A 112,268-nucleotide genomic window follows, 5' to 3' on the forward strand; every position below is an offset into this window, starting at 1 on the left:
ATTCTTTCATGTTGGTTGCATGTCCTCCAGAATCAACAAAACACAAGCTGCTGTAGTCTCAAGACATCTCACCCTTCCGCTTGTGGTGCTTTAAAATGTTATTTACTGTGTTGAAATACTGATATGTTTTTTTTTAATTAATGTTTCTGTCTTGGCTTCCTTTTCAGATTCTCGATCTAAGACTAACCAGGTCAAATAAAGAAGAAAAATGATTAACTTGCCTGTTAGTGGTGTGGCAAATAATCAAACTGCCAGAATGGTTTTAAGCTCTCTCTGCTGGTCCATTCACTGAAGCATGTGCCTGTTCTCGTAATGTTCATTCAATAATAAAAACCAGATTTACTATCGGCCCAGTGGCCCCCATCTACCCCTGCCTCTACATCCACCTCTCCATGAGCCCCCTTTTTCCTCTGTCAGCCTATTGATGTCTTTCTCTCTTTTCTTACCACTGAGTTTTAGTATCTCCTCAGAGAGCTCCATAATTCAAATAAGAGAAAAAAAAGCAGCCCACGGTGAAGAGCATTACCATACCGAGCAACAGTTTGATCTCAGCAGACACTTGAGCACAATAGTGAGAGGACACTAAAGTATCTGGATGTGGTAAATTAGCATCTTTAACATTAAATTAAAATATTACAAAACTTCTACCATTACTTCTAGCTTTTTAATTATACATTTTATTCTCAAATTCCTGTCAACAAAATCAAATTTGAGAATATGAGAACATTCTTACAAGTCCCGTTTTAGTCAAGTTATAAAAGCAAATACGGTTAACAAAGTAAAAATTTTCAGTATTCAGGAGTCAGTATTTGTGTTAGACAAAACAGCAAGTGCACTGATACACAACTGTGCACATATTGGCTGTCACTACCAAAGTTAAAAACAAATCCATGCCCCTGCTGTAAACGGAGACATATTATCACCTTGTAAACGTAATATGGCATATAGACATTTAAACATACAGGGCCTATTAACATGAATTTGAAGTCATGTGTGTGTCTGCCTGACAAACAAACTGTAACAGTCACTTTCCTTTTAGCTCTGTTTTTGTCTCCACCAACTGCCGAGGGAACTGTCTGGCTCTTAACCTGCTAAATACATCACTATGTTCACCAGTTAGTCACTAACATTGTTTGTCTGCTGTTGGGTGCAGGACAGCCGTGTTATGGACTTTTTGGCAGAAAACATCTGCCTTGGCTGGTAGTAATACTAACGAGAGTGGTGAGAGTGAAAAAACATAAAGTTTTAAGCCATAAAACCAAATCAATGATCGGAAAGACATTAAATCACACTGTATAGAGGAACTGCAAAATCAGGTAATTTACTCTGTGAGTTTGTCCTTACAAACAATCCCTTTTACATTACGTGTAGTAATTTGATCAATCGTTAATATAGAAGCAAACTGTTCAAGAGCTGAAGCAATGCAGAACTTCAAGCCCTCAATCTTTTATCTTCAATAAAACATAATTCATAAAAACATATCATTTGCCACTTTATTGGTTAAAGTTAGAAAGAAGAAAATCATGCTTAAAAGAAACCAGTGTTAACAATCAGTATAAGATGTGAGCAGCAGTCTCTTCTGTCAGAGGCAGTCATCCACTCTGACTCCTTAAGAGGTTTTGCGGTGGTGTATTATAATGTAATATATTATTATAAGTCACATTACTACAATCATACTTTGCTCAATCACAAGAGGACCTTGTCAGGAAAATATAAACATAGGTTGTTTAAAGTGTTCAAACAAATTACCAATCCTGTTGTTTCTCTATGGAGGGAGTCTTCATTTACATGACTTGAGACATTAAAACAAGACTACAACTATACTAACATGCTCACAATGACAATACTAACATGCTGATGTTTAGCAGGTACAATGTCTGCCAGGCACAGGTTCTTAGTTTAGCGTGTTAACATGGTAACATTTGCTCATTAGGAATAGACAGACAGAACACAGCTGGAAATGATGGGGATGTCATGGGTGCTAGATAAAAAAACTTAAGGATCAGCAAAGTTATTACAGTTCCTTATCGAGATATTTCATTAACCTCAAGGTGATGCTAGAGGATTAGTCAGGGGATCACCAACGTCATTGTAATTCATCCTCCAAAAATCTAATGGACTAATCAACCACTACCAAAGACCTTGGTAGTTCTTCATTAGTGTTCAAAGCAAAACCAAATACTTCAGTCTGATGGGTGTGTTTTGATTGGATAATTGGAACAACAGGTAGACCATAATAATAACTCTCCCCAAATGTCCTTACGAGCAACCCTAATAAACTAATTTAATTTTATTATAACCTTCACATCGCTCCTGCTCTCATGTTTTCTTTCCCTTTCCATGCTAAAAAATTTCAACCCCCATCTTCCCGAGAGCACCAGCTAATGTTCCTTGAGTTCAACCTGAGCACACTACTATCTTCTTGGGCTTCCATTTTTTAAACTTCCTGTCAACTTTGTGTCTCCAACTCACCATAATTCCCAAGATTATCATCTCTTGAGCCTCACTGAGTCCATAAACTGACCTCATTCCTGCATGCAAACTCCAGCTAATCCTCTTGTTACACCAGCAAATGGTTTTCATGATTCTGGTACTGTTTTTTTTTTTTAGAGAGATTTCTCCCTTTGCTTTTACTCAAGAACATGCAGTAAATTGTTTAAGTAGCAGAAAATAGTCAGTTATATTAAGTCATCTTTGTTTTCATCTTCAACAGATGTAGAAATGTTAAATTCTCACAGGATCATTTTTATTTTATTGAGTTATTTATTTTGGGAGAGAGGCTCAAATATTCTATCTTCATCTATATCATTTTCATGTGTTAGGTAACAGTAATATATACGTAAGAAAATGGTTGCCTAATTACGTGACTACTTTGCTATATAAAATTCCCTATGGCTTTTTGAATAGAGTACCTAAAGTATGTCATATACTAGTATATAGTTAGAAATGTGCATGCATAAATGTATTACATATGAAAGGGATAAAGAGAGCTGCATGGTTCATCTACAAAATTTATAAATATTCCAAAGGATCTAAACATTATCTTTCATGTGCACGCTCTTGCTTTCCTCCAGTATCACAATGGCTCTTAATGGCTTTGTAGTAAATGAGAACACAACCACAGAGGGATTAAAGAGAGAGAACATGCTAGACTGACATAAAAATAACTACAACAGACAGACTTTGCTGACAGCTACATGTGACATCGGGCTTAATCTCCACGCACAGCCGCACTCCTGCAAATAGGTTAAGGAAAAGTCACAGCTCTAGAAGGCTTGTTTGGTCTGTGGAACCCAGAATATGTAATGTTATGTGACTTAATGTTGTCTACTATGACTGTGACATTATATCAGCTGGGTTTGACACAGGCATACACACTCACACACACCTTTATCCTTTAACAATCCAACTCCCCCCTCCAGTGAGTCCATCAAAAAGCACTTAACCCCTCCCAAGCTCATTCCCCAATCTCTGTTTTTATTTCCTTGCTCAGCCACACTACCGCTTTTCTCTTTGTGTTTCCACAAACACTCAGCGGCAGCAGCAGGCCTTTCGCTCAGGCACGACTAAAGACAATGGCGGAGCTGCAGGAGATGGAGACGACGTTGAGGGGGACGAGGAGGAGGAGGGGGTTTATTTTGTTGAGTGATTTGGAGTGGTTGACAGCAGGATGGCGTTTTTTCTATTTTGTTTGTGTGTGGAAGAGGCTTATGACTTTAAAAAGCTGTGCTGTAGTCAAACAGTGAATAGCCGAGCAGGAGGTGTGTTGTTAAGAGGTGAAGGGTATTTCAAGGAACATTTGATAGTGATCAAGCAGCTGTTTTCCCTCAGGCTGCAGTGGGATGGAGACCTGCCGCAGCCAGTACCTGGTTAATGCTTCATGTGGGAACAAACACAAGGTCAAAAACATGTGATTTCAGCTTCTGTCTATTTCTTGAGAATGCTCACTTAAGCTATAGAGAACAAGCATAATAGTTGGCATGTGTTTCAGTAAAACTCTGTAGTCTTTGGATCAGTCGTTTACTGAAAAAACATTTTTCTTTAAAAAATATGCATAATACGACAAGCACGCTCAAAGACTAGTGCTCTCCAGGCTCCATAGCTTACAGGTGCAGCCAGAGCTGACTGAGGTCATTATTGGCCTGAACTAAGAGTTTAATTTGCAGTTAAACTATAGAGCTACTTATCCGTAGCAAATTAAATACTGGAATTTTTAATTATGTACAAATATCTATCAATTAAATGGTTAGATGATTGCCCGGAGGTATTTGTTAATGTTTGAGAGTTGCACTCAATGCCAAAAAACTCAAACTCAAAATTTGAAGCAACTATGTGCACCCAGAACCACTGGATGAAAGTGCTTTTCTTTTTCAGATTTTCCTGATTTTCAACTATTCATAACTTACTTTTAAACACTCAAGTCTCAACTCTTTCTTTTGTCACCTCAACCTCACCATAACTAAAACAATAAAAACTTAAGCCTGAAACAAGAAAACAGTAGGTAATAAAGGTAATAAGTTGATAAACAGTCTCTCAGTCACCCACACTATAATCCAAGTCACTGGCTAACCCATCTACAATGAACAGACTGCCTGCTCTTCCACCAAACCCGCAGTCAGTCACTGGGAAGAAAAAAATATGTAGGTAAAAGGATGAAAAGATCCAGCCTCTCTAAAACAACTGCAGGTCATCTTGACCAGTTCCACTATTGTCAAATTTTATTTGCTGTCAGTTTGTGTTTTTACGACTTCTTAACGAAGTGGATCTATTGCAGTGGTTGTTAAACCTGCATTTGTTGCTTGGGAACTCATGTTGTAATTGTTCAGCTCCAAGCTGACAGCTTCTGTCTGCCTCTCCACTGCACTGTTATTCACCACGTTGTCCCATCTGGTTAGTCATATTGCAGCACACATTACAATTGCCTAAAAATACCTTCATAAATTCATATTAAACTAGGCTAATGAATGCTAAAATTAGGCTCATAGCTCATGCATTAAAACAAGTTAAATAAAAACTGTTGTCAAAACAAACCCCAGAAATTTAAACACATGGTTAAGATCAAAATTTCAAGCTTAGGCATTGAAATCAAAAAGGTTGCTCTTTATATGAACCCTTCTATTAGTATCTTTTTAGGAGTTTGCCAATAAGACTATGACCCCAACACACACTCTTGCACACTTTTGTAAGCTTGAAGGTTTCTGGTAAGCTATTGCAGCCTACAATTAAGCTGCTTCTTGCGTTTAATAAATGTCTGCTTATCATCTGAACAGTACAGTAAAGAAGGTGTGTGTGTGTGCGTATGTGGCTTTGTGTGCATATTCTGAGAAGAGCCTGGCACTGGCAGCTGGTTTACCTGAAAGCCCTTGAGGACGAAAACAAGAAGCGGGAGAAAGACAGAGAGAGGAAATGGCTTTGACCAACGTGTAGAAATGGATTTGTTATGCTCCATTACAACAAGAACGTACTGTAATACCCTGCTGCATAAAGAAGCAGAGTCTAAACCTGGAGGGTGACAAGAAAATATAATAAGACTGTTAACTGAAGTGACTCAGAGAGAGCTGGTCTTCATCAGAAACATGTGGGCACCAGCTGCCATGGTGGAAAGTAACTGAGTACATTTACTCAAGTACTGTACCTAAGTCAAATTTGAAGGTACTTGTGTAATATTTTCTGCTACCTTATAATTATACACTTCATTTCAGAAGGAAATATTTGTTTAATTTGATTAATTATAGTACTTTTGACTGCACTACAGTCAAACTACTTTAGTTACTAGTCACTTTGCAGATTAAGATTAATCTAAATATAATCGACAAATAAATTATGAGGTATTATTATTGCTAACCAGCAATATATAAATAAGTTAATTAGCCAGCTGCAACATTAAATTGCGAAACATAGTAATGCATCAATAACAGGCTTTTACTTTGGATACTTTTAATACCTTTTGTTGATAATATTTTGGTTTACTTAAGTAAAATACTTTTAGTATTGGGCAACTTGGAGTATTATACACTGTTGTTTTGCTACTTTTACTAAAAGATCTAGAAGAGTACTTCTTCCACCACTGGATATGGATAAAAATTAGCATCATGGGATAGCAGGTCTGAAACATGGTGATTCAGAACTGACTTTTACCTCTCTCTCTCTGAATCAAAAACTTTTAATTTTGGTCAGCAATTGTTCACATTCACTGGAAATAAATCTAACCTCTACCCAGGATCCAGCACCAAAACATCAGGCTCAACCACAAAGCAGTAAATCTTCATCCAGTGATGCCAAACCTCAGCGTTCTCGGTCCCTGTATCCAATGGTGGGAACAAGCCTGATGGTGGGAGGTGGACATGTTTATCTGGTAAGATGAGTGTTCATAAAGCAGCTCTGTGTGATAGAAAGCAAAGGAGGAGATCAGGGAGGAGAAGAGATAAAAAAGACTGTTTACTTTTAATCAAGACTGAGTTTGACATCGCTGCAGCAAAGAAAGACAGTAGGAGGATGAGAAGACACTGAGTTGATAATGATGTTATACAGCAACATTGACCTTAATTTCAAATATCACTCATCAACTGCCAATAGGATGAAGATTCCTGAACACTTCCCCTTGCTCATTGACAGAGATGAGTGGTCATGATAAAATAACTTGCACACATCATCAGAAGTCAGCAAAGGAGTGGAAAAAAAAAACCCAAACTTTTTCTTCTTCATTTAATAGCAAACCCAACCCACACATAACAAACTTAACATAACGTGTGTCATGCCGACAATGAAAATGATGTGTTCATGGCGTCCATGTTGTTAAAGGTGCCCTCCGTAGGTGTCCTAAGTGCTGATATAGTTGCCCCCAATCCTGATGAAAACATCCATGTGTGGTACATTTAAGGGTACAGGTATGGTCACCCCACAATAGTCACATAATACATTGTTGACTGTTATTAGTATTAAATAACTTCCACCAAAACTAAGGGTCTACAGTCATGCTAGCAGATCTGTGAGAATTTGCTTAGGCTTTAATCTATATGCTCAGCATGTTAACAGGCTCACAATGACAATTATTAACATGCTGCTGTTAGACAGGTATGTTTACCTGTGGCTGTTTCTTACGTTCACCATGCGTGCTAACCCTAATTAAGACAAAACACAAAGTAATGCTTAGGCTGGGTGGACATCAGGTATTTGGTATAAAACAAAGTACTGGACAGACTGAAATTTAGACCTGATGATGGTACAAGAGGAGTTCATTCTGAGGAGGACATGTTGCAACCTACTGGATGCAAGCTCAGAGTCTACTAATCTCCAGCAGGAACCTGGAGGTGTTTATCCAGAAAAACCCGCTGACCCAGAATCAGATATACTTTCAGCTTCATTATGGCAAAGTGTAGAAATACTGAGGTTTGGTAATCTGATCTGAGATCTGTAGCTGAAGGGAGCAAGTCCAACTTCCGTCAGCTTATATCAGGTTGTATTTGACCTGTGGAGCGTTCAGCATTTTAGCTAGCATGTTGTTAATCTGCTTAACTGAGCTTTAGAGAGATGGAGTTTCTCTCTCTGTTTCACACACAGAAACCCACTTTCATCCTTTCTCACACACACTTTCACTGTCACACAAACACACACACACACACACACACACACACAATCTCACTGTGCTCCATCCTGTCTGTTTTCATTTCCTCCCTCTCACCTTTCAGACCCTGTTACACACACAGTCTTATCCCCATCTGTCTCTTCTTTCTCTTTGTTTCCTCTAACAAAAACAACTGGTTTTCACTGCCTTACATCCACAATATTTTCTCTTTTATATGTTTACGTGTTGAATGTGTAGCTGATGAAACTGCAGCATGTATCTCCCTGCAGCAGATTTGACAGATTGGAACCAAAAACCAATTTTTTTTTTTTTTTTAAGTCTTTATGCACAGTGTCGTCTTTGTGCAGCGCAAATAGAACCACTCAATTACGAATTTTATGTATTTACACTAACCACTCTGGTTACAGTGTTGGCCAATGTCTACACATGGTTTACACCAGCTCCTCCAAGAGCAATATGCCAGCAAAGTGAGTTACGCAAAGCAACCTCAAGCCCGCATGAAGTCACCCGACTGTCTGCCTCGTCTGCTTCTCACCCCCACAACCAACAAACATTTGTTTTGTCCTCTGTTTGTTGTAAATGCAGTCAGCTGTTGAAGCATGTCTTAATAAGTATTTAACGTCTAAAACATAAAGAGCTATTTGAGGCGGCTGTGTGGAACCGCAGCATACTGGTCGTAACAGCAGGTTTGTGGGATGCCAGCGGGGGTTGGAACAGCCCTCATGGGTACGAAGCTCGGCTCCATGGCTTCAGGCTTGGACGACGGAAGAAAAAACATCATGTCTTCACCACCAAAAAAACAAACCCTACAGTCTTCTCTTTATTTTGCAGTTTACTAATTGGCTGCTTTTCCCACACAAGTAGTTGTTACATATTTTCGCATTGCAAAATGAAACAAAGAACTAATGGTTCCTGTGTAAACATGTAGCCACAGTTTATGTTGGAGTATTTACTTGCATCTGAATGGTGATGACACCAGTTCCATTTGCAATATCTTGAGACGACAGAATAAGGTTGATGGTCACGGGATTGCAAAACGTTCTTGCAAAATCTTAAACTCTGCATTGATGGAACATTTCAGATTTTTCTTGCAGATGTATTGTTTTTAACATGCTCACAATGGCAATGCTAACATGATGATGTTCAGCAGATATGATGTTTTTCAATTTCACCAATCTTAGTTTAGCATCTTAGCATGCAAATCTTTTCTAATTAGCACTAAACACAAAGAACAGCTAACTGATGGGAATCTAATTTGTTTTATAGGTATTTGGTCATAAACCACAGTATTGGACCTTTTAAATGTTGACCTGATGATGGCGCTAGATGAAAAATCAGAAGATAGTCAACCTCAGGGTGGTGCTAGCGGAAACGTCAGGGGATCACCAATGTCAGATTATTTTCTGGGCACAGACGCATTTCTGTACAGAAGTTTATGGCAATATTTGTTCACATATTTAATCCTGGACCAAAATGGTGAACTGACTATCAGACTCCATACAGCAGTGCTGCAACCATGGCTCATAATTTCTAGGAACTTGTCACAGTTGTGACAAATTACAGGAACTATTTAAGCAATACTTATACCAATCTATTGTGCACCATTACATGTGATTTTTGCCCAGGGTGAAGGGGGTAAATGGATGTGCATATGTGTTTTTTGTGAAAAGTGAGGGAGAAACAGAGGGATATAAAGCGTTCCTAATCACACACATAAACACTCATGATAATGGCCGAGCAGCTGACGGATGTGTGGTGTTTTGTTATGAGATCACCTCCTCCTCCACGTCGTCCAGAGTTTGCGAGTCACAGGATAAGGGTCACTGCTGAAAACATTTACCTTCCTCTTTACAGAGTTAATTTTCTCAACTTGAGCTTGAAATAATAAAAGTTGCTCTGTACCAACACTGAAAAAAATCTCCTGTTAGTTATTCCACAGCATACGTTTCGTGTCTATCTGCATTCTCTCCATTAGCAGCGTTTTATATGTGTGCTACTCTCAGTTACAAATTCACGGGGGTTTTAGCTTTAGTATTATGATCCTCCAGATAATCTCTTTCTCACACACGGAAGCATGTTCGGTTCCGCTTTCAGGCCTTCAGTCACTCTGACAAGCATTCTGTAAAAAACCTGTTTCTCTAAAAGCTGTTTTCTGATCACCACGCTCACTTTCTTTTCATATAAATAGTTTATTAGTATCAGTAACATGTCAGGAGGATTTTTTTCTCTCCATTCTTAATGTGGATAACATACCAGAAGTAGAAACAGTGATAGAAAATGAGAGGTTATAAAAATAAGTGGATATACGTGCATGTGTGTGTTCTGCTGAGGAAGAGTAAATCTTGGAGTACAAAAACCTAATCCCAGTCTCTGTTTCTAGAAAGGATTCCACCCAGTTCATAATCCGAGACGCTGAACGGTTTATAGTCTGGAGAGGGAACAAGACGCAGAGGATAAGTCCTTCGATCCCTCTGCCAATGTTCTGCACTTTCATCACCTAATCGCTTCTTTTCTCCATCGAGGAATCACGGCGAGGAAACCATCAGGCCGTTTGTTCGTTTTGTGTCTGGCGGTTTGTTGCTCGCAGTTTTTGTACGTATCTTTCAAAGTAAAGCTGAGGTCCATATGAGTCAGTTATCCTCCATTAAATGTCCCAAAGGTCACTGGTCAAAATAAACTCCATCAAACCTTTCAGTCACTTGATGACAGGAGTTGGTGGAGGTGGAGATGTTAGAGGCTGAAGGTGCTCATCCTTGTCCTCCTCTTCCTCTCCTCCATCTGTCCATCTCTCTTCACCTGATGCCTGTTGGGAGAAGAGTAAAGATGAGGAAACTCACCCTTAAATGTATATTATTTTAACCCAGCCCATCCCCAGAAAAAAACATATTCAGCACATATTCACTGAACTGTAACTGTTATTAGTTATGAAACCAGGGGGAAATTAAGGCTGATATAAAACAGATATTATCGTTGTATTGTCCTTTCTTTCTTCTTTCAGCAAGTTGGTATGTTTATATTTGCTCATGTGCTGTATGTAATGCATACTATTCACAATGTCATGCATTTGGTATGGATGAAAATCAAAGTTGGGAAGTGTTGGGGTGATAATTATTGTACATCTGATTTAACACTGGCTCAGTCAGTGTTTTGTATTTGATTACTGATTTTCTTTTCTTTGTGCATATGAGATAATAGTAAAGTGATATATTTATTACAGTGTTCTTTAAAGGCAGAACAGCACACGTGCATTTAATCTCTCTCTGTATTACCATGTGCTGCTGTAGCCTGAGGGAATTCAGTTCATGCTTGTGTCGTGTTGAAAGTGATAAGTTAATGTTAATAGGTCCAACCCAGTTAGACTGCTGTATTTATTTTTATGTGAAAGTTAGTCAGACTTGAGATGCACATACAAATGTCTGTTTTCACATCCGTATGTACCTGGTACATGTTCGAAAGGGCCTAAATTCATAATTTTACATTCAGATGATGACAATGTGACTTGCAGGAGGTCAGCAGGAAGTCACATGACTGCTGCAGGGATTGATCCTTTGACCTTTTGATTACAGGCTGGTTTAACTGCAAACCCTCCAGTGTAATATAAACTGGCCCACTGACATTAATCAAGTATTTTACAGTAGATTTTAATGTAAAAAAGTGTTATCATTACTATTAATGGATTTTACAGTTTTGTGCTTTTAGTTTACAGTGACTCCCAGTGAGTGGACAGGTTTGTATTTAATGTCACAAATGCAAAGCTGCAGGTTGATGGACAAATGGTTGACCTCGGGGTCAAACTTGTGATTTTTCTGATACAGATCATGCACCCCCCACACATGAACAATATATTTTATGAATCCATCTCTGTTCAGCTTGGTTTTAATACACGTTGGAACTGGAAAAAAACATTTTTTATCAGTTTTGCTGTAGTTGGCTCTGGTTCAGGAAGGAGATTTGGATAATAGGGAGTGGGGTTTGTGAGTGTGTGTGTGTGAGTATGTATGTGGGGGGGGGGTTGCCCTGAGGGAGGACTAATTCAGGCAGATAGGAAAAACACTGTAAATACCTCAGATCTCTTATCAGCTCTGTTGGTGTCAGTAGACACATTCAGACAGGAGCAGCCTTCACATGAGAAATGAGCCAATACATAAGCACACACACACACACACACACACACACACACACACACACACACACACACACACACACACACAGCTGTATGCTTACCATTGTCTGTGTCTGAGTTTGGGTTGATGTGGCGTTTGTTGGTGCACATGCACTCCAGGTGATCCTCCAGCCTCACCTGTACCTCCCTCAGCTTCGTCCGCCGCCGCACATACTCTACCTTTGCCACCTGGAGAGAGAGAGGGAGAGAATTACATGGAGGACACAAAAAGAAGGCATTAGCAGGAAAACACTTGCTCAGGTTTGGTTTAAAACCATTAAAATGTTTTTTAAATGTTCATTAAATGTTTGCGAAACTCTCACCTAAGTTTACGCACCAGCAATCCAAGCCAATGTTACCCAATATCATGTTACGTTTGCCACTGTATTAGTTAGTCCTCGACTTAAAGCTCCAGTCTGTGACATTTAGGAGGATCTACTGGCAAAAACTGAATATAAAATGTGTGTTTTGTATAATCACCTAAAAATAAGAATCGTTTTGTTTACTTGAGAATGAGCTGTCTAGCACGGGCAGTGCGGCTGCTCTAACCATTGGTGGTGAAATAAGAAGCAAGACATTGGTCGGTGACCCCACTTACCTCCAGATCAGCCAAAAATGAAATTCAATTGCAATAACCCGGTTTCAACAAGGTTTATAACACAATATGGAGATAGGTCAAGATTTGGACCTGAAAAGTGGTTTGGGGCTTTAGTTACTCTTTAAGGTGAATCAGTAGCTCTCTAAAGCAGTTTGAAATGGAACATAATAACCTTCATGAAGGTAGGATAAATTGCAGGATTCTTGTATTACACTGCATTAGTTTTAGCTAGGTGTATGCAAACTGGCAAATGAGTGTAAATGTGTATGTAAGCTTTTGATTCTTAAACCCATTTCAAAATAATACTAAGAATAAAAAGCATTGCAGAAAATAACTGATTTAGGTTTCAACAAAGCTTGGCGGCACAACACGAGTTTGTTGATTGCTAGATACGGCAAGAAAATGACTAAAAGAGCTCCTAATGCAGAACATTGTCAATATGTAGTACGAGTACTACAGACAAATTGCCTTCTTATTCACAAATGACAGACAGTCTCTACTGTAGCTATGTAAACACACAGGTGTGCCTGCTCTTGCTTGGATGAATAAATAGAGCATTAACACTGCCAGGAGGATCAACTTCACTGACACTAAGTGAAGCATTTTCTGTTTTGTGTCAACACAAATTACACTTTACTGACACAGCAATAGGTCCGTCTTGCTGTTACAACACAAACACGCACTGATATATAAACAGAAACCCATGAGCATATGCATTAACATACCTGGCATAATGTAAACATACAAAAACAATGACACACTACATACTGATGCTCACATCCTGGACAAGCAGCCAAGCTGTGGAGCTCCAGGTCTGATTGCACAAACATCTCTGCTTCAAGTCTGAACAGACTCAGGAGGGTCGAGTGAGGTGAGAAACAGTGCCGCTAAAGTACCCAACAGGCCAGGATTTACCTTTGATGACAGAGTGCTAAAACAGTGAGCCCTGACACCCTGTGGAAGGCTGCTTGTGTCTGAGATCAGTCTCAGTCTTTGCACCTAAAATCCAACCCTGTCTCCTCCAAAATATGTTTTATATACAACTCATTTTCTTTGCAAAGAAGTTTTGGAAGAAACAGATGTGCTGCCTGGATTACATGCAAGATTTGTCCATTCCAATAAGTTTTGCATGGTACACAGAAGTCATAGGGAGGAGGGCGGGTTGGATGGTTCTTCATACAAAGTGTAATCCCACTGCTCACATTCCACACCCCATGTCTCAGTAGGTTAAGGCTACTTTTTTGAGTGTCTCCACTTGCCTGGCAGCTGCTCAGAGCCAAGAGTCCAACAAACATTGTTTTTACACATAATTTGTATGGATTAAACAAACAAGATACAACATGTTAAACCTGTAGTGCAGAACTTTTGTCTCCCTCTCTGGCAGGGAGAGTAATTACACAAAACATACACATTCCACTACAGTGTATTATACAATCAGTGCTCAATTCAAGTAACAATAAATGAGTCCTTATCTTAGATCTTAGATTGGCAGCAAACCAAAATACTTAGTTTGAGACATACAACTTTTGGCCAATGAAAATAAACCTAGGTGACGCCTTTTGCATCAAATAGACAAGCTCAGTGATTCTCCGACAACTCCAGTTACCTCCCATAGTTCGGTCAGTGTGTTGCCGTTAGCTCCAGGGAACGGACAGCCTGCGGGCTGGGCGGTTTGATGGTTTGTCCTGGAATTTATTACAGGATGGAGTTGGAGAATAATCCGATTCTATAGAACAGATGAACTATGAGATATGGAAGTTTTAGCTTGTTGCCAGGGACTGACAAGCTAATCCACCATCACTCTCAGGATGTGCTGGGCCTCTTTCACTGGTAGGTAATTTAGGTGCACCTAATTTGGTTTGAATACTGGCTTTGCAAATGCAGGAGCCACAGGAAAGTCGCCACAGATACCAGATTTAAAAACTTCATGATAGGTGTGTTTAATCAGCACTGTGTGAACCCTGTTACCAAGGGCTTGAAAGGAATGGGTGTTCATTTCTATGTAGGGCTGCACAATTAATTGAAAGAACATCAAAATCGCAATATGGCCAAGTGCAATATCCAAAGCTGCAATTTTTTGATAAATGTAAAATGCGTGACAAACAGCATTATAATGAAGTACTGGAGTTCTGACCACCGAAAAAAAAGTCAAAATTAAATTTGTGATGCAAAAAGGATAATCCCACACATTGCAATCACAATATCTGTCAAAATAGTCACATTGTGATGTTTTTACCATATCATACAGCCCTGTTTATAAGTTAAAATTCCACACTTAAATTAGTGAGCTTTAGAGGAGGTGGTAGGCAGAGTTTATTCCCTTTGGACAAATCCAAATTAGCACAAAGACAGGAAAGAGCTAGCCTAAGCTAAGGGACTGCAGCTTCATATTGTAGTGTACTGTATGCTGTAACAGACACATATGAGAGCTGTATTGACTGTCAGAAAGTGAAGAAAACCAAAATATTGAATTATTGCTTCTACCAATTGCCTAAAGTTATAAATGTCATGCTGTAGTTGCCAGGAGGGATAATGAAACTGGTGACAGTGAAAGGTTTACACGCACGTTTAATGTAAATGTTTCCTCGTTATGATGATAAAAACAATTGGGACGGACACAGCAAAGCATATTTCCTATTGTACATTTTTAGCGGACAGGGCTGCAAAGATCGCCACAGGTGATGGTTAGAACAAAGATTATCTGGTCAATCAAGAGATTTCCATCACAACAGTCCAGTACAACACCCTCATCACTGCCAACACTACACCAGTTCACCTGTTTATCACATGCTCCAGCTTACCCTCATTCTTAACCAACACCAAGAGATACTTGAACAAAAAACTGTTTCAGGCCTCGGACTTACTGTCATCCCAACTGCTTCACTCTCACACTTGAGGTCACAGCCTGATATGACAGCAGTGAGGTGAAGATGCTAATGCCGATGTTATCTTTCTCTTTCTCTCTCTCTCTCTCTCTCTCTCTCTCTCTCTCTCTCTCTCCCTCTCTCTCTCTCTCCCTGTGTCTCACACATGGACACACCACTTAAACCTCAGCCCTGCCATTTCCCCTCTGGCTGCGTGTGAGTGCATCTTGCACCCATGACCGTTTACCCTCTGAACGCTGAATCTCAGCACATGTGAGTGACTTTATTTTTGATTTCCTCTGTAAGCAGACAAAGGACAAGCCCTTTCATCTCAGATTGGGTATCAGCAGTCCAAAGTACAGAGAATCAAACTCGGCCCCTCTTTTTCTTCCTCAACTTTTTACCTCTCCACCTCTGGCAACACACACAAATACCTTTTCTTATTTCTCCTATTTACCATTATTATTATCAATTATTATCTTAACATGTAGGCTTTTTTTGTCTAATTACCATAGAACACATGTGAGAGATAAGCTGCAAATGGAATTACCATAATAATTATGTAATCATATCAGTCAATCAGTGAAATTAATAATCAAACATCCTGTACACACATGCTCTGATATACACAATGAATATTAATACCAAGTTAATAATGCTGTTCTCACGATTAAGAATCTTAAGATCCATTTCCTGAGTGCAGAACACACACACACACTCACACACACACACACACACACACACACACACACACACACACACACACACACACACACTCGCTCACCTTGGGTCAACTGCCAGTTGGCAAGTTGTGTGAACCAATTGGGGTTTACTGAGTCTTGTTTCCAACTCTGGCAGAGATCAAAAGGAGGCTATTATATTCTTGAACTAACTCACTGCCAGACACTCAATCACACACACACACACACACACACACACACGCACACACGCACACACGCACACACGCACACACACAAACACAATGGTCAAGCTGGAGAGAATAATTGTTTTTGGCAGGTGTAGAGTGTATACCTCCAGTAAATGGTTAAGTGGTTGTGTGTTTACATGCTCTGTGCCATCATTAGTTTTGTGTGTGTGTGTGTGTGTGTGTGTGTGTGTGTGTGTCGGGGCACTAAAAGACAAGTAACAGAAGCCTCTTACAAAGTGTTTATACTGAATGTGCCAACATGATGGAATGGTGAGAATGAAAGTTTAGGAAGCAGCGTTTCTGTCTCTTGTACTGCCTTTTTGTTTGTTTTTGTTTATTACTTTCATACTGGAAGTGGGCAGCGCTTTTACCTTAAGTTGTTCATATCTGAAGTTGTTGGTCTCAAGTGACAAAAAAAGCTACTGAAGAAAACTGGACCTTTGAGTGGATTATGGGTTTATTCTGACCAAAGAGTTGGTGATTGTTGGAACAGTGGAAAGACTAACAAAGATGGTTTTTATTTTGTCTCTGTCTAGTTTAAATAAAGTATGTTTTATGATGATCTGCCATGTAAAATTACAGTTTTTGTCAATGTAGTCTGGTGGGCTGGAGTTTGGTGGTCGGTGATGCTGGTGCTGTAGTCTAGTGGCAGTGAATTTTGTATATAGGATATTTAAAAAGTTGTTATGCCGCAAATGCCCATGTATAAGCATGCATTTTCAGACATATATACAGTAGAAACATTGTTTTGTACCTTGACCATGCGATGGTGCTTGCGTGATGCCTGGCATCTCATGTTGCTGGTGTTGCAGCAGCCAGTGCAGCGTTTCACCTCGACGCAGGGCGGCCAAATGATGAAGTTGGCTGAGGTGGGATCCACCTGGCTCCGGGGGATCTCATAGATTGCTGTCCGCACCTTGCACACCGCCGGCAAGGCCTCTTCCACCACTGCAGGGGAACAAAAAAGGTCAATGTTTACAGAAACTCAGCAGAAAAGAGCACTTAAGGGCAAATATGGCATTATCACTTTTGACCTAGAACTATAGAGCACGTTCCGACAAGGCAGAGGATATAACTCACATCTAAAAATATACAGTGGTGGAAAGTAACTAAGTACATTTACTCCAGTACAGTACTGTACAATTTTGAGGGACTTTACTTGAGAATTTCTATTTAATGCTACTTTATACTTGTTCTAATCCACTACATTCAGATTTGGTTTGACAGCTTTAGTTATTAGCTACTTTACAAATAAAATGTGTGCGAATTCAGTTCATTTTGCCATAGACAACAGCATTACAATCGACCTATCTCATAATGTTAACAGAAATGATTGTAGTATCCACCCTGTGTTTCAGATCTGTTCCAAAATGTAATGGAGTATTCCTTGGTCAATGCTACACCCTTCTACCATATAGTACATCACGCACAGGGAGCATTTTTATGCAGACCAAATACTTTTACTTGTCAATACATTTATACATTTACTTAAGAAGGATTTTGAATGCTGGACATTTATGTATATTATATTATATTTGTCCTTTTACTGAAGTAAAACCATTCAACCACTGAAAATATACTGCATGTTGTCTTCATGATGATAGGGGTTAAAGGGTTAACATTTTATTACACAGGATAATATGCAAGAGTAATAATATGTAGAGCATATTTGTACATTTAGCCAATGTGTTTCCATTTCTTAGACCTTGATGGTGTGAATCTGTGTGTGGGTCTTACCAGTGCTCCTCCTGTGTCTGGTTTGTGTGTGTGCTCTCTTCAGGTCGGGGAAGCTGTGAGAGAAGTCCTTGTGGTAGCTGTGTTTGGTCTCCTCGATCACCTCGTTATCTGGATAGAGACAAAACAACATACGCACATTCAGACGTCACACACTCTCACTGTTAACAACACCATTCATAAATATTCCCAGATCCCTGTCAAACACACACACACACACACACACACACACACACACACACACGCTAATTTCTCATTAGACTGGATTGTTCCTGTGCACAAGATTAAATTTAGGTATGAAAAAGGTCAAAACATTAAAAAACCACTGGGGAGCACGAATATCTACGCAGAATATCTTGATGACTGACTGACTGACCGATAACAACCATAAAAAGGAGGATGTTTACACGCTGCAGCAAGTTGTTTATTACGGAAATCTTTATCAAGTCTGTCGTGATCAGAGAACTTGCTTAACCAGGTTATTATAATTAAGTTATGATGTTAATAACTGTCAACAGGTTACTGAGTTCTCTGCATGTAAACGTAGCCAGTTAGAAACACGGCGTGTCAGTGCATATATCTGATACATTTTAAATCGAATTCATCAGGAGTTCATTCATAGGTCGTCAGAATGCTAGAGCTGAGAAAATGCTGCATGTTGTCTTTGACTACGGGGCCGGGGTATGCTTGAAATTCAGTGTGGCCTTCGAGTGTCAAGGAGGAGTGAAAAGCCGAGAGGCAAGATGCGATAATTGTTTAAATATGGGGATAATGGCGCATAGTTTTGAAACCATCTCTCCTGGAAGACAGTTTGAATGTTTCACTTGTTTTGGACACATGAAAAGTGGCGGAGGGTTTGGTCAAGACTGAAACAAGAGTTCAAACCCTCCCGGCTTTCTAACCTCTGCACGGCTGGCCAATCACAGCATGAAGTGGATATGAATTTCAGGTCTGTTACATAAAGTTACAGAAATTGTTTGTAATTTTGTCTTTGGAAAGGTGTCATCCATCAAGCACTTCTGATATAGTATACTGGTACCTTCATACTTGATTCTGTACCAAATACATATGTCCTCCTATAGAGAAATGCTGATTCACAGCTTCATGTTTAATTGAGACATTTTATTTAATCAGTACTCAAAATATTATTGGTATAAGTCAAGGATTGTGAGGCTGTCACAGGGAGTGAGACTCAATGGGAGAACAACTGCTGTTGCTGCTATGTTAACACACTTTTCATTCTGAATACATTGGTCAGTTCAACCTAAAGAAAACAGGTTTGTGGTAGCAGTGTCAACTTCAACATTATTGTCTCCAAGGAGAAGTTTATTTTGTTGCCAAGTGAAGCACAAAACACACACAGACTTGAGCCAAAAACATAATAAAACACATAAGACAAATAATAAGAATATATAAACCATATGTTACAAACCTCCAGGCTGATACCATGACTCATTGGAGCATTTAACGGTTTGATTGATTGTTTCAAAATGTAGCCAAACCAGAAATGTTTATCTCTAATCCTAAAACTCACACGTGCTATTTAAACTCAACCCGAAGGGATGAATAAAGGCTGTTTTCACACAATCAGTTAACAGGTTGTTAAAATGTTTCAGACTGTTCCTTAGTGCCATGACTGTGTGCTGAGTATATGTGGTCTTATAACATGTAACACTGTGGGAACTCAGCTGCCACATGGGGACAAAAAGCAACAATAAGAGAATGAATGGAAGCAGTAAATGCATTTATTTATAGCATCATAAAAAAACACAATTTATACAATAAATAGTTCTTCTAGTCTGTTTTATGACTGATGGCTTCTGTTTAATGGAAGCAAATAAATAAATCTTAAACTATGACAGGTGGAAAAATCCAAGCTGATGGTTATATTTAATTTAGTGATGATTTAACACAAGAGGAGTTACTGTACCTCCACAGGCAGCTTCTTATACTGAGCTCTGCCTTTGTGTCTTTGTGTCTGTTTATCACGAGATGCCGTAAAAGTCAATCAAGTGTTTTTAAAGTGTTCACAGATCCATCAAACCACTTCAGCACTTAGCATTGCCAAACCACAGGATATCCACACACTCGTTCATAGCCAATAAATTAGGAGCTGAGTTTGTGTGTGTAGTGTGAACTTCAATGTGTGTGTGTGTGTGTGTTTGTGTGTGTGTGTGTGTGTGTGTGTGTGTGTGTGTGTGTGTGTGTGTGTGTGTGTGTGTGTGTGTGTGTGTGTGTAAGAGAGGGAGAGAAAAAGAGAGAAAGATTCCCGGAAATCAGCATAAATGATGTCTGGGCAGGGCTGTTTTAATTTGATTCTGAATACCAAACCTCACACTTCTTTGTGTGTTGTGTGTGCTTCTGTGTGTGTGTGTGTGTGTGTGTGTGTGTGTGTGTGTGTGTGTGTGTGTGTGTGTGTGTGTGTGTGTGTGTGTGCATGTGGACCCGTCACTCCGGCCTGCATGCAGAGCACCCTGCCATCTGTGTGTGCAAGCAGTCACACACACACGCCTGCCTATACACACACAATGTGCTTCTAAAACACAACAAAGTCCACCTTCAACAATTCTCTCTCTCTCTCTGTGTGTGTCTGTGTCTCTCGCTCTCTCTCTCTCGCCCTGACATGCAGGAATTTGAGCATGAATTATACATAGCAACACAGCAGCCTTCCAGCGGGCCCTGCTCTCAAACCAATAATGGGCAGCATGACAACAGCATAATGAAGTGAGCCACTTGACCCCCACCGAGCCGGGGAGCCGTCACACTCGGCATTTGCATCTCAATGATGCCAGGATTAATGGTGGCACCGCTCGGAGCGGCAGACATTAAAAAATGAATCAACTATTTTTCACAGGCAACGAGAAGTTCAGAGATGAATAAAGTTTGTGTGGCAGGAATTTAGAGTCTGACTTGGGGCGTAAATGCAATAAAGCCTGTTTTATGCCACAGTTATTTCCTCCTGTCTCACCTCACTGATTCACTCAGTTCTGATTTATTACCTGGAAAGTGCAATCTGGCATATAATTGCGTAACTTAAATTTCAGTTGCATATTAAATTTAACTGCTTTTCATGCTCAGAAAAATGCCACAAAAGGATGACAGGAAGATCACCAATATGTTTTTAATATGAAAAATGTTTTTAAAGGGATTATCTTTTCTGGTCAGGACACAGGAAGCAAAATAAAAACTGAATGTAATGTCTACATTGATATAGAAACGTTTATTAAATCAAAACTAAAGTTTCATCGAAATTTTTTCTCAACCTTTAAAGTCGAGATGAACTGAAAATGACAAAAAATATTTTACGCCTAAAATGTATGGCAAACCAAATTTCTTTGAATTCTTATAAGAAAATCAAATCGTTTTTTCTTCCTGTAAAACAAAATGTGATGGGTGCTGCTTATGTATAACTTGCTTTCCGTTTCATGTGGACTGTGTAACTACACACTTCAGTTCTGCCAGCTCCCTCCCTCTCAGCAAATTAAAAAAATGCATCATTGAGCTGCAAAGAACAGTGACTTTAGGGGGCGTGGCCTCGAGACCGACCAGAGTGACTGGCAGACTGACCACAGCAGCGTAGCACAAACAGCGAGCTGTTATTAAGAGCTAATGAGCAGCTGCTGTCAGACTCTCCGTGTCCGCGCTGGAAACATAGAATCCACGGGAGATTTTACAGTCACTCGAAGCTAGCGGCTGTGTTGTAGCTGAGCTAGCGGCTCAGAGAGGCTAACTCTCCAGTATTTGTGTGTGTCTGTGGGGGGCGCTGTCAGTGCGTGGGATCAAGGTAGGTAGGAGGCAAAGGTTGCACAACCTTTTGTCCAGTAAATGGGTTCCTCTGATTGAAGAAAAACTCACCAGTGGGACGTTTAGTTACAGAGCACAACCAAGATCATCGTCATAAACTTGAGACTTGAGGGAAACAATGCAGTTTAAGTCGAGATACCCCAACTTTTAGTCTTTGGTGTGGAAAAACACCATAAACACAATACAATTCCCATAATGCAACTCTCTCTTCATCAGACCCTTTTTGCCTAGTAAATGCTCACATCTTTTAAACACCATACCCACTGCAGTTTCTAACGCATGCTTCCCATTACAAACGTACTCTCCAAGACCCACGGAGATAACCCTGCTGACATCACTATGACATCATTGCTTTTATCTGACTTCACAAAGGTCCTCCAGAGCCACAGCGGACCATGTACAACTGTTTTCACGGGTTGAGTTGTCCTTAACATGACCAGCAAACTGATTTTGATGTGTGAAAATTGGTGGAATGCCCTTTTAAACAAACATTTTCTTTACAAACGTACACCTTATTCCCAGTTTACCATTGGCAGTGGCTGATAAGCACAGACTTGACTCTGTCTCAAGAGTTCACACAGGGTGTAAAGAGCAAGACAGGCCTGGTCTCCTAGCAACATCCGGTGAGGCATTCCAGTAATGAGACAAGAGGAAAGCATCCTCTTACTGTGCAACCAGATGCAACTAATACCTCAATTCAATGTCTTTTAAGGCACAGACGGGGAGAGACGCAGGAGCCCTGACTGGCACATGGAAGCCTATGGTGGGCCGATGTCTGTCAGCAGTGCTGAGTTAGGACCCAGTAAGGAGTACGTTCCTGTAGTAAAGCTACAGGAACGTATTTCTTTGTTCTTTTCTGTTTCTGTCAATGAAATGATAAAATAAAATGGAACTACTGATTTCACAAGTTAACATACATTTCATCCTCATAATAATCCTTTACCCTGAAAAACTGCTGAGCAGGTATTTGCGCGTTATGGTGCTCATATAACAAACGTTATATATGAACTGAATTTTTCGCTGATAACCTCATTCTGCGGTAAGGATCACTAATCCAGCATGTGGGAGTGACAGAGTTGTATTATAAAGAAGGGCTTTACCTACGGAGTCTATCTCTAGTAGCCGCTGGAGGTCGCTGATGCTGCGGATCTCGCTGCGGGAGAGGCGCTCCAGCAGCTCCCGGGGGAGAGGGGACTCCTGTGGGAGGAAAGTCAGTCGATGAGCCGCTTTATTGGGTATGGAGATACAAAGCTGCGCCTGTTGGTGCGTAAAGAGCGCAGAATCATGCAATAATCACTAATTTCCAAACTAAGTAACTCAGTGTGGGCAAACTTGCAAACATATATGAAGTTTTAAAGGACAATACTCGTGCCTATCTGAACCAAAATAGTTATTTGTGCGTAATTACGCAGAACGAATTCACCTGTTGCATGTGCTGCGGTTATTTTATATTTCTGTATGAGTATATTTCTGTGCGGCTTACCTCAGCAGCGGTGCGTAACAGGCAGAGGCAACCGGCGAGGAGGTGGTACAGCGCAGCTCTCATCTCCTCTCAGATCCGCTGCATAGGCACCAGGACGAGGCGAAGGTCCACTGTTCTCGGGAGCCCAGAAACATCCCTCGGGAGAACTGGCCACCCCCACGACCTCAAGGAAAGAGCGAGCCAGAGACCCTAACGCTTCAGATGATGTTTAAATTCCGGAATGAACAGCGGTTAAATGATAGAGCCGAGCTTGTTCTGCTCCTGCCACTGTAGTTAAGAGAGGAGCTGATTTCCAAAATAATGTTAAAACGAACGCAAAGCATACGCAGTGTAAGTCCGAGTTGCAGGAGGACGCTCACAGTTGCACAACCTTTTGTCCAGTAGTTTGAAGCATCAAACAATCAAACCTAACTGAGGTCAAGTTGATGTTCAGCAGCTCATCAAAAGAACAGGTGTCCAACGGAAATGTGAAAACCTCTCTTTTACATTCACACATCCGGCCATATCCATCATTTTGTCCTCAGTGTAATCCCTTCAAAATCACACAGTTGTGCGTCCTGCAGCGGTGGAGCATTTTGGCACTTTATATGGGCAAATCATTACAATTGGCTAAATCTTTTTAATTTTAAACTTCCAGAAATAACCAGTTCAGTCCTGAACACGCCGAGGAAAAGGCAAACGGCATCAACGAAACAAGAAAAGAAACTCTCCACCCTGCAGCTCAGAGGAGTTTGATGTCAGTTCACGTCAGTCGTGTGATCTCCGGGGTGAATGAAGTCGGGATGCTTTCAGTCACAGGATATAGCCGTGCGCGTTCCCGTGGCCCTCAACTGCGAGCGCGCTCTACATAATAGCCTGTAGGCACATTGTAGGAGACTCGTTTGTTTCTGAATATCACAACTAACTGCTCAATTTCATCACATATTACAACTTCACACAACTTTTCACTCAACTTTCTCCGAGCAATTTACTGGAAGGAAGTTGGGAAATGTTTTATGATCCTCAGATACATTTACATATGTCAGTTTGTACTTCACCTTTGATTTTCATGATCAATAAAAAAAAGGATAGGATTTTGGAGTTTATTATACTGATGATGATGATGATGATGAGGAGGAGGAGGATAAACTGTAATCTTGTACACCACTAAGGACTGAGTCACTCTCTGGTAATTAACTGTTTGTATAGAGGCTAATTTATAACCTATACCTAAAATTATTTGTTAATTATTTGCTCTGATAGTCAGCAGTCCCACTTCTCCCTGAAATTATCCTCTTTAACACCTAACTCTATGTGTGTGTGTGTGTGTGTGTGTGTGTGTGTGTGTGTGTGTGTGTGTGTGTGTGTGTGTCTGTGTGGGAGGGGGGGCAGGTTAGTGACTGTGTCAGTGTTTAATTGCTGTGTAATAAAGCTCATTAATGAGTGTCCAGACCAGAGACTGGCTGCCCTGAGAGAGAGAGAGAGAGAGAGAGAGAGAGAGAGAGAGAGAGAGAGAGAGAGAGAGAGAAAATGTTGGCCATGATGGTGGTGTTATGTGCAAGGTCAGGGGGTCAACCATACTAGAATGAAAGATTTGGAAGAGCTTCCCATGGGGTGTGGTGACAGGAATCTCTGGGATAAAGTAAAATAAAGCTTTGTCTCTGACTCCTCAACATCTGATGCTGCGATAGGCAAAATGGGCCCTTTTTCCAATGGCTTAACATGATCAGAAAATAAACGAGTTTAGGTTGTTTGTCCAAACAAGAGCCTTATTTGTCCCTTAACTGATATTGATCTCTTGTGGTTGTCGTGCAGCAAAAGTGGAAGGAGCGTGACAATTTTGTACAACCCCAAAACCTCACCACAAGACACCACTGTTCACATACCGTACTGTCTGTTCCTTTAACCATAAAGACAGCAATGACAGAACCTGAAATTGACTAAAAGTGCGCTGATAGATGATCGATCTCAAGTACAGTTTCAAGAACACTGAAAGTTCATTTACAAGCATCCATTATCTACATAACCAGTGCTTAAGGACGGTGGAAGTCAGTACACGTCAGGGGAGAGGCAGGACAGACCATAGATAGATCACCAGTCAGTGAAAGTTCATCTACTTACTGAAATGAAGGGAAATCAATGACCACCTTGAATCTCAATCTAAATTAGGAAATTGGATAGTTATAGTTGGCAATAGTATTAAATATGTGGAATTTGTAATTCATGAGCATAAACATGCAACAACACTAACTCGGACTATGAACTGAGTCTGAGACATGCAAAACAGTTTGCATTTATCCGTTTCTTTGGGTTAGTGAAGGTCATTGTTGAGGGAATGTAAAAGACTTTCCAAAGCTAAAGCTTCATAAAGCAGCACTGGAATCTGGAAATCCAGCCTCAAGCATTCAAACATGCACGTACACATTCACTCTCACTTTCTCATGCACTTACACATGCTCACCAATTTACCCAATATCATTCATCACACAACCCACACACACACACACACACACACACACACACACACACACACACAGTCATTAAAAAAGAAATGTAAAAGACCAAGAGAGGAGAAAAAAGTAGGGAAAGAAAGATGAAAAACTGAAAGAGAGAAGAGATAATAAGCATGTTGATACTAAGATGAAGCCTATTTGGATGAAAGAAAACAGTGGAGTGACTGTGAGTATGTGTGTGTGTGTGTGTGTGTGTGTGTGTGTGTGTGTGTAAAATCCAGGCTGTGTTGGACCAAACACTCCACCAATTAAAGCCCATTTAGCCTGACAGAGGCTAATACCATCACAACAGAAATCCAACTCTGTCTCTCTCCCTCCATCTCCCCCCTGAATGGCTTCAGTGCACCCGACACACACACACACACAGACAAAGCACCGGAATGATGGAAGGGAAATGGGTCAGAACCGATTCGGATCTTGAATGGCGACACACTCGTGCCTTGATGCTGTCACTTCCTCCTGGCAGCAGCTCTGATGCGTCCCACTTGTTCTGTTCTGTCTTCTGCTTTCTTCCTTTTTTTCCTCTTCCATTGTGGCTCTCTGTCTTTCTCTGACTCAGTCAAGCTCCCTGCTGTCAAACTTTCAACTGTGACTGTTACAGAGAGGAGGAAGTTCAACTTTGAAAATAGACAAGTAACATTTTCTTGGAAAAGCATAGTTTTGGTTTAAAGACACAGCAGAAAGTGGCCCAGCGAAATAATCTGCACATTTAATCTGGTTCTAGAGGCTTGATGACTACACTAGCTAGCCAGCGCTATCTGAAACGGTGTCCTTTTTGAGAGCTCCACTGGGGCGTACCAGTGAATGGGATGTGGCTTCAAAAGTTTTGTTTATGTTAAATATGTTTCGTGTATATGTGTTCTTTTCTTTTTATCAGATATTGTCATTTTCAGATTAGATTTTTGCTATTATAACTCTGTAAACTTATATATTGCAATAATTCCATGGTTCCATAAAGTATTTGGTGTGTTTACATGTTTCTGCAATTATTATTATTGTGATCTAAACACCCCTGGTGCTAGAGAAAGAAAACAAGCAATAACTACAAATGTGTCGAATTATGTATACTTACATGCCCATATACATGAGCACAAATATTTATATGTACAAGCCTACATTAATGTGTTAAAGTGGTATGCCAAAAGACAAAACACATTAACAAGTACAAAAACAGTAGACAACATTTGAACTTACACAATCTCTCTCTGCTGCTTTTATCATTCTGCTAAGCTCTTCCCACCAAACCCACAAGTTGAACCCAAGCACAAATATCAGCCCATAGCTGCCCGGCAAAAGCTCATTCATCATAGGGCTCGCTCTCCACGAGCCTCACCAAGACCCTGGTCTCCTCCCGTCTCGCCACAACTTGTCTTCTCAAAGACACCCTTCCAGCGCTTCATGGCCTCAGAGCAAAGCACCCCAGACGCAGCTCTGACCCAGTCTAACAGCGGGATGAGAGGCTAGTATGTCTCTTGATATGAGTGCCATGGCATCAATCACAATGAGTCTGCAACCTCAGTATGGAGCTGGGACACGATCACACACGTGTTTTGCAGTATATGCTGTTGTTGGCCAAGGAGTGATGGTTGATTTTGTTTGCAAAGCTCCTCCTGAAACCGTGCGGCGGGAAAATATAGAGCTTAACTGAGGGAGAGCATGCGCAAGAGAGAGGGGCTGCGCAGCGTGTGCACTGGCTCTGATTGGTTGTTTTCATTCAGCCACAGTGGATTCTTGTCAAGAGCACTAGGAGGAACCAGAGGAACCCGATTTCTTTATTTTTTAAGATTATCTGTCTCAGGTACTACTCTCAGGATATAGTGAAGGTTTCGGCAAATATGGCAAAAAGTTACTTTTTTTTCAAAGTTACCTACTCTAGCTTTAAGGGAAATTTAAAGCTATATAAACATTATGCAGAGAAATGTCTTTCAAACGTTTCTAAACACTCCATGCCATCAAGGTAGATATAGTGCTGTCCTTAAGTTCCTCCTCGTGTTGAAAAGTGTTCCTCCAAAAGGGCAGCACATTGAATTAACTTTCTTTATACAGTCTCCTTCTTTTTTTCTCCTCACATAACTTTCCAAGTGGAGTAGATATTTTATAGAGTTTATTTATAACAAGCCAGGGAAAAGCTTTTATCACTTATTTCTTGTCTAACTTTTCCAGTTCTTTTCCTAGAAGCAGACTGATGCAAATACATTATGCACTATACTAAGTGACCTTGCTCAGGAGCACTTCAGCAGTGTTTGGTACACTCAGTACAAACAACCCTCCCACCCAAACTGCTGTCCCGTGGGAAAGGAGAATATGAAAATATTAGAGACAGATTTGGGGAGGAGGGTGTTGGAGATATGAGCAGCAACAAAAAAAGAGTAAGTGTTTAAGAGACAGAGAGGCTGTAAAAGTTAATCCAGCAGGGGGATAAAAACTTTTACAAGCAGGGTGGGGGTTAAGGGCTATCCCCGAATTTATTCACAAAACCAAGCACATGGTGGAAAAAACCCTTTATACACATTTTTCCTCTCCTTTTCTCTGCAATCCATCCAACATTAATTATCAAAACCCTTTCCAAAAAAAGTCAGAATGGATTTCACCGTCAAACCAAGAGCTAAGTCCACTATTGGACCCCAGCCAAAACCTATTGTGCTACGCATGAATGTTTGGTCAACAGCCAACTGGAGACTTATCCTGGATTACCATCTCAAATATGCCGGCATTTACCTACATGTAATGCTACCACCCCACCACCCCCACCCACAGTCCCACCCGTCTGTTCATCACAGGCCACAAATCTCTGAGAGAATGCTTTATTTAGGTCTGTTTGGTAAAAAGTGAAAACACAGGGCCCTTGTACTGTGTGAATTCGTAGTCATGAAGACAGAAAGCCAGCTTAACTGGAAGGGGCATACAGTAAGTGCCGGACCTCCCACCAATCTGAATCAGATTTACTCTAAAGACTAAACTATAAGCACTCAGACAGCACATACCTGCACAAGTGGTGCACAATACTCAAATTTTGTTAAATAAAATATATTTATATTTAAAAAGGTATTAAATATCCAGAAATGTTTAATATTGCATCTGGACCATTCTTACAAGTGCAGTATAATACAAAAATCTAAACTGTGTTTCAGAGTGAAACAGTATATGTGGGTGGGTTTAGTAAGTTTAGTGACTGAAATCAAATTTGATTGAATTTCTTAAATGTGTGCATGGCTTAGTGAATACAGTGAGGATATGGAGACTGTTGGTCTTACAGGAGAGGACGAAGGATGAGGATAAGGGTTAAATTTATAAATTAGATCTCAATTCACATTCTTTGGAAATGGAAACCAAGTATTTGCCAACTGAAATCCAAGTGTACACCTCCTACTGTGCTTACGGTGCTAGTTATCCCTGCTAATGGTCAAGTGCAGTTTTATATGATGGTAGGGGTTGGTTAGTCATTAAAATTATTTTTACAGGAAGATCAAAGAAAGGGATTTTGTCGTAAAAATACTGATTTTATTTTTTATTAAACATATACAGCACATATTTGACACAGGGACACAGGATTAGAACTTGGAAAATGTATTTGTCATTTCACTGTTGAGAAAGAATTCCCACATTTGCCTTCTGATCAGGATCCAAGTGCAATGTTTCACAAAATATCCTAAAATATCCAGGGTCAAACACAGCCTCCGTAGTGGAGGTAATCAAGGCTTCCAACCACCCACATAGGGTAAACAATTGTTGCTTTCATACACGTTTTCACACATTCTTTACTTCTATCCACACCTAGCACGTGATATGAAAGTAGGAGGTTTTCATAAACTCTCAAGGAAAATAGTTGCTGCAACATGACTGAGTGATGCATTCACAGCAGATACAAGGGCAACGTCGCAGTAAGCTGTGAGTTGTGTTATTCTATTTCAGCACACAACTCCACAATTGTGGCAAATTGAACCAATCCCTGTGAATTCTGCACGACTTTGCAATTTGGTCTAATCACTGCAAATTTGACCAAACATTGAGTTTCATGCAGTCCCCTGCATGCATCACAATTTTTTAGAAAGGCTGCTGTGAAATCAGACATTTTAGGCCGCAACAATCCCAAAAGACATCTGCAAAATTCTGGAGGGACTGATACACTGTTGGTGTATCCTTGAGGACAGACAACCAGGCCTGTGATCATAAGGTTTAGTCTCTCAGCCAGCTGGGAAACAGAAGGGAACAATAACTCAGTGACACTATGTCCTTCACCGGCAACCTCTGAGATCTCAGGTGTGAATGTGTGTGAACGTGAAAGAGGGCTGTGTGAAGAAGAACAGTAAACCCGTAAAATACATTTATTTTGCCCATCTCCCATTATAGGAAGACAAAGAACTATAAAAATTCAAATTCAGAAACACTCTCAATATGTGAACTAAACAGAGGAATGTTTGGAACGGACGTATCTCCGCCTTCTTATCTGAGCCTTGAGACAAAACATCTCAGCGCTCATCCTGCCTGAGTACTTCCTGTACTGTTGTTAACATCTGTAATCCGTCTCTTTGTGTTGAGATGGTAAAGACAAAGAGTTACTACCACACGTCTGATTCAGCAAGACAAGGAAGTGAAAGTAACAAGGCAATGACACACACAACAGATTTAACGCTTAACAGTTAACACAATACTAATTATGAAAGGAGCAAATGAGGAAGTCTGGAGCGACTGAGTCAGCGTAGGGACTAGGGAGTAAGTCTGGGAGGATGAACGGGTTAACAAAACATCGGACTGGGGAACGCTGTCGAACCATGATCTTTCCTTAAATCTAACCAAACCTTAACGATAGTTTTGTCAAATTATAAAACATTTAACAAATTATGTAGTCCTGTCGATAGAAGAAAAACACTTGTGGTTCTAGTGGGTTAGGACACACAATGTTTTTTGTATTTAGTCATTTAATTTTGAGGACTTGTGTTTCAGCCAGGCAATATTAACTCAATAACTCATAAATAAATGTATGTTTTACTGATCACTATTGCAGATTGATACAACACAGTTTAATTCAGTCACCACAACAGAAAACTGCCTTAACCTCCGCTTCAGATGCTTCATTAAGACACAGAACCACTGGAAAACCTTTCTAGGACTCAGATCAAAGTGTGGAACATTACAAAGGCAAAAGAACCAAAACGTCTCGTAGTACCAATGGCGAAGGTGAGGATCATCTTGAGTTTTGTAGCTTAATGAGACTAATTGCACTTGGTATTATTGCCAAATAGTGATTCACTCTATAGCCACTTCACAGAAGCTTGGACTTTGCTGGGAAATGATGCGTTTAATGCAGCAACGACACAAAAGAAAAGCTGTAACTACCGCCAGGATGGAAGAAAAGAGCAGCAACAAATGAAACATAAACAGAAAGAAACACATGGAAAGAGACGTCTGTTAAGACACTACACACACACACACACACACACACACACACAAAATGCCGCTACACAAAGGCCATTGCTGTAAACACTGTTGAGTTTTAAGCAGGACTAGACAGAGCAGCAGTAATCTAGTGCAGTATTTGCATTCACAGCAATACATTAGACATCTAGAAGTAATAGTATTTATTTCCTCCCCAATTTGCACCCAGGTCTTCCTCCTCTGCTATTTCCCATTCTCTTACATATTGTAAGATAAGCTTTGGTCTCACCTTCTGCTTTAAATTATCTGCCCACTTTCACTTTTTGGATTTGATTCCCCTGATTTTCCTGCCCATTTGCTACCAGCTGTAAACCTGTCTGAACATTAAGCAAAGCCTTATGTTAGCACATCATAAATCCCTCAAGAGTCAATGTTTGAGTCCAAGTCCAGTCCACTTCTTACTATTACTGTAACAAGCAGTAGCAGTGATATTAATAGTACCAGATTTCGGAATTCTCCGTTAGGTATTGCTATAATCTTTTCCATCTTGCTTAATAAAAAATTGTTTAATAAACCACAGCAAAAAACATTAGATTAAACATGCCTCTGACTTGGAAGACCTTCTGTGAAGAGCAGAAGATGACAGCAGATATTGGTGCTCATGTTTGTAATCTGACCATTGTGATCTCAAGAATAAACACAGGAAAATATTTGTTTGACCAAGACTCTTCAAGATCTTCATATCACATCTAATATGCCAGTGCAGTATCCACTTCAGGATATCTAGAATGGAAACTGAATCCATTTAAAGACTTGTATCTTCAGACTTTATAAATAAAAGTGAAATGTGGTCAGAAAGCCACTCAGCCTGTGTAGTTTTTCCTTATTTGTCCAGTTGTTCAACACCAGGTTAAAATGAGACATTCCAGTGAACTGTAGTTGTAAAATTGAAGAAATGTCACAAAAAACTTAATTTATCATCACAGGCCAGTGGGGAGTCTGAGTCATTTAAAGCTGTCAGCAATGATGTTACATGAAAGATAGAGAAATAAGTTGTTTTACTCATGTTTTTTGTGGTTATTAACAAATGAATAAAAAACAAAAAAGGAAGGTCGCAAATTTGTATGGTAAAGTGATAAAAACATTGCCTTTCCCTTGTTACCAGTCCTAATGTGTTTATTGACACGTTCTTTTTACAGGATCACACTAAGATCGGTGACAATGATCAGTTATGTTATAACAAGTCAGATAAAGCATCTTCACGTCATTTTCAAGCAACGGACAAAAGAAATGTGTGATGTGATAATCCAAAACATTTGGAACATTTGTTTGGATTTTAATTGTCTTCTGTGTCCCAAGTTTGACCGTCTCCCACTTCCAGCCAGCTGCAGCAGAGGGTAAACACCTTTTCCCTTTTCCTCTTCCTCCAATTCTATCACCTCTCCCTCTGATGTTTGCCAATTGATTTATGTGATAAGGTGTTAATTAACATAAGCATGATGGCAAAGCTGGGACAAAAAAATAAAAAAGAAGAACCCCCCCCAAAAAAAAAAAAACAAGAAAACAAAACCACTCTTGTTTGGATTGACAAGGTCTGCCCAGCTGACAGCTGTTAGGGAACTATGACTGCTGAGTGTGAAAACAGGCGCCGCTGGATCATTTGACCAGTGGAACATTTGATTCAAACGTTTGTCCGTCCCCAATTGTTCATCGTTTCAGTTGGGAGACTTTAATCTCCTTTGCGGAAATAATTGGGAGGCAGTGAGGGAGTTAATTGTGTTTTCCATTGATGAATCATCAGGAAGTGTTGGTGAACCCCGCTGACCACACACACAAACATGCACATGCATGCACACACACAGAGTGAACACAGACTAACTGTAAGCACATGCATAGCCTACGAATGTACAGACACACAGAAGTATGTTAACATGCTGAATGCACACACACATACACATGCACACGTACATGTATACTTTCTCATATGCTTACCACGCTTACACAGATGAACATTTGCACACAGAAACCCACATAGTCACACCCACACACACACTCACACACACATCCATTTACACCGACCACACACATACAGACTCACAGACCACATATGCACATGTATATACAGTAACACACATAAGCACAGTTAACCGCTGTGGGTAAACCTCTCTCTCTCTCTCTCTCCTACTATCATTCTCATTTTCAACCTCTCTCACCCTCTCTGGTCCTCTAATTCGCTGCCGTTTCAAAAGATTAAGAGGCCAATTAGTAAAGCTCTCACGGCAGTTATTACCACGCTGGGAACTGGAGAGAGAAGAAATCCCCCTCTCTCCTCTTCCAAAAGAAGGATTTCTCCCTCATTGTCGCTGGGTTGAGAGTGAAGGATGTGGGGTGTATTTTGGAGGGCTGCTGATGTGGTAATTTTGGCTCGGAAACAATGCTACGCTGTCTAAAGAGGGGTAATGGAGGGAAGTAGCGGAGGTAGTGTTTGTGTGTTCACATGTGATACACACACTGCAGACACACACACACACACACACACACACACAGTGAGGTGACATCATGGCATCACTCTGAAGGCCACGCTAGATGAAGGAGGAAGCATCGTATTAACTCCAAATCAGGACGATGACAGATACGCTTTGTGTTATTGTAATGAGCACCAGGAAAGACAGAGTGGAACAAACTGAGGGTGTGTTTAAGGTACTGTGAAGGTGAATCCCACCCTAAATACTATTGTGCTTTCACATACATTCAATCTGTGATATTTTATGATGATAAATTATGTTCTGTTCCCACAATGCCTTTTAAAAGAACAAATGTTTTTGTTGCATTCAGAAGTTGGTTGTTTAAGTACTGTAGAGATGAGAAAGATGAGAAAAAAGGGAACATCACGTTCAATGTGAAACACAGTTTTGCGGCTGCATTGCATTCTGGTCTTCTGGGGCTTCTGTCGGCTATGGTGGCCCTGAGAACTCAAAGCACAGCAAATAGATAAAACACAAGCAAATTAAGAAAACATCTTCATCAGCCTGGTAGCACATGCACAGCATTTAGAAACATTTTACAGATAGCTGACTTCAATAACTTCATGATTGCAAACAATGGCAACAGCAAGCATCCAGCTACTGGAGTGAAGTGGGAATTTCTGGCATTTAATGTTGAAAAATACAGTACTGGACAAAATGTTCAATGATAAATATGAAATTGTTTATAATCAATATTTCAATATGCATCACATAACTACTTATATGTAAAGATGTCACTCAAATATGAACCCACAGAGAATTATCACCATGACTCTCTATTTCCCTACAGTGTTTTAGCCTCTTAAACTCATTGTTATGGTTTTATAGAACACAGCTTTACTGTTTTTCTTTTCACTCACTCTTCCTGCCTGGCATGAAATGACAAAGTTAGCAACTAGCTGGATAAAATAGTAGTAGCATTTAACGACTAATGAGCCAGACATTTCTCTCAGGAGCTGGTAGGGAGCGAAACAGAGCTAAAAGGAGAGTTCCCTTTGCTGAATAAGGCCATGGAATATGGTCAAAAGCTCCCGGAATAGCTTAGTAAGTGGACCTTGTGCTAGGAATATTCATCATTCATTAATTCGTTCTCGCTCATGAGCTTCCTAATATATTTGACTGAAATCAGTAAAATTATTTTGAGAGATCCTGCAAACTAACAAAAAAACAGACAAAAACACAACCTGCGTAATGAGGGTAATCACATGCTGTGTAACTGGACTCCCACACTGAGAGACAAAGACATGTCTCATTTACTTCAGTAAGCAGGGAAACAGACATAAAGCAAGTTGAAAATGGCCTGTCAGCAGTGAGAGCCAGCTTGTTACACAGGTATGTGTACACACAGTCAAACAAAACGTCGTTGATCCAAAGCTGCCACTAATGACTTTTTAATCAAGTATAAAGCTCAAAGGTATTTCAAAATTTTAAAATCTGATGCCAAAGTTTACACTGGAATGCAGTGCCTGAGACAGTTTTATTCTGACGGCATTTTTGGCAGAGTGAACAAAACTGAAGCATATTTCTGTGTGTTTATGTGTTAATTATACAGTGTTGTTATTACCTGCTTTCCAACTCGCCAGCAGGGTGATGGCAGCAAGACAAGAGGTTCTCATTTGTGTTGAGACATGAAATAGCCTGGCTCCGCTCTCCTTTTTTATCAGCCCTCATTATTATCCTCCATACATCTCTGCAGAGAAGTCATTAAAAGTCCTGAATAAGACAGAGACAAGTGCTCAACAAGCCCAAGCTGGAGGGGCTGATCAAGAGTGGGTGGAGGGTGAACCGCAGAGGGAAAAGTTATAAAAGCTGATGAGGCTTGGTATTAAGAGGCACGATTCACTGGTTTGTCTCGTCTGTCTGGTGGTGTTTGGCACTGAGAGCTGCTTGGACAGTTTCCTCCATTAAAGGCTTAAAGATTGACATGAATGGCACCTACACTTAAGAAATAGTAGTACCAAGTGAAAACAGAATAAATCACATTGTGAACTGAACTGTTAACAACTCATGAAAGCAGATTGATTTTTGTTTTACTTAACTGTTGTGACTCCACATCAGCGTCATTGTTTAAAATCTAAAGTTCTAAAGACCCACAGTGAACAACTAGCAACTAGCTGGTGGACATATTGGAGCATTTAGCAATCAAAGAGCCGGATATATTTCCCTTATGAGTAGGTGGAGAGCAAAATAAAGCTAAAAGAAGAGTGAATATTGACCTTACATTTTGACTCCCCATGAATGTTAATGTTGGTCCATGTATAAATACGCTGTCAGTCTGTCTGTCATATCAACTTTATATGGTCAGGTGATAATATGTTGTGTTTACAGCTTGTTCCACTTCTCCCAAGTCGCCAAGAAATCCATTAATGCACATTTCTCAAATTACAATTTCTTGTCTATAATATTTTATGCATACCCATGTATATGCTTTGGTATAATGATACAGAACCGCACAATCTAGATGCATACATAACAATTCTTCTGAAAAGGCTTCGGAGAAATTATTACATCATAAAACCTCAGTTTATCTCGAAAAGTTATCATATGGCCTCTTTATTAAGTCCTTTAAGGTTCACCTTGAAATCCTGATAAAAGGCGGTCTTGATAAACTGTATAAACAGTTTTCATTCCCAGGTCGTCAAATCCCAACGAGAGGAGCGTTCAGTTAGTTGCAATCGGAGCCTTCACCGCTCGATGCCACTAAATCCTACACACTGGTCCTTTAATGCATGTAAAGCATTAACCTTGTTCTCAGGTTAACACAGGCTTGTCTTTTCATACAGAGCAGTATGAAAACAATCAGTCACCCCTTGCTATCTATCTGTCATCTATCAGTGTTGTTAGAGATTATCAAGCACACTAATGGATTTTACTGAAGATAAAACACTTGAGTCAAGTCAAAACAGTAGCAGGCTTGTGTTTCCTACATTTAAAGTTCCAGTGTGTAGGAATTAGTGGCATCTAGTGATGTATTTGCTAATTGTAACTCCCCTCACCCTTCCGTTCCAAATGTGGGGCAGAAACTACGGTGGCTGCGAAGCTTGAAAAAAACAAAAAGGCCATATCTAGAGCCTATCTAGGCTACTGTTACTTGACAGTTGATCCGCTCCCTCTGTAGATAAAAATTGACGACAATACAACAGTCTTTACAACTACAGTATTTTGAGGTGATAACACAAATGAAAACAAACCTATGAATATTATATTCCATTTCTGACAAAAGATCCTCCTAAATCTTACAATCTTACTTAGTGTCATTGACATGGTGAAATGAAGGTGATTAATACACTTGTCTGTCTATAACACAAACTTGAATTGTGTTGTCTTCATTATAATGGACCTGCCTAAGTACAGTATACTGTAATAATAGTCACACAACATGGCCTTGTCTCACTAGTCGAGGAATCCTGTTTCTTCACTATATTATGTCTGGGCACTGTTTATGTTTAGGCAGTAACCATGGTTGGCTGTTAACTATTAACCAACTCCCACACACACACACACACACACACACACACACACACACACACACACACACACAATTGCACCTGTTACAGGTACATTTTCTAACATTATGTGTGGATTTTTCTCAACATAGAGCAGGGGGATCAACTGGGCTCTAGGGGGTACAGCATCACATATGCTAACCAGCAAACAGTGGAAAATATTACTGAATACATTCACCCACAAGGCTTTGAGAAATGGTGTCCAAATGTCTCAGCAGCCCAGTACTGACTGCACAAGCTCCTGCTGAGATCATGTGCTGTAATGATAGCGCCCTCTGGAGGACACACTCCCAACTGCTAAAGCACAGAATGAGGAGTCTTCTGCTCCTACTTCATATTATATATATCAGTTGATGCACACATGTATTTATTTTCTGTATACGTCTGTTTAAGCGCTGGTGTACTGGAGAGAGAAAACTGTTCACCTGATTCTGCTGCATTTTGATGAAGGCCAGTACATTTTAACCATTTTGGCTGAGGATGAGGAAGTGTGACTAAAATAATAAGAGGAAGGAAGTTTGCTGTTTGCATGCTGTGTTAAACACTCAAATACAGTCCATTCTGTCGTCATTAGCCTTCATTATGTAAAAGTGAACTGCTTTTGGATTTCACCAATGACTGACATCTTTTTTGGATGAGCTTTTATATATTCAGCTGTTAAGAATTTAAAGACCTTAACAGTCATGTTTTTGGCAGAGGCTGGATGTGTGCTTGTGGGTTTCATCTTGTACATCTCAGGTAGGAGTAACTGTTTATGCTTTCTTATAATGAAAATTAACAATATGATAACTCTAAAAGACAGAGTAAAGAATTGATATTGTGCAGTTAAAACTGGGTTTTCCTGATAAAATATTGCATCATATAAGTGCTATAGAATATGAAATCTTCAGTGTGGTTTCTTTCGAAAGAAAGCTGCATAACATCTGTCAACCGCCCTCACACTGAACAACACTACATCTTTAGCATTTAGGTTGGAAGCCAGCTGCTGTTGATTTTAACCACTGGTTAGGTTTTTTGATTTTTTGAATGCAGTGGTGATGAGGCCAATACAAAAATGTTCTCATTAGGATCCAAAGAACTACAACAGCCATGTTTTAAAAGATGTGGATGTGTGTTTATGGGTTTCATCCTGTAAATCTGATGAATAATCCTGTAAAATGATTGTTTATGTGTAACAATAATGCCCATAAACTATTCTATACCAGCATAAGTGCTGTCTTGATTTTCTGTTAAAGGTGTTCAGGGACAAACAAACAGCATCTGTGCCTTAAAAGGTTCATCAGTGAATCTGCCCTGCTCAGCTGAACATCCCACTTCAAGCATGAAATGGTACACTGTACACTGGAATGGATCTGTACAGAATGAACTCTCTGCAGATGGAAATCGTGTAATGTACAAGCCTGAAGAAAGTCATCCAACTCTAACAATCAATGATCTGAGAGAGAGTGATGCAAACTTTTACTGCTGCAGAGACAATACTGATCGACCACAACACTGCTGGGTCTATAAAATTCAACTCCGTGTTACAGGTACAATGGCTGTCAGTAATTAATAACTTAAAGAATTAAATCAGTATATTAATTCTTATTTTACTCACCATCATCTCAGACCTGCAGGTAAAGGTGATTCCTGCCACAGAGGGACAGACAGTAACACTGATGTGTAGCACCAGCTGTCCTCTGACTGAAACCCCTGCAGCCTACATCTGGTACAAGAACGGAGAGTTTCTCTATCAGGACTGGTCTCCCTGGTACCAACAGCTGGTCAGCAGTGAGGAAGCAGTCAGATACTCCTGTGCTATCAAAGGCTACGAGGATCTCAGAGCCCCTGAAGTCTCAGTGGGTGAGTGATAATGTTTAGCTTCTTATCATGTGACAAAACCTCTTTATACTTTCATGAATGATGTTATTACCAGGCACTGGAACCTTAAATTATAAAGCTTATGAAGTACTGTGACTGTGTACACCAGTCTAAATGTTTCACATTTCTTTTTGTCCAGATTCTGTCACATCAACCTGCTTTACTGTGACCTATGCTAAAGGGAGAATGTGTTCTTATAAGCAGACATCAGAGGATGAGCCCTGCTCCATCACATATCCCAGAGGTTAAGTTTCCACAAATAAACACACAAACAATCCTCTCACCCACACACTTCTAATGCTTTTAATGTTAATTTTTCACAGAATCATTTGATGATCTAAAATTAGACACAGTTATATCAATTGAATGGAAGCGCATCATGAAAAATTCGGTAATGGATGCATGTGGTTGTTTTTTAGGTCTTTGTGTTGGAATAGTTGTTCTTCTGTGTTATTGTGGATTTCTTTTTTATATCATGGTATACATGTTGTATCTTAATATGTTGTGGTTTTATACACCTGCTACCTCGACCTGGTGTCTCTGGTGAGAGATGTTTTGTCACAATGGGACTTTTTGGTAAAATCAATAATAATAAAATGTATTTTAACTGTTCACACTGTCATATCATTGCTTTCTTGAAAAACAAATCTGTTTTGACTTACTCATTGGCACAGTGTATTATTTTAATTGATATTACAATTGTATAATTGCTTTTGTGCTAACCAGGGTTTGAGAGTATATAATAAACAATTCATGTAATTTATTGATTAAGTTATCCACTGAAACATGTTACAATAAAATTATAAACGCAACACTTTTGTTTTTGCCCCCATTCATCATGAGCTGAACTCAAAGATCTAAGACTTTCTTTATGTACACAAAAGGCCTATTTTTCTCAAATATTGTTCACTGACAGTTTGTGCAGAAATTCATTGGTTATGCAAACTGATTGTTGCAGCAGCTGTCCGGGTGGCTGGTCTCAGATGATCTTGGAGGTGAAGATGCTGGATGTGGAGGTCCTGGGCTGGTGTGGTTACACGTGGTCTGTTGTTGTGAGGCCGGTTGGATGTACTGCCAAATTCTCTGAAAAGCCTTTGGAGATGGCTGATGGTAGAGAAATGAACATTCAATTCACGAGCAACAGCTCTGGTGGACATTCTTGCAATCAGCATGCCAATTGCACTTTCCCTCAAAACTTGCGACATCTGTGGCATTGTGCTGTGTGATGGAACTGCACATTTTCGAGTGGCCTTTTATTGTGGCCAGCCTAAGGCACACCTGTGCAATATCTATGCTGTCTGATCAGCATCTTGATATGCCACACCTGTGAGGTGGATGGATTATCTCGGCAAAGGAGAAGTACTCACTAACACAGATTTTGACAGATTTGTGAACAATATTTGCCTTTTGTGTACATAGAGAAAGTCTGAGATCTTTGAGTTCAGCTCATGATGAATGGGGGCAAAAACAAAAGTGTTGCGTTTATAATTTTGTTCAGTGTATATTCATTTTCTCCTAACAGAAGTACAAGTTCAAAAGACTCCTGAATGGACCTATGTCAAACTGACCTGTCGCACCAGCTGTCCTCTGACTGTCTCCCAAACTGCCTATAGGTGGTACAGAGATGGATACTTATACAGATACATTGACAGTCAACAGTTGTCAGTTTCCCATTCCTCCGTTCAAAGCTTCTCCTGTGCTGTAAAAGGCCTCGAGGATCTGCACTCTGCTGAAGTCTGTGAGTATGAACACATTAACGTACTGTGTGGTCGTTTTAACTTATGGAACTTTGGTGTCACAAATCTACATTAATTGGGTGAATCCTTTCATTAAATTATTCAATTCGATAAAAAAAAAAAACTCAATGTTTCATAACCCTGTTTTCTGTGGGAGTAGAAGTAGAAAAAAGTGCAATGTGTTTTCCTGAATTAAAACTGTGTTGATGACTTGTAGCCATTAGATGTCCTTGTAGAGTCAGTTGGGACAGGCAGGAGCTTTGTCTTGACAAAAAAGTTTCATAAAACTAGAAATTGGAAAAAACACATCCACACATCCACTCATTACATGGGTTCAGCAGTTTATGGCGTGATGCATAAGCTCACAGAGATAGGAAGTCCACAAAATAGAAAAAATATATATAGTTTCCATTTTTGATTTCACAAATATCTGGAAAAGAAAAAAAAAATCTATTTTGTTTTTTTGTTTTTTTTGCAATATTGTAAATTGACTGAAGTTAATGAACTAAAAACACTGAGACACAGTTGTTGATTATTCAATGAGTAATGATATCAAACCTTCAACATTCATCCTAAAAAAACTACTGTTTATATATTCCAGGTGCTGGAGATAACAACTGCTGGATTGTGAATTACATCAGTAGGAGAATCTGTGCTCTACAAGGCTCTTCAGTGAACATTTCAAGTGAATATTCTTATCCCTACCACCAGCTGCCACAGTCTAAATCTTGGTTTAAAATAACAAGAAGTGGGAAGCAAGAAGTTAAAGAGCTGATTAAACCTGCAGGTCATGTGGAGTATTATGACAACATGAAGAATCACCACATCCTGAGAATCAATAACCTGAAGAAGAATGACTCAGCAGAATACACATTCAGACTCCAACAACAAAATGGAGGATGGAAACAGTCTGATTCTCCTGGAGTGACTTTGGTTGTCACAGGTAATTCTGCAGAATGAATATAATGCACATGGTACCAGTGTCATTGTAAACATTTGTGTGTGTTTTTTCTTGTTGGAATTTAAACATGAAAAGTCTTTGCTTCAGCTCCACTTACAGGTGATAATGTATCTTTAGTTGGCTAAATTTAACTGATTTGCTTTAATTACCCCTCAATGTGGCATAACAGAAAACATATTGTTTTGTTCAATAATAAGTACTTCTCCTTTATGTTTGGGTACATTTACTGATATATTAAATCATCTTTCAGGAAATATTGTGACTTGTGAGATACTCTTCTACATTTACTGACCAATCTAACCATCTTTCAGGTCTGAAAGTGAAGTTTACTCCTTCTGCAGTGGTGACAGAGGGTCAGACAGTCACACTGACCTGCAGTACCAGCTGTCCTCTGACTGACAACACAAACTACATCTGGTACCTGAACAGTCGACCTCTGACCCTGCCAGAGAACCAGAACAAACACCTGGTTCTAGACCCAGTCAGCAGTCAGCATGCAGGAAACTACTCCTGTGCTGTCAAAACCCACAACAACATCAGCTCTCGTGAAAAGACTCTCACTGTCCACAGTAAAACAGGAAAATGGACATCAGCAGCAGCTGCAGGAGTCGGAGCTGTTCTCCTGGTTATAATACCTCTCACTGTCTTCTGCTGGATTAGGTGAGCAACACTGTGCTCTGTTGAAGATTAATGACAATAAATTAATCTGAACTTGCTTGCTCATTTAAATATTCTTTCATTTCACAAACTAGAAGAAAGAGGACTTCAGATCAATCTCCTACAACTGGAGCAACGGACAACATGGAGCAGGTAAAGATCAAACATTTCAACAAAGTTCTTGCACAATATTTAATGTAAAATAACAGGACCATAGGATTTCAATCAGGACAGACCCCATTCTGAGTGAAGATATATCTATATCTATATCGACATCTACTTAGATCCATATATCAATATCTGTATGTATCTATCTATCTATATATATATATATTTATTTTTTTGATACAACAGATGAGAATTGTAAAAAGTCTTTGGTAATTAGACCCCATCTTGACGATGTCATATTCAAAGAGGGGGTGTGTAGCAGTGAATAGTATAGTAGTAGACCCCCGATGGAGTCTAGACACTGGTGGTGGTGACGAAGGAGGAAGATTAAAGACTAGAGACTGAAGATGATGTGATGAGGAGTGGCTCTGATGTCTGATTGTCTTTTCCCCTCATCAGCTAAATCCTGGTCCTTTGTATGTAAACATCTCAGCTCCACCAGCAGAGCAGGAGGAACTTCACTATAGCAGAGTCCACTTCTCCAAGACCCAGACAGATCCTCTTTACTCCACCGTCCAACCACGTCAGCCCAAGGAACAGGAGGATGTTGCTTATGCTGCTGTCATCTTTAGATCCAACAAGACAACTGATTCAGGATTTACTTAGTGGACTTACTCATCTCAATCAGTGCTACAACCACAGTGGTGTGTTGTGGGAACGTTTCTGCCTGAAAAGCTAGACTTTTCACATTCCAAGGCTTCTGCGCAATACAAACACCGTAATGCTTCACATTTATCTGCTCTCACACTGCGACCTTGTCATGAAAATAGCAGCATAGTACTCAACGACCATCATGTGCTGTGACGATAGCGCCCTCTGGAGGACGGACTCTTACTGTTACTGTTACAGAGCAGAATGAGGACTCTGTTACTTTTACTGAATGTTTTATATGACCTGATGCGTACATGTTATTTTTTGTGTCTGTTTAAGCTCAAAACAGAAAAAGAACATTGTGTACTTCAGTTGCTATCTGTTGAATGAATATTGTTAGTGATGTTTTAATGGGGGCCAACAAATCTTGTAAAGTCTGGGTTAATAGGTCAGGAAGTGTTGATATTTAGCACAACTGATGTTTTATTAGTTGCTCAATCAAATGGGTCGCTTTCTCTGCACCACTGAGCACTTTTACCAACCCAACAGGAAGTGGGCCAGTTTTAATTTAGTGGTCATTTTTGGCTATTTAAAGGCACTGTACATGAACAACCTCCTCCTAGAGCATTGATCGGCTTAGTGTGATCTAAAGTTCTCAAATGGACATGCCATTTGTTGAATTTTTTGCTGTGAAACAGGAAGTTGTTTATCCACAAGTTCATTATCCAATTTGCTCCAGTTTTCTCACGTTCAAGGGTTAGTCCCAGCCTGAAGACTCATCTCACCCTCATGCCTCTAATGCCTTTAAAGTGAGTTAATTTATCATTTATTTAAACTGTTCACAGTGTCATATATTTGCTTTCTTGAAAAACAAATCAATTCTTACATCCTCATTGGCACAGTGAGTTCAGGGTTTCATGGTTTCAGGGTACTAACCAGAGTTTGAGAGTTTATACTCAACAATTCCTGTAATTAATTAATTATGTAATGGTAAATGGTAAATGGACCTGTACTTGTATAGCGCCTTTCTAGTCTTCCGACCACTCAAAGCGGTTTTACACTACGTGCCACATTCACTCTTTCACACACATTCACGCAGTGATGGCAAAGTCCATCGAACAGAAACTAACATTCATACACATTCACACACCGATGCACGGCATCGGGAGCAATTTGGGGTTCAGTATCTTGCTCAAGGATACTTTGACATGTGGCACCAGGAGCCGGGGAACGACCCGCTCTGCCTCTGAGCCACAGCCGCCCGTTATGCACTTTAAGATGTTATATCAACTGATGAAGGTACATTCTCCCCACAGAGGTATATGTTCAAAAGACTCCCGCAGAGAGCTATGTCAAACTGACTTGTCTAACCAGCTGGACTCTGACTGACTCCTAAACTGCCAATCGGTGGTACCATGATGGACACTAATACAGATACACTGAGAGTCAACAGTTCCCCCTCCTCTGATAACAGCTTCTCCTGTGCTGTAAAAGGCCACGAGGCTGAGCACATTAATGTAAGTACTGTGTGGTCAGTTTTAACTTAAGGAATATTGGTGTCACAAATCTACATTAAATGAATAAATATTTTTATTCAATTATTCAATTCAATCTAAAACATTATAGAACATCATTTATCCTAAAAAAAACGTATATTTTATTTATATTTCAGGTACTGAAGATAAGACCTGCTGGGTCTTGAAATATGTCAGCAGGAGAATCTGTGCTCTACAAGGCTCTGCAGTGAACATTTTAAGTGAATATTCTTATCCCCACCAGCAGCTGCCACAGTCTAAATTATGGTATAAAAAACACAAATGTTTATTGTCATGTTATTTTCCCTGTTAGTTTTAGTGACTGTAATAACTTCAATATAATAGCAGTAACAGACAAGTGCAAATACAAAGGTGAGCACATATTTCTCTGTTGAACGCAAAGGGAAATCTTTTCTGCCTGAAATACCAGAGTTCACTGTCACTCTTCAAGACTTCTGACCTTCAGCACCCTTTCAGTTCACTCTAATGTGGACGACAAGTTTCATAACAGTACTGAGATTCACAAGCAGAAGCATGGCGACAAACTTGAAGAGAAGAGCCAGAAAAGCTCATTGCAGCAATTGGTCACTGTTTCTAGTGTGTTTAATGTTCTGTTACTTTCTGGATGACTTGCAGCAGTGAATAAAATAATAAAAAAGTATTTGTAAAATCTTTCCATATATGAAACATACATGTTGCTCTGCATGTGATGTGGTGAACTGAAAGATTATAGACATTTTATCTGTAGCTTTCTCTCCAATAAAGCTTTTTTAAACAAAATGAAAAAATAACAATACAGTCAATGATTTTGTTTTCTTTTAGACCACAAACCAACATAACAATTTAACTTTTCATTCAATACTTTGTTATAAATATGATGCAATTTTCGATTGCTGCATGTTGCATGAAGACACACTGTCACTATATAAAAACTGATAAAATACTTTTGATATAATAATCAGGGAGTGAGAGAAACATTACTCTGAAGGGAAATTCATCGTTTTCAAATAACTACTGCACCACATAAACTACTTCACTACAGGTCTTGTTTTACTGAGAATAATAATGAGGAAGGAAGTGAAGTTTAGGTGCCAGACATGCATGCAGTTTGTCTATCAGTCACCCTCACACTGACCAACAGTCCACTCTGTCTCTGTAAGAAGACTGCTGTTGATTTTGACCTTTCATTTAAATTATTTATGTTTTATGAGTTTTCATTAACACAGCAGTTGTAATAAGGTCATTAAATTATAAAATCAACTTTCTGATTGGAAGCTGAAGACTACGACAGCCATGTTGTTGGCAGAAGCTGGATGTGTGTTTATGGGTTTTATCCTGTACATCTCAGGTATGAATGACTGTTTATTCTTTCTTATATAATACTAATTAATTGTGACCTGGAAAAGAAATTGAAGGTTTTTCAGTAGTGTACAGTGCTGTAGGAGTTAATTTGTCGATAAATTAAAGGGAGATACTTTAGATGCATTACAGCATGAGACAGTATTATCAGTTAGTGATTAGTATAGAGAAGAATGTCAACAGAAGTACAAATCTGTCCAGATGTTTGCTAATAAAATATTCTGTTAAAGGTGTTCAGGGACAAACAAACAGCATCTGTGCCTTAAAAGGTTCATCAGTGGATCTGCTCTGCTCAGCTAAACATCCCACTTCAAGCATGAAATGGTACACTGCACACTGGAATGGATCTACACTTGTTCAGAATGAACTCTCTGTAGATGGAAATCGTATTACGTACGAGCCTGAAGAAAATCATCCAGCTCTAACAATCAATGACCTGAGAGAGAGTGATGCAAACTTTTACTGCTGCAGAGAGAATACTGACCAACCACAACTCTGCTGGGACAATAAAATTCAGCTCATTGTTTCAGGTAAACTGACAGTTAGTTGTCAATAATTTTTATTATTAATAATCAATATTTTAAGAATTTAACAACATATATATGAAATCTCATTTCATTTTCCATTTTCTCAGACCTGCAGGTAAAGGTGATTCCTGCCACAGAGGGACAGACAGTAACACTGATGTGTAGCACCAGCTGTCCTCTGACTGAAACCCCTGCAGCCTACATCTGGTACAAGAACGGAGAGTTTCTCTATCAGGACTGGTCTCCCTGGTACCAACAGCTGGTCAGCAGTGAGGAAGCAGTCAGATACTCCTGTGCTATCAAAGGCTACGAGGATCTCAGAGCCCCTGAAGTCTCAGTGGGTGAGTGACAACGTTTAGCTTCTTATCATGTGACAAAACCTCTTTATACTTTCATGAAGAATTTTATTCATCAGGCACTTCAACCTTCAATAAAGCTTTTGAAATACAATGAGGAATTTACTAAATTGACCAAAACTGAAAGCATTTCCTTTTGTCCAGATTCTATCACATCAACCTGCTTTACTGTGACTTATGCTAAAGGGAGAATGTGTTCTTATAAGCAGACATCAGAGGATGAGCCCTGCTCCATCACATATCCCAGAGGTTAAGTCTCCACAAACAAACACACAAACATTCCTCTCACCCTCACAACTCTAATGTCTTTTTCACAGAAGCAATGAGTAAGAATGATCACTTATTGTTCAGTGTCATATCTTTGCCCTATCTTCTTTTGTACTAACCAGGGTTTGAGAAATTATATTCAACAATTAATGTAATTAATTATTACACCCACATGTTACAATAACTGATGATATTATATTTATTAACTCCAAACAGAAGTACATGTTCAAAAGACTGCAGAGAACCATGTCACACTGACCTGTCACACCAGCTGTCCTCTGACTGACTCCCAGACTGCCTATAGGTGGTACCATGATGGATACATAAACATAAAGACTGAGAGTCAACAGTCAGATTCCCCTTCCTCTGTTGAAAACATCTCCTGTGCTGTAAAAGGCCTCGAGGATCTGCTCTCTGCTGAAGTCTGTGAGTATGAACATCTTAAGGAAGGCTACTGTGTGCTATCTCTCTTTTACCTTATAGGACTTTTGGGTTCATGACTCTAAATACATAAAAGGCAATAAGAATGATTCTAGGTATAAATAATGAATGCAGTGGTAAAACACAGTTAATATTTCATGACTCTTTTAATACAGAAAGTTTTTGTATCATCCTTTTAATAAATGTTTTCATTCAACATAAAATAAAAGTAAATATTTCATCACTCTTTCTCTGTGGGCTTAAGAAATAGAAAAATAGTTTGTGTCTTGTATTCCTGACTATCACATCACTAATGAAACTGTGTTGATGACTTGTGGCCACTAGATGTCCCTGTAGGATCAGAGTCATTCAGAAAAAACATGAGCACTGTCTTGCCAAAAAACTGTTGATGGAAGTATAAATTGGACAAATCTGGTTGAGTAAACAATTCCACAACTGTTGTATTGTAGAGTATGACTCTAAACACATGAAAGCCAAGATAAAATATCTGACTGATTGTGGGTATAAAGTAACACAAACACTGTACAGTTTATGTAGAAAAAGTAGATATTTCATAACTCTTTCTCTGTGTGCATTAGAAATAGAAAATGTGTGTGTTTCCTGTTTTCCTGACTATCAAATCACTAATGAAACTGTGTTGTTGACTTGTGGCCACTAGATGTCCCCTTATGACTTACTGTGTATGCTGACAGTGAAGAAATGAGGAAATCCACAAAATAGAAACAAAATAGACTTACTTTATCTCTCTAAAGACAAAAACTGAAAAACACACAATCATTTTCCATTTTTGATGGTCCCTAATATCAGGAAAAGAAAAAAAGTGTTTTTTTTTCATTCTGTAAATTGGCTGAAGTGATTGAATTAAAAAACACTGAGACCGAAAGGCACTAGCTGATAATTCAGTGAGTATTTATATTCAAACATCAACATGTACCCTAAGAAAAATACTGTTTGTCTTTTATCTATATTTCAGGTACCAAAGATCAGAACTGCTGGACTGTGAATTACATCAGCAGGAGAATTTGTGCTCTACAAGGCTCTTCAGTGAACATTTCAAGTGAATATTCTTATCCCAACAACCAGCTGCCACATTCTAAATCTTGGTTTAAAATAACAAGAAGTGGGAAGAAAGAAGTTAAAGAGCTGATTAAACCTGCAGGTCATGTGGAGTATTATGACTACATGAAGAACCAACACATCCTGAGAATCAATAACTTGGAGAAGAATGACTCAGCAGAATACACATTCAGACTCCAACGACAAAATGGAGAATGGAAACAGTCTGATTCTCCTGGAGTGACTTTGGTAGTCACAGGTAATTCTGTAGAATGAATACAATGCACATGGTACCAGTGTCATTGTAAACAGTGGTTTTGTGTGTTTTTTTTCTTGTTGATATTTCATGGAGATCTTAAAACTTAGTTTTTCTAAGGGCAGTCTGAAAATGCTTCTTCCTACAGGTTTAAAAATTAGCACAGTCAATAGTTGTTGTTTTTTTTGTTCCTTTTGATTAAAAGATGTCCTCTCACAGTAGCAAAGGTGGAACACAACTAGCAAGATTTGTTCGATCACTTCAAAAAGTTTTGGGTTTTTTGGTGCACAACAATGGATTGAATATAGAAATTGTTGTTTTATTAGAATGAGCCGTTTTTATGCACAGACGCCACGGGTTGCCTTCCATGGAGTCCACCATGTTGAACTGCCATGTTTCTATTGTAGTCCAGAAGAGACAAACCAAACACTGGCTCTAGAAAGCAGTGTTCACATTTTGTTGTTGTTTTCGCTGCCACTGTAGTTTCTTCTTTGCGTCTAGAAAGGGAGGGTGAAGTGACAGAGTTGTACTGCGCTACCACACCGCTAGAGGCCTTTAAATCTGTTTTGTTTCAGTTTTCAGGACTGACCAATCTCACCATCTTTCAGGTCTGGAAGTGAAGTTTACTCCTTCTGCAGTGGTGACAGAGGGTCAGAGAGTCACACTGACCTGCAGTACCAGCTGTCCTCTGACTGACAACACAAACTACATCTGGTACCTGAACAGTCGACCTCTGACCCTGCCAGAGAACCAGAACAAACACCTGGTTCTAGACCCAGTCAGCAGTCAGCATGCAGGAAACTACTCCTGTGCTGTCAAAACCCACAACAACATCAGCTCTCGTGAAAAGACTCTCACTGTCCACAGTAAAACAGGAAAATGGACACCAGCAGCAGCTGCAGGAGTCGGAGCTGTTCTCCTGGTTATAATACCTCTCATTGTCTTCTGCTGGATTAGGTGAGCAACACTGTGCTCTGTTTAAGATCAATGACATTCAATTAATTTGAACTTGCTTGCTCATTTAAATATTCTTTCACTTCACAAACCAGAAGAAAGAGGACTTCAGATCAATCTCCTACAACTGGAGCAACAGACAACATGGAGCAGGTAAAGATCAAACATGTCAACAAAGTTCTTGCACAATATTTAATTCTTAATAACTCTACACATTGCTCTCACTTTTACTTAACGTCTTTACAATTCGTTCCTGTTTATACAGAGAGCACAGTGCAGTAAGTAAAAATGCTTCCTCTCAAACGTTGTGTCATTAGATAAGGTTTCAGTTTGCCAATGTTGGATGTAAAATTAGACAACTACATTAGTTACCCAATACATTAATAGGTCATTCAGCTATTTGTTGGATATGCATCAGTCCTGTCATTAACTACTGATATGATGAGAGTTAATTTGATTTAATAACTGTAAAAACTGTAATAAAATTAGATGGTCTATACATAATTATTTTCAGTTTTATCAAGATTTCATCTGTCGAGTTTTCAGTATAGAGTGTTTGACAATGGAAAAAAAACCCCCCCAAAACTAAAATTTGTCTTTTCCCCTCATCAGCTAAACCCTGGTCCTTTGCATGTAAACATCTCAGCTCCACCAGCAGAGCAGGAGGAACTTCACTATAGCAGCGTTCATTTCTCCAGAACCCAGACAGATCCTCTTTACTCCACCGTCCAACCACCTCAGCCCAAAGAACAGGAGGATGTTGCTTATGCTGTTGTCAGCTTTAGATCCAACAAGACAACTGATTCAGGATCTACTTAGTGGACTTACTCATCTTTAATCAGTGCCTCTACCACAGTGGATCGTTGTGGGAACATTTCTACCTGATAAGCCAGACTCTTCATATTCCAAGGCTTCTGCGCCACCATTTGACCTCCAGGAGTCCCCCAAATGTTCCTCACTGGTCCTGTCAAGGCAAAATCAAACAGTTCTTAATCCACATTAGTGGCAGGTTAAGTAGCTTGTCCTACTGTACAGATAACTTATGTCTGAAGTAAATTGATCAATGGCTCTTCCAGACCCCAATGTAAAGCAAGACATGTGGGATGGTTTCATCAGGTGTCAGCTCATTGGAGCATTTAATGCTTTATTAGGGACTTATTCATGTTTTATTATATTATTTTACTTGTATCTGTAACTGTTTAAAAGCTTTTATAAAACTGATATTGCTCTCAACATGTTCTAACCTGCAGTGTATTAAAATATCATAGACATTATACTTAGAGTAAAGTTTCCTTCAATACAAACACCATAATGCTTCACATCTCTCTGCTCTCACTCTGCAACTTTGTGATGGGAATATAAAGTGCTGTACACTGCTACAAGCTGCATGGGGATGCCTCAGTCAGCAGCATAGTACTCTAAATAAGTCTCAATGACCATCATGTGCTGTGAGGATAGCGCCCTCTGGAGGACTGACTCTCAACTGTTAAATAGCAGAATGAAGACTCAGTTGCTTTTGCTGAATGTTTTATATGACTTGATGCGTACATGTTATTTTTTCTGTCTGTTGTAGTTCAGAACAGAAAAAGAACATTGTGTACTGCAGTTCCCAGAAGCATGGCAACAAACTTCAGCTCCGTAGGAAACATATTCCTACAGAACCAGACGTTTTGTCAAAAATATGATGTAATTTACTGCTGCTGCATGTTGCACGAAGACGTAACGTCACTATATCAATTAACTACTGCACTATAAACTACTTCACTACAGGTCTTGTTTTACTAAAAAAAAAAGGTTCTAGACCCAGTCAGCATGCAGGAAACTACTAAACCCAATACCATCAGCTCTCGTGAAAAGACTCTCACTGTCCACAGTAAAACAGGAAAATGGACACCAGCAGCAGCTGCAGGAGTCGGAGCTGTTCTCCTGGTTATAATACCTCTCACTGTCTTCTGCTGGATTAGGTGAGCAGCACTGTGCTCTGTTTTAGAGCAATGACTTTCACACATTCATTGACACACTGACCTGACATCACCTATTCATTTTTATATTCACTCATTTCACAAACTAGGCAAAAGAGGACATCCAGCCAGCCTCCAAGAACTGAAACATCACATCACAACATGGAGCAGGTAAAGAAAAGAACTGGAACAATTCTTCTACATTACAAAAATATAATCCTCTTCTCTCCTTCTTCTCTTCAACAGGAATGACCATTTACTTCCAGTCAGGACAGCAGCTTAAACTTATCCCTCTCAGCTTCTTTTCTGTCTCACTTGAATCACAACCTTCTGATCCTGTAGCCTTCTCTTCAGTTTTGCTCATCTCCTGCACCTGGTCATGTTCCTGCTAAACTGTTCCATACTTTCTCTCAGGTTTTTGTTTGTTAAGTATACACAATTAATTATCATAAGTATCTGTTAAGCAAAATAAAGAATTATTGTATTATACATTGACACACTAGGAATCTTGGACAATTATTCTTTTACTGCAGTCCAGATTCAGTAGCTACTGTACATCAATGTCTGTACAATATATTAGGCCAATATCAGCTTTTTGTAATTCCTGGATTCGAGTCATGATGTTCACCATCATGTCGAAACAATCGGAAAACCTTCAATAAAATAATTTTTTTGTTGCACAGATTGAATGAACCCATCATAAATATTACTATATGCTACTATACTACTGCTACTAAACACTACTCTGATAGGAAAATCAGCCAAACCTTTCAATGCAATATGATGTAAAGTCATTTTATTTGTCTTGTCTCCTCAGATAAACCCTGATCTCATGTATGAAAACATCTCAGCTCAACCAACAGAGCAGGATGACCATCACTATAGCAGACTTCACTTCTCTAAGGACCACACAGAGGATCTCTACTCCACCATCCAGACAGGGCCTTCTAACTGAACAAATTCATGTTTTTTTTTTGCAAGGGGCCCTCCTGTGTTAGTGGCTTAAATGACTTCAGTATCATAGCAGGGACAGACAAGTGTAAAGCAAAGTGTGAACATAACGGCAAGCACATACGTCTCTGTTGAGCGCAATGGGAAACTGTTCTGCCTGATATGCAGAGTTCACAGTCGCACTTAAAAGCTTCTTATCTCCAGCTTTCTCTAGAGGTGTGATGCAAGTGGACAAGCTGCTGAAGAGCTAAAAGCGAGTAGAGAGCAGCATGCAACTCTGTGTGAACACTGACAAAAATGTTTTGAGAACAGTTTCCATAGTTTTAATAGCAAAAAGGTCACAAATCAGACTCTTTGATGACTTTCATTGTTGAATTAGACAGTTTGAAAGCTCCATTAGTGGCAGGTGAATCATTGTTTCAAATAGAGATAAATAAAGTATTTAAAATATGAAGCATTTAAATGTATTTACTAAGATTGTGTTAGTGAAAAGGTATTGCATTGAGCTGTCTTTACTAATCTGTCCGTTGTAACAGATCACAAGGATTTTTTGGGGGGTTTGATCCTGTACATCTGAGGTGTTTGTGCTTGTCTGCATGTGATGAACTAAAAGATTAAAGACATTTTGTCTGCAGTTTCCTTTTCAATTAAGTTTTTTTTTTTCCACCACAAATCAACCACACACAGTTTTACATTTCTTTGTTCTCAGTCTGACAACTTAAATAACTTTTGAATAAAAATATAATGAAATTCACTCCTGCTGCGTATTGCAGAGAGAATGTCACTAATTACAAAACTGCAAAAAATAAAACAATAATAATGATTTTGATAAAATAGTCCGCAAATGAAAAAAACAACACCATGGCAAATTTTTCACTGTCAAAGCGTGACGTATAATAACTACTGCACCACATAGATTCTTCACTACAGGTCTTGTTTTACTAAGAATAATAATGAGGAAGGAAGTGAATTTTAGGTGTCAGAGCTGTATGCAGTTTGTCTGTCAGCCACCCTCACACTGACCAACAGTCCACTCTGTCTCTGTAAGAAGACTGCTGTTGATTTAGACCTTTCATATAAATTATTCATGTTTTATGAGTTTTCATTAACACAGCAGTTGTAATAAGGTCATTAATTTATAAAATCAACTTTCTGATTGGAAGCTGAAGACTACGACAGCCATGTTGTTGGCAGAAGCTGGATGTGTGTTTATGGGTTTTATCCTGTACATCTCAGGTATGAATGACTGTTTATTCTTTCTTATATAATACTAATTGATTGTGACCTGAAAAAAAAAGAAATCTTTCAGGAGTGTACAGTGTTGTAGGTGATAATTTCTAAATAAATTAAAGGAAATTACAGACTGAAGATTTTCAAATATTCTGCTGTTATGAGTTCTTTCGATGCATTACAGCATGAGACAGTATTATCAGTTAGTGATTAGTATAGAGAAGAATGTTATAAGAAGTATAAATCTGTCCAGATGTTTGCTAATAAAATATTTCTCTTAAAGGGGTTCAGGGACAAACAAACAGTATATGTGCCTTAAAAGGTTCATCAGTGGATCTGCTCTGCTCAGCTGAACATCCCACTTCAAGCATGAAATGGTACACTGCACACTGGAGTGGATCTACACTTGTTCAGAATGAACTCTCTGTAGATGGAAACCGTGTAATGTACAAGCCTGAAGAAAATCATCCAACTCTAACAATCAATGATCTGAGAGAGAGTGATGCAAACTTTTACTGCTGCAGAGAGAATACTGACCAACCACAACTCTGCTGAGACAATAGAAATCAGCTCTATGTTTCAGGTAAACTGACAGTAAGTTGTCAATAATCAATATTTTAAGAATTTAACAACATATATATGAAATCTCATTTCATTTTCCATCTTCCCAGACCTGCAGGTAAAGGTGATTCCTGCCACAGAGGGACAGACAGTAACACTGATGTGTAGCACCAGCTGTCCTCTGACTGAAACCCCTGCAGCCTACATCTGGTACAAGAACGGAGAGTTTCTCTATCAGGACTGGTCTTCCTGGTACCAACAGCTGGTCAGCAGTGAGGAAGCAGTCAGATACTCCTGTGCTATCAAAGGCTACGAGGATCTCAGAGCCCCTGAAGTCTCAGTGGGTGAGTGACAACGTTTAGCTTCTTATCATGTGACAAAAGCTCTTTATACATATTTTTACTCATATAGGAATAATGTTATTATCAGGCACTGGAAGCTTAAATTATAAAGCTCATGAAGTACTCTGACTGTGTACATCACTCTAAATAATGTTTCACATTTCTGTTTTTGTCCAGATTCTGTCACATCAACTTGCTTTACTGTGACCTATGCTAAAGGGAGAATGTGTTCTTATAAGCAGACATCAGAGGATGAGCCCTGCTCCATCACATATCCCAGAGGTTAAGTCTCCACAAACAAACACACAAACACACCTCCTAAACACTTCACACTGTTATATATATTTGCTTTCTTTGTTTTTCTCATTTTTAGCACAAGCACAATAACTGACCGTACACATTCTCTCCTAATGGATTATCAATGCTTTGAGTTAATATTTAATCATTTCTGTAATCAATTTGAACATGTATTTAATAATGGATGAAATATATATTTGGCATCTCCCAACAGAAGTACATGTTAACAGGAGTCCTGCAGCCAATCAGGACCATATCAGTCTGACCTGTAACACCAGCTGTCCTCTGACTGCCACTGTGTGGTATAAGAACGGACACAGAGAGCACGAGAGACCACCTTATGTAGTTCCCAACACTTCTATTGACACAATCTTCTGTGCTGTAAAAGGTTTCGAGGATCTGCACTCTGATGAAGTCTGTGAGTATGAACCAACTCAATGTCTGTTAGAACATTTGTGTTATGATCTCAGTTGTGATTTTGAAAAGATAATGAGAAACATGATGACTTTAATAATGTTTAAACGTAACAGGATGTTATAAACAGAAATGCATTAGAGTATAATGCAGTTGCTATAAATGACTGAATTTGATTTTCATTTTGAGGCAGCAGTTGTAGTGTTTTAATTCTAACATCTTGTTAAATGTATTTCAGTCTCTGTTACTGGGGTTCTGCTGCTGAATACTGTGCCTTATAAAGTATGCATATACTATTGTTGGTATTTGTGTAGACACCTTGTTTTATGAAATACAATACAACATAATTACACAGTAATGATATTTGATCATTTCATTTTAAATACTTTTCATTTTGGATTGTAAACAAGTAATCATCTGTTAGATTACAAAAATAAATACGTTTGATATAGATCCAACACTGTTGTTACTTGTAATAGGCCCTTGTGAAATATTTGCAAATTTATAAGACGTTTATTTCATTTTTCATTTTATTTCCACGAAGGTGACATTGCTTACCACAGAATAATTTTGTTTAAATGTTATTTTAATTAAGTTTAAGTTACTTATAAGTGAAACTGCCTCTTGCTTTTATCTATATTTCAGGTGTTGATGATAGAAACTGTTGGACTGTGAATTACGTCAGCAGGAGAATCTGTGCTCTACAAGGCTCTTCAGTGGACATTACAAGTGAATATTCTTATCCCAACTACCAGCTGCCACAGTCTAAATCTTGGTTTAAAATAACAAGAAGTGGGAAGGAAGAAGTTAAAGAGCTGATTGAGGCTGCAGGTCATGTGGAGTATTATGACTACATGAAGAACCAACACATCCTGAGAATCAATAACCTGAAGAAGAATGACTCAGCAGAATACACATTCAGACTCCAACAACAAAATGGAGAATGGAAACAGTCGGATTCTCCTGGAGTGACTTTGGTAGTCACAGGTAAGTCGTCTTTAGATTAAACAAATTAATTTTGTACAGTGATTATTGACTTCCACACCATATACTACCAAGCTGCTGAAGACTCGTTCTAAATTAGAAGAGTTGCATTCAGTCTACCGATTTTTCTAATGTCTTCTTAAGGTTGGGATGGGTTGTAGCATGAAGGTGACCTATCTCTAAACTTAAATAATACCATAGTTTTGTTGCCTAAGCTTAACCAGACCTAAACATAGGGATGGCAGATCAGGAAACACTTATATGAATGTTTTTGGTAATATGTTTTAGAAGACGAACAATGTATTTTGTTGATAACTGTAAAGCACTTTTAGATAATAAGTCAATTCAAATAAAAATAAGTAACCACGTACCCCCGTCGCATGCAGGAAGACTTATCAGCTTGAACCGTAAACAGGAGAGCTTATACCCTTTGGGGAGCTCTGTTTTAGAGCAATGACTTTCACACATTCATTGAAACACTGACCTGACATCACCTATTCATTTTTATATTCACTCATTTCACAAACTAGACGAAAGAGGACATCCAGCCAGCCTCCAAGAACTGAAACATCACATCACAACATGGAGCAGGTAAAGAAAAGAACTGGAACAATTCTTCTACATTAGAAAAATATAATCCTCTTCTCTCCTTCTTCTCTTCAACAGGAATGACCATTTACTTCCAGTCAGGACAGCAGCTTAAACTTATCCCTCTCAGCTTCTTTTCTGTCTCACTTGAATCACAACCTTCTGATCCTGTAGCCTTCTCTTCAGTTTTGCTCATCTCCTGCACCTGGTCATGTTCCTGCTAAACTGTTCCATACTTTCTCTCAGGTTTTTGTTTGTTAAGTATACACAATTAATTATCATAAGTATCTGTTAAGCAAAATAAAGAATTATTGTATTATACATTGACACACTAGGAATCTTGGACAATTATTCTTTTACTGCAGTCCAGATTCAGTAGCTACTGTACATCAATGTCTGTACAATATATTAGGCCAATATCAGCTTTTTGTAATTCCTGGATTCGAGTCATGATGTTCACCATCGTTTCAAAACAATCGGAAAACCTTCAATAAAATAATTTTTTTGTTGCACAGATTGAATGAACCCATCATAAATATTACTATATGCTACTATACTACTGCTACTAAACACTACTCTGATAGGAAAATCAGCCAAACCTTTCTATGCAATATGATGTAAAGTCATTTTATTTGTCTTGTCTCCTCAGATAAACCCTGATCTCATGTATGAAAACATCTCAGCTCAACCAACAGAGCAGGATGACCATCACTATAGCAGACTTCACTTCTCTAAGGACCACACAGAAGATCTCTACTCCACCATCCAGACAGGGCCTTCTAACTGAACAAATTCATGGGTTTTTTTTTGCAAGGGGCCCTTCTGTGTTAGATTTAGTGGCTGGAATGACTTCAGTATCATAGCAGGGACAGACAAGTGTAAAGCAAAGTGTGAACATAACGCCAAGCACATACGTCTCTGTTGAGCGCAATGGGAAACTGTTCTGCCAGATATGCAGAGTTCACAGTCATACTTAAAGGCTTCTTATCTCCAGCTTTCTCTAGAGGTGTGATGCAAGTGGACAAGCTGCTGAAGAGCTAAAAGCGAGTAGAGAGCAGCGTGCAACTCTGTGTGAACACTGACAAGAATGTTTTCAATTCAATTCAATTCAATTCAATTTTATTTGTATAGCGCCAATTCATAACAGAAGTTATCTCAGGACACTTTTCAAATAGAGCAGGTCTAGACCGAACTCTTTAACATTAATTACAGAGACCCAACAGTACCACCATGAGCAAGCACTTGGCGACAAGGGCAAGGAAAAACTGCCTGTTAAAAGGCAGAAACCTAGGACAGATCCTCCGGCTCTAGGTGGGTGGTCGTCTGTCTCGACCAGTTGGGGTGAGAGAGAGAGAGAGAGAGAGAGAGAGAGAGAGAGAGAGAGAGAGAGAGACGACAGACAGGTGCACAGCAACAACAGTATTGGCAATGGCAGTCAAGCAGGACCATGGCAGGAGGCTCCACCAGGATCCATGAGAACCTGCGAGACGAGAAAGCACAAGAACTCCGGGGAAGAAGTGGAGTTAGTAACATGCATTAAAGGGACATGAATGAGTGCAGAAAGAGAGAGGAAGAGAGTAGCTCAGTGCACCATGGGAAATCCCCCGATAGTCTAGGCCTATAGCAGCATAACTAAGGGATGGTTCAGGACTCACCTGATCCAGCCCTAACTATAAGCTTTATCAAAGAGGAATGTCTTAAGCCTACTCTTGAATGTGGTGAGGGTGTCTGCCTCCCGAACCACAACTGGAAGCTGGTTCCACAGGAGAGGAGCTTGGTAACTGAAGGCTCTGGCTCCTGTTCTACTTTTAGAGACTATAGGAACCACAAGTAGCCCAGCATTCAGAGAACGTAGTGTTCTAGTGGGGTAATAGGGTACTATGAGCTCTTTAAGATATGAAGGGGCCTGACCATGAAGAGCTTTATAGGTGAGGAGGAGTATTTTAAATTCAATTCTACATTTTATAGGGAGCCAATGCAGAGTAGCTAGTACAGGAGAGATGTGATCTCTTTTTCTAGTTCCTGTCAGTACTCGTGCTGCAGCGTTCTGAATTAATTGGAGCGTTTTAATGGACTTATTGGGGCAACCTGATAATAAAGAGTTGCAGTAATCCAGCCTTGAAGTAACAAATGCATGGATTAGTTTTTCTGCATCTGTCTGTGATAGGATGTGTCTAATTTTTCTAATATTACGTAAATGAAAGAAGGCAGTCCTAGAGGTCTGCTTTATGTGGGAGTTAAATGACAAATCCTGATCAAAGATAACTCCAAGATTCCTGACAGTGGTGCTAGAGGCCAAGTTAATGCCATCTAGAGTGACTATATCTTTAGACAATGAGTCTCTAAGGTTTTTGGGGCCAAGAACAAGAATTTCGTTTTTTTCTGAGTTTAACATCAGAAAATTGCAGGTCATCCAGGATTTTATGTCCTTAAGACATGTTTGTAATTTAGATAATTGATTAATTTCATTGGGTTTGATTGATAGATATAACTGCGTATCATCTGCATAACAGTGAAAGTTAATGGAGTGATTCCTAATAATGTTGCCTAAAGGGAGCATATATAAAGTAAATAGTATTGGTCCAAGTACAGAACCTTGTGGAACTCCATGACTAACTTTAGTATTTATGGAGGATTAATCGTTAACATGTACAAACTGAGAACGATCTGATAAGTATGACTTAAACCAGGTTAGGGCAGTTCCTTTAATGCCAATTTGATGCTCAAGTCTCTGTAAAAGAATATCATGGTCAATGGTGTCAAATGCAGCACTAAGATCTAATAATACAAGTACAGAGACAAGTCCATTGTCAGAAGCAGTCAGAAGGTCATTATTAACTTTAACCAGAGCTTTTGAGAACAGATTCCATAGTTTCAATAGCAAAAAGGTCACAAATCTGACTCTTTGATGACTTTCATTGTTGAATTAGACAGTTTGAAAGCTCCATTAGTGGCAGGTGAATCATTGTTACAAATAGAGATAAATAAAGTATTTAAAATATGAAGCATTTAAATGTATTTACTAAGACTGTGTTAGTGAAAAAGTATTGCATTGATCTGTCTTTACTAATCTGTCCGTCGTAACAGATCACAAGGATTTTTGGGGGGTTTGATCCTGTACATCTGAGGTGTTTGTGCTTGTCTGCATGTGATGAACTAAAAGATTAAAGACATTTTGTCTGCAGTTTCCTTTTCAATGAAGTTATTTTTTTCCACCACAAATCAACCACACAGTTTTACATTTCTTTGTTCTCAGTCTGACAACTTAAATAACTTTTGAATAAAAATATAATGAAATTCACTCCTGCTGCGTTAATTTCACTAATTATAAAACTGCAAAAATAAAACAATAATAATGATTTTGATAAAATAGTCTGCAAATGAAAAAAACAACACCATGGCAATGTTTCATTGTCAAAGCATGACGTATAATAACTATTGCACCACATAGATTATTCACTACAGGTCTTGTGTCACTAAGAATAATAATGAGGAAGGAAGTGACTTTTAGGTGTCATAGCTGTATGCAGTTTGTCTGTCAGCCGCCCTCACACTGACCAACAGTCCACTCTGTCTCTGTAAGAAGACTGCTGTTGATTTAGACCTTTCATTTAAATTATTTATGTTTTATGAGTTTTCATTAACACAGCAGTTGTAATAAGGGCATTAAATTATAAAATCAACTTTCTGATTGGAAGTTGAAGACTACGACAGCCATGTTGTTGGCAGAAGCTGGATGTGTGTTTATGGGTTTTATCCTGTACATCTCAGGTATGAATTACTGTTTATTCTTTCTTATATAATACTAATTAATTGTGACCTGAAAAAGAAATTGAATGTTTTTCAGGAGTGTACAGTGCTGTAGGTGATAAATTGTAGATAAATTACAGGAAATTGCAGACTGAAGATTTTCAAATATTCTGCTGTTATGAGTTCTTTCGATGCATTACAGCATGAGACAGTATTATCAGTTAGTGATTAGTATAGAGAAGAATGTTATAAGAAGTATAAATCTGTCCAGATGTTTGCTAATGAAATATTTCTCTTAAAGGGGTTCAGGGACGAACAAACAGTATATGTGCCTTAAAAGGTTCATCAGTGGATCTGCTCTGCTCAGCTGAACATCCCACTTCAAGCATGAAATGGTACACTGCACACTGGAGTGGATCTACACTTGTTCAGAATGAACTCTCTGTAGATGGAAACCGTGTAATGTACAAGCCTGAAGAAAATCATCCAACTCTAACAATCAATGATCTGAGAGAGAGTGATGCAAACTTTTACTGCTGCAGAGAGAATACTGACCAACCACAACTCTGCTGGGACAATAGAAATCAGCTCTATGTTTCAGGTAAACTGACAGTAAGTTGTCAATAATCAATATTTTAAGAATTTAACAACATATATATGAAATCTCATTTCATTTTCCATCTTCCCAGACCTGCAGGTAAAGGTGATTCCTGCCACAGAGGGACAGACAGTAACACTGATGTGTAGCACCAGCTGTCCTCTGACTGAAACCCCTGCAGCCTACATCTGGTACAAGAACGGAGAGTTTCTCTATCAGGACTGGTCTTCCTGGTACCAACAGCTGGTCAGCAGTGAGGAAGCAGTCAGATACTCCTGTGCTATCAAAGGCTACGAGGATCTCAGAGCCCCTGAAGTCTCAGTGGGTGAGTGACAACGTTTAGCTTCTTATCATGTGACAAAAGCTCTTTATACATATTTTTACTCATATAGGAATAATGTTATTATCAGGCACTGGAAGCTTAAATTATAAAGCTCATGAAGTACTCTGACTGTGTACATCACTCTAAATAATGTTTCACATTTCTGTTTTTGTCCAGATTCTGTCACATCAACTTGCTTTACTGTGACCTATGCTAAAGGGAGAATGTGTTCTTATAAGCAGACATCAGAGGATGAGCCCTGCTCCATCACATATCCCAGAGGTTAAGTCTCCACAAACAAACACACAAACACACCTCCTAAACACTTCACACTGTTATATATATTTGCTTTCTTTGTTTTTCTCATTTTTAGCACAAGCACAATAACTGACCGTACACATTCTCTCCTAATGGATTATCAATGCTTTGAGTTAATATTTAATCATTTCTGTAATCAATTTGAACATGTATTTAATAATGGATGAAATATATATTTGGCATCTCCCAACAGAAGTACATGTTAACAGGAGTCCTGCAGCCAATCAGGACCATATCAGTCTGACCTGTAACACCAGCTGTCCTCTGACTGCCACTGTGTGGTATAAGAACGGACACAGAGAGCACGAGAGACCACTGTATGTAGTTCCCAACACTTCTATTGACACAATCTTCTGTGCTGTAAAAGGTTTCGAGGATCTGCACTCTGATGAAGTCTGTGAGTATGAACCAACTCAATGTCTGTTAGAACATTTGTGTTATGATCTCAGTTGTGATTTTGAAAAGATAATGAGAAACATGATGACTTTAATAATGTTTAAACGTAACAGGATGTTATAAACAGAAATGCATTAGAGTATAATGCAGTTGCTATAAATGACTGAATTTGATTTTCATTTTGAGGCAGCAGTTGTAGTGTTTTAATTCTAACATCTTGTTAAATGTATTTCAGTCTCTGTTACTGGGGTTCTGCTGCTGAATACTGTGCCTTATAAAGTATGCATATACTATTGTTGGTATTTGTGTAGACACCTTGTTTTATGAAATACAATACAACATAATTACACAGTAATGATATTTGATCATTTCATTTTAAATACTTTTCATTTTGGATTGTAAACAAGTAATCATCTGTTAGATTACAAAAATAAATACGTTTGATATAGATCCAACACTGTTGTTACTTGTAATAGGCCCTTGTGAAATATTTGCAAATTTATAAGACGTTTATTTCATTTTTCATTTTATTTCCACGAAGGTGACATTGCTTACCACAGAATAATTTTGTTTAAATGTTATTTTAATTAAGTTTAAGTTACTTATAAGTGAAACTGCCTCTTGCTTTTATCTATATTTCAGGTGTTGATGATAGAAACTGTTGGACTGTGAATTACGTCAGCAGGAGAATCTGTGCTCTACAAGGCTCTTCAGTGGACATTACAAGTGAATATTCTTATCCCAACTACCAGCTGCCACAGTCTAAATCTTGGTTTAAAATAACAAGAAGTGGGAAGGAAGAAGTTAAAGAGCTGATTGAGGCTGCAGGTCATGTGGAGTATTATGACTACATGAAGAACCAACACATCCTGAGAATCAATAACCTGAAGAAGAATGACTCAGCAGAATACACATTCAGACTCCAACAACAAAATGGAGAATGGAAACAGTCGGATTCTCCTGGAGTGACTTTGGTAGTCACAGGTAAGTCGTCTTTAGATTAAACAAATTAATTTTGTACAGTGATTATTGACTTCCACACCATATACTACCAAGCTGCTGAAGACTCGTTCTAAATTAGAAGAGTTGCATTCAGTCTACCGATTTTTCTAATGTCTTCTTAAGGTTGGGATGGGTTGTAGCATGAAGGTGACCTATCTCTAAACTTAAATAATACCATAGTTTTGTTGCCTAAGCTTAACCAGACCTAAACATAGGGATGGCAGATCAGGAAACACTTATATGAATGTTTTTGGTAATATGTTTTAGAAGACGAACAATGTATTTTGTTGATAACTGTAAAGCACTTTTAGATAATAAGTCAATTCTAAATTTACTGACCAATCTAACCATCTTTCAGGCCTGAGAATGAAGTTTACTCCTTCTGCAGTGGTGACAGAGGGTCAGAGAGTCACACTGACCTGCAGTACCAGCTGTCCTCTGACTGACAACACAAACTACATCTGGTACCTGAACAGTCGACCTCTGACCCTGCCAGAGAACCAGAACAAGCACCTGGTTCTAGACCCAGTCAGCAGTCAGCATGCAGGAAGATACTCCTGTGCTGTCAAAACCCACAACAACATCAGCTCTCGTGAAAAGACTCTCACTGTCCACAGTAAAACAGGAAAATGGACACCAGCAGCAGCTGCAGGAGTCGGAGCTGTTCTCCTGGTTATAATACCTCTCACTGTCTTCTGGTGGATTAGGTGAGCAGCACTGTGCTCTGTTTTAGAGCAATGACTTTCACACATTCATTGAAACACTGACCTGACATCACCTATTCATTTTTATATTCACTCATTTCACAAACTAGACGAAAGAGGACATCCAGCCAGCCTCCAAGAACTGAAACATCACATCACAACATGGAGCAGGTAAAGAAAAGAACTGGAACAATTCTTCTACATTAGAAAAATATAATCCTCTTCTCTCCTTCTTCTCTTCAACAGGAATGACCATTTACTTCCAGTCAGGACAGCAGCTTAAACTTATCCCTCTCAGCTTCTTTTCTGTCTCACTTGAATCACAACCTTCTGATCCTGTAGCCTTCTCTTCAGTTTTGCTCATCTCCTGCACCTGGTCATGTTCCTGCTAAACTGTTCCATACTTTCTCTCAGGTTTTTGTTTGTTAAGTATACACAATTAATTATCATAAGTATCTGTTAAGCAAAATAAAGAATTATTGTATTATACATTGACACACTAGGAATCTTGGACAATTATTCTTTTACTGCAGTCCAGATTCAGTAGCTACTGTACATCAATGTCTGTACAATATATTAGGCCAATATCAGCTTTTTGTAATTCCTGGATTCGAGTCATGATGTTCACCATCGTTTCGAAACAATCGGAAAACCTTCAATAAAATAATTTTTTTGTTGCACAGATTGAATGAACCCATCATAAATATTACTATATGCTACTATACTACTGCTACTAAACACTACTCTGATAGGAAAATCAGCCAAACCTTTCTATGCAATATGATGTAAAGTCATTTTATTTGTCTTGTCTCCTCAGATAAACCCTGATCTCATGTATGAAAACATCTCAGCTCAACCAACAGAGCAGGATGACCATCACTATAGCAGACTTCACTTCTCTAAGGACCACACAGAAGATCTCTACTCCACCATCCAGACAGGGCCTTCTAACTGAACAAATTCATGGTTTTTTTTTGCAAGGGGCCCTTCTGTGTTAGATTTAGTGGCTGGAATGACTTCAGTATCATAGCAGGGACAGACAAGTGTAAAGCAAAGTGTGAACATAACGCCAAGCACATACGTCTCTGTTGAGCGCAATGGGAAACTGTTCTGCCAGATATGCAGAGTTCACAGTCATACTTAAAGGCTTCTTATCTCCAGCTTTCTCTAGAGGTGTGATGCAAGTGGACAAGCTGCTGAAGAGCTAAAAGCGAGTAGAGAGCAGCGTGCAACTCTGTGTGAACACTGACAAGAATGTTTTCAATTCAATTCAATTCAATTCAATTTTATTTGTATAGCGCCAATTCATAACAGAAGTTATCTCAGGACACTTTTCAAATAGAGCAGGTCTAGACCGAACTCTTTAACATTAATTACAGAGACCCAACAGTACCACCATGAGCAAGCACTTGGCGACAAGGGCAAGGAAAAACTGCCTGTTAAAAGGCAGAAACCTAGGACAGATCCTCCGGCTCTAGGTGGGTGGTCGTCTGTCTCGACCAGTTGGGGTGAGAGAGAGAGAGAGAGAGAGAGAGAGAGAGAGAGAGAGAGAGAGAGAGCGACAGACAGGTGCACAGCAACAACAGTATTGGCAATGGCAGTCAAGCAGGACCATGGCAGGAGGCTCCACCAGGATCCATGAGAACCTGCGAGACGAGAAAGCACAAGAACTCCGGGGAAGAAGTGGAGTTAGTAACATGCATTAAAGGGACATGAATGAGTGCAGAAAGAGAGAGGAAGAGAGTAGCTCAGTGCACCATGGGAAATCCCCCGATAGTCTAGGCCTATAGCAGCATAACTAAGGGATGGTTCAGGACTCACCTGATCCAGCCCTAACTATAAGCTTTATCAAAGAGGAATGTCTTAAGCCTACTCTTGAATGTGGTGAGGGTGTCTGCCTCCCGAACCACAACTGGAAGCTGGTTCCACAGGAGAGGAGCTTGGTAACTGAAGGCTCTGGCTCCTGTTCTACTTTTAGAGACTATAGGAACCACAAGTAGCCCAGCATTCAGAGAACGTAGTGTTCTAGTGGGGCAATAGGGTACTATGAGCTCTTTAAGATATGAAGGGGCCTGACCATGAAGAGCTTTATAGGTGAGGAGGAGTATTTTAAATTCAATTCTACATTTTATAGGGAGCCAATGCAGAGTAGCTAGTACAGGAGAGATGTGATCTCTTTTTCTAGTTCCTGTCAGTACTCGTGCTGCAGCGTTCTGAATTAATTGGAGCGTTTTAATGGACTTATTGGGGCAACCTGATAATAAAGAGTTGCAGTAATCCAGCCTTGAAGTAACAAATGCATGGATTAGTTTTTCTGCATCTGTCTGTGATAGGATGTGTCTAATTTTTCTAATATTACGTAAATGAAAGAAGGCAGTCCTAGAGGTCTGCTTTATGTGGGAGTTAAATGACAAATCCTGATCAAAGATAACTCCAAGATTCCTGACAGTGGTGCTAGAGGCCAAGTTAATGCCATCTAGAGTGACTATATCTTTAGACAATGAGTCTCTAAGGTTTTTGGGGCCAAGAACAAGAATTTCGTTTTTTTCTGAGTTTAACATCAGAAAATTGCAGGTCATCCAGGATTTTATGTCCTTAAGACATGTTTGTAATTTAGATAATTGATTAATTTCATTGGGTTTGATTGATAGATATAACTGCGTATCATCTGCATAACAGTGAAAGTTAATGGAGTGATTCTTAATAATGTTGCCTAAAGGGAGCATATATAAAGTAAATAGTATTGGTCCAAGTACAGAACCTTGTGGAACTCCATGACTAACTTTAGTATTTATGGAGGATTCATCGTTAACATGTACAAACTGAGAACGATCTGATAAGTATGACTTAAACCAGGTTAGGGCAGTTCCTTTAATGCCAATTTGATGCTCAAGTCTCTGTAAAAGAATATCATGGTCAATGGTGTCAAATGCAGCACTAAGATCTAATAATACAAGTACAGAGACAAGTCCATTGTCAGAAGCAGTCAGAAGGTCATTATTAACTTTAACCAGAGCTTTTGAGAACAGATTCCATAGTTTCAATAGCAAAAAGGTCACAAATCTGACTCTTTGATGACTTTCATTGTTGAATTAGACAGTTTGAAAGCTCCATTAGTGGCAGGTGAATCATTGTTACAAATAGAGATAAATAAATTATTTAAAATATGAAGCATTTAAATGTATTTACTAAGACTGTGTTAGTGAAAAAGTATTGCATTGATCTGTCTTTACTAATCTGTCCGTCGTAACAGATCACAAGGATTTTTGGGGGTTTGATCCTGTACATCTGAGGTGTTTGTGCTTGTCTGCATGTGATGAACTAAAAGATTAAAGACATTTTGTCTGCAGTTTCCTTTTCAATGAAGTTATTTTTTTCCACCACAAATCAACCACACAGTTTCACATTTCTTTGTTCTCAGTCTGACAACTTAAATAACTTTTGAATAAAAATATAATGAAATTCACTCCTGCTGCGTTAATTTCACTAATTATAAAACTGCAAAAATAAAACAATAATAATGATTTTGATAAAATAGTCTGCAAATGAAAAAAACAACACCATGGCAATGTTTCATTGTCAAAGCATGACGTATAATAACTATTGCACCACATAGATTATTCACTACAGGTCTTGTGTCACTAAGAATAATAATGAGGAAGGAAGTGACTTTTAGGTGTCATAGCTGTATGCAGTTTGTCTGTCAGCCGCCCTCACACTGACCAACAGTCCACTCTGTCTCTGTAAGAAGACTGCTGTTGATTTAGACCTTTCATTTAAATCATTTATGTGTTATGAGTTTTCATTAACACAGCAGTTGTAATAAGGTCATTAAATTATAAAATCAACTTTCTGATTGGAAGCTGAAGACTACGACAGCCATGTTGTTGGCAGAAGCTGGATGTGCGTTTATGGGTTTTATCCTGTACATCTCAGGTATGAATGACTGTTTATTATTTCTTATATAATACTAATTAATTGTGACCTGAAAAAAAAAAAGAAATTGAATGTTTTTCAGGAGTGTACAGTGCTGTAGGTGATAAATTGTAGATAAATATACAGGAAATTGCAGACTGAAGATTTTCAAATATTCTGCTGTTATGAGTTCTTTCGAAGCATTACAGCATGAAACAGTATTATCAGTTAGTGATTAGTATAGAGAAGAATGTTATAAGAAGTATAAATCTGTCCAGATGTTTGCTAATGAAATATTTCTCTTAAAGGGGTTCAGGGACGAACAAACAGTATATGTGCCTTAAAAGGTTCATCAGTGGATCTGCTCTGCTCAGCTGAACATCCCACTTCAAGCATGAAATGGTACACTGCACACTGGAGTGGATCTACACTTGTTCAGAATGAACTCTCTGTAGATGGAAACCGTGTAATGTACAAGCCTGAAGAAAATCATCCAACTCTAACAATCAATGATCTGAGAGAGAGTGATGCAAACTTTTACTGCTGCAGAGAGAATACTGACCAACCACAACTCTGCTGGGACAATAGAAATCAGCTCTATGTTTCAGGTAAACTGACAGTAAGTTGTCAATAATCAATATTTTAAGAATTTAACAACATATATATGAAATCTCATTTCATTTTCCATCTTCCCAGACCTGCAGGTAAAGGTGATTCCTGCCACAGAGGGACAGACAGTAACACTGATGTGTAGCACCAGCTGTCCTCTGACTGAAACCCCCTGCAGCCTACATCTGGTACAAGAACGGAGAGTTTCTCTATCAGGACTGGTCTTCCTGGTACCAACAGCTGGTCAGCAGTGAGGAAGCAGTCAGATACTCCTGTGCTATCAAAGGCTACGAGGATCTCAGAGCCCCTGAAGTCTCAGTGGGTGAGTGACAACGTTTAGCTTCTTATCATGTGACAAAAGCTCTTTATACATATTTTTACTCATATAGGAATAATGTTATTATCAGGCACTGGAAGCTTAAATTATAAAGCTCATGAAGTACTCTGACTGTGTACATCACTCTAAATAATGTTTCACATTTCTGTTTTTGTCCAGATTCTGTCACATCAACTTGCTTTACTGTGACCTATGCTAAAGGGAGAATGTGTTCTTATAAGCAGACATCAGAGGATGAGCCCTGCTCCATCACATATCCCAGAGGTTAAGTCTCCACAAACAAACACACAAACACACCTCCTAAACACTTCACACTGTTATATATATTTGCTTTCTTTGTTTTTCTCATTTTTAGCACAAGCACAATAACTGACCGTACACATTCTCTCCTAATGGATTATCAATGCTTTGAGTTAATATTTAATCATTTCTGTAATCAATTTGAACATGTATTTAATAATGGATGAAATATATATTTGGCATCTCCCAACAGAAGTACATGTTAACAGGAGTCCTGCAGCCAATCAGGACCATATCAGTCTGACCTGTAACACCAGCTGTCCTCTGACTGCCACTGTGTGGTATAAGAACGGACACAGAGAGCACGAGAGACCACTGTATGTAGTTCCCAACACTTCTATTGACACAATCTTCTGTGCTGTAAAAGGTTTCGAGGATCTGCACTCTGATGAAGTCTGTGAGTATGAACCAACTCAATGTCTGTTAGAACATTTGTGTTATGATCTCAGTTGTGATTTTGAAAAGATAATGAGAAACATGATGACTTTAATAATGTTTAAACGTAACAGGATGTTATAAACAGAAATGCATTAGAGTATAATGCAGTTGCTATAAATGACTGAATTTGATTTTCATTTTGAGGCAGCAGTTGTAGTGTTTTAATTCTAACATCTTGTTAAATGTATTTCAGTCTCTGTTACTGGGGTTCTGCTGCTGAATACTGTGCCTTATAAAGTATGCATATACTATTGTTGGTATTTGTGTAGACACCTTGTTTTATGAAATACAATACAACATAATTACACAGTAATGATATTTGATCATTTCATTTTAAATACTTTTCATTTTGGATTGTAAACAAGTAATCATCTGTTAGATTACAAAAATAAATACGTTTGATATAGATCCAACACTGTTGTTACTTGTAATAGGCCCTTGTGAAATATTTGCAAATTTATAAGACGTTTATTTCATTTTTCATTTTATTTCCACGAAGGTGACATTGCTTACCACAGAATAATTTTGTTTAAATGTTATTTTAATTAAGTTTAAGTTACTTATAAGTGAAACTGCCTCTTGCTTTTATCTATATTTCAGGTGTTGATGATAGAAACTGTTGGACTGTGAATTACGTCAGCAGGAGAATCTGTGCTCTACAAGGCTCTTCAGTGGACATTACAAGTGAATATTCTTATCCCAACTACCAGCTGCCACAGTCTAAATCTTGGTTTAAAATAACAAGAAGTGGGAAGGAAGAAGTTAAAGAGCTGATTGAGGCTGCAGGTCATGTGGAGTATTATGACTACATGAAGAACCAACACATCCTGAGAATCAATAACCTGAAGAAGAATGACTCAGCAGAATACACATTCAGACTCCAACAACAAAATGGAGAATGGAAACAGTCGGATTCTCCTGGAGTGACTTTGGTAGTCACAGGTAAGTCGTCTTTAGATTAAACAAATTAATTTTGTACAGTGATTATTGACTTCCACACCATATACTACCAAGCTGCTGAAGACTCGTTCTAAATTAGAAGAGTTGCATTCAGTCTACCGATTTTTCTAATGTCTTCTTAAGGTTGGGATGGGTTGTAGCATGAAGGTGACCTATCTCTAAACTTAAATAATACCATAGTTTTGTTGCCTAAGCTTAACCAGACCTAAACATAGGGATGGCAGATCAGGAAACACTTATATGAATGTTTTTGGTAATATGTTTTAGAAGACGAACAATGTATTTTGTTGATAACTGTAAAGCACTTTTAGATAATAAGTCAATTCTAAATTTACTGACCAATCTAACCATCTTTCAGGCCTGAGAATGAAGTTTACTCCTTCTGCAGTGGTGACAGAGGGTCAGAGAGTCACACTGACCTGCAGTACCAGCTGTCCTCTGACTGACAACACAAACTACATCTGGTACCTGAACAGTCGACCTCTGACCCTGCCAGAGAACCAGAACAAGCACCTGGTTCTAGACCCAGTCAGCAGTCAGCATGCAGGAAGATACTCCTGTGCTGTCAAAACCCACAACAACATCAGCTCTCGTGAAAAGACTCTCACTGTCCACAGTAAAACAGGAAAATGGACACCAGCAGCAGCTGCAGGAGTCGGAGCTGTTCTCCTGGTTATAATACCTCTCACTGTCTTCTGGTGGATTAGGTGAGCAGCACTGTGCTCTGTTTTAGAGCAATGACTTTCACACATTCATTGAAACACTGACCTGACATCACCTATTCATTTTTATATTCACTCATTTCACAAACTAGACGAAAGAGGACATCCAGCCAGCCTCCAAGAACTGAAACATCACATCACAACATGGAGCAGGTAAAGAAAAGAACTGGAACAATTCTTCTACATTAGAAAAATATAATCCTCTTCTCTCCTTCTTCTCTTCAACAGGAATGACCATTTACTTCCAGTCAGGACAGCAGCTTAAACTTATCCCTCTCAGCTTCTTTTCTGTCTCACTTGAATCACAACCTTCTGATCCTGTAGCCTTCTCTTCAGTTTTGCTCATCTCCTGCACCTGGTCATGTTCCTGCTAAACTGTTCCATACTTTCTCTCAGGTTTTTGTTTGTTAAGTATACACAATTAATTATCATAAGTATCTGTTAAGCAAAATAAAGAATTATTGTATTATACATTGACACACTAGGAATCTTGGACAATTATTCTTTTACTGCAGTCCAGATTCAGTAGCTACTGTACATCAATGTCTGTACAATATATTAGGCCAATATCAGCTTTTTGTAATTCCTGGATTCGAGTCATGATGTTCACCATCGTTTCGAAACAATCGGAAAACCTTCAATAAAATAATTTTTTTGTTGCACAGATTGAATGAACCCATCATAAATATTACTATATGCTACTATACTACTGCTACTAAACACTACTCTGATAGGAAAATCAGCCAAACCTTTCTATGCAATATGATGTAAAGTCATTTTATTTGTCTTGTCTCCTCAGATAAACCCTGATCTCATGTATGAAAACATCTCAGCTCAACCAACAGAGCAGGATGACCATCACTATAGCAGACTTCACTTCTCTAAGGACCACACAGAAGATCTCTACTCCACCATCCAGACAGGGCCTTCTAACTGAACAAATTCATGGTTTTTTTTTGCAAGGGGCCCTTCTGTGTTAGATTTAGTGGCTGGAATGACTTCAGTATCATAGCAGGGACAGACAAGTGTAAAGCAAAGTGTGAACATAACGCCAAGCACATACGTCTCTGTTGAGCGCAATGGGAAACTGTTCTGCCAGATATGCAGAGTTCACAGTCATACTTAAAGGCTTCTTATCTCCAGCTTTCTCTAGAGGTGTGATGCAAGTGGACAAGCTGCTGAAGAGCTAAAAGCGAGTAGAGAGCAGCGTGCAACTCTGTGTGAACACTGACAAGAATGTTTTCAATTCAATTCAATTCAATTCAATTTTATTTGTATAGCGCCAATTCATAACAGAAGTTATCTCAGGACACTTTTCAAATAGAGCAGGTCTAGACCGAACTCTTTAACATTAATTACAGAGACCCAACAGTACCACCATGAGCAAGCACTTGGCGACAAGGGCAAGGAAAAACTGCCTGTTAAAAGGCAGAAACCTAGGACAGATCCTCCGGCTCTAGGTGGGTGGTCGTCTGTCTCGACCAGTTGGGGTGAGAGAGAGAGAGAGAGAGAGAGAGAGAGAGAGAGAGAGAGAGAGAGAGCGACAGACAGGTGCACAGCAACAACAGTATTGGCAATGGCAGTCAAGCAGGACCATGGCAGGAGGCTCCACCAGGATCCATGAGAACCTGCGAGACGAGAAAGCACAAGAACTCCGGGGAAGAAGTGGAGTTAGTAACATGCATTAAAGGGACATGAATGAGTGCAGAAAGAGAGAGGAAGAGAGTAGCTCAGTGCACCATGGGAAATCCCCCGATAGTCTAGGCCTATAGCAGCATAACTAAGGGATGGTTCAGGACTCACCTGATCCAGCCCTAACTATAAGCTTTATCAAAGAGGAATGTCTTAAGCCTACTCTTGAATGTGGTGAGGGTGTCTGCCTCCCGAACCACAACTGGAAGCTGGTTCCACAGGAGAGGAGCTTGGTAACTGAAGGCTCTGGCTCCTGTTCTACTTTTAGAGACTATAGGAACCACAAGTAGCCCAGCATTCAGAGAACGTAGTGTTCTAGTGGGGCAATAGGGTACTATGAGCTCTTTAAGATATGAAGGGGCCTGACCATGAAGAGCTTTATAGGTGAGGAGGAGTATTTTAAATTCAATTCTACATTTTATAGGGAGCCAATGCAGAGTAGCTAGTACAGGAGAGATGTGATCTCTTTTTCTAGTTCCTGTCAGTACTCGTGCTGCAGCGTTCTGAATTAATTGGAGCGTTTTAATGGACTTATTGGGGCAACCTGATAATAAAGAGTTGCAGTAATCCAGCCTTGAAGTAACAAATGCATGGATTAGTTTTTCTGCATCTGTCTGTGATAGGATGTGTCTAATTTTTCTAATATTACGTAAATGAAAGAAGGCAGTCCTAGAGGTCTGCTTTATGTGGGAGTTAAATGACAAATCCTGATCAAAGATAACTCCAAGATTCCTGACAGTGGTGCTAGAGGCCAAGTTAATGCCATCTAGAGTGACTATATCTTTAGACAATGAGTCTCTAAGGTTTTTGGGGCCAAGAACAAGAATTTCGTTTTTTTCTGAGTTTAACATCAGAAAATTGCAGGTCATCCAGGATTTTATGTCCTTAAGACATGTTTGTAATTTAGATAATTGATTAATTTCATTGGGTTTGATTGATAGATATAACTGCGTATCATCTGCATAACAGTGAAAGTTAATGGAGTGATTCTTAATAATGTTGCCTAAAGGGAGCATATATAAAGTAAATAGTATTGGTCCAAGTACAGAACCTTGTGGAACTCCATGACTAACTTTAGTATTTATGGAGGATTCATCGTTAACATGTACAAACTGAGAACGATCTGATAAGTATGACTTAAACCAGGTTAGGGCAGTTCCTTTAATGCCAATTTGATGCTCAAGTCTCTGTAAAAGAATATCATGGTCAATGGTGTCAAATGCAGCACTAAGATCTAATAATACAAGTACAGAGACAAGTCCATTGTCAGAAGCAGTCAGAAGGTCATTATTAACTTTAACCAGAGCTTTTGAGAACAGATTCCATAGTTTCAATAGCAAAAAGGTCACAAATCTGACTCTTTGATGACTTTCATTGTTGAATTAGACAGTTTGAAAGCTCCATTAGTGGCAGGTGAATCATTGTTACAAATAGAGATAAATAAAGTATTTAAAATATGAAGCATTTAAATGTATTTACTAAGACTGTGTTAGTGAAAAAGTATTGCATTGATCTGTCTTTACTAATCTGTCCGTCGTAACAGATCACAAGGATTTTTGGGGGTTTGATCCTGTACATCTGAGGTGTTTGTGCTTGTCTGCATGTGATGAACTAAAAGATTAAAGACATTTTGTCTGCAGTTTCCTTTTCAATGAAGTTATTTTTTTCCACCACAAATCAACCACACAGTTTTACATTTCTTTGTTCTCAGTCTGACAACTTAAATAACTTTTGAATAAAAATATAATGAAATTCACTCCTGCTGCGTTAATTTCACTAATTATAAAACTGCAAAAATAAAACAATAATAATGATTTTGATAAAATAGTCTGCAAATGAAAAAAACAACACCATGGCAATGTTTCATTGTCAAAGCATGACGTATAATAACTATTGCACCACATAGATTATTCACTACAGGTCTTGTGTCACTAAGAATAATAATGAGGAAGGAAGTGACTTTTAGGTGTCATAGCTGTATGCAGTTTGTCTGTCAGCCGCCCTCACACTGACCAACAGTCCACTCTGTCTCTGTAAGAAGACTGCTGTTGATTTAGACCTTTCATTTAAATTATTTATGTGTTATGAGTTTTCATTAACACAGCAGTTGTAATAAGGTCATTAAATTATAAAATCAACTTTCTGATTGGAAGCTGAAGACTACGACAGCCATGTTGTTGGCAGAAGCTGGATGTGCGTTTATGGGTTTTATCCTGTACATCTCAGGTATGAATGACTGTTTATTATTTCTTATATAATACTAATTAATTGTGACCTGAAAAAAAAAAAGAAATTGAATGTTTTTCAGGAGTGTACAGTGCTGTAGGTGATAAATTGTAGATAAATATACAGGAAATTGCAGACTGAAGATTTTCAAATATTCTGCTGTTATGAGTTCTTTCGATGCATTACAGCATGAAACAGTATTATCAGTTAGTGATTAGTATAGAGAAGAATGTTATAAGAAGTATAAATCTGTCCAGATGTTTGCTAATGAAATATTTCTCTTAAAGGGGTTCAGGGACGAACAAACAGTATATGTGCCTTAAAAGGTTCATCAGTGGATCTGCTCTGCTCAGCTGAACATCCCACTTCAAGCATGAAATGGTACACTGCACACTGGAGTGGATCTACACTTGTTCAGAATGAACTCTCTGTAGATGGAAACCGTGTAATGTACAAGCCTGAAGAAAATCATCCAACTCTAACAATCAATGATCTGAGAGAGAGTGATGCAAACTTTTACTGCTGCAGAGAGAATACTGACCAACCACAACTCTGCTGGGACAATAGAAATCAGCTCTATGTTTCAGGTAAACTGACAGTAAGTTGTCAATAATCAATATTTTAAGAATTTAACAACATATATATGAAATCTCATTTCATTTTCCATCTTCCCAGACCTGCAGGTAAAGGTGATTCCTGCCACAGAGGGACAGACAGTAACACTGATGTGTAGCACCAGCTGTCCTCTGACTGAAACCCCTGCAGCCTACATCTGGTACAAGAACGGAGAGTTTCTCTATCAGGACTGGTCTTCCTGGTACCAACAGCTGGTCAGCAGTGAGGAAGCAGTCAGATACTCCTGTGCTATCAAAGGCTACGAGGATCTCAGAGCCCCTGAAGTCTCAGTGGGTGAGTGACAACGTTTAGCTTCTTATCATGTGACAAAAGCTCTTTATACATATTTTTACTCATATAGGAATAATGTTATTATCAGGCACTGGAAGCTTAAATTATAAAGCTCATGAAGTACTGTGACTGTGTACATCACTCTAAATAATGTTTCACATTTCTGTTTTTGTCCAGATTCTGTCACATCAACCTGCTTTACTGTGACCTATGCTAAAGGGAGAATGTGTTCTTATAAGCAGACATCAGAGGATGAGCCCTGCTCCATCACATATCCCAGAGGTTAAGTCTCCACAAACAAACACACAAACACACCTCCTAAACACTTCACACTGTTATATATATTTGCTTTCTTTGTTTTTCTCATTTTTAGCACAAGCACAATAACTGACCGTACACATTCTCTCCTAATGGATTATCAATGCTTTGAGTTTATATTTAATCATTTCTGTAATCAATTTGTACATGTATTTAATAATGGATGAAAAATATATTTGGCATCTCCCAACAGAAGTACATGTTAACAGGAGTCCTGCAGCCAATCAGGACCATATCAGTCTGACCTGTAACACCAGCTGTCCTCTGACTGCCACTGTGTGGTATAAGAACGGACACAGAGAGCACGAGAGACCACCGTATGTAGTTCCCAACACTTCTATTGACACAATCTTCTGTGCTGTAAAAGGTTTCGAGGATCTGCACTCTGATGAAGTCTGTGAGTATGAACCAACTCAATGTCTGTTAGAACATTTGTGTTATGATCTCAGTTGTGATTTTGAAAAGATAATGAGAAACATGATGACTTTAATAATGTTTAAACGTAACAGGATGTTATAAACAGAAATGCATTAGAGTATAATGCAGTTGCTATAAATTACTGAATTTGATTTTCATTTTGAGGCAGCAGTTGTAGTGTTTTAATTCTAACATCTTGTTAAATGTATTTCAGTCTCTGTTACTGGGGTTCTGCTGCTGAATACTGTGCCTTATAAAGTATGCATATACTATTGTTGGTATTTGTGTAGACACCTTGTTTTATGAAATACAATACAACATAATTACACAGTAATGATATTTGATCATTTCATTTTAAATACTTTTCATTTTGGATTGTAAACAAGTAATCATCTGTTAGATTACAAAAATAAATACGTTTGATATAGATCCAACACTGTTGTTACTTGTAATAGGCCCTTGTGAAATATTCGCAGATTTATAAGATGTTTATTTCATTTTTTATTTTATTACCACGAAGGTGACATTGCTTACCACAGAATAATTTTGTTTAAATGTTATTTTAATTAAGTTTAAGTTACTTATAAGTGAAACTGCCTCTTGCTTTTATCTATATTTCAGGTGTTGATGATAGAAACTGTTGGACTGTGAATTACGTCAGCAGGAGAATCTGTGCTCTGCAAGGCTCTTCAGTGAACATTTCAAGTAAATATTCTTATCCCAACCACCAGCTGCCACAGTCTAAATCTTGGTTTAAAATAACAAGAAGTGGGAAGGAAGAAGTTAAAGAGCTGATTGAGGCTGCAGGTCATGTGGAGTATTATGACTACATGAAGAACCAACACATCCTGAGAATTAATAAGGTGAAGAAGAATGACTCAGCAGAATACACATTCAGACTCCAACAACAAAATGGAGAATGGAAACAGTCGGATTCTCCTGGAGTGACTTTGGTAGTCAGAGGTAAGTCGTCTTTAGATTAAACATATTCATTTTGTACAGTGATTATTGACTTCCACACCATATACTACCAAGCTGCTGAAGACTCGTTCTAAATTAGAAGAGTTGCATTCAGTCTACAGATTTTTCTAATGTCTTAAGGTTGGGATGGGTTGTAGCATGAAGGTGACCTATCTCTAAACTTAACTAAACACCATAGTTTTGTTGCCTAAGCTTAACCAGACCTAAACATAGGGATGGCAGATCAGGAAACACTTATATGAATGTTTTTGGTAATATGTTTTAGAAGACGAACAATGTATTTTGTTGTTAACTGTAAAGCACTTTTAGATAATAAGTCAATTCTAAATTTACTGACCAATCTAACCATCTTTCAGGCCTGAGAATGAAGTTTACTCCTTCTGCAGTGGTGACAGAGGGTCAGAGAGTCACACTGACCTGCAGTACCAGCTGTCCTCTGACTGACAACACAAACTACATCTGGTACCTGAACAGTCGACCTCTGACCCTGCCAGAGAACCAGAACAAGCACCTGGTTCTAGACCCAGTCAGCAGTCAGCATGCAGGAAACTACTCCTGTGCTGTCAAAACCCACAACAACATCAGCTCTCGTGCAAAGACTCTCACTGTCCACAGTAAAACAGGAAAATGGACACCAGCAGCAGCTGCAGGAGTCGGAGCTGTTCTCCTGGTTATAATACCTCTCACTGTCTTCTGCTGGATTAGGTGAGGAACACCGTGCTCTGTTGAAGATTAATGACATTCAATTAATCTGAACTTGCTTGCTCACTTATATATTCTTTCATTTCACAAACCAGAAGAAAGAGGACTTCAGATCAATCTCCTACAACTGGAGCAACGGACAACACGGAGCAGGTAAAGATCAAACATTTCAACAAAGTTCTTGCACAATATTTAATTCTTAATAACTCTACACATTGCTCTCACTTTTACTTAACGTCTTTACAATTCGTTCCTGTTAATACAGAGAGCACAGTGCAGTAAGTAAAAATGCTTCCTCTCAAACATTGTGTCATTAGATAAGGTTTCAGTTTGCCAATGTTGGATGTAAAATTAGACAACTACATAAGGCCAATTTCTCCAAATTGGTACAGTAAAAATGCTTGACATTAAGTATGTTTGTAGTTTCATATGTGTAAAAGTCAAATATACCATCAGTAGCCAGGATACACTGAGCAATGTGTTTTTACAGTAGCTCAAATATGGTCAAATATGCAATCTCTGGAGGCATAAATATGAGACTTTTATTTTGGCATTTCCCCACACTGGTGCAGTAAAGATACTTGATATAAAGTGTTTTTTTATTCATCAGGGGCACATGAAACACTTTAATGTGACATATTTTAATTATAGCTTACTGTTCTAAATACCTTTATTTTGAAAACCGGAAGTAAATATGCTGTTTCTCCGCATTTACCATAATGCTGAGAATACTTGTACACTCTAAATTTAAGTGCGGCTGACTTGACCAAGGAGATCGGACTCACGGCTGGATTGACCGCCGTCCACTAGCCTACTGTTTCTTCTACACAGCACCGTCCTGTTGATGACAACATCCGGTCTCAGAATATGAAAAAACAGGCCTTTTTTCCGTTTCTGTTTTCTAGTGATTTTATTTTTTGTTATATGAAATAGAAAATGAAAATCGAATAATTTTTTAAATTTCGCTCATCCCTTTCTGACCATGAAAAAGAAAAACGCCTTGTATTTCAATTTTAATTTTTGTATTTTAAAATGAAAATCAAATAACCACTCGTTTTCTGTTTTTTAATACTCGTTTCTGAAAGGAAAATCCAATGACCAAAACATACACGGACCGATATGCATCAGTCCTGTCATTAACTACTGATATGATGAGAGTTAATTTGATTTAATAACTGTAAAAACTGTAATAAAATGAGATGGTCTATACACAATTCTTTTCTGTTTTATCAAGATTTCATCCGTCTAGTTTTTAGTATAGAGTGTTTCACAATGGGAAAAACCCCAAAAAACTAAAATTTCTCTTTTCCCCTCATCAGCTAAACCCTGGTCCTTTGCATGTAAACATCTCAGCTCCACCAGCAGAGCAGGAGGAACTTCACTATGGCAGTGTTCATTTCTCCAGAACCCAGACAGATCCTCTTTACTCCACCGTCCAACCACGTCAGCCCAAAGAACAGGAGGATGTTGCTTATGCTGTTGTCAGCTTTAGATCCAACAAGACAACTGATTCAGGATCTACTTAGTGGACTTACTCATCTTTAATCAGTGCCTCTACCACAGTGGATCGTTGTGGGAACATTTCTACCTGATAGGCCAGACTCTTCATATTCCAAGGCTTCTGCACCACCATTTGACCTCCAGGAGTCCCCCAAATGTTCCTCACTGGTCCTGTCAAGGCAAAATCAAACAATTTTTTATCCACATTAGTGGCAGGTTAAGTAGCTTGTCCTACTGTACAGATAACTTTTGTCTGAAGTAAACAGACCCCAATGTAAAGCAAGACATGTGGGATGGTTTCGTCAGGTGTCAGCTCATTGAATCATTTAATGCTTTATTAGGGACTTATTCATGTTTTATTATGTTATTTTATTTGTAACTGTAATTGTTAAAAAGCTTTTATAAAACTGATATTGCTCTCAACATGTTCTAACCTGCAGTGTATTAAAATATCATAGACATTATACTTAGAGTGAAGTTTCCTTCAATACAAACACCATAATGCTTCACATCTCTCTGCTCTCACTCTGCAACTTTGTGATGGGAATATAAAGTGCTGTACACTGCTACAAGCTGCATGGGGATGCCTCAGTCAGCAGCATAGTACTCTAAATAAGTCTCAATGACCATCATGTGCTGTGAGGATAGCGCCCTCTGGAGGACTGACTCTCAACTGTTAAATAGCAGAATGAAGACTCAGTTGCTTTTGCTGAATGTTTTATATGACTTGATGCGTACATGTTATTTTTTCTGTCTGTTGTAGTTAAGAACAGAAAAAGAACATTGTGTACTGCAGTTCCCAGAAGCATGGCAACAAACTTCAGCTCCGTAGGAAACATATTCCTACAGAACCAGACGTTTTGTCAAAAATATGATGTAATTTACTGCTGCTGCATGTTGCACGAAGACGGAACGTCACTATATCAATTAACTACTGCACTATAAACTACTTCACTACATGCTACTTGTTTTACAAAAAAAAAAAGGTTCTAGACCCAGTCAGCATGCAGGAAACTACTCCTGTGCTGTCAAAACCCACAACAACATCAGCTCTCGTGAAAAGACTCTCACTGTCCACAGTAAAACAGGAAAATGGACACCAGCAGCAGCTGCAGGAGTCGGAGCTGTTCTCCTGGTTATAATACCTCTCACTGTCTTCTGCTGGATTAGGTGAGCAGCACTGTGCTCTGTTTTAGAGCAATGACTTTCACACATTCATTGACACACTGACCTGACATCACCTATTCATTTTTATATTCACTCATTTCACAAACTAGACGAAAGAGGACATCCAGCCAGCCTCCAAGAACTGAAACATCACATCACAACATGGAGCAGGTAAAGAAAAGAACTGGAACAATTCTTCTACATTAGAAAAATATAATCCTCTTCTCTCCTTCTTCTCTTCAACAGGAATGACCATTTACTTCCAGTCAGGACAGCAGCTTAAACTTATCCCTCTCAGCTTCTTTTCTGTCTCACTTGAATCACAACCTTCTGATCCTGTAGCCTTCTCTTCAGTTTTGCTCATCTCCTGCACCTGGTCATGTTCCTGCTAAACTGTTCCATACTTTCTCTCAGGTTTTTGTTTGTTAAGTATACACAATTAATTATCATAAGTATCTGTTAAGCAAAATAAAGAATTATTGTATTATACATTGACACACTAGGAATCTTGGACAATTATTCTTTTACTGCAGTCCAGATTCAGTAGCTACTGTACATCAATGTCTCTACAATATATTAGGCCAATATCAGCTTTTTGTAATTCCTGGATTCGAGTCATGATGTTCACCATCGTTTCGAAACAATCGGAAAACCTTCAATAAAATAATTTTTTTGTTGCACAGATTGAATGAACCCATCATAAATATTACTATATGCTACTATACTACTGCTACTAAACACTACTCTGATAGGAAAATCAGCCAAACCTTTCAATGCAATATGATGTAAAGTCATTTTATTTGTCTTGTCTCCTCAGATAAACCCTGATCTCATGTATGAAAACATCTCAGCTCAACCAACAGAGCAGGATGACCATCACTATAGCAGACTTCACTTCTCTAAGGACCACACAGAGGATCTCTACTCCACCATCCAGACAGGGCCTTCTAACTGAACAAATTCATGGTTTTTTTTTGCAAGGGGCCCTCCTGTGTTAGTGGCTTAAATGACTTCAGTATCATAGCAGGGACAGACAAGTGTAAAGCAAAGTGTGAACATAACGGCAAGCACATACGTCTCTGTTGAGCGCAATGGGAAACTGTTCTGCCTGATATGCAGAGTTCACAGTCGCACTTAAAGGCTTCTTATCTCCAGCTTTCTCTAGAGGTGTGATGCAAGAGGACAAGCTGCTGAAGAGCTAAAAGCGAGTAGAGAGCAGCGTGCAACTCTGTGTGAACACTGACAAAAATGTTTTGAGAACAGTTTCCATAGTTTCAATAGCAAAAAGGTCACAAATCTGACTCTTTGATGACTTTCATTGTTGAATTAGACAGTTTGAAAGCTCCATTAGTGGCAGGTGAATCATTGTTACAAATAGAGATAAATAAAGTATTTAAAATATGAAGCATTTAAATGTATTTACTAAGACTGTGTTAGTGAAAAAGTATTGCATTGATCTGTCTTTACTAATCTGTCCGTCGTAACAGATCACAAGGATTTTTGGGGGGTTTGATCCTGTACATCTGAGGTGTTTGTGCTTGTCTGCATGTGATGAACTAAAAGATTAAAGACATTTTGTCTGCAGTTTCCTTTTCAATGAAGTTTTTTTTTTTCCACCACAAATCAACCACACACAGTTTTACATTTCTTTGTTCTCAGTCTGACAACTTAAATAACTTTTGAATAAAAATATAATGAAATTCACTCCTGCTGCGTATAGCATGTCGAGACAATTACTTATTACAAACTGAAAAAATAAAACAATAATAATGATTTTGATAAAATAGTCTGCAAATGAAAAAAACAACACCATGGCAAATGTTTCACCGTCAAAGCGTGACGTATAATAACTATTGCACCACATAGATTATTCACTACAGGTCTTGTTTTACTAAGAATAATAATGAGGAAGGAAGTGACGTTTAGGTGTCAGAGCTGTATGCAGTTTGTCTGTCAGCCGCCCTCACACTGACCAACAGTCCACTCTGTCTCTGTAAGAAGACTGCTGTTGATTTAGACCTTTCATTTAAATTATTTATGTTTTATGAGTTTTCATTAACACAGCAGTTGTAATAAGGTCATTAAATTATAAAATCAACTTTCTGATTGGAAGCTGAAGACTACGACAGCCATGTTGTTGGCAGAAGCTGGATGTGTGTTTATGGGTTTTATCCTGTACATCTCAGGTATGAATGACTGTTTATTCTTTCTTATATAATACTAATTAATTGTGACCTGAAAAAAAAAAAAATGAAATGTTTTTCAGGAGTGTACAGTGCTGTAGGTGATAAATTTCTAGATAAATATAAAGGAAATTACAGACTGAAGATTTTCAAATATTCTGCTGTTATGAGTTCTTTAGATGCATTACAGCATGAGACAGTATTATCAGTTAGTGATTAGTATAGAGAAGAATGTTATAAGAAGTATGAATCTGTCCAGATGTTTGCTAATAAAATATTTCTCTTAAAGGGGTTCGGGGACAAACAAACAGTATATGTGCCTTAAAAGGTTCATCAGTGGATCTGCCCTGCTCAGCTGAACATCCCACTTCAAGCATGAAATGGTACACTGCACACTGGAATGGATCTACAGTTGTTCAGAATGAACTCTCCGTAGATGGAAACCGTGTAATGTACAAGCCTGAAGAAAATCATCCAACTCTAACAATCAATGATCTGAGAGAGAGTGATGCAAACTTTTACTGCTGCAGAGAGAATACTGACCAACCACAACTCTGCTGGGACAATAGAAATCAGCTCTATGTTTCAGGTAAACTGACAGTAAGTTGTCAATAATCAATATTTTAAGAATTTAACAACATATATATGAAATCTCATTTCATTTTCCATCTTCCCAGACCTGCAGGTAAAGGTGATTCCTGCCACAGAGGGACAGACAGTAACACTGATATGTAACACCAGCTGTCCTCTGACTGAAACCCCTGCAGCCTACATCTGGTACAAGAACAGAGAGTTTCTCTATCAGGACTGGTCTCCCTGGTACCAACAGCTGGTCAGCAGTGAGGAAGCAGTCAGATACTCCTGTGCTATCAAAGGCTACAAGGATCTCAGAGCCCCTGAAGTCTCAGTGGGTGAGTGACAACGTTTAGCTTCTTATCATGTGACAAAAGCTCTTTATACATATTTTTACTCATATAGGAATAATGTTATTATCAGGCACTGGAAGCTTAAATTACAAAGCTCATGAAGTACTGTGACTGTGTACACCACTCTAAATAATATTTCACATTTCTGTTTTTGTCCAGATTCTATCACATCAACCTGCTTTACTGTGACCTATGCTAAAGGGAGAATGTGTTCTTATAAGCAGACATCAGAGGATGAGCCCTGCTCCATCACATATCCCAGAGGTTAAGTCTCCACAAACAAACACACAAACACACCTCCTAAACACTTCACACTGTTATATATATTTGCTTTCTTTGTTTTTCTCATTTTTAGCACAAGCACAATAACTGACCGTACACATTCTCTCCTAATGGATTATCAATGCTTTGAGTTAATATTTAATCATTTCTGTAATCAATTTGAACATGTATTTAATAATGGATGAAATATATATTTGGCATCTCCCAACAGAAGTACATGTTAACAGGAGTCCTGCAGCCAATCAGGACCATATCAGTCTGACCTGTAACACCAGCTGTCCTCTGACTGCCACTGTGTGGTATAAGAACGGACACAGAGAGCACGAGAGACCACCGTATGTAGTTCCCAACACTTCTATTGACACAATCTTCTGTGCTGTAAAAGGTTTCGAGGATCTGCACTCTGATGAAGTCTGTGAGTATGAACCAACTCAATGTCTGTTAGAACATTTGTGTTATGATCTCAGTTGTGATTTTGAAAAGATAATGAGAAACATGATGACTTTAATAATGTTTAAACATAACAGGATGTTATAAACAGAAATGCATTAGAGTATAATGCAGTTGCTATAAATTACTGAATTTGATTTTCATTTTGAGGCAGCAGTTGTAGTGTTATAATTCTAACATCTTGTTAAATGTATTTCAGTCTCTGTTACTGGGGTTCTGCTGCTGAATACTGTGCCTTATAAAGTATGCATATACTATTGTTGGTATTTGTGTAGACACCTTGTTTTATGAAATACAATACAACATAATTACACAGTAATGATATTTGATCATTTCATTTTAAATACTTTTCATTTTGGATTGTAAACAAGTAATCACCTGTTAGATTACAAAAATAAATACGTTTGATATAGATCCAACACTGTTGTTACTTGTAATAGGCCCTTGTGAAATATTTGCAGATTTATAAGATGTTTATTTCATTTTTTATTTTATTACCACGAAGGTGACATTGCTTACCACAGAATAATTTTGTTTAAATGTTTTTTTAACTAAGTTTAAGTTACTTATAAGTGAAACTGCCTCTTGCTTTTATCTATATTTCAGGTGTTGATGATAGAAACTGTTGGACTGTGAATTACGTCAGCAGGAGAATCTGTGCTCTACAAGGCTCTTCAGTGAACATTACAAGTGAATATTCTTATCCCAACAACCAGCTGCAACAGTCTAAATCTTGGTTTAAAATAACAAGAAGTGGGAAGGAAGAAGTTAAAGAGCTGATTGAGGCTGCAGGTCGTGTGAAGTATTATGACTACATGAAGAACCAACACATCCTGAGAATTAATAAGGTGAAGAAGAATGACTCAGCAGAATATACATTCAGACTCCAACAACAAAATGGAGGATGGTCTGATTCTCCTGGAGTGACTTTGGTAGTCACAGGTAAGTCGTCTTTAGATTAAACATATTCATTTTGTACAGTGATTATTGACTTCCACACCATATACTACCAAGCTGCTGAAGACTCATTCTAAATTAGAAGAGTTGCATTCAGTCTACAGATTTTTCTAATGTCTTAAGGTTGGGATGGGTTGTAGCATGAAGGTGACCTATCTCTAAACTTAACTAAATACCATAGTTTTGTTGCCTAAGCTTAACCAGACCTAAACATAGGGATGGCAGATCAGGAAACACTTATATGAGTGTTTTTGGTAATATGTTTTAGAAGACGAACAATGTATTTTGTTGTTAACTGTAAAGCACTTATTAGATAATAAGTCAATTCTAAATTTACTGACCAATCTAACCATCTTTCAGGCCTGAGAATGAAGTTTACTCCTTCTGCAGTGGTGACAGAGGGTCAGAGAGTCACACTGACCTGCAGTACCAGCTGTCCTCTGACTGACAACACAAACTACATCTGGTACCTGAACAGTCGACCTCTGACCCTGCCAGAGAACCAGAACAAGCACCTGGTTCTAGACCCAGTCAGCAGTCAGCATGCAGGAAGATACTCCTGTGCTGTCAAAACCCACAACAACATCAGCTCTCGTGAAAAGACTCTCACTGTCCACAGTAAAACAGGAAAATGGACACCAGCAGCAGCTGCAGGAGTCGGAGCTGTTCTCCTGGTTATAATACCTTTCACTGTCTTCTGCTGGATTAGGTGAGGAACACCGTGCTCTGTTGAAGATCAATGACATTCAATTAATCTGAACTTGCTTGCTCACTTAAATATTCTTTCATTTCACAAACCAGAAGAAAGAGGACTTCAGATCAATCTCCTACAACTGGAGCATACGGACAACACGGAGCAGGTAAAGATCAAACATTTCAACAAAGTTCTTGCACAATATTTAATTCTTAATAACTCTACACATTGCTCTCACTTTTACTTAACGTCTTTACAATTTGTTCCTGTTAATACAGAGAGCACAGTGCAGTAAGTAAAAATGCTTCCTCTCAAACATTGTGTCATTAGATAAGGTTTCAGTTTGCCAATGTTGGATGTAAAATTAGACAACTACATAAGGCCAATTTCTCCAAATTGGTACAGTAAAAATGCTTGACATTAAGTATGTTTGTAGTTTCATATGTGTAAAAGTCAAATATACCATCAGTAGCCAGGATACACTGAGCAATGTGTTTTTACAGTAGCTCAAATATGGTCAAATATGCAATCTCTGGAGGCATAAATATGAGACTTTTATTTTGGCATTTCCCCACACTGGTGCAGTAAAGATACTTGATATAAAGTGTTTTTTTATTCATCAGGGGCGCATGAAACACTTTAATGTGACATATTTTAATTATAGCTTACTGTTCTAAATACCTTTATTTTGAAAACCGGAAGTAAATATGCTGTTTCTCCGCATTTACCATAATGCTGAGTAGGCTAGTAGACTGCGGTCAATCCAGCCGTGAGTTCGATCTCCGTGGTCAAATCAGCCGCACTTAAATTTAGAGTGTACAAGTATTCACAGCATTATGGTAAATGCGGAGAAACGCCGTATTTACTTCTGGTTTTCAAAATAAAGGTATTTATAGCCGTAAGCTATAATTAAAATATGTTACATTAAAGTGTTTCATGCGCTACTGATGAATAAAAAAAACACTTTATATCAAGTATCTTTACTGCACCAGTGTGGAGAAATGCCAAAATAAAAGTCTCATATTTATGCCTCCAGAGATTGCATATTTGACCGTATTTGAGGTACTGTAAAAACATATTGCTCAGTGTCTCCTGGCTACCGATGGTATATTTGACTTTTTACACATATGAGACTACAAACATACTTAATATCAAGCATTTTTACTGTACCAATTTGGAGAAATTCAACAATAAAAGTCCATATTTGTACCTCCAAGTGGTATTTTCATATATTTGAGCTACTGTAAAAACACTTTGCTCAATAATTCCTGGCTATGGATGATATATTTGACTTCTACACATCTAAGACTACAAGTATACTTAATATCAAGCATTTTTACTGTACCAATTTGGAGAAATTGAAGAATAAAAGTCCCATATTTATACTTCCAGATTCCATATTTTCTTATATTTGAGCTACTGTAAAAATGTAAACTGTATGTGGAACCACCTGCAACAGCTGTCACACTGAATAATAAAAAAAAATAATATGTGAGGAAGAGACAGTAGGTACAATGGTGTTTTGAAGTTAAAACTAATTATTTTTCCCTTTTACCTACAAATGGACACAGCAGAGCAGCTAAATAAGAAGAATGTGGACTGGCATTGCATTTTGTGTGAAAAGTAAACAAATTAGAATTGTGTAGGATTTTGTGTTAGTGTTTAGTGTTTATATTATCAAGATGTTATTAAACATTTGTGTGAAATTTTGTCATGATTACTGCAGCATTATTGAAGTATAATGAAAATGCTTCACCCATAGCCTGGAAATATTGAGCAATATGTTTTTACAGTAGCTCAAAAATATAAGAAAATATGGAATCTGGAAGTATAAATATGGGACTTTTATTGTTGAATTTCTCCACATTGGTACAGTAAAAATGCTTGATATTAAGTATGTTTGTACTCTCATATGTGTAAAAGTCAAATACACCATCAGTAGCCAGGAAACACTGAGCAATATGTTTTTACAGTACCTCAAATATGGTCAAATATGCAATCTCTGGAGGCATAAATATGAGACTTTTATTTTGGCATTTCTCCACACTGGTGCAGTAAAGATACTTGATATAAATGAGGGGGGATCAACTGGGCTCCAGCTGAGAGATCTCTGGTCTGAGCACACATTTCCCATCAACAGAATCACATCAGCAAACAGGTGTTGAGAACATGTTGTCAAAATGCCTCAGAATTAGTTTCACTGACTGCATAATCTCTTGCTGGGACCATTTTTTAAAGTGTGTTTAACCATCATATGCTTTATTTTGTAGTTCCCATCTGCTGAATGAATACTGTGGATTACCCAAACAAACTGGCTTACCTAAAAATATGTACATAAAATATAAGAAAGCTGAGATGTATTAGAGAGAGAGGAACCTGTACTCTTCATTTCCCAGCTCACTTATACTGAATAAATGCTGTTGGTGACGTCCCAATAAAGTTGGGAAGTGGTGTGTGCTTTCAGAGATATTAAGGTGATATTTCTGACTTTCATCTTAAGTAGGTATGAAAGTAAGTAAGTCATAAAAAGCGGTTGAAAGAGCCCACAGAAGGAGTGAAAAGTACAATTAAATAAGATCTAATAGATTTCATAGAATAGATTTCATTTTTGTGTCAAAGCCTCTTTTCAGACCCCTCCCTGTGATAAAGAGAGACAACAACAAACAGTAAAGCATGTGAACAGGGGGGAAGTCACACAGAACATTTAATCAGTTAATCAGAAAACTTTTACCTGATAATTCAGTCGTCTGGGTTGCTGTTATCTTAGGTTTTACTAACTAACAACTGCAGACTACATTTATTTGAAGCTGAATTCAGCCATAGTATACTGCAGTGCAACTTAGATGGCTCAGGTTACAGCAAACATCAATACTAGGGTGTTACCGGCACCTTAGATGTATTTCTTCCCTTATGATTTGTTACACAAGACTCTCTCATCATTGATTTCTTACAGTTGCTGCAGAGTGCCTACATACCCTTAAAGAGTCTTAAAACATATGTCAAATGAAATGTTGCTGTTTTATGCGAAGTACCAAAGTTGTGCTTTTTGTTTGTGTATGAGTTTATTTCTTTTTGTTTAATATTTGTTTTGAGTTTAGTTGTTTCTCCTGTTAGTTGTCTGTAAGAGACCACATGTCCTCTGTCACCTAGCTGACTGTTTTTGTGTCAGAAATCACTTCCTCATTCACTCATCCACTGCTCCGTGCAAAATAGACACCCATTAGAATACTAAAGTGATGTAGTAAATTGAGATTTGAAACACTTTGCATTTATAAAATCTGACACATTCAACTGTGGGCAGAGTGTCATTGGGACTAAATAAAAAACTACGTACAAAGTAAATAATTTTATGAGGAGTACAGTCTACATCTGCTCTATTTGAAAAGTGACTGAGATAACTTTCTGTTATAATTTGATGCTATACAAATAAAATTGGATTAAATTAATCCATGCAATTGGAGAATTTGGACACCAGCAAACACAGTGCACTAGACAGTATATAAAGAATGATTTTGGACACATCCTTAGATTTCTTTTGTTCCTGAAGGGTTTAAACCTCATGACACTTTTTAGTCCACCTGAGAATTGAGGTCAGTCAGGTACATAATGATCAGTCAGCAAGTGTTTACATAATGTGACTCAATGTCTCCTCAAGCACTAAAATCACATACTAGTTAGTGTATGTATAAAACCTCTGGACCTATACACTGGATAGCTTCATAGGATGGATAAGGAGAATTTGTATGTTTCCAGAAAAGTCAATGACATGCCAGCATGTGCTATCTGATCAAGTCTAAGTCTATATAAATGATATAAGGCAAGAACTGTCAATAATTTAGTTATGTATGAAATATTTCTATGTATTCAGCAGTTCAGATCCTCTGTCCTTTACTTTCACACTAGTCAAATCAGCAGACATATAGAGTGACACTGTCAAGAATCTGATTGCCTCACTTCCTGCAGCTCTCAGTCTGATCACGTTTTGATAATAAAAATAGCCCATACACTAGTACACAGCAAGTAGAAACAAATATGAAAAGAGACAATAATAACTCTAAGATAAGACATAAAGTGTAAAGAGATGATTTTGTATAGTTAAAAAAGCTTTTCCTGATGAAAATATTGCATCATAACTACTACAGAACATAAAGTACTCACTTGTGATTTCCTTTTACTAAGAATAATAATCATGGAAGGAAGTGATATTTTGATGTTAAGATAGAGCTGCATGCAATCTGCCGGCAGCCTCCCACGAACCAACACTTTCTCCAGATTTTAGGTTGTGAGTGAACTGCTGTTGATTCTAAACACTGGTTACATTTTTACTTTTCATGAATACAGCAGTTGTGACGAGGCCAATACAAATACAATCAACTTTCTGATTAGAAACTAAAGGACTTCAACAGCCATGTCGTTGGCAGGAACTGGATGTGTGTTTGTGGCTTTCGTCTTATACATCTCAGGTACGAATTACTGTTTGGTGTTTATCCCTTCTCATGATATGATGATTAACTGTAGAACTGCCAAATTTGTGGAGAAACAAACTGTGGACTATCAAACTAAAATAATTGACTGTAATGAAAAATGTATTAATGCAAAATACAAAAGAATATATTAAAATTTAACTCTCAAGAGTACGACCTGTTACAATCAGCTCTTCAACTGGAATTAATCTGTCTGCTAAGACGTCTGCTAATAAACATTAAATATTCTGTTAAAGGGGTTCAAGGACGAGCAAACAGCATCTGTGCCTTAAAAGGTTCATCAGTGGATCTGCCCTGCTCTGCTAAAAATCCCACTTCAAGCATGAAATGGTACACTGAACACTGGGACAGATATAAGTATGTTCAGAATTAACTCTCTGTAGAAGGAAATCGTGTAACGTACAAGCCTGAAGAAAGTCATCCAACTCTAACAATCAATGATCTGAGACAGAGTGATGCAAACTTTTACTGCTGCAGAGAGAATACTGACCAACCACAACTCCGCTGTCTCAATGTAATTCAGCTCAGTGTTTCAGGTAAACTGACAGTAAGTCGTCAGTAATCATTATTTTTAGAATCTTAACAATGTAATCTCATTTCATTTTCCATCAACTCAGACCTGCAGGTAAAGGTGATTCCTGCCACAGAGGGACAGACAGTAACACTGATGTGTAGCACCAGCTGTCCTCTGACTGAAACCCCTGCAGCCTACATCTGGTACAAGAACAGAGAGTTTCTCTATCAGGACTGGTCTCCCTGGTACCAACAGCTGGTCAGCAGTGAGGAAGCAGTCAGATACTCCTGTGCTATCAAAGGCTACGAGGATCTCAGAGCCCCTGAAGTCTCAGTGGGTGAGTGACAACATTTAGCTTCTTATCATGTGACATACCTCTTCATACTATCAAGAAGGGTTTTGTTATAAGGAACTGGAAGCTTAAATTACAAAGCTCATGAAGAACTGTGACTGTGTACACCAGTCTAAATAATGTTTCATATTTCTGTTTTTGTCCAGATTCTGTCACATCAACTTGCTTTACTGTGACATCAGAGGATGAGCCCTGCTCCATCACATATCCCAGAGGTTAAGTTTCCACAAACAAACACACACACACACACACACACACACACACACACACACACACACACACACACACACACACACTCCTCTCACCCTCACATCTCTAATGCCTTTTTCACAGAAACAATGAGTAATCATGATCATTTCTTTTTTACCCTTCACACTGTCATATCTTTGCTTTCTTGATAAACAAATCTGTTTTATTTCCTCATTGGCACAGTGAGTTCAGTTCTACAGTAATTTTGTATTACAATTGTAACTGTTTTGGTACTAACCAGGGTTTGAAAATTGAATGAATTAATGAAGTTATACACTTACTAACATGTTACAATAACTGATGAAAATGTATTTCATATATCCTAACAGAAGTACATAGAGTTCAAAAGACTCCTGAATGGACCTATGTCAAACTGACCTGTCGCACCAGCTGTCCTCTGACTGACTCCCAAACTGCCTATAGGTGGTACAGAGATGGATACTTAAACATATACACTGAGAGTCAACAGTTGTTAGTTTCCCGTTCCTCTGTTAAAAGCTTCTCCTGTGCTGTAAAAGGCCTTGAGGATCTGCCCTCTGCTGAAGTCTGTGAGTATGAGCACATTAACGTACTGTGTGGTCTGTTTTAACTTATGGTACATTGGTGTCATGAAGGTGAACAAATGAAAGGCAATAATGTCATGATGTGCACCACCATAGTTGGATAAAGTAACGCAAACACTGTACAGTTTAATACAGAAAGTTCTTGCACCTTCCCTTTAATACATTATTTGATTCAATATAGAAGAAAAGTAAATATTTCATAACTCTTTCTTTCTGTGTGCATCAGAAATAAAAATAGAAAATTAGTTTTTTTTCCATTTTTCTCATCAAATCACTAATGAAACTGTGTTGGTGACTTGTAGCCACTAGATGACCCTGTAGAGTCAGAGTCAGTCAGAGAAAACATGAACTAAACTGTCTGAGTATACAGACATTTATTGTTGCAAAAAAATATTTGTTTGAATCTCAATGCATTTTAGTGGATGTGAACAGCAGCTCATGACTCAATCTGTATGCTGACAGTGAAGAAGAATCCCAAAAGGAGCCCCTAAAGTCACCAAAAGGAAATGTTATTAAAAGTTATTTTAAGATAATAGATAGATAAAAGATAATTTATAATTTGTATAAATTAATATGCATCTCTAATGACTTCAGATGCAAATGGCTGTCATATAATGGCGACAACTCAGCTTATCAAGTTTTATTTTCACCTCGGAATGTCATACCATGAAATTCTTGCTACTCTTGCTGAAATCTGAATGTCCACCAGATTCTTTTTAGAGGGGCATGGACACTTCGGTAAAACGGGCAAATAACAGAAAGCTATCTTTCTCAACTATCTTATCAACCAGCTCACCCATCAAAAATATAGCAAATTGACTGCTTAAATAAAGCAATGAGCACAGCAATCGTTCAAATATAGTTGAGAAATCAGCAAACATATGCCTATAAAGCCATAAGATATGTAACGTGTGCGCACAAGGGGACCTTTTGGGACTTTTTAGTAATTTAATGAGTAATTAAATCCAAGCCTCAACATTTATTCTAGAAAAAATATATTTTTCTTATATATTTCAGGTGCTGAAGATCAGAACTGCTCGACTGTGAATTACGTCAGCAGGAGAATCTGTGCTCTACACGGCTCTTCAGTGGACATTACAAGTGAATATTCTTATCCCTACCACCAGCTGCCACAGACTAAATCTTGGTTTAAAATAAAAAGAAGTGGGAAGGAAGAAGTTAAAGAGCTGATTGAGGCTGCAGGTCATGTGGAGTATTATGACAACATGAAGAACCACCACATCCTGAGAATCAATAACCTGAAGAAGAATGACTCAGCAGAATATACATTCAGACTCCAACAACAAAATGGAGAATGGAAACAGTCTTATTCTCCTGGAGTGACTTTGGTTGTCACAGGTAATTCTGTTGAACAAATACAATGCACATGGTACCAGTGTCATTGTAAACAATGAAAAAACAGTGTGTGTTTTTTTGGTTGGAATTTGCACATGAACAGCTGACTTTTGTGTAGCCCAAACTCTTTGCTTTAGCTCCACTTAAAGGTGATAATGTAGCTTTAGTTGGCTAAATTGAATTAATTTGCTTGAATTACCCCTCAATGTGGCAGAACAGAAAACATAGTGTTTTGTTCAATAATAAGGACTTTATATTTGTGTTCATTTACTGATATATTAAATCATCTTTCAGGAAATATTGTGACTTGTGAGATACTCTTCTACATTTACTGACCAATCTAACCATCTTTCAGGTCTGAAAGTGAAGTTTACTCCTTCTGCAGTGGTGACAGAGGGTCAGAGAGTCACACTGACCTGCAGTACCAGCTGTCCTCTGACTGACAACACAAACTACATCTGGTACCTGAACAGTCGACCTCTGACCCTGCCAGAGAACCAGAACAAACACCTGGTTCTAGACCCAGTCAGCAGTCAGCATGCAGGAAACTACTCCTGTGCTGTCAAAACCCACAGCAACATCAGCTCTCGTGAAAAGACTCTCACTGTCCACAGTAAAACAGGAAAATGGACACCAGCAGCAGCTGCAGGAGTCGGAGCTGTTCTCCTGGTTATAATACCTCTCACTGTCTTCTGGTGGATTAGGTGAGGAACATTGTGCTCTGTTTAAAATCAATGACATTCAATTAATCTGAACTTGCTTGCTCATTTAAATATTCCTTCATTTCACAAACCAGAAGAAAGAGGACTTCAGATCAATCTCCTACAACTGGAGCAGCGGACAACACGGAGCAGGTAAAGATCAAACATTTCAACAAAGTTCTTACATAACATTTAATTCTTAATAAGTCCGACACTCTCCTACTCAACTTCTTTACAATTCATTCCTGTTAATACAGTGAGCACAGTGCAGTAAGTAAAAATGCTTCCTCTCAATGAACAGAAATGTAGAAATTCTGCAGCATTAGAAAACATCACTTACATCGCTCCTGCCTCTCTTCAGATTGAGTGATACTTCTGCTGACACAGAAGTACATTGTGTCATTAGATATAAGGTTTCAATTTAGCAATGTTTGATGTAAAATTAGACAACTACATTAGTTACCCAATACACAAATAGGCCATTCAGCCATTTGTTGGATATGCATCAGCCTTGTCATTAACTACTGATATGATGAGAGTTAATTTGATAAAATAACTGTAAAAACTGTAATAAAATGAGGTGGTCTGTATCCAATTATTTTATATAATTATTTTTCTGAGGCGTTAATATATCTAATCTACTCCTGCCAGTGAATACTAACTGTGCAATGCTCTATTTAAACACAGGCAACCCTCTCTTAAGATTTCATCAGTCTAGTTATTAGTACAGAGGTTGAGTGTTTCAAAATGGAAACTAATGAAATTTGTATATTCCCCTCATCAGCTAAACCCTGAACCTTTGTATGAAAACATCTCAGCTCCACCAGCAGAGCAGGAGGAACTTCACTATAGCAGAGTCCACTTCTCCAGGACCCAGACAAATCCTCTTTACTCCACCGTCCGACCACCTCAGCGAAAAGAACAGGAGGATGTTGCTTATGCTGTTGTCAACTTTAGATCCAACAAGGTAACTCATTCAGGATCTACTTACTGGACTTACTCATCTTAATGTTACTGTTAATGGCATGTTACTGCCACAGTGGTGTGTTGTTGGAACATTACTGCCTGATAAGCCAGACTTTTCAAATTCTACCACCATTTGACCTCCTGGAGTCCCCAAAAGTACTGAGTGGAGAGCTTAGAGATGTTTCTACGGTATGAGTAACAACAGCCGAAATGTGCTGGTCTCACAGTAAAGTTGATCATTGCCCCTTTATCGTAGTTTGTCAGGTATAAGTTCACTGAAGAATTTAATGCTTTGTTACTGGTGTGCTTTATGTTATTTTATATTACATTGTTTTATTTGCTGCTCTAACTGTAACAGCTGTATCTGTATATCTCAATATCTGATTTTGCTCTCAACAACATGTTGTAATCTGCAGTATATTAAAAGATCATTACAAGACATTACATTTACAGCTTGGTATTTTTTCCAATACAAGCACCAGACTGCTTCGCATCTTTTTACTGTCTACAGTAAACACTTTTGTCTTCATCTGTCTGCTATTTTTATTCAGACCTGGGCACAAACTTCAGTGGGAGGACTTATTTTGTGCAATGAATTACATTTTTAAAGGGATAAAGCCACTTGAAAACTCATTAAGTGCGGCACACATGTCAGAAGTGATAACAGGGTGTCTGCGTATCATTTAAAGTCTTAAAACCTACAAATATTACAGCTTGGTAAAAAGCAACAAAAAAAATCAATTTAAACTTAAATTGTGGGCACCTGACAAATCAAATGGCATTTTTAAAATAAGTTTTTATCAAGCAGTAAACTAACACTGCTGTGTTTTTGTGGTTGATTGACTCACTTCCTGCAGCTCTCAATCTGATAACGTTTTGATAAACAGAAGTTTACTTTTGCAGGTTTCATAAATAGCACATACACTAAGTATGAATACATTAAAAAAAAGTGACACAAACTGTGAGAAAAGACATAAAGTATAAAAAGATGCTATTGTATACTTTAAAAAGCTAAAATATTGTATCATATAACTACTACAGAACATTAAGTCTTCACTTGTGGCTTCCTTTTACTAAGAATTATCATCACTTAATGTGAAAGGAAGTGGAGTTTTGATGTCTAAGCTGCACGCAATCTGCCAAAGCCCTCCCACTGACCAACAGTTACATTTTTGATTTCTTTTTGGATGCGTTTTAATGAATGAAGCAGTTGTGATAAGGCCAACACAAAAACCTTCAGAAACTGAAGGACTACAACAGCCATGTTGTTGGCAGAAGCTGGGAGTGTGTTTACGGGTTTCATTCTGTCCTTCTCGGGTATGTATGATTGTCTGTGCCTTCTAATATGATGACAATTAAAGCAGCTACCTGCAACTTTCATTTTGTGTTGATTCTCAGCCCCTGTGAACAAAAGCAGTAGTGTTTCCACCGCCTTGTGTCATCTGTTTCAAGGGGAATCTGATCAAATCTGACCCTGTCACAGTCAGCTATATAGAAATAACCAAATCCTCAACACATGGTCTTGTTTATTTATGTAGATCATTCAGTAAATAGTCATCAGTATCAAATGATGGAAAGAATGTGACCTTTATAGTACACAATCAGTAGTCAGTACTTTATATAGAAAAGCGTGATTTATAAAGTTACACATTTGTCTTTATATTTGCTTCTGTTAAAGGGGTTCAGGGATAAACAAACAGTATCTGTGCCTTAAAAGGTTCATCAGTGGATCTGCCCTGCTCAGCTAAACATCCCACTTCAAGTATGATGTGGTATGCTGTATACTGGAATGGACACGAGTATGTGCAGAATGAACCCTATGCAGATGGAAATCATGTAATGTACAACATTGTTGGAAAAAAGAATCATCCAACTCTAACAATCAATGATCTGAGAGAGAGTGATGCAAACTTTTACTGCTGCAGAGAGAATACTAACCAAGCACACCTCTGCTTGTTCAATGGAATTCAGTTCTAGCTCCGTGTTACAGGAACAGTGTCTGTCAGTAATGAATTATTTTAAGAATTGAATCAGTATATTAATTCTTATTTTACTCACCATCATCTCAGACCTGCAGGTAAAGGTGATTCCTGCCACAGAGGGACAGACAGTAACACTGATGTGTAGCACCAGCTGTCCTCTGACTGAAACCCCTGCAGCCTACATCTGGTACAAGAACGGAGAGTTTCTCTATCAGGACTGGTCTCCCTGGTACCAACAGCTGGTCAGCAGTGAGGAAGCAGTCAGATACTCCTGTGCTATCAAAGGCTACGAGGATCTCAGAGCCCCTGAAGTCTCAGTGGGTGAGTGACAATGTTTAGCTTCTTATCATGTGACAAAAGAATCTTGTCATCAGGCACTGGAATATATTATAATAATTATAAAGCTTATGGAATACAATGACAAATTAACTGGTAATTGGACTTGTCCTTGCCTATCTAGTCTTCCGTCCACTCAAAGCACTGTTACACTACATGTCACATTTGCCTTTCACACACACTGACACAGAGATAGCAAAGCCTAACGAACGGAAACTAACTCATTCATTCATATTCACACACCGATGCACAGCAATTTGGGGTTCAGTGTCTTGCTCAAGGATACTTCGTCATGCGGGGAACCAACAACCTTTTGACTAATGGACGAAACACTTACAGCCACCCCCAAACTAAATTCACCAAAACTGAAACCATTTCTGTTTTTGTCCAGATTCTGTCACATCAACTTGCTTTACTGTGACCTACGCTAAAGGGAGAATGTGTTCTTATAAGCAGACATCAGAGGATGAGCCCTGCTCCATCACATATCCCAGAGGTTAAGTTCCACAAAAAAACTGACACACACTCATCTCACCCTCACACCTCTAATGTCTTTAAGGTCACAAAAAAATTCACAAAAGCAGTGAGTAACCATGATCATTTACTGTATTTTAACTGTTCGATGTCATATCATTGCTTTCTTGAAAAAAAAAAACTTTTACTTCCTCAGTTCACTTCCTGACACAGTGAGTTCAGTTCTATCATTTATTTGTTAATTAAATTAATGAATTTATTAATTGTATAATTGTTTTATTACTAACTGGGGTTAGAGTTCATGTTCAACAATTCATGCAACTGATTCATTAGGTTATCCACTTTAAGATGTTACAATAACTGATGGAAATATATTTATTGTCTCTTAACAGACCTACAAGTTCAAAAGACTCCTGAACAGACCTGTGTCAAACTGACCTGCAGCACCAGCTGTCCTCTGACTGACTCCCAAACTGCCTACAGGTGGCACAGAGATGGCTACTTAAACATATACATTGAGAGTGAAAACTTTTCTGTTCCAAGCTCCTTTGATAAAAGATTCTCCTGTGCCCTAAAAGACACAGAGGATGTGCTCTCCGCTAAAGTCTGTGAGTATGAACCAACTTATGGTCGGTTATGAGTTGGGACTGGAACATTTTTGTCTTTTGTCTTTTATGTTAGGAAAGAAAAGAAAAAATAAATAACATAATTGGACAAAAGGTGGACAAAATAACCAATGTGCCTTTCAATATAATGCAGTGGCTAAATACCAGTTTTAAGAATGTTTTAAGAAACATAGTTTGATTTCTTCCGTGACTGTCAGATGTGTTGATTTTCGTTTTCACGCTGCATTTTGTAATTAATCAACAAATATCTTTTCACACATGTTTCAGTCAGTGATGGAGGTGATTTACAGTATTAAAGGAATACCCAATATCTTACACATCAAAGTAATTGCTGATTGTAATAGAGCATAGTTTTCCTCTGAAGAACACTACTACTTAATTTCTGTGAACAAAGTCATCTGTTAGCTCAATCTATATTTCAGGTCTTTATGATGAGAACTGTTGGAGTGTGAATTACCGTACGTCAGCAGGAGAATCTGTGCTCTGGAAGGATCTTCACTGAATATTTCAAGTGAATATGTGCATCCTGAAAACCAGCAGCCAAATTATAAATTATGGTATAAAATAAAAACCTGAAGAAGAACGATTCAGCAGAATACAAATGCAGACTCAAGGAAGATTTGCCTGAAGTAACTGTGATTGTCACAGGTAACGGTACATACATATATTTCTATGAAAAAACGTATTTCTCCCTGACAGCTTCTCACTAGGAGCACTTGGCAGACTTTACTCATTAACGTCTGAGAATTTATGCCCATACTCTGTAGTCAAGCCTCACTCAAACCTGATAAATATTTCAGGCTAGCTCACATTAAAAAAAATGCTAAAATGCTTCAGCCATGAATTTCAGGAATGATACTAACAGCCAACCTACATTATTTCATAATTTAAGAGGTATGAGGATTTGTTATGATAAAGATTTCTCTTTAACAATGAAGAAATGTTACCTTTTCAGGTCTGGAAGTGAAGTTTACTCCTTCTGCAGTGATGACAGAGGGTCAGAGAGTCACACTCAAGGCTTCTGAACTTCAGCACCCTTTCAGTTCACTCTGATGTGGACGACAAGTTTCATAACAGTACTGAGATTCACAAGCAGAAGCATGGCGACAAACTTGAAGAGAAGAGCCAGAAAAGCTCATCTGTCACTGTTTCTAGTGTGTTTAATGTTCTGTTACTTTCTGGATGACTTGCAGCTGTGAATAAAAAAGTTTTTGTAAAATCTTTTCTAATATAAAAAAATACGTGTTGCTCTGCATGTGACAATAAAAAAATAACCACACAGTCAATGATTTTGTTTTCTTTTAGACCACAAACCAACATGTGGCTTCATGCATCTGCTACTGCATGACACATGAAGACACAATTTCACTTTATCTAATAACCACTGCACTACAGGTCCACCACATAAACTACTTCACTACAGGTCTTGTTTTACTAAGAATAGTAATGAGGAAGGAAGTGAAGTTTAGGTGCCAGACCTGCATGCAGTTTGTCTTTCAGCCATCCTCACACTGACCAACAGTCCACTCTGTCTCTGTAAGAAGACTGCTGTTGATTTTATTATTATTTATGATTCATGAGTTTTCATAAACACAGCAGTTGTAATACGGTCGTTAAATTATAAAATTAACTTTCTGATTGGAAGCTGAAGACTACGCAGCCATGTTGTTGGCAGAAGCTGGATGTGTGTTTATGGGTTTTATCCTGTACATCTCAGGTATGAATGACTGTTTATTATTTCTTATATAATACTAATTAATTGTGACCTGAAAAAGAATTTGAATGTTTTTCAGGAGTGAAAGTGCTGTAGGTGGTAATTTGTAGATAAATTTACAGGAAATTGCAGACAGATGTAGAAATAAAAATAGAAAAGATCATTGTTAGCTATCAAGATTTTCAAATATGCTGTTGTTATGAGCTCTTTAGATGCATTACAGCATGAGAAAGTATTATCAGTTAGTGATTAGTATAGAGAAGAATGTTGTAAGAAGTATAAATCTGTCCAGATGTTTGCTGATAAAATATTCTGTTAAAGGGGTTCAGGGACGAACAAACAGCATCTGTGCCTTAAAAGGTTCATCAGTGGATTTTCCTGACTATCAAATCACTAATGAAACTGTGTTGATGACTTGTGGCCACTAGATGTCCCTGTAGAGTCAGAGTCAGTCAGAGCAATCATGATCATTGTCTTGTGAAAAAAAAAACTGTTCATGAAAGAATAAATTGGACAAATCTAGTTGAGTGTTGTTGACTTATCCACCAAAAGACAAAAATAAAAAGAAAAACACACAATAATGTTCTATTTCTTATAGTCACAAATGTCTGGAAAAGAAAAAAAATCATTTGTTTTGATTTTCTTTTATTGAATAACACTGAGAGTATTTCAATGAGTGATTATATTCAAGCCTCAACATTTATTCTAAAATAACTACTGTTTGTGTTATCTATATTTCAGGTACTGAAGATAACAACTGCTGGACTGTGAATTACATCAGCAGGAGAATCTGTGCTCTACAAGGCTCTTCAGTGAAAATTTCAAGTGAATATTCTTATCCCAACAACCAGCTGCAACAGTCTAAATCTTGGTTTAAAATAACAAGAAATGGGAAGGAAGAGGTTAAAAAGCTCATTGAGGCTGCAGGTCATGTGGAGTATTATGACAACATGAAGAACCACCACATCCTGGGAATCAATAACCTGAAGAAGAATGACTCAGCAGAATACACATTCAGACTCCAACAACAAAAAGGAGAATGGAAACTGATTCTGATTCTCCTGGAGTGACTTTGGTACTCACAGGTAAGTTGTCTTTAGATTATTATATTTTTGTACAGTGATTATTGACTTCGACACCATATACTACCAGCAGTCAGCACACTCAAACTCGCAACTCGTTTTAAATTAGAATAGTTGCATTCAGTCAACAGAATTTTCTAATGTCTTCTTAAGGTTGGGATGGGTTGTAGCATGAAGGTGACCTATCTCTAAACTTAAGTAAATACCATAGTTTTGTTGCCTAAGCTTAACCAGACCTAAACATAGGGATGGCAGATCAGGAAACACTTATATAAATGTTTTTGGTAATATGTTTTAGAAGACGAACAATGTATTTTGTTTTTCACTTGAAAGAACTTATTAGATAATACGTCTATTCTACATTTACTGACCAATCTAACCATCTTTCAGGTCTGGAAGTGAAGTTAACTCCTTCTGCAGTGGTGACAGAGGGTCAGAGAGTCACACTGACCTGCAGTACCAGCTGTCCTCTGACTGACAACACAAACTACATCTGGTACCTGAACAGTCGACCTCTGACCCTGCCAGAGAACCAGAACAAACGCCTGGTTCTAGACCCAGTCAGCAGTCAGCATGCAGGAAGCTACTCCTGTGCTGTCAAAACCCAAAACAACATCAGCTCTCGTGAAAAGACTCTCACTGTCCACAGTAAAACAGGAAAATGGACACCAGCAGCAGCTGCAGGAGTCGGAGCTGTTCTCCTGGTTATAATACCTCTCACTGTCTTCCGGTGGATTAGGTGAGGAACACTGTGCTCTGTTTTAGAGCAATGGCATTCACACATTCATTGACACACTGACCTGACATCACCTATTCATTTTTATATTTATTCATTTCACTAACTAGGCCAAAGAGGACATCCAGCCAGCCTCCAAGAACTGAAACATCACATCACAACATGGAGCAGGTAAAGAAAAGGATTTGAATAATTTTTCTACATTAGAAAAAATATAATCCTTTCCACAACCTTCTGATCCTGTAGCCTTCTCTTCAGTTTTGCTCATCACCTGCACCTGGTCAACTGCTCCATGCATTCTCTCATAAGTATCATTGTTAAGCCACATAAAGACATATTGGTATTATACATTGACACACTAGGAATCTTGGACTTTTCTTCTCTTACTGCAGTCCAGATTAAAAAGTTACCGTACATCAATGTCCCTACAATATATTAGGCCAATTTCAGCTTTTTGTAATTCCATCCCTGAGTCATGATGTTCACCATCATGTCGAAACAATCGGAAAACCTTCAATGAAATAATATTTTATTTGTACAGATTGAATGAGGCCCTAAAAAATGCTTACTATATACTACTATACTACTACTACCAAACACTACTCTGATAGAAGAATCAGCCAAACTTTTCAATGCAATATGATGTAAAGTGATTTTATTTGTCTTGTGTCCTCAGATAAACCTTGATCTCATGTATGAAAACATCTCAGCTCAACAAACAGAGCAGGTTGACCATCACTATGGCAGACTTCACTTCTCTAAGGACGACACAGATGCTCTCTACTCCACCATCCAGACAGGGTCTTCTAACTGAACAAATGTTTACTGTCATGTTATTTTCCCTGTTTGGTTTAGTGACTGTAATAACTTCTGTATTCAGGACAGACAAGTGCAAACACAGAGGCGAGCACATATTTCTCTGTTGAACGCAAAGGGAAATATTTTCTGCCTGAAATACCAGAATTCACTGTCACTCTTCAAGACTTCTGACCTTCAGCACCCTTTCAGTTCACTCTAATGTGGACGACAAGTTTCTTAACGGTACTGACATTCACAAGCAGAAGCATGGCGACAAACTTGAAGAGAAGAGCCAGAAAAGCTCATTGCAGCAATCTGTCACTGTTTCTAGTGTGTTTAATGTTCTGTTACTTTCTGGATGACTTGCAGCTGTGAATAAAATTAGTATTTGTAAAATCTTTCCAAATATGAAACATACATGTTGCTCTGCATGTGATGTGGTGAACTGAAAGATCATAGACATTTTATCTGTAGCTTCCTCTTCAATAAAGCTTTTTTAAACACAATGAAAAAATAACAATACAGTCAATGAGTATGTTTTTTTTGGAACACAAACCAACATTTGGTTTTACATTTTACGACTGCTGCATGTTCCATGAAGACACAATGTCACTTTATAAAAACTGATAAAAATATTTTGGATATAATAATCAGGGAGTGAGAGAAACATAACCCTGAAGTTAAATTAAAGGTTTTCAAATAACTACTGCACCACGTGAAACACTTCACTGCAGGTCTTGTTTTACTAAGAATAGTAATGAGGAAGGAAGTGACTTTTAGGTGTCAGACCTGCATGCAGTTTGTCTGTCAGCCACCCTCACACTGACCAACAGTCCACTCTGTCTCTGTAAGAAGACTGCTGTTGATTTTGACCTTTCATTTAAATTATTTATGTTTTATGAGTTTTCATAAACACAGCAGTTGTAATAAGGTCATTCAATCATAAAATCAACTTTCTGATTGGAACCTGAAGACTACGACAGCCATGTTGTTGGCAGAAGCTGGATGTGTGTTTATGGGTTTTATCCTGTATATCTCAGGTATGAATGACTGTGTATTCTTTCTTATATAATACTAATTAATTGTAAACTCAAAGAGAAATTGAATGTCAGTATAAACAAGGATGTTATTTATACTATAAATCTTTTCAGATGGGGTTCAGGGACAGACAAACAGTATCTGTGCCCTAAAAGGTTCCTCAGTGGATCTGCCCTGCTCAGCTGAACATCCCACTTCAAGAAACACATGGTACACTGTACACTGGAATGGATATAAGTATGTTCAGAATGAACTCTCTGTAGATGGAAATCATATAAAGTACAACATGTTGGAAGGCAGTAACTTCACTCTAACAATCGATAATATAACAGAGAGTGATGCAAAGTCTTACTGCTGCAGAGAAACTGCTGAGAAAGCAGGGAAGTGCAAGCAAAGAAGAGTTCAGCTCATTGTTGCAGGTACAGTGGCTGTCAGTAAGGAATTACTTAAAGAATGACATCAGTATATTAATTCTTATTTTACTCACCATCGTCTCAGACATGCAGGTAAAGGTGATTCCTGCCACAGAGGGACAGACAGTAACACTGATGTGTAGCACCAGCTGTCCTCTGACTGAAACCCCTGCAGCCTACATCTGGTACAAGAACAGAGAGTTTCTCTATGAGGACTGGTCTCCCTGGTACCAACAGCTGGTCAGCAGTGAGGAAGCAGTCAGATACTCCTGTGCTATCAAAGGCTACGAGGATCTCAGAGCCCCTGAAGTCTCAGTGGGTGAGTGACAACATTCAGCTTCTTATCATGGGACAAATCCTCTTTATACTTTCATTAATAATGTTATTATCAGGCACTGGAACCTTAAATTATAATGTTAATGAAGTACTTTGACTGTGTACACCAGTCTAAATAATGTTTCATATTTCTGTTTTTGTCCAGATTCTGTCACATCAACCTGCTTTACTGTGACCTATGCTAAAGGGAAAATGTGTTCTTATAAGCAGACATCAGAGGATGAGCCCTGCTCCATCACATATCCCAGAGGTTAAGTTTCCACAAACACACAAACACTCCTCTCACCCTCACAACTCTAATGCCCTTTTCACAGAAGCAATGAGTGAGTAAATCTATCACTTATTTTAACTGTTCACACTGTCATATCTTTGCTTTCTTCAAAAACAAATCTATTTTTACTTCCTCATTGGCATGCAGAGTTATTTTTTTGTGTGCTAACCAGGGTTTCAGAGTTTCTATTCAACAATTAATGTAACTGAGTAATTAAGTCATACACTTAACAACATGTTACAATAACTAATGAAAAGCATTTCTGATCTCCTAACAGAAGTGCAAGTTCAAAAGACTCCTGAATGGACCTATGTCAAACTGACCTGTCACACCAGCTGTCCTCTGACTGACTCCCAAACTGCCTATAGGTGGTACAGAGATGGATACTTAAACATATACACTGAGAGTCAACAGTTGTTAGTTTCCCGTTCCTCTGCTGAAAGCTTCTCCTGTGCTGTAAAAGGCCTCGAGGATCTGCCCTCTGCTGAAGTCTGTGAGTATGAGCACATTAACAAACTGTGTGGTCTGTTTTAACTTATGGAATATTGGTGTAAAATATGTAAATATATGAAAGGCAATAATATCATGATGTGACTGGTGTTGCAGCATCATAGGGCGATAGAATAACACAAACAATGTACAGTTTAATACAGAATGTTGTTGTACCGTCCTTTTAATAAATCATTTGATTCAATGTAGAAAAACAGTAAATATTTCATAACTCTTTTTTTCTGTGTTCATCAGAAATAGAAAATGAGTGTTCCCATTTTCTCATCAAATCACGAATTAAAATGTGTTGATGACTTGTATATATATAAATTTGACAAATCGGGTTGAGTGAACAGTTCCACAACTATTGTATTATAGAGTATACAGACAATTATTTTTCCAATTTTTACAAAAAAACATTTTTTGACTCCCAGTGCATTTGAGTTGATGTGAAGCGACGACCATGACTGAACGTGTATGCTGAGAGTGAAAAGGTGCAGAAATCTACAAAACAAAATAAAAAATAGACTTATTTCTTTGTCCTGGTTTTCTTATTTGTTGACTTATCCAACTCAAGATAAAAACAGAAAAAATAAACAATAGTTTTCTATTTCTGATAATCACAAATATCTGGAAGACTTCCGCCTTTATTTCTTCTTTTTTAATTAATAATACTGAGACACACTTCGTAGTAGATCAATGAGTAATTATATCCAGGCCTCAACATTTATTTTATATATTTGATATATTTTATCTATATTTCAGGTGCTGAAGATCAGAACTGCTGGACTGAGAATTACATCAGCAGGAGAATCTGTGCTCTACAAGGCTCTTCAGTGGACATTACAAGTGAATATTTTTATCCCTACCACCAGCTGCCACAGTCTAAATCTTGGTTTAAAATAACAAGAAGTGGGAAGGAAGAAGTTAAAGAGCTGATTGAGGCTGCAGGTCATGTGGAGTATTATGACTACATGAAGAATCACCACATCCTGAGAATCAATAACCTGAAGAAGAATGACTCAGCAGAATACACATTCAGACTCCAACAACAAAAAGGAGGATGGAAACAGTCTGATTCTCCTGGAGTGACTTTGGTTGTCACAGGTAATTCTGCAGAATGAATACAATGCACATGGTACCAGTGTCATTGTAAACAATGGTTTTGTGTGTGTTTTTTTTGTTGTTTATGTTTCATGGAGATCTTAAAAATTAGTTTTTGTAAGGGCAGTCTGAAAATGCTTCTTCCTACAGGTTTAAAAATTAGCTTTTTAGAAGACGAACAATGTATTTTGTTTTTCACTTGAAAGAACTTATTAGATAATAAGTCTATTCTACATTTACTGACCAATCTAACCATTTTTCAGGTCTGGAAGTGAAGTTTACTCCTTCTGCAGTGGTGACAGAGGGTCAGAGAGTCACACTGACCTGCAGTACCAGCTGTCCTCTGACTGACAACACAAACTACATCTGGTACCTGAACAGTCGACCTCTGACCCTGCCAGAGAACCAGAACAAACACCTGGTTCTAGACCCAGTCAGCAGTCAGCATGCAGGAAGCTACTCCTGTGCTGTCAAAACCCACAACAACATCAGCTCTCGTGAAAAGACTCTCACTGTCCACAGTAAAACAGGAAAATGGACACCAGCAGCAGCTGCAGGAGTCGGAGCTGTTCTCCTGGTTATAATACCTCTCACTGTCTTCTGCTGGATTAGGTGAGCAACACTATACTCTGTTTCAGATCAATGACATTCAATTAATCTGAACTTGCTTGCTCACTTAAATATTCTTTCATTTCACAAACCAGAAGAAAGAGGACTTCAGATCAATCTCCTATAACTGGAGCAACAGACAACACGGAGCAGGTAAAGATCAAACATTTCGACAATCTTCTTGCACAACATTTAATTCTTAATAAGTCCGACACTCTCCTACTCAACTTCTTTACAATTCATTCCTGTTAATACAGTGAGCACAGTGCAGTAAGTAAAAATGCTTCCTCTCAATGAACAGAAATTTAGAAATTCTGCAGCATTAGAAAACATCACTTACATCTCTCCTGCCTCTCTTCAGATGGAGTGATTCTTCTGCTGACAAAGAACTACATTGTGTCAATAGATATAAGGTTTCACTTTGGCAATGTTGGATGTAAAATTGAACAGCTACATTAGTTACCCAATACATTAAAAGCAGAAACTACAACATTGATCAGGTGTTTGTAGAGTCTCACAGCGGCAGGGACGAAAGACCTTCGGAACCTCTCCTTCTTACACACCGTGGGTGTAACAGTCTGCTGCTGAAGGTGCTACTCAGGGACCCCACAGTGTCATGTAGGGAGTGAGAGGTGTTGTCCATGATGGATGTCAGCTTCACTAACATCCTCCTTTCACCCACTTCCTCAATGGAGTCCAGGGGACAGTCAAGTACAGAGCTCGCTCTCCTGATCAGTTTATTGAGTCTCTTCCTGTCTCTGTCCGTACTGCCCCCTCTCCAGCAGACCACAGCATAGAAGATGGCTGAAGCAACCACAGAGTCATAAAAAGCCCTGCTTACTCCAAAGGACCTCAGTCTCCTCAGCAGGTGAAGGCAAATCTGGCCCTTCTTGTAGAGAGCATGGGTGTTGTCAGTCCAGTCCAGTTTATATGGTTTATACACAATTCTTTTCAGTTTTATTAATAAATACATTTAGCACAGAATCATTATTCTTTCTAAGGCTTTAAGGTATCTAATCTACTACTGCTGATGAATACTAACTGTGCAATGCTCTATTTAAACACAGCCAACCCTCCCTAAAGATTTCATCCGTCCAGTTTTCACTATCGAGTGTTTCACAATGGAAAAAAACAACTAAAAACTAAAATTTGTCTTTTCCCCTCATCAGCTAAACCCTGGTCCTTTGCATGCAAACATCTCAGCTCCACCAGCACAGCAGGAGGAACTTCACTATATCAGCGTTCACTTCTCCAAGACCCAGACAGATCCTCTTTACTCCACCGTCCGACCACCTCAGCCCAAAGAACAGGAGGATGTTGCTTATGCTGTTGTCAGCTTTAGATCCAACAAGACAACTGATTCAGGATCTACTTAGTGGACTTACTCATCTTTAATCAGTGCCTCTACCACAGTGGATCGTTGTGGGAACATTTCTACCTGATAAGCCAGACTCTTCATATTCCAAGGCTTCTGCGCCACCATTTGACCTCCAGGAGTCCCCAAAATGTTCCTCACTGGTCCTGTCAAGGCAAAATCAAACAGTTCTTAATCCACATTAGTGGCAGGTTAAGTAGCTTGTCCTACTGTACAGATAACTTTTGTCTCAAGTAAATTGATCAATGGCTATTCCAGACCCCAATGTAAAGCAAGACATGTGGGATGGTTTTGTCAGGTGTCAGCTCATTGGAGCATTTAATTCTTTATTATGGACTTATTCATGTTTTATTATGTTATTTTATTTGTAACTGTAACTGTTAAAAAGCTTTTATAAAACTGATATTGCTCTCAACATGTTCTAACATGCAGTGCATTAAAATACCATAGACATTATACTTAGAGTAAAGTTTCCTCCAATACAAACACCATAATGCTTCACATCTCTCTGCTCTCACTCTGCAACTTTGTGATGGGAATATAAAGTGCTTTACACTGCTACAAGCTGCATGGGGATGCCTCAGTCAGCAGCATAGTACTCTAAATAAGTCTCAGTGACCATCATGTGCTGTGAGGATAGCGCCCTCTGGAGGACTGACTCTCAACTGTTAAAGAACAGAATGAGGACTCAGTTGCTTTGCTTAATGTTTTATATGACTTGACGTGTACATGTTATTTTTTCTGTCTGTTGTAGTTCAGAACAGAAAAAGAACATTGTGTACTGCAGTTCCCAGAAGCATGGCAACAAACTTCAGCTCCGTAGGAAACATATTCCTACAGAACCAGAAAACCAGAAAATCATTACAGCAATCAGTGAAATGTGAAAAATACATGTTGCTCTGCATGTGATGTGGTGAACTGAAAGATCATAGACATTGTATCTGTAACTTCCACTTCAATAAAGCTTTTTTGAAAGACAATGAAAAAATAACCACACTGTCAGTGATTTTTTTCCTCATTTTAGACCACAAACCAACATGTGGCTTCACATTTCTTTGCTCTCACTCTAACAGTTTTACATACGTTTTGTCAAAAATATGATGTAATTTACTGCTGCTGCATGTTGCAAGAATACGTAACGTCACTATATCAATTAACTATGGAACTATAAACTACTTCACTACAGGTCTTGTTTTACTAAAAAAATTGCTGTATTGTATTTAGAGCTGCAAGACAAGTGTAAAGCCTCTGTAGTTTCTCCTTGTTGCGACCTGCTATTACACCGCTAGATGCCACTAAGTCCTACACACTAGTCCTTTAATATGAGTTCGCTTTAGAAGACACTGACATTTTGTTGGTCAGTTATGTAACCTAATGTGACATAATATGTCTCTTCTACATTTACTGACCAATCTAACCATCTTTCAGGTCTGAAAGTAAACACCTGGACAGAAAGAGGACATCCAGCCAGCCTCCAAGAACTGAAACATCACATCATAAAAAAAAAAGGTAAAAAAAAGGATTTGAACAATTCTGCTACATTAGAAAAATATAATCCTCTTCTATCCTGCTTCTTTTCAACAAGAATGATAATTTCTTCCAGTCAGGACAGCAGCTTAAACTTATGCCTCTCAGCTTCTTTTCTGTCTCACCTAAATCACAACCTTCTGATCCTGTAGCCTTCTCTTCAGTTTTGCTCATCTCCTGCACCTGGTCATGTTCCTGCTAAACCATCACTCTCAAGTGTCATTGTTAAGCCACATAAAAACTATTGTTATTATAGTGTGACACAATATGAATCTTGGAATTAACTTTTTTTTACTGCAGTCCAGATTCAATAGCTTCCGTACATCAATGTCTGTACAATATATTAGGCCAATATAGGTTTTTTGTTCACCATCATGTCAAAACAATCGGAAAACCTTCAATAAAATATTTTGAATGAGCCCATAGAAAATATTACTATTAACTACTATACTACTACTCTGATAGGAGAATCAACCAAACCTTTCAATGCAATATGATGTAAAGTAATTTTATTTGTCTTGTCTCCTCAGATAAACCCTGATCTCATGGATGAAAACATCTCAGCTCAACATACAGAGCAGGATGACCATCACTACGGCAGACTTCACTTCTCTAAGGACCACACAGAGGATCTCTACTCCACCATCCAGACAGGGTCTTCTAACTGAACAAATTCATGTTTTTTTGCAAGAGGCCCTCCTGTGTTAGATTTAGTGGCTGGAATGACTTCAGTATCATAGCAGGGACAGACAAGTGTAAAGCTTAGTGTGAATATAATGCCAAGCACATACGTTTCTGTTGAACGCAATGGGAAACTGTTCTGTCTGATAAGCAGATTTCACAGTCACACTTAAAGGCTTCTAATCTCCAGCTTTCTCTAGAGGTGTGATGCAAGTGGACAGATATGTTGAATTTCTATTTATTACTAAGACTGTGTGAAGACATATTGCATTGATCAGTCTACTAATATGTCCGTCATAACAGATCACAAGGATTGTTTTCAAAGTTAAACCGAGGTGTTGTAGCTAAATGCAAGAAAAATAAACCATGTTTGGGTTTTATCCTGTACATCTCAGATATTTGTGTTTGTGTGTGTTTAGGTGTGTGTGTGTGTGTGTGTGTGTGTGTGTGTGTGTGTGTGTGTGTGTGTGTGTGTGTGTGTGTGTGAGTGTGTGAGTGTGTGTGTGTATTTTGTGATGATGCAGCTCTAAATACAATACAGCTATTTTTGGCCTGACTGGTTGGCCAGAGCTAATCTAATTATTGCCACACTCTGTGGCACATTTCTCTGCT

At 38.5% G+C, this 112,268-nt stretch overlaps 5 protein-coding genes across 10 annotated transcripts; 4 read left to right on the plus strand and 1 right to left on the minus strand.

Annotated features, from left to right (window-relative positions):
- Positions 1-9,754: 9,754 nt before the first annotated feature.
- On the minus strand, positions 9,755-23,944 carry LOC127354567 (platelet-derived growth factor subunit A). Of its 2 annotated transcripts, none has more exons than XM_051384541.1 (6): positions 23,159-23,944; positions 22,776-22,932; positions 17,875-17,982; positions 16,892-17,085; positions 11,810-11,936; positions 9,755-10,388 (listed from the first exon to the last, which is right to left on the minus strand). In XM_051384541.1, the coding sequence occupies exons 1-6, from the start codon at positions 23,219-23,221 to the stop codon at positions 10,378-10,380; spliced, it is 660 nt and encodes a 219-aa protein (XP_051240501.1). In that variant the 5' UTR covers positions 23,222-23,944; the 3' UTR covers positions 9,755-10,377. The 2 variants fall into 2 exon arrangements, with proteins under 2 accessions (XP_051240501.1, XP_051240502.1); XM_051384542.1 differs by having other exon boundaries at positions 22,776-22,872; positions 23,159-23,942.
- A 13,638-nt stretch (positions 23,945-37,582) lies between these two features.
- Positions 37,583-45,226, plus strand: LOC127354555 (sialoadhesin-like). Of its 5 annotated transcripts, none has more exons than XR_007881580.1 (10): positions 37,583-37,795; positions 38,293-38,586; positions 38,666-38,899; positions 39,057-39,161; positions 40,440-40,655; positions 41,255-41,596; positions 41,926-42,274; positions 42,367-42,424; positions 42,839-44,547; positions 44,703-45,226. XR_007881580.1 is itself a non-coding variant. In XM_051384523.1 (9 exons), exons 1-9 carry the CDS (start codon positions 37,741-37,743, stop codon positions 43,043-43,045), a joined length of 1,860 nt encoding a protein of 619 aa, XP_051240483.1. In that variant the 5' UTR covers positions 37,583-37,740; the 3' UTR covers positions 43,046-45,226. The 5 variants fall into 5 exon arrangements, 3 of the variants coding, with proteins under 3 accessions (XP_051240483.1, XP_051240484.1, XP_051240485.1); XR_007881581.1 differs by having other exon boundaries at positions 42,839-43,839; positions 44,347-45,226; XM_051384523.1 differs by having other exon boundaries at positions 42,839-45,226.
- Positions 45,227-45,679: 453 nt separating this feature from the next.
- Positions 45,680-96,509, plus strand: LOC127354554 (uncharacterized). The gene is made up of 9 exons (XM_051384522.1): positions 45,680-45,913; positions 46,155-46,454; positions 54,595-54,828; positions 55,003-55,107; positions 55,337-55,540; positions 56,182-56,523; positions 63,853-64,201; positions 78,817-78,874; positions 95,884-96,509. Exons 1-9 carry the CDS (start codon positions 45,859-45,861, stop codon positions 96,106-96,108), a joined length of 1,872 nt encoding a protein of 623 aa, XP_051240482.1. The 5' UTR covers positions 45,680-45,858; the 3' UTR covers positions 96,109-96,509.
- Positions 60,544-82,549, plus strand: LOC127354556 (uncharacterized). The gene is made up of 9 exons (XM_051384526.1): positions 60,544-60,879; positions 61,160-61,459; positions 61,548-61,781; positions 61,956-62,060; positions 69,553-69,756; positions 70,398-70,739; positions 71,116-71,464; positions 81,499-81,559; positions 82,206-82,549. The coding sequence occupies exons 1-9, from the start codon at positions 60,825-60,827 to the stop codon at positions 82,341-82,343; spliced, it is 1,788 nt and encodes a 595-aa protein (XP_051240486.1). The 5' UTR covers positions 60,544-60,824; the 3' UTR covers positions 82,344-82,549.
- Positions 96,510-102,222: 5,713 nt separating the features above from the next.
- LOC127354569 (sialoadhesin-like) lies at positions 102,223-104,286 on the plus strand. The gene is made up of 4 exons (XM_051384543.1): positions 102,223-102,282; positions 102,670-103,018; positions 103,126-103,186; positions 103,692-104,286. Exons 1-4 carry the CDS (start codon positions 102,237-102,239, stop codon positions 103,827-103,829), a joined length of 594 nt encoding a protein of 197 aa, XP_051240503.1. The 5' UTR covers positions 102,223-102,236; the 3' UTR covers positions 103,830-104,286.
- The last annotated feature ends 7,982 nt before the right edge of the window (positions 104,287-112,268 follow it).

Source organism: Dicentrarchus labrax, unplaced genomic scaffold, assembly GCF_905237075.1.
Source record: "Dicentrarchus labrax unplaced genomic scaffold, dlabrax2021, whole genome shotgun sequence".
NCBI classification, from domain to species: Eukaryota; Metazoa; Chordata; class Actinopteri; family Moronidae; genus Dicentrarchus; species Dicentrarchus labrax.

Coding starts and splice junctions, on each gene's coding strand:
- LOC127354555 (XM_051384523.1), top strand. CDS start 37,741: ATGTTTTTGGCAGAGGCTGGATGTGTGCTTGTGGGTTTCATCTTGTAC. Junction 37,796..38,292: donor TTTCATCTTGTACATCTCAG/GTAGGAGTAACT, acceptor TTTCTGTTAAAG/GTGTTCAGGGACAAACAAAC. Junction 40,656..41,254: donor TCTGCACTCTGCTGAAGTCT/GTGAGTATGAAC, acceptor TATATATTCCAG/GTGCTGGAGATAACAACTGC.
- LOC127354556 (XM_051384526.1), top strand. CDS start 60,825: ATGTTGTTGGCAGAAGCTGGATGTGTGTTTATGGGTTTTATCCTGTAC. Junction 60,880..61,159: donor TTTTATCCTGTACATCTCAG/GTATGAATTACT, acceptor TTTCTCTTAAAG/GGGTTCAGGGACGAACAAAC. Junction 81,560..82,205: donor CACATCACAACATGGAGCAG/GTAAAGAAAAGA, acceptor TTGTCTCCTCAG/ATAAACCCTGATCTCATGTA.
- LOC127354567 (XM_051384541.1), bottom strand. CDS start 23,221: ATGAGAGCTGCGCTGTACCACCTCCTCGCCGGTTGCCTCTGCCTGTTA. Junction 22,933..23,158: donor TGTTACGCACCGCTGCTGAG/GTAAGCCGCACA, acceptor ACGCACCAACAG/GCGCAGCTTTGTATCTCCAT. Junction 17,983..22,775: donor ACTAGAGATAGACTCCGTAG/GTAAAGCCCTTC, acceptor GTCTCTATCCAG/ATAACGAGGTGATCGAGGAG.
- LOC127354554 (XM_051384522.1), top strand. CDS start 45,859: ATGTTGTTGGCAGAAGCTGGATGTGTGTTTATGGGTTTTATCCTGTAC. Junction 55,541..56,181: donor TCTGCACTCTGATGAAGTCT/GTGAGTATGAAC, acceptor TCTATATTTCAG/GTGTTGATGATAGAAACTGT. Junction 78,875..95,883: donor CAACGGACAACACGGAGCAG/GTAAAGATCAAA, acceptor TCCCCTCATCAG/CTAAACCCTGAACCTTTGTA.
- LOC127354569 (XM_051384543.1), top strand. CDS start 102,237: ATGGAAACTGATTCTGATTCTCCTGGAGTGACTTTGGTACTCACAG. Junction 103,019..103,125: donor ACTGTCTTCCGGTGGATTAG/GTGAGGAACACT, acceptor TTCACTAACTAG/GCCAAAGAGGACATCCAGCC. Junction 103,187..103,691: donor CACATCACAACATGGAGCAG/GTAAAGAAAAGG, acceptor TTGTGTCCTCAG/ATAAACCTTGATCTCATGTA.